The sequence below is a fragment of the Benincasa hispida genome, chromosome 2, assembly GCF_027475165.1.
Source record: "Benincasa hispida cultivar pf3 chromosome 2, pf3_genome.v1.1, whole genome shotgun sequence".
Classification (NCBI taxonomy): domain Eukaryota; kingdom Viridiplantae; phylum Streptophyta; class Magnoliopsida; order Cucurbitales; family Cucurbitaceae; genus Benincasa; species Benincasa hispida.
Window position 1 is genome coordinate 10472621 of NC_143479.1, and position 144179 is coordinate 10616799.

Sequence of the window (144179 nt, forward strand, 5' to 3'; positions counted from 1 at the left end):
ATTCTTGATGGTCACCTTATTCAACTCTCTGTAGTCTATGCATAAACGTAATGACCCATCCTTTTCTTCACAAACAATACTGGTGCACCCCACGGAGAAACACTGGGTCGAATGAATCCTTTATCAAGCAGTTCCTGCAATTGAACCATCAATTCTTTCAATTCGGTCGGAGCCATTCTATACGGAGCTTTGGATATAGGAATAGTGTCTGGCTCTAGTTCGATTGTAAAATCAATCTCCCTTGGTGGAGGCAATCCTGGAAGTTCTTTCGAAAATAGATTGGGATAATCTCTCACAATTGGTTCAGAGGTTAGTGCAACCTCGGTTTCTCTTGTGTCAACTACGCTAGCCAAGATACTCCAGACACCTTGGTTAATCAATCTCTTGGCTTTTACCACTGAAATCACTTTAGGTAAAACTACCGTCCCGGCCCCTTTAAACTTAAAGTTGGCGTCTCTAGGGGGGTTAAAGTTCATCTCCTTACGAGAACAGTCTATACTAGTATGGTTGGCAGCCAACCAATCCATGCCTAGAATTACATCGAAATCACGCATGTCTAACACTATCAGAGTCATATCAAGAGTGCGGTTTGCTATTTCTAACTGACACGCTTTTATCTTTTCACTTGCTATCATAATTTCTCCTGACGGTGTAAACATTGATAAAACATAACCCAAAGGTTCCAAAACTAACATGGCATGTTTTACGAACAACGAAGAAATGAAAGAGTGGGACGAGCCAGAGCTAAACAATGCCAAGGCATAGTACCCCAAGATTGGGAGCGTACCTGTCACCACTGTTCCCGAGTGCTCAGCTTCCTGACGACTGGTGGCATAGACCCGACCTTGCTGTTGCTGTCGGTTTGAACTACCCTGATGCGAACTCGAGAGCTGACCCCCGTACTTCCGGAACAACTACTAGGGCATTGGACTATCGTATGCCCTATGTACTTACATCTAAAACAAGTCCCTGAGCCAATCAGACAGCGTCCCCAATGACACTTCCCGCGTGACTTGCACATCGGCCTTTCCCTCCAAACTCCTCCTAAAGTAGTAGCATGTCGTTAGGCAAGCCCTACTAACCTACTTGTACTCTAGACCTTTTGCGGAGGTCCCCAAGCTTTCTACTCAACCTTCCTCTTCTGGTGGAGGCCAGTTCCTCCGTCAGGGACTTTAGGAACTTTATCCCTGAAGAACAACCCACGCGTGCTGCCGCTCGGAAGGCTGTGGCATAGGTGAGAGGCTCCAGGGCTTGCACAATGCCTCACACCCATCTCGAAGTCCTTACACAAACCTTTCAACCCTCTTTGCTTCGATAGACACTGGATCAGGGGCAAAGCAAGACAATTTGTCAAACTCCTCTTCATACTCTTCTACTGTCATGGTCCCCAAGTTCATGAACTCAGCCTGCTTCCTCACATGAGCAGAGAAATATTTCTCGTAAAATCGCTCATTGAACTGATCCCACGTGGCTTTCCCTCCACCGGCTTCTATCATTCTCTCAGCCGAGCGCCACCAACGTTTGGCATTGTCGATGAGAGAAAGAGGCACATTGCAGCTTCTGCTCCTCTGGACACCTCATGTACCGAAAAATCCCCTCAATAGTGGACAACTATAATTCTGCATTTGTGGGGTCTTTCAGGGACCCGTTAAACGTCGGGGGATTATACTTCTTGAAATCTCACAGGTATCCAGCTTCCAAAGAAGGCCCTGCCACGGTCTAACTCGTGGCTCTATCTTGATTCTGAACTGACGAGGATGGCGCCTGTTGTGACTGTGCGTGCTGGGCTATCTGCTCGGCCTTCATGCCCCTTAGCTGTCCCACCACAGCCTGCGTGACGACGTTCCTAATAGCTACAGCCATAGCCTTCTATTCTACTAGAATTTCTGAGGACGATGGTCCTAGTGGGGGCACAGTCGAATCTTGAGGCCCACTTCTTGGTCTAACCCTCTGCCAAGTTGACCCATAGGGGTCACGAGGTGGCAGATCTCATACCTCTTGGCTTTGCACCTCAGGTTCTTACAGGTCGGGGTCCCGCTCCTCAACTACTTTCCTGCCTCGACTGCCCCCTCCTCTAGTTTGTAGCGCCATACCTGGTGACCACACGTAGCACTTTAATACACACTAGCAGGGTAAACCATCAAACAACTGCACAATAGGTAAGATTTCATATATATATTTCCCTGAAGGATTTAAACAACATACCTAGCGATGACGAAAGATCCATTTGTGGCCATAAGAAAAAAAATTGGACTCACAATGTAAGTCAGTCTACAGAATCTAAAACTCAGGTTTTAATACCAGTTATAACGACCATACTTTCCTACTTATTTCTAAGACACTACTTCATGCATGCATAGGCTTAACCGTACATTTTCTTTTAAACCATCAAATAAAAAGAGCTGAAATTTTATTTAATAGTGCTCAAATGAGCAAAAATAAGAAAACATAATTAAATAATAATAAATAAACTAACATAAAAATGAAATAAAACAGAACAAAAATTTGTCGTGCGGGGTACCCATAAACCCAACTTTAAAATGAAAACAATTAAATAGTCAAATAATAAAATTAATAAATTTTGCATGAGAGTTTAAAACGCCAACTCCTAAACCAGACTAAAAAAAATACATGATATTAAGTGCGGAAGCAGTCAGTCGTCCTAATGGCCAGGTCACGGATCTCTCTTGTCGTGTGCCAGCCTGTCATTATCCTTACCTGAAAAATAGGGAAAGAAAAGGGTGAGTATAAAAAATATACTCAATAAGCAGCCCACTACTAGGCTCACTCAGTGATCTGTTAGTCTTTGCATTGGACCAAAATGCATAAGGACATCATAGGCATAGGCATAAAGGGCGAACCCAAAGGCACGCTTTCATAAGTAGTGACACAAAGGTCACAGGCATAAACACAAGTGGTGATCCCAAAGAGGACACCGTACATAAGTATAGGGTGTGAGCCCGAAGGCTCACACGTGCGATGTGCATAGCCCAATGATAACACTAACAGCCACTAAAACCTCATATGAACATCTCATAAGCATACAATCATGAATCCTGGAACTAACAATCATTAAAAACTCAAACATAAGCATGCAATCAAGGCCATGAATCATCATCCAACTTTAACACTGTTACCCATACATCAACTTTATCACAGTCTACTTATACATCAAGCCTTATCATAGTCTACTCATACAACAACCTTAGCACATTATCCCCAGTCTACTCATGCATCAAACTTTACCACAGTACTCAGTCTACTCATACATCTAACTTTACCACAGTATTCTCATACGTCAACTTCAGCACAACTACCCATATCAAATTTCATCAGAGTTTACTCAATTGGCACTGCCCGCGTCAGAACTGGTGACTGACGCTTGGGTTAGGCCGGCAATTGGCCAACTCGGCGCGCGACGCGGCTGGCTGGAGGTTTGACGTGCGATGGACGAATAGTGGGGAGGCGTAACTGCGAGTTGTCGGTGGTCGAGCTTCGCGGCGGCGCGAACAAAGGCTTCGGCTAGGCGGTGCACGGTCGACGAACGGATCTGTGTGTCTTCTAGTGTGTGCTCGGCGGCACGCGGTCGACGAACAGAGAAGAAAAGAAAACAATGATCGGCAAGCGCGACTGGAAACCCATGATTGAGCGGCGGACGATGGCGAGACGCGCTGGGCAGCAGGCACGAAGCGGCGGCAACAGAGATGCACAGTGGGGTGGGGGGGTTCGCGATTCTGGAAGAGGAAGAAGAAGAGAAAAAGAAAAATATTTTTTTTCTTTTGCATGCAACCCAAGGTCCCCCAAAACACCTTTATAACCCTAATTCCCTTTTCTTTTTCCTAAATTAACCACCAACTCTCTCTTTTTTTTCTTTTTTTTTTTAAATAAAAATCTTTGTGGCGTCACAACATAGGATAATTACCTTTCATTTGATTATGATGGTGAGAATGTGATGTAGTACAATAACATTTTTCATAAGATCACAAAAATATTATGAACCGACCGAACATGTAGCCGTTTCCAAATTTTTTTTTACAAAATATAGGTTCTTTTCGATACTTATAATATCCATGTCATAATACAAATACAAAAATTACATGTCATGACATATACAAAAGTTATCATTCTTTTGACGATAAAAAAAAAAATCAGATATGGGAAGAATCCAAGCGGCAAAGATGAGGGAAGAGAGAAAGAAATAAAAATATCACTTGTTTTTTAGGGTTAGTGTAGTTTTAAAAACTTTTCTTTATGGGCTTAACAAACACAAGTAATAAATACCCACCTAACCCAACAACTCATACCCATTTATCAAATACCCCTTAATCTATATATATATATAAAAAAGGTTAAAAAAGAAAACAAAAACAGTTTTTCCCTTCCACGCCTGCAGCCGTGAGGTGAATTTTTCTTCTCTTCCATTCGCAATCGTGCGCAACCCACAGTCCCAGATCCGCCGCCCACACGAGAAGCTACAAATCTGTACGTCTCGCGCCGCTCCGACCACGTCAGCCGCGGGTTCGATCCAACGCCGCTCGTTCCGCCGGAGTTTCAGATCGCATCGTGATCCAACCGCAGCCCACCTGATCTCCAGCCGCTCGCCTGCTAGCGCCGCTGGAGTCTAGCCGCCAGATCTGAAGCCGCGCCGCTGTCCTCAGTCGTCCGTAGACGGTGCTCAGCGTGGCCGTTCGTGTGGGTTTTCGTCGGGCCGTCCGTTCACTGCAACGTCCGCCATTTGGTCCGCCGCACTCATCCACCGCTGGCCGCTGGTCACTGCCACTGAGTCATCACTTTACATTGCCAGATTTTTAGAGTTCGATATGTTCTGGTGAGTTGATGAGATTTCGTTGGGTTGTTTCTTATCTAGTGGTTAGTTTAATTGTGTTTCAAGTGTGTCCATGGCAGGTTGGTCTAATTTCAGTTTTCTCACGTCGCCTTGATCATAGATTTAATGTTTTAGAAGAATTCGAAGAAATTTCCAACGAGGTTGGGTCTACAATAGGTGAGTTTTGTTAGGTTCAAGCCGTTCGGTTTTTGTAAGTTATCTTAAGTTTAATTATTGGGAATTTAGTCATGGTCTTATGGATGATTTGTACATAGGTTGGACTACTTGGTGGACGTCTTTGAGTGAAATCTTGGATTGATCTTGTTTTGACCTCCATTTGGGTAAGTGGTTTAAGGGTAGTTGAAGTAAAGTGTGTTGGAAATTTATGCTTTATGGGTTGAAACTGATTATGATTTATGTTTTAGGCTTTGGATTGAGAAGTTTGACAAATAAAGGGACAAAATCGTTTGGATTTACTCTAAGGTAAGTGATTTACTACTGATTCGCGCTCGAACCCAAGTTGATGTTAAGACTGTGATTGCATTGAAAACATGATTCTATTTTGATAGGTTGAATTGCTATGACTTGCTATGGTTGGACTATTGAGGGTGTTCTGGAAACTTGTGTTTATGTTATAAGAAATATGATATTATCTGAATGATTTGCTACATTTGAATGATGGATGGACTGTTGAGACTATTTTGGAAACTCTTGAGTGAGTATGTTCTAAGATTATGATTATATGCTTATGACTATATTAGACTGACTATTAGCATTTCTAACGAGCTGTGTACATCCCTTGTGTATGTTTTGGCATCCTTATGGATCGCCACCTATATTCATGATTTTTTTACTCTTCGGAACCACTACCTATGAAAGCGTGCCCTCGGGTTCGCCCCTTATGCCTATGCTTATGCGTATGCCAGGATGCACACATTTTTCTTGTTAGGAAGACTAACATGTACACCTAGTGGACCCAATCTGAGTATTTTTATACTCATTCTTTTCTCTACATGTTTTTTTTTCCAGGTAGAGGTAAAGATAGACCGGCGAATGACAAGAGGAATCCGTGACAGTGGTTTTATTTTATTATATTATTTTAGAGCTTTATTTAATGAAAAGTTTTATTTCTTTTATTGGATTTTTCTTCTAGAAATATGTTTTCAAGCTTATGCATGTACGTAGTGGCGTCCTTGAAGTATATTAGAAAGTTGAGTCGTTACAGTTGGTATCAGAGCTTAAGTTTTTTGGTTCTGTAGATTGACTTACATTGTAAGTCCAAAATATTCCTTATGGCCCATCATTGGATTCCTTGTCATCGTCAGGTACGTCCGATCAGTAAAAGTATTACGAAAAGTTTTATATAAAAGTATTTGTTTAATTTAATAGCACAAGTTATGTTCTACTTCTTGTTTAATATCTTTATGGAAGTTAGTACGAGGTGGTTAATCAATTATGATTTGATAAGAAATCGATGGATGTTAAAAATTACTTGACACTATTTTATCTTATGAATGGACCACTAAGAAAGAGTAGATATTCCAGTTTAGAGATCTTGAGGTTTGATAAAACTATGTGATGTGACAATATGAGAGGAAGTATATGTTTAAGCCATTGAATAAGTTGTCTTACGAGATGATTTTAAGGAACAGTGTTATGTTTTGCAATGGTAGAGGGTGGTGGTGTTACAACAATTTTTTCACAAGGCATGTACATAGGTACAAGATTGAAGTTGCTTTAGGGATAAGAAAGGGAAGAATAAGAGACTACGTTTTTTTAAAGGTTGCTACATATTAAAGTCATATGCCTTAAGAAGAATTTTGAACGGATTAAAAAGTCATAATCACTCTAGTGGTATTAGGGTTTGGTGGATTAAGTAAGGTGTTGGCTTGTGCTTCTTCATGTTACGTGTCTAAAAAGAAAAAAAAAATCCTAAGAGGTATATAGGTGATAATATGAAGAACTCCTTATAGGACTTTCATAAGATGATTTTGGCAAGGAAGCCAAGATGGTTGGAAATAAAGTTGGCTTAAATTGGAGAAAATCAAGTTGTTGGATTGAATTATTGATCTCAAGGTACTTTGATTTTGTCTTCATGTATTGTTGTGATGAAAAGACTAAGTTTAATTAACCATGTCAAGAGAAAAGAAAAGTATTTGGAGTTTTAAGGCAATGTCAACTTGTGAGTAATTTAAAAGTTATACGGAAAAACTTTATTATTTTGGATAGGTAAAAAAAAAAAAAATGAAATTAATGTGTTAAAGACTCCCAGTATTGGAGTATGGTTTGGATTTTAAGACATGAATTGAGTGGTTACCAAGTGCAGGCTTCGGTGTAAAAGAATAATCTCTTGTTACCCTTTGGGACTTTGGATCTCAGTGTTTGTTGGTTGAAACGATAGCTTACTTGGGTTGTGGTTGTAGAACTTGGTGTTAGCCTGAAAATCGTATTCTTAAAATAGAAGGTTAAACAGAGACAATAAAGCGTTGGTAGAGTGCTTCGTAAGCTTCTTCAAATTATAGTGAAGTCAGAGAAAATAATGTTTCATGTGAAGAGGTTTAGTAGCTATAGTTGCCAAAAACTACGAAAATGGAAGTGGTAAGACATTGTTAAAGAAGGGGAAAATCACTGAAAGATATTAGCAAGTTTTAGAGATTTTGATTGGGGACATGGATATTAGGACAAGGAATCAATAAAGTCATCAATTTGATTGAAAGTGATCTAGCTTCAAGTAAGGAACATGTTATACAAGTGTTAAGGCTAAGTAGGTTAGATCTCCAAGATCACTATTGGCATAAGAGATATACTTGTTAATAAAATTGAGTTGATAGCAGGAAGTTGCTACAAATGGGATGAAGTAGCTCAGGTCACGGAAATATGAACTATTAAGCAAAGTTTTTCATATGCCCTAATGTTTCACTTTGGAGCACACTAGTTATGTTTGTTAAGGACTGATGATATTCCCGCGTGTATGTGTCAATTATTAAGAGTTAATTGTGGTTGCATAGTCAGGTCACAAAGGAATGTCAGAGTTGTTAGGTGTCGAATTTGGATTCTGAATTATGGGTTGGGACACTGCAAATTGTATGTTTTCTTTTGCATGGACAATAAGTTAACCAACTCCATGAAAATGAATATTCTTGAGGTGGATGTGTGAATCAGGTAGGTTCTTTTCTTAAAAGCTATATCCAGGGACTTCAAGAATCTCATTATGAAAGAGATTTTCAAACTCATTCGTAGCGGGGTTTAAATAGTTATATGCGATTGTTTTAAGACTAAAGAGTAGCATGAGGATTGGCGAGTAAGCTTTATAGCCCTTGGTAGTAGACGACCTTATGCTAAGACTCTAATGAGTATGAGACTTAATTGGACAAAGTTGTTTCTCAGACACGTAGCTACTAAGAAAGACATCACAGTTGGCGCTCCCCATATAGAAGCAATTTTCAGTTGATTAGACTTTCTTTGCTACGTAGCTTGAGATTATGTGGTATCTAATATGACCTTTGCATTGAAATTTTCAGGGAGTGGGGGCTCTCACCTGCATTTGATGGAGTTTGCATACAATAACAATTATCAGGCTATTATTGGTACGTCGTCATTTGAATCCCTGAATGGAAAGAGTTGCAGATCTCCCGTTTGTTGGGGAGAGGTCGGTGAGCAAAAGTTGTTGGGAATTGAGCTAGTATGGATTAGAAGCGAAGCAATGAAGAAGATTAGAGCACGAATGCAGACAACTCAGAGTAGACAGAAAAGTTACGCCGACATTAGGCGTAAAGACTTGGATTTGAGAGGGGTGATAAAGTGTTTCTGGAAGTAGTACTTATGAAGGGTGTTTTAGGGTTGGAAAGAAAGGGGAGCTAAGCTTATGTTTTCATCGAGTTAGTTGAAACATTAGAGCAACTGGACTTTATGGTATGTCGTTTAGTGTCACTTTCTATAGTTTACAATGTTTTCTATATGTTTCTATATCAAGGAGGTACGTGCTAGATTAATTTCATGTATGAGGTGAAGCCTAAGAAAAATTCTTGCTAAAGAAGCTAAGACTTTGCATAATAGGGAGATAACGCTAGTAAAAGTTTTTAGTAGAATCATCAATCTGAAGAAGTAATCTGAGAATGTGAGAACGAGATGAGAATAAAGTATCCAGAGCCTTTTCGAGATTTGAACTTTCAAGGACAAAAGTTCTTAAGGAGGGAAGAATGTGACATCCCGAATTTTTGGCTTTTGAAATTAATTATCTCGAACTATTTGGAATTATATTTTTTATTTTTGGAGTTCGACATTGAAATAAATGTGATGAGATAATTAAGTTTATATTTAGTGATTTGGATTTGTGGATTATTTTTGTGGGAGATTGAAAGCTTAAAGGGGAAAAGGAAAAGGAATATATATATATATATATATATATATATATATATATATATATATATATATATATTGGGTGTTGACCGGTCAAATTAGGGTTTGATTTAATCTTAATATATATATATATATATATATATATATATTAAAGGTTAAAAAAATAAATAAAAAAATTTAGTTTTTCCCTCTTCTCCACGCTTGCAGCCGTGAGTCCCCCCTACAATCCACAACTTTTTCTTCTCTTCCATTCGCAATCGTGCGCAACCCTCAGCCCCCAGATTCGTTGCCCACACGAGAAGCTCCAAATCTCTCGTCCCGCATCGCTCCGACCACACCAGCCGCGGGTTTGCTTAGCTATGACCCAGCGCTGCTCCCGAGTTTCAGATCGCGTCGTGATCCAGCTGCAGCCTACCTGATCTCCAGCCATGATCTCAGCCGCCTTACTTGCCTACTAGCACCGTCAGTGGAGTCTAGTTGCTAGATCTGATGTTGCGCCGCTGTCCACAGTCGTCCGTAGCTAGTGCTCAGCATGGCCGTTCGTGTGGGTTTTCGTCGGGTCGTCCGTTCGCTGCAACATCCGGTGTTTGGTCCGTTGCACTCATTCACTGCCGACCATTGGTCACTGCCACTGAGTCTTCGCTTTACATTGCCAGATTTTTAGAGTTCCATGGGTTCTGGTGAGTTGATGAGATTTTGTTGGGTAGTTTCCGATCTGCTAGTATGTGGTTAGTTTAATTGAGTTTCAAGTGTGGCCATGGTTGGTTGGTCTAATTTCAGTTTTCTCATGCCGCCTTGATCATATATTTAATGTTCTAGAAGAATTCGAAGAATTTTGAAGAAATTTCCATTGGGTCTACAATCGGTGAGTTTTGTTGGGTTCTTGTTTAATGGTTGATTACCCATTAAGCTTTGCGTTGGTTTAAGTTTGTTACTCACAATGCTTGTGTTAGATTGGAGCTTTGAAGGACTTTGAGGCACTGTTTAGAAGCCATTGGGTTTTTGTAGGTTATCTTAAGTTTAATTATCGGGAATTTAGTCATTGTCTTACTGGTGATTTGTGTATAGGCTGGACTACTTGGTGACGTCAAATCTTGGATTGATCTTGTTTTGACCTCCATTTGGGCAAGTGGTTTAAGGATAGTTGAGGTAAAGTGTGTTGGAAATTTATTCTTTATGGGATGAAACTGATTATTGTTTATGTTATAGGCATTGGATTAAGAAGTTTGATTAACAAAGGGACAAAATCTTTTGGATTTACTCTAAGGTAAGTGATTTACTACTGGTTCACACTCGAACCCAAGTTGATGTTAAGACTGTGATTGCACTGAAAGCATGATTCTATTTTGATGGGTTGAATTGCTATGACTTGCTATGGTTGGACTATTGAGGGTGTTTTGGAAACTTGTGTTTATTTTACGGGAAATATGATATTATGTGAATGATTTGCTACGTTTGAATGATGAACTGTTGAGACTATTCTGGAAACTCTTGAGTGAAGTATGTTATAAGATTATGATTATATGCTTATGACTATGTTAGACTGATGGTGACTGTTAGAATTCCTAACAAGCTGTGTACATCTTTGTGTATGTTTTTGCGCCTTTATGGGATCGCCACCTATATTTATGATTTTTTTTTTTACTCTTCGGAGCCACTACCTATGAAAGCGTGCCTTCGGGTTCACCCTTATGCTTATGCCTATGTCAGGATGCACACATTTATCGAGACTAATCTGTAGACCTAGTGGGCCCAGTAGTGGGTCGCTTACTGAGTATTTTTATACTCAATCTTTTCTCTACATTTTTTTTTCCAGGGAGAGGTAAAGATAGACCGGCGAATGACAAGAGGAATCCGTGACAGAGCCACTGGGACTTGACATCGCTTTCACACATGATTTTCTCAAAGTGCTATGTTTTGTTTTAGAGTCAAATATTTAAATTATTCGATTGTTTTAGTCAATTATTTTATTTAATTTATTTTGAAGTGGATTAGGGATACCCCAAACAGTGTTTTTATTTTATTTTATTATTTTAGAGCTTTATTTAATGAAAAAGTTTTATTTCTTTTATTGGATTTTTCTTATAGAAGTATGTTTTCAAGCTTATGCATGCATGTAGTGGCGTCCTTGAAGTATATTAGAAAGTTGGGTCATTACAAACAGAACATGGTGCCTTTTCCTTTTGTGATTTTGTTCTAATTACTAAAAACCTGGACTTGCACATCTAATAAATAAATATTGCAATCTCCATCATGACCTAGGCTTGCACATCTGATAAAATAAATATTGCAATCTCCACCAGTATGCCAATTTTCTTTTCTTTAACCTCGCCCACCGTTATTTAGTTCACTTTTGGTGAAAATAACAAGTGAATCCCACATTGCTTCAGAAACTTCAGTGACCAGAGATAAGAAAGAGGTTGAACTGATTGCCTGTGGTCGCCATAACCCTTGTGTCGTCCCAAGAGGTACTTCATTTTTTTTTTTGAAAAGGATGCAAGAGGTACTTCATTGACTTATAAATTTCTTCTTTCCTTTGGAATTGTGGCCATTCTTAACAAGAAACGAAAGAAATAAACTTGAACAAGACCATCGTGGCTGCTCAAATAAAAAAGGAGAGTTGAGAGGAGAAAGAAACTGACATGTGGCTAGGAAATCGTGGACTCTGACTACGATTTAGCCTTAAATCGTGGATCGGGTACACGATTTATCTGCTGACTTGATACTCGTGATCCTGGTCCACAATTTCACAACCCTATTTTTGTCAATAAATATTAAAATAACATTATTTAAAAAAATTCACAGACCTTTAAACCAATTTCTGAAACTTCTACTAAACATATGAAAATATGAAATTACAACTATGTTACATTGAATCCCTTAATTTTCAAATTTAGTTTGTCAGGTTGCCTACCAAACAGGTTTCAAGCTTTTGGTTAATTTACTTGTGGAGAAGTTCTTTATAGCCTAGTGCTTTTTTTTCTTATTTGAGTCCTCTAACGCACAACTGCGAACTAATATGATGTTAATTTTTAATAGGATATCACATTTGTGGTATTACTTTTGACTTGAAGAGAACAACCCTTCTGTGTCTTGCTCAGGATGATATCCGCTGACATTGTGGACTTGTCAAGTGATGATGAAGAAGGATCAAACTTGAAAGCCGTGAAGTTGGAGCCAGGAGTTGATAGGGCTGTGGTTCTACCAAAAGAGCACACAAAGAAGAATATCATCAAACTTGAAAAACCAAATACTGAATTTGCTAGTCAAGGATTTGATGAAAATAGGAGCCCGAATGTTTGGAGTGCTGGTCAGAGTAGCTCTAGTATATTGGATCAGGTGCCATCTCCAGCTGATGATTCTGGCCTTACATCCCCATCTCCCTTGTGTCCTGCACCAGTTTGTCGACAATTCTGGAAAGCTGGCAACTATAATGATGAAGTTGCTTCTAATGTCACCGTTCAAAGTATTATGCCATTTTACCCATTTCAGATTTGCCATTGTTTTAATTAACATGTGATATTTCACGGTTTTATTATGGTCAGAAAAATTGTTGTCCTATCAAAGTAATGCAGGATTGAACTTTTGATATAGATGGCTTTGTGAAGAGCTATTGGATTCCGGAGCTCTGTTTCTGATGTTTTTTTCTCCTGATGGCAGGTTCCAAAGGTCATCTTCATGTCCACCCTATGTTCCTTCATTCAAATGCTACTTCACACAAATGGGCCTTTGGAGGTATTGAACTCAAGTGTGTGCGCGCGCACGCATCTTTGTTTATATTTTCATGTCTTTTATTTGAATGTTCAAGGCAAACAATCTCCCAATTGTTTCTTTACATCAATTGTCCTTTCTATTCATTTGTTTCTTATAAATAAAAAGCCATAATATTCTTTCTTCGTTCTGTTTCCAGCTGTTGCAGAGCTGCTAGATAACGCTGTTGATGAGGTGATTTTCTCATCTATTTATTTTAGCAGAATAGTCGTTTAATTTTGATTAAAATTTATGAGATGAGGTTTTTACTGTGGGTATTCCTTGTTTCTCTATTTGTCTCATTTCATTATATCAATAAAGAGGATTGTTTCCATTAAAAAAAAAAAAGGAAAAAAAACCTTGTTTCTCTAGGTTAACCATCTTTCCGGATGCTCTTCTCCTCCCTCTAACCCCACCTTTCTGAAATAAAACTTTGATTAGACATATTTTCTCTATATTCCAAGTGCATGATGATGATCACTTAAGAATTGTAAAATCAAATGAAGTACTTTCAGTTTTTAGTCTTTGTAAGTTGAGGTCTTGGTATATTCTTCTGTCTGATTTTGTGTTACTTTTCTTTTTTGTAATGGATAGATCCCCAACGGAGCTACCTTTGTCAATGTGGATAAAATCTTGAATGCTAGAGATGGAAGTCCTGCTTTGTTAATTCAAGGTACTGTCATTTATTTGTCCCAATGCCTTTTGATATCAATTTTATATTTTCCATTAGGTTACCCGTATCATTTAATCTATTCAACCTTGCTATACATGTAGATTAAGCTGTATTATAATTATGCTTTCAAAATTTGACCACTTTTCTCTAGACGATGGAGGTGGAATGGATCCTGAAGCAATGAGGAGGTGTATGAGCTTTGGATTTTCAGATAAATCGTCAAAATCAGCCATTGGACAATGTATGGAAATTTGTAATCATTTTTTAATGTTACATTTTAAGCTCCTTCCCTGTTGCATTTATTGGTTCACTTGTAGCCTTCCAGATGGAAATGGTTTCAAGACCAGCACGATGAGACTTGGTGCAGATGTTATTGTCTTCAGTCGACACGTGAATAATAGGTCTGGCTCAAAATTTGACATAGTCTACAACTTATACGTATGAATATCTTAGTTTTGAATGCCTGTCTTATTGATTTGACAAATGATTGTGAACAAGTTACCTATGTTTTCCTTTGTGAAACTTATTTGATAAAATGGGATTAACACTAGACTTTTTTGGCTCTATATGGTGCACATTCAAGATATTTTCCCTTATTCCCTGAGGTTCGCTTTCAATGTTCCAGGTCCAGGGTATCAACGCAGAGTATTGGTCTTCTATCCTATACGTTTTTGACCCGTTCAGGCTACAACAGAATTGTAGTGCCTATGGTAATTCCACTTTCTCGTTAAATAGTTTTAAATAGCTTAGATCTTTTTCTTGTTAATGTTTCGCCATTATGTTTGGCTATGTGCTGAAGAAAAATTTAAGTCTGCTTAAATGTTGTGTTACTATTGCAAAATGTGATGTTTTGCATGGTCAAGGAAAAAGATGAACCATGGAAACTGATATCCTTTTGAGGGTATGACATCCTAGCATCATAAAGAAGCTAGTCTTAGTTGGGATAAATCATAAGAACTTAGCTTTGTTTCTGTACGAGTGACCCTATAAAATCTAATATAGGGAATTTTTGCTGGGGTTAGTAAGATCCATGAATCGTTAATGTTTAAGAAAGAGCTTGGAAACAAGATGAGAGAAAGGGCAATGGATGCAAGTGTTGTTTTTCTTTGTGGTGGGGGAGGGAGATTTATTTCTTATTCACCACGGACCAACAATGGTTAAATATACAACATCAGAGAAGTTTTAATTTAGAAATCTAATTGTAAAAGGAAATGATAATGAAAAATAACTAAAAGATAAAGAACACATGTATACTATATGCAATTCTACACTCTCGTGGGTGTGTTGTATAGAATGTAAGCCAACTTGGAGTTGAATTCATCAAAAGTTGTCCTTGGTAACGCTTTAGTTAGCATGTCGCCAATTTAATGGTTGAAATAGAAATAGGTAGCTCATGTAGTAGAGGGTCATAATGAGGATTAAAGTTGTGACACAAGTAGATTCAACTTCTTGTGCCTCAAATTCCTTCATATTCACCTATTGATTTTCAAAGAAGATAACATCCTTAGATGTGTACATTTTTTTTGCTGATGGGAGAATGCATTTCATTTGTACCACTTTTGGTGTGTTGAATAACCTAGGAAAATGCACTTCATGAATGTTGGATCAAATTTAAACGAGTAAGGAGAATGATTAGAGTTGGATCAAACAAAGGAAAAACAACCAAATATGAGATTCAAATTTATCAAATATTGGATCAAACAAAGGAAAAACAACCAAATACTTTAGGAGGTAAATTTGAGAAAAAATTTTGGAGTTGGGTTAAGTTTTGAGAAAAACATATGAGATTCAAAATTGAGAATCCAACTAGACATTTAGTTTAAGAAAGGTTGAAGTGAGAATAGTTCTTCCCCCAAAATCGTTTAGGATCATGATTGACAAAAAAATGACAAGAAGCTATTTTAAGAAGATGTTTATTTTTTCTGTCTACAATCCCATTTTGTAGTGGTTTGTTTGCAATCACTCGAACCTGTATGAACAACACCATAAGATGAAAGAAATGATTCAAGAATTGAACTGAAATAGTTTTGGACATTGTTTCAAGGACCTAAATTTGACTGGGCATCATACAATGGTAGTTTGAGATCACACAATGCGGCTCTTTTGGCCAAATGGTTGTGGCGGTCTCTAAACTGAGACTTACACGTTGTGGTATAGAGTAGTTGAGAGTAGGTGTGATCCTCATACTTTTGAGTGGACTTCAAGTGGGGAGTCAATGGGCCTCATTTAAACCATGTGGAAAGCTATCTCTTAGGCTCTTCCCTCTTTTTCTCAATTGATTAGTTTCTTTCTTGAGTTGACCATAGTATTTAGTTTTGGGAGGACCGTTGGGTGGGAGACAAGTGTTGGTGTGCATTATTTCCTCATTTTTACTTTCTTTCAAAGAAGAGGGTAGATTATGTGACCATGGTGGTGTCTCTTTCAATCGTTCTTCTTCAATCTCTTTGGGCTCTCCCTGTCCTAAGGCAATTAATATGGCCGTTTCTCTTGCCATTCCTGCTTCAACAACTTCTTCTAAGGCTTCAACCTTTTTCTTTATGGAAGGTAAACAAACAGGTTAAAGGTTTTTGTATGGCAGGTTTTACTGGGGAGAATCAATACCTTGAATCATGTCCAAAGATGTTCTTCCTTCATCTTGCTACCATAATGGTGCATTCTTTGTAGGAGGATCTGAATCATTTGTTGTGGTGGTTGTTGTTCGTGAATTTTCTTTTGGATTGTTGGTGGATGCCATTTGGTGTTAGTGGGCTCGTAATAGAGGTGAGTGATCTCTGTTGGAGAAGGTGCTTCTGCATCCTATCTTTAATGGAAAAGTATTGTGGCATGTGAGTTCCTTTGCTATTTCTTGGGGTATTTGGTTTGAAAGGAATGGTGGCAGCATGAGTCAAGCCGTGGATATTGTCTGTGACAATAGATAATGTTTAGCACGAAAGGGCGTGAACACAAGCTAAACAAACCATGATCGAACTCCGTAGGAAGATGTTGGAGGACACATGGTCAACGTTCACATGTCTCCGAAAGGGGTCCATTGTGAAGGTTTGCAGTGTTGGAAGATGAATGAATGTTCCCCACAACTTGAAACCCATTGTTGTGAATGACTTGCGACCCGCAACATGAAGATGGGATGCAAGAATGGGTGCTGACGTTGGAAAACTTGTCGAAATAAGATGGTGATAATTGGTGGCTTGTAGAATTTTTGGTGACTAGAGTTTAGCTGTGATACCGTGTTATTTCTAGGATAAATTATTATTTTTTATTCTCCAAAGACTCAATCATGGTAAATATGAAGTATAAAAGAAGTTCAGCAAAGAAACTAATTTTAAAAGGAAATGGTATTGATAAAATTAAAAGATAAAAAGATGCCGTTTACCGTAGGCCATTGTCTTCACCATTCTGTTTCAAGGAACCAACTTGGAGAACCCAAGCTAAATGGAAAATTACCTTATTCTCAAGCTGGTTGTATATTGCAATTACATTCTGCTATCTTATTTATTTTTTCAGTTTGATGCCACGCCATCGATAGTTCAAGGGTGGTGACTGGCGATGCTGTGATTGAACCAAAAACAAGTTTTTTCACATCTTGATTGGAATCTGTTCATCTTTCTTTTCTAGATTTACAAATCCGTTTTGTGTGACATTTTTTCTTCTCTTTTAAAAATTTTTACCTTACATGGTCTTGCTTTTTGATTTAAACTTGTTATTGTCTAGTGTCTAGATTGTGCATATTGGTTTTTTTCTTTTCTTCTTTTTAAGATACTTCCTCAGAATTATTTTACTACGTGTGGACATTTCTCGCCCTATGCACTTCAACTTCAAATCTGGTTGTGGTTTTGTTGGTTCTATCACTTTTTTAATGTAATGGAGAATTGATGTTTCATGTTTGTACTGCAGGTAGATTATAAATATAACACATCAAGTGGCAAAATGGAAATATTGCATGGGAGGGAACGGTTTATGTCTAACCTTTCCACACTTATACAGTGGTCTCCGTACTCATCGGAGTCTGAACTTCTTAAGCAAGTAAGATATGTTCGACCTCCTGTTTTTTCCCCTCATGTAGTTTGGGATTTTAAGCTTGTTTTGACCATGGACTACATTAATTGTGTTCTAGTTGCTGCCCGACCAAAATTAGCCTTGGAAAGGAACGTAACTTAGTTTTATACCCATTCTTTCCCTTTTTGTTGAAAAATCTAGAATTTTATTTGATCCAAACTCCCGTCCGTAGATTTTCATTTACAGCATACATATGCAAGATTCTTGCTTTCCTACTCATATTATGTCCGCATAATAGATGAATAATGTCCTTTGTGTTTTTTCAAAGAACACATTGGTTGCTTTTCCAAAGAACTCATTGGTTGCTTTACCAAAGAACTCATTGGTTGTAAAGTTGTTCAAATAAGAATTCCTAAAATTTTCCTTGGTTCCATAATTTCCATGGCATAAAAGACCAGTTTGGTTATATAAAATAATAGGGCTTTTCTTATTTATTTCTTTTTTTTAGTATTTGATCCTCCGTGAAACATGGTCCACGGGAAAAAACTGCAAAATAGCCTTTACTTCATTTGACCATAATATCTTAGCCTTACATTGAGCCTCCATTTGGGGAATCCGCTAGCCAATCTTCTGAGCAACGAGGTTGTGTTTGTACAATCTTAGTCCAAATAGATTTCCAAAAAAAAATCCCAAATTCTGTTACTACTTATCTTACAATAGAAGAGGGGAGAGAGGGACTCTATACTATATTTTCATAAAACACATGTTCGGAATCATGAATGTTGTGGAAAACTAGCGCTTGTATCACATGGGAAGTGGTAAGAGGCAACTTTTCCCTTAGTATTTCTTTTTATGATGCTGAAGGTGAAGATTTTTGGGTTTCGGGAGTTTATGGCCCTTTGAAGTCATGAGAGAGGAAAGACTTGTGGGGGGAACTAGGGAAGCTCTTTGGTCACTGGTTCTAGATGGTGTATGGCTGGTGATATTAATGTTATTCGCCCTCTTGGGAAGAAGGCTTTCGGTGGCAAGATTACTAGCGCTATGAGGGTTTCCAATCGTTTCATTGAAGACTGTAACTTGTTTGAACTTCCCTTGTTAGGTGGAAAGCTTACTTGGTCTAATTGTGGCTACTAGGATTCATAGGTTTTTACCTTCAGAAGATGGATCGAGAGGTTTGGCAGCCCTAGGCAGACGAGGGGTCAAGAGTCAGTTTAGGTCATTAGCCTATTGTTTTAGTTTCGGGAAATTGGAGTTGGGTTTCAAATCCTTTCCTTTTGAAAATATGTGGCTTCTTTCAAGGCCAAGAGGTCTTCATCAGGAAATTGGGCTGGCTATCGTTTTATGTGGAAGCTGAGAGCTCTGGAAGGGTTCTTTGATCTTGGAACAGTAAGGTTTTTTTAAAGATTAAAAAGCAAAAGGTCTTCAAAAGAATTAACCAAATTGATTAAAAGGAGCGAAGGAGTCCCTTGTATTCTGTTTGAAAGCGGGAGAGGGAAGCTTTAAAAAAGGGAGTTTGCTGATTTGATTAGAAAAAAGAGTATTAGTTGGGGTCAAAAGGCTAAAAGGGAAATGGCTAAGGAAGGGGATTGTAACATTTTTTTTTTCATAGGGTGGCTAGTGGTAGGAGGGACACGAATTGCATTGGTCCTTTGTTCTTGGATAATAGGGAGCATACTGGAAACGATAAACGATAGGGAGATCAAGGAGAACGTTCTATCATTTTTCTTCTTTTAAAAATCATTTTGTGATAGATTTTCTTGTGTGGATAGGGAGCTCTTGTACGTTTTCCTTTGGGTTCCTCGTGCTCTTTTTGATAGGGAAACGATGGATGTAGTGACTCTTCTTTCTCTTTTTGAGAGTCACCTCTTTCATCTTGGGAGGAGAGATGTGAGAGTTTGGAGCTCTAATCCTTTAGACGGGTCTCGTGCAATATGGTATCAGAGCAAGGTGAAACCTTAGTTGGGATAGAAAAAATTTAATCATCAACCTAAACGGGTGATGGGATTCTGGCGGAAAATTCACAGAATGCAGAAATTAGGACTACGGTTGATTGTTACCTCCGGTCCCTTCTTGGCCCAATGTAGCTTCATCCGCAGCCGTCTGAGCAGAAGTTGCCGTCCAGCTGCCTATCCCTAGTTCGGCCTCAACCGCGCAGCAAATCCAGCCAGGCGACCCTTCAATCGCGCAGCACCAGCAGGTCGGCAACCCTTCGTTCGCATAGCACTAGTCGCTCAGCCACACGAACGCGCAACACCAGCCTTTGATCGGCCCCATCGCGTAGCACTAGCCTTAGCCTTCATCCCTTCGTTCGTGCAACAGCCGAGCTGGGTTTGTTCTCCTTATTAACCGGTCGACCAAGCAACGCTAACGCTGGGACTAGCCGCCAATGCTGCAGCAATCCCCGGTGGTTTCCAGGGTTAGCGCCTCTGCCTGGTTCATTAAGCCAACCGTCGGTCCACCCTTATGTCCAGCCGGTTCATACTTCCTCATCCATGTTTGCCGAGACATCTTGTTCAGGGGCCTATGGGTAGAAGCATCCTATGCCTACTCCTTTTAATTCTCTTCAAGTTGAGTCAATGGGTTATGGCGGCGCCGTTGGATTCCAACAACAATTGACGAGGTTGCAGCAACAGATTTTCGCACTTGTGGCTTCCCATCCAGATTCGTATTTTGGCATTTCGTTATGTTCAAAAACCCGGTAATTGCTTATCCTACTTTACCTATTACGAATATCATGTCTGGTTCTGTGGGAAACTCTATAGGGATAATCATCGGAGAAAAACTTAACGGCCAGAATTATTTCTCCTGGTCGCAATCTGTTAAAATGGTCCTCGAGGGACAGCATAAGTTTGGGTATCTGACTGGGGAGATACCAAGACCGAACCCTGGGGACCCTTAGGAGTGTATATGGAAGGGTTGGATTCCTTCCTCCGCTCAATTCTATTAAACAACATGGAGCCTCAGATTGGAAAGACTTTTCTCTATTCAGCGTCTACTAGGGATATTTAGGAAGCTGTCCAGAAACTGTATTTGAAAAGGCAGAATGCTTCACGACTTTATACGTTGCGGACAAGTGCATGAGTGCAAGCAAGGAAACATGGACGTGACGTCCTACTTCAACAAATTGTCTCTGTTATGACAAGAGATGGATCTATGTTGTGGAGTTGTCTAGAATTGTCCTGTTGACGGAGTCCAGTATTTGAAGATTGAGGAAGCTGACCGTATCTATGATTTTCTGGTAGGCTTAAATTCGAGATTTGACACTGTCCGGAGTCAGATTCTGGGACAAAGACCGATGCCGTCCCTTATGGAGGTGTGCTCTGAAGTTCGTTTAGAGGAAGACAGAACAAGCGCTATGAATTTGAATGGTCCCGGTACTTCTCCTATAGATTCTGTTGGTCGACCTCCAAACGGAAAACGTCGGCCTCCAAACGACAAGTCTAAGACCAGCAGAGCCTTCGTTAGTGAGACTATTGATGCTGACTCTCAGGTGAAGAATTCTGCTGATTTAAGTACTGTTGGGACCGAAAATATTGTCCAATCAAGTACTCCTCAGTCCTTTAGTTTCTTTATTGAGGGAAATGAATCCTGGATACTTGACTCAGGAGCAATCGATCACTTAACTGGATCATTTGATCAATTCATCTCCTATTATCCAAGTGCTGGAAATGAGAGAATTAGAATTGCAGATGGGTCCTTTGTTCCCGTTGTCGGGAAAGGTCACTTGTCTCCGTTTCAAGGGTTGGTTTTACAGAATGTTTTGCATGTGCCAAAGATTTCTTACAACTTGTTGTCTATGAGTAAAATCACCAGAGATTTAAACTGCATAGTCGTTTCTCACTCGATGATGTTTCGTTTCAGGACCTGAGCTCGTTGGCGACAATTGGCACTGTCCGGCATGACAGGGGGTTATATTTCCTTTTCGATGATACTCCCTCTAGGAGTTTGACTAGGACTAGCTTGTTATCTTCTTTTACTATTTCTGAAACGGATTATTTGTTGTGGCACTTTCGTCTCGGACATCCAAGCTTTCAATATATGAAGTACTTGTTTTCCCATTTATTTCGAAATGTGAATGTTTCCTCTCTGTCTTGTGATGTCTGTATTCGTGCTTAACAGCCTAGAGTCTCTTTTACTTCTCAACCTTATAAACCTTCCCAGCCCTTCCACTTAATACATAGTGATGTTTGGGGTCCGTCCAACGTCACGATGGTGTCCGGTAAACGGTGGTTTGTCACCTTTATTGACGATCACACCTGTCTTACCTGGGTGTTTCTCCTTACTGACAAATCTGAAGTAACGTCTGTGTTCCAACAGTTTTACACCACCGTCGAAACTTAATTTAATGTTGAAATCGTCATTCTTTGAATTGACAATGGACGGGAGTTTGTTAATCAAACCCTTCACGAGTTTTTAACTTCGAAGGGTATCGTCCATCAGAATTCCTGTGCTTATACGTCTCAACAGAATGGGGTAGTTGAGCGGAAAAATCGCCACCTTATGGAGGTGGCTTGATCTCTCATAATTCATGCGTCCTTATCGTCATACCTATGGGGGTATGTTGTACTTACTGCAACTCATCTCATCAATCGAATGCCCTCCTGTGTGCTTAAATTCCAAACACCTCTTGAGTGGTTGTGCCCAAAAGTGTGTGTTCGTTGGGTATCCACTTCACCAATGGGGCTACAAGTGCTTTCAGCCTTCCTCCTGAAAGTACTTTATCACCATGGACGCTACTTTTCTTGAGGATAAACCCTTTTTTTCCCGTTAGTCCTCTTCAGGGGGAGACCGCTAGTGAAGAGACTAACACAACCACCTATTCTGTTCCTTTAAACCTTCTTCCTGAGCCGATCCCTGAAACAAGTGACCCTGTCCTTCCTACGAAACAAGTGTCTTGGAGAACCTACTACAGGAAGAATCTTAGAAAGGAAATAGTTCTCCCTGTTGCTCCTCCAGAAGTTGTCCAAGAGTGAGAACTGGAACCAGCTCAAGGTAACTCTGTTCTTGAGGATAATGAGTGTGTTGGGGGTGATGTGGTTGAGGGTGAGGCAATTAATATGATGAACTCTGACAATGTCGAGATTGGCGATGGTGATAAGTTATCAGGTGATACACAGGGAACTGAAAGCTTGCAACAGAAGGGTGAGTGTGATTCTTACTCTCAACCAAGCACTGATAAACAGGTAGACAAACCTGGTGAGTATGATGCTACTCTTGATTTGCCAATTGCTCTATGGAAAGGAACTAGATCATGTACCAGACATTCTACGCAGAGTTTCTTGTCCTACAGTAATTTATCTTCAAGATTTAAGGCCTTTACTACCAACCTGGATATTGTGATGATACCAAGCAATATGCATAAGGCCATGGAAGTTCCCGAATGGAGAGCTACGGTTATGGAAGAAATGCGAGCGCTTGAAATGAATAAAACCTGGGATTTGGTTGTGCTCCCTAAAAGGCCATAAAACTGTCGGATATAAGTAGGTGTTCACGGTGAAATACAAATCTGATGGGACTTTTGATAGATACAAGGCCAGGCTGGTTGCTAAAGGATTCACACAGACATATGGGATTGATTACTCAGAAACCTTCTCTGCAGTAGCGAAGCTGAACATAATTCGGGTCCTTCTCAGTTGCAGTTAACAGAGATTGGCCCTTCCATCAACTTGATGTAAAGAATTCTTTCTTGAATGGTGAGTTAGAAGAAGAGGTCTATATGAGCCCCCGGGTTTGAAGCAAAATTTGACAATCGGGTCTGCAAACTCAAGAAGTCCTTATATGGCTTGAAATAGTCTCCAAGAGCGTGGTTCGACAAATTCACTACCTTCGTTAAGTCCCAAGGTTTTGTTCAGGGACATTATGATCATACTCTATTCACAAAGAGATCCGAATCTGAGAAGATTGTTGTTCTGATTGTATACGTTGAAGATATAGTTTTGTCAGGAGACGATACAACAGAGATTGACAGATTAAAGCAGAGTATGACAGATGAATTCGAGATCAAAGCCCTTAGTAGTCTGAGATACTTTCTTGGTATGGAGGTAGCAAGATCGAAGAACGGAATATCCATGTCTCAACGGAAATACACTCTGGACCTGTTGAGGGAAACCGAGATGACAGGGTGTAAACCTGTTGATACTCCCATTGAAGTCAATACTAAACTGGGAGATTCTGTTGAGAAGGGGTTCCAGTGAATAAAGAAAGGTACCAGTGTCTCGTGGGGAGATTGATTTACCTGTCTCATACTAGACCAGATATATCCTATGTTGTTAGCATGGTTAGTCAGTTCATGCAGGCTCTATGCAAGAAACATATGCAGGTTGTTACTCGGATTCTAAGGTATTTAAAGTGTACTCCTAGAAAGGGCTTAATGTTCCGAAAACACGACAATAGATGCATTGAAGCTTATACTGATTCAGATTGTGCAGGATCCATTATAGATAGAAAATCAATGTCAAGATATTGTACCTTTGTGTGGGGTAACCTTGTTACCTGAGGGAGTAAGAAACAAGTTGTGGTTGCTCGAAGTAGCGGTGAGGCAGAATACAGGGCTATGAGTCTAGGGATATGCGAAAAAATATGGTTGAAGAAAGTCTTATCTGATCTCCACCAGGACAGTGTGATAATAAGGCAACTATCAGTATCGCCAACAATCCAGTGCAACATGATAGAACAAAACATGTTGAGATTGACAGACACTTTATTAAAGAGAAACTAGACAGTAGCAACATTTGTATGCCCTACCTCCTATCAAGTCAACAGGTTGCTGACCTTCTTACCAAAAGGTTACTAAAGCAGAGCTTTGACAATTGTGTTAGCAAGTTGGGTTTGATTGATATTTATGCCCCAACTTGAGGGGGAGTGTTGAAATAAGGAGTGTGTGTCCTAAGGGCATTTTAGTCTTTTACGTGCTTTTACTATTTTTAGGTTTCTGCCAGATCTTTTTATATCTGGGTTTGGGTGCTTTGTAAGTGTTTAACAAAATTAATAAAAATTCTCCATCGTGGTTTTTTCTCCCTGATCTACGGTTTTCCACATAAATCTTGTCTTCTTTCTTCTACCCCTTATTTTTCAATACAAGGTAATAAGTCCAATAATATCAGAAGTATGAGGATCAAACCACAAAACAAACAGACTTCAAAACTGTCACTTCCAATTTTGCAACTACTAGGAAAAGAAAACGCAACTTCTTTAGGGCAAAACAGTAAGAGTTGCATAGACACGAGAATTCCCTAATAATAGTTCAATTGCTAGAGTAAACCACCAAGCTAAGCTTTAAAGGAAGGAGAATGAGGTGGAATTGATTTCAGTTGCAATTCACATTTTTCAATCAAAGGAGAAATTTTGGCAAGAATTATGGGTGACTATTCTGTTTGAACGTTTTCACCATACTGAAACAAGGTATCAAAACCATCTTTAAAGTAAACCTCTGAAATCTCCTCAACAAAATCATCTTTTGCTAGAAAGTCCATAATATCTTCACTCCTTGCACTAACTTTTGAATCTACATCAGAATCGTAACCTGCAGCATGTTTCTTTAATTTTTCATTACTTCCCATGAAACAGTATTGCTGTGATGACAACACCCATGTTCCAATCTCTGAGTAGTACTCAGGAATAGTATCTTACACCATTGATTAGACTGATAGATCTAGAGTCATTTACTTTCACTACCTCTCCTTTTTTAAGGTTAAGAAATCATGTCATGTGAAGATGTGGAATTTTAAAATTATTAAAAATTATTATAGTCGTATTTGCATAAGTTCTAAAAATTTGTAAGTTAAGTGCAAGGCATGCTGAATTACCCTGCGATTGAATATCTTTAATTAAACATATTTTAACAGTTCTTGTGCAAACCAATTTTGATGACCATTTTTTAAGCTATTCGACTCTGATGGCAGTTTGATGATATTGGATCTCATGGCACAAAAGTAATCATCTATAATTTCTGGTATAATGGAGACGGCAGAATGGAGCTTGACTTCGATAAAGATCCGGAGGTTCAGACATTACTGTTTGTTTTTCTTCTTTTAATTGCCTGTTTAATTATTTGGGAGGATTTTTCTATTGATTCTGTGGTAAGTTGTAACACAGGACATTTGCATTGACGGAGATGTAAAAAAAATTGTCGCTCTCCCTGCATCAAAGGCAATCAACGAGCAGCACATTGCTAATCGATTGCAATATTCTCTCCGTGTAAGCTTGAATTGCAAAAAGAATGCTACAGCTTCATTTTATCAGGACTCAAGTTTTGTACTTACACTTCATTCTTCTCAGGAATATTTATCAATCTTGTATTTGCGGATGTCTGAAAATTTCAAAATAGTATTGCGTGGGACGGTTGTTCTGCATCGTAATCTTGCCGATGATCTCAAATATCTTGAATACATTTTGTATAAGCCTCAAATTGGTGGACATGTGGAGGTAGCATTTATCTTTTCAGTCATTCTTTTTTCTTTCTTTAATTTTTTTGGGGTGATTTTCCATGTCCATAATTGTCTATATTTTATAAATTTGTTGTTTGACTTAGTAGATAAATCGTCCTAAGAATGGAAACTTGTCGTTTGTTGTCAACAGGATTAGCAATAAGGATCTTATAGCTCTTTGTTGATATTATTATTATTTGGTTAAAACACTTTGAGGAGATGCTAAATTTTTTTAATTTATTTTTGGTCTCTGTTTTCTGGAGTTACTGATGTACTTCCCTCTCCTTTTATTATATATCAATTATCTATCTAATATATCGTGTATCTTGTAAGAATTAAACTAAATGAAAAGAAAAAAGAAAGAAAGGAAGAACGAATGAGCGAAACAAAGAATAAAAGGTGATGAAGAAGATGGAAGCATATTTCTTACTCAAGATCTTATTTAAGTCCTAAAGATAAACATGACGATGATCTTATTTAACTCTTTTCTTACTATTCAGGGTGTGGTTGTTACTACAATTGGGTTCCTGAAGGAGGCCCCAGATGTCAATATACACGGTTTTAATGTTTACCACAAAAATCGTTTGATTCTGGTAAGTTTTCTCACTTTTTGTTGACCATTTTCTAACCCATAGCATAGCATCGTTCCTTCCCCTTCCTCATTTTAACCATTATAGAGCTTCTTTTCTTTCTCCATTTTATGTGTTTCTGGCCTGTGGGTAGTCCTTTTTTTTTTTTTTTTTTCTTATTAATATATTTTTCTATGTTGAAAAATGAGTATGGTATTTCTTAATCAATATTCAAGCTGAAGTTTTCTTCATGATCGAGCACACGCCCATTTCTTTCTCAGTTTCAGATCTCTTACTATTTCTCGTTATTTGTCTATTTGTCCGATTGGATTGGTGAAAGATTGGATCCTGGTTCTTCCTATGTATATTATACCAATTTTCTTTTAAGAAAATAGATGCTTCGTTTAAAATATATATTAATCATGCCCATTGTGAAGGTAATCTATTTCGGCTCTATTAAAGCTTTTGTGAAAATATTTCATAGTTACCTTTTTGGTCTTTAACAATCTTACATCAGCGTTCAGGCTCCATATATGCTCCCACGCGTGGGGAATTGTTATAGTATATATGTAAAGGAATAGTTTTTCGTTGTTAGTTTGAGGTTCCTAATAATGCCTTTGTATGTTTAATTTTAGTGAATAGAGTAATATGGTTTATTCTTTCATATTTGGTCCCACATTAACACAATGATTCAGTGAACAGACTAATTCCTTTTTATGTAATTTGCAGCCATTTTGGAGGGTTGTGAGCTATTCAGACAGTAGAGGAAGAGGTGTTGTCGGTAGGCCATTTGCTTTCAGAATTTCCTTTGTTTTATCATGTCAGCTGATGGTCATTGATATTCTTCTATATCTGAAGGTGTTCTCGAAGCAAATTTTATTGAGCCTACACATAATAAACAAGACTTTGAGAGAACTTCTATTTTCCAGAAGCTTGAAGCTCGTTTGAAAGATATGACTTGGGAATACTGGTGAGCTATTTTGCTAAAATTATTAGGCGATGATGATCATTTTTTCCCCTTTTTTCTATTTTGATTAAGGGAGGCACGAGTTACTTGGCTTCGGTTGTTTTTACTTGTTTCATCCCATCATTTTGCCTGTCTATCTGGCAGGGATTACCATTGTGGACTCGTTGGGTATCAAGTTAAGAAACAACTCCGTGTGACAGCAGCCTCACAAACACCATCCAACATCACAGTATCTGCTGGTACGGAACATCCTCACATGTTGAAACAATGCTTTCCAGCTACGGTCACAGAGGCTAAAGAAACAGCACATGGGAGACCTGAACAATTTACACTGGAAATACCGGGAAAATCTAGAGAAGGTACCTAATTAGTTGAACATCAGTTTATCACATTCTTTAATGTCCTCTTTCCATAGTTCTAAAGCTTTTTTTTTTTTTGGTGCAGGAGTATGTATGAAGAGAAAGGCAGATGTTTTGATAGAAGATGGACAGGTGAAAGGGCTTAGGACAATTATTCTGCATTGTTTATTGTTTTTCAGCTCATGGTTTGCTTCTGTTATGTTAATCCAGTTGTCTCTATATAATTCATGCAAATCACCAGAGATTATTGTGTTTTACCAGTATTAGTTGACCTTCCTTTTCCTCTATATCAAATCCATCCAGCTGGTTCTGTTCTTCGATTCTTTTTCCATCTTTATTTAGTCAACCAAATTGTTAATCACTTCCTACAGTGGTATTTTTTGGCCCCTGATATTTTAAATGCACATAATTTGAGCATGGCTATTTTTTCAACTTTTATATGACAAACAAATTAACTTATTTTTCTGTCCTTGTGCAGGCTGCCCGTGCTTATCAACAGAACAATCAACAGGCCATTGTTTTGTTGGAAGAAAATACGAAGCTTCATGCAAAGTAAGTTAATAGGAAGTGTATATTTGATGGTTAGAAATTAACTTTATCTAATCCAAAACCTCAGATCAGCAGGAAATGAGCTGTTATGTTAAGTTTTATAAGTTATTACGCACTAATTTTTCTTCGTTTTTCTGTGTAGATGTTCAGAGTATGAAAAGCGGGAGGAAGAACTTAATCTCAAGGTATAAACTGGAACCGTTTTTAAGTGAAACATTTGTTTCGTTTGGACATTGTGGCATTTCTCCACTTTCTGATGTTACTCATGAATTAGACATTGAAAATTAAATAGTTTCATCTCACTCATTAGTAAATTTCTGTAATGTCACATGTACAGGCAACGCGGCTTAGGAACGACATACAGGAAGTCCAACTCAAGATCCTGAGGTTGTTGGATGAGTTAAAATCTTTAGAAGCAGTTAAGGTTGAAGGCATTTTATAAATTGTATATTCATTTTGTTCTTTCTCAATCTTTTAGCCCACCCTGTAGCTTAAAACCAGAAAAATGGATATCAGTTTCGGTACGAGTTCGACACGGTCAGCAGTATGACGACCCTTTGATTTTTGCCCTCAAAACATTGATAATAGTTGCCTGGGATTCGGATTTTCAGCTCTCGTGTGTTGGTTTCCTTGGCGGGAAAATTTACCAATTGTACAGAAATGAAACCCACCTTGTAACTTACCCAAAATGTCTAAATTCATGTTAGTTATCAGTGTTATTCGTATATAAATTGTGCATTTTTTTAAATTCATGGTGTTGATTTTTTTTCTATATGAAAACTATGTATTAGATTTCTATTTCTATTTTTTTAGCGATGTGCACCAATAATTTTGATTGAATGTCATATAAAGCATGTCAATACATCATAGTTAACATGAGCATAGGTCAATTGACATAACATAACATGTCACTTTGATAGTTGAGAGAATAATTGAGAATTAAAATCTCATCTTTTTTTAATTTGAACCTCCGTATTTTTTTAAAAACCCAATACTGATGTATGTGAATAAAACTATCGTGGTAGTTTTAAGACACGGTTTATAAAAAGGAAAACGTAGCAATTGAAAAAGTGAAACCCAATGAGGAAAAAAAAGAATTATAATTAATGAATGCAATTACGTAAAGGATAAAATCATGGAGGAAGAGGACAATTATGTGTAGGGAAAAGTGCAAAAACGAAATTGGATGGAGAAGGAAATAGAATTGATGACGGAAGAAATGAAAAAAGAATGCACTAAATAAAATTAATAAGACAATTCTTCAAAAAAAAAAAAAAAAAAGAAAAGAAACGGGGGACGGGTTCTATTCTCAATGGTCAAAGTGAACCCTATTTAAATAGGATTTCGGTTAACGATAAAATTGCAGAGAAATAATAGTAAATAAGATTTCAGAGACTTCAATTTTGTTCTTAACCCATGACCAATATGAGTTCGATGTGTCTTTCATAACTCCTGGAACTTCTTCGTAGTGGCTCCATTCTATACCTCTTTTCATAGAATACCTCAAAGTGGATGTAATTTAATATTCTTGTGGTATCATTGATATAAGAGATATCGTTTCTAGTCCATTTGTTTCTATTTTCATATATATGAAAAGTAAAAGAATCACCTCGTGATTGTGAAATTATGGAAGACTCCTATATCGTATTTTTTACACTAAGAAATAAGTAAATAATTGATTTTTTTTTTTTGTTTCAAATACTACATGTATACTTGTACCACATATACTTTAAATAATAAAAATATTAAATTATAAAGTTTCATGTCGTCAAGTCCTATCTTATTAATTTTTTAAATAATAAAAAAATATGATTATAATATTTTTATAAGGATTTTATTTTTAATTTTTATTTAAATGAAGTCATAGAAAGAAGTATTGAATGTAGATAAAAAAAAACCCCAAGACTTTAAAAAGGGGGAGAATAAAAAAAACTCCATTTGTTGATTTTGGTTACTCAAATTTGGAAAGAGATCCTCTTTAATGGGTAATACTACATCACTCATCTTTATGCTTCACTTTTCACCACTCACATATAAAAAATATTAAAATATTTATTAAAAAAAAAAAAAGAAAAACAAAATTTTTCATATGACAAATTATGATTAGATAACTTGATGTGATGCACAAAGATGGGTGATGCCCAGATGCACCTAAGTTTTTTCCTCCTTAATTTGGAATAGATTATTGTCTCTCAAAAAACGAAATTGCAAGTTGGATTTAGAGTTATATCTCCACATAAAGTCCAGTATTCATAATAATAGCCAAGGGCTCGTAGTTTATTGGATTTAGAGTTATCAATTCATTTTCATTCAACAACATTTGTTTGAATAAACTTCATGTAAGTTTACTATTTACAAACTGAGTTTTAGGACATACAACCCAATGGGTTTTAAATACTATTTTGGTCCCTATAATTTTGTTTTTAGTCCATTCTAATCTCCGTACTTTCAAAATGTTCATTTTAATCCTCATACTTTTAACTTTGGTCATTTTGGTTCTGTACTTATAAAATGTTCATTTTGGTTATTGTACTTTCAACTTTGATTCATTTTGATACTTGAACTTTAAAAAATTGATCATTTTAATCCTTTAAAAATGAAATAAAAATGAAAACAAAGGGAGTAAAATTATCGTTTTTTTAGTATAAGAACAAAAATGAACTAAAGTTGAGAGTAAAAGGATCAAAATGAATATTTTGAAAGTATAGGAGCCATAATGAACCAAAATTAAAAGTATAGAGACCGAAATGAAAATTTTAAAAATACAAAAATTAAAATGAACAAAAACAAAAAATATGGGGACCATAGTATTATATAAACCAAAATGAAGATATAAAGTGAAGTGCTTATTATCTCCACCCCTGCATTCATTTGATGAGCTAAAAAAGCAACCAATGCCAGAAGCAGCAGACTCCACATCAACGAAAATGACATTTTTAAGGTCTTCCACAAACAGCTTACACAAGATTTTGAATAGATATCTTCCCATCATTTTTTTAAATAGCTACATTGCAAATTTAATCCCTATAATTTGACAAAATCTTCATGGTTAGAATTATTTGCAAAAATTTATCAAACCATAAAAACTAAATTATAACTTTTAAAACTACAACCTAAAACTCTCATCTTCTCCAAATCCTTTGGACCAAATTTATAATTTGACCTTTAAAATATCCAGCATTGTTCAAATATTGGAAAACAACGTGAAGAGGGAAATAACAGACGTGACTAATTTAAAAGTAATTCTGAAAAAACATAATTTTTGTGCCCTACAAATTTATTTGTAGGGCAAAGATACCATAGTGGTCTTACTTTGAACTTACCTCTCAAAGATTAAGGAGCATGTAAACAAATCAAAGTTCACAATTATATGGCAATGACAAGTTAACTCAGCTCCATTTAAAAAAAGGGAGTGAGAACCCAGCAAACTTGCTGCATTTACAAGTAACAGAGGCAGCTTTCAATCTATTAGATGCCTGAATGTAATTCAGATAGTCACTATCGTCTGTTCCAAAAATTTCCTAAAACAGTTACAGAAATATGAAGTCTTGTGAGCTGTTCCAACAGCAGCTTGAATGAAGAAGAGAAGAGAGTAGTAAATGACTTCCCTCTTCTAAGAAATTCATTCAAACGAAAAAAAAAAAATAAAAAGTTACAGGAACAATCACCATCTTCTTCAATACTTCATTCTGCCTTCATCATGTCATCATCCACAAATTCCCATATAACCATTTCAACTTGCTGTTAGATAGCAATACGTTCCAATGGACGTTCTATTGATCAACTGCAATGTAGCAGAAGACAAACACAAAAAATCAGGTCCATAATTTATTTAGTTCACTGCACTTTGGCCCTTTAGAACTTGTTTTGCACTTTAATGCACTGTTGCAACATTTGACGGGAAAAACCTCATAAGGAAGCTTGAGAGAGACCAGATACAGATAATCCCGAGACATTGAAGAACATTCAACAGTGTACCCAGAGAGCTGTTTATTGCCAAGTTATTTGGAGTCATTTCAGCTCCTTTTATGGTAAATGAAAGTGCTGTCACCAGTTGTGCTGCTCTATTAAGTTGATGCAATCTATAAACCTGTTTAACAAGATCTCTTCAATTTGAATACATATTGAATAAAATAGAAGGCCATATAAATTATTCATAAATGTAAATAATCACCAGAAATGATAGACTAATATATGACTTTTTGCATAAAATATCAAAACGAAGCAAATCCACCATGGATGGGCAAGACAACAAAAGATGTGGAGGGAGAATGATCATCTATGAATATTCTTACTTGAAAGACAATTGGAATAACAGGCCATGAAGGTGATTTCTTGCGCCGTGCATACTGTTCAAATGCAAATTGGACAACAATGCCAACAAGGTAAGGTGCAAGTGTTGCAGATGCTGCAGGGCCCGTCCATGGCCACACTAATCCCATAGTGACCATTGGTATTATTAAACTGAGTGCTAAGGTAGCTACAGAAGAGATCCTCTGTCCAAATTGATTAGACAGGGTTTGATAACTGGTTTTCATAGTATCAGGTTCAGTAGGCCTCCTTGAACGGTCTATTAGAAAAAGAAACACCGCAACACCACAATAGAATAGCACTTCCGTGAAGAACAATATTAGGAAGTCTGCAATCTCAGAAGATATTCATAGTTTCAATAGAGAATTTCAAACAGCAACTAAAAGTTTCCAACAGAATCTAAGTCTTCAAAGTAAAAATTTAACACGAGAGAACAAAATTCATATTTAACAGAACGTGAAACTTTTAAGGAAATTATCAAACTCCTTTGAGATCTAACAATGCTGCCTACTATAATCTCCTTTCCCTTAAATGTTGAATAATGAATGGCTTTTAAAACATCTGAACTTTTTTACACAAACTCAATAAAAAGCCATAAATTAAAATGTCTCCTTTGGCCTTCATTGCCCTTGCTGATAAGAGGCATGTTGACACACAGGAAATATTACTTAATTTATAATAATATATAAAAAAAATATTAATGAGGTTAAGAGACTACAGAAGTAAGAGACTGCACTGACCTGTCAACAGAGAGTCCTCAAAGATATTTGAAAGTAGTTTCCGCAGATAAAGAGAGGGGAAAATGAAAGAAGCTACGAGGACAGCCGGACCAACAAACCATAAGAATTTGTATTGATTGCTTTGCACGCTAGACAAAGGAATCCGATTTCCTTCTTTATAATGGTTGTAAAAAGAGATAAAACCTGGTTTCCCACCAGTACCCTCATAGAGTAAAAATGAATCATTTTCGAGGGAGATATCTTCATTAGTAGGATGCTGATTTACTTGCTCTAGCTCACTTTGCTCCCTGCATTCAGACTGGTCTTCTGAAATAGCAGACAGAACGTTTTGCCTTGGAAATCTTCTCCAAGACCTCAGCAATCCATACATTAACTTGAAGGATTCAGCTATCCACAATTCCAAAAGTGAACAAAAAAGATAACATTTAGTAGTTTGGAGGAAAAAAACATTGACATTGGATTTGAACGAAATAGACATATTGGAAATGTCACAATAGGCATCTCACCAGGTAACTCACAGTGTGAACAGATCACTAATAATAGAAATGGTGGCTAAAAGAGAAGTTGTGAAAATAGAAACTAGATTATCCATTTTATAGCCATTTTATATATAAACAAATTATCTGAGGGTCAAAGTAAATATTAAATTGCAAGTTATGACAGGAATTAATGAATGAAGGATACACATAAGAAATCCTACCTTTAGCAAACGTTAACCTCTGGAAACTACGTTGTTGGCTGTCAATGTCATATAATCCTCGTGAAAAGCTCAGCTGGAAATCAAAATAAAACACAGAGAGTCCATTAAATCAGATGATATCTTTTAGAAGACAATGAACATTTACAAAGAGACAACAACAATTTCAATATCAAAAGATTATCATACTAGAAGCATCTTACTAGTCAGTAAACGTCAAAGCAAAAGGCTACAGTTAGCAAGACTCTCAATAAAGATATCAAGAAGAATAATCATTGTAAACACTCTCAATATGTAATTAATTCAATACAGCAGAGGACACCTGTTCCCAATCCAAACCCTATTTTGTGTTCGCTTACTACGTAATTAAATTTACCATAGCTTTTCTGTCAAAGCCTAGTTTATGTTTGCTTCGAATTACATTTCAACCCACACCACCAACAAGTTTTCACACTCCAAGAAGAAAAAGAAAGCAAGAAAGCAAGAATCTTATCCACAGCACTAATGTTGAAGCATCAACTTATAAAAAACATTAATTTTCAAAGAAAACAGTAACATATGAGAAAGCGAATAGGACCAAAACACACCTGAAAGCTCCTCCGGCGGTCAGAGGTTGAAGATAGAGAAGGAACCGAGCAAGAAAGAGAAGCAGATTTAACAGACATGTCCGAGATAGAGAAAAAATCAAAACCCAACTCCAGTATCGACTCTACTAATCCATTTTGATGCACTCCAATGCGAGCTCATTGAATTTGAAGTACATTTCATCAATACCCACGAGGAAAATCCACTGGAAAATGAAGGGAAAGTAGAAGAAGTCGATGATTTTAGAGAGTGGGTTTCGGAAACGGGAAAAAGAATATAGCAACAGAGCCGCAGCCGCCTCCTTCGCTGTGTCTATTGATATTGGTAGCCTCAGACGGCGGGTGAAGGAAAGAATATGTAATTTTGACCGTCTTGTTTCCATCTCTTGTCGCCTATCCTCTATAGGACTGGTTGATTCCCTTTCCTTTGTGTGGATAAATTTCTCTCTCTTTTTTTTCCCTTTAAATTAGGTCAAATTACAAGTTTAAATTTTATTCAACTGTCTATATAGTTTTTTCCTTTTTTTAAGTATTATAAGTTATTCTACACACGACCTCTTATTAGCAAATATATCTGTATGTTAATTGAGGTATACTCTGACTAGTTGCTAAATTTTAAAAAGTATTATCTATATTTATATGTATTTGATATTTGAAAAAGTATCTAATAATTCCTAAACTCTCGATATCTTATCCAAAGTTTTTGAATTAATTTTCAATTCTAATAAGTTATTGACTTTGACGTTGTTTAGAATTTACAAACGTATTATACACAAAATATTCTTTCTATTTAATCATTTACCATTAATGTGATATAAAAATTAGCCAATAATAAACTTACCTACTTGATACTTAGTCGGTCGATAGTACACTTAGAAAAAAGAAATAGGTCAATTATGAAATAAAAACTCAAAATTTCTATCCACTTAATTTTTAGAGGGACTATTATTACTATCATTATTATTCATGGATTAATCAAGTACGTATGATATTAGATTGAACCTTTCATAGATTTTGTCATCATTGTCTATTTCAAAAAGAAAAATACTTAGGTATATCTCATTTCTATCTTTGTACATTCTACCATATTGACCAATCATAATGTGTCGTGTCATAAATTTTTCTTACTTCTTAAAAAAAAAAAAAGATTTTTTTTATATATATTTTTTTATGTAGGTGTGTGATGAAAGTGGTTTACATATAGATGGGACCCAAGTATTGCTATTTGAGAAAAATAACAAATTACTCTAGAAAAACTGAGGCAATGAGGCAATTAGAGTATCAAATATTCAAGCAGAAAAATTGTCAAACTAGCTTTGATTTATGGAGCATGAGGCTAAGTGTCACCAAATCCAATTAGTTTAAACCAGGTTGATGAATTGAGAATGTTTCCATTTCATGAACAGACTACAGAAAGGAGAGCCAAAATTGATAATGAAATTGATACAAACATTTGGAAATAGTGAAGCAGCCTTACAAGTATATCATAGAACTTAACAGCTCTGACTACATTTTTAACTACCTCAAGCTGAAGAACGCATCCCACATGAAGAGAAGCAGTTGGTCAGCTGGCTTTATAAACGTGTCGACCTCCAACAAATGTTAGCTAACCGAACTCAGTTTGCTTTATAATCAATGACTTTCCATCAAGTTCCATCTAAACAAAGTTAGCTCTCTTTAGGAACCTTATCGTTCTGCAATAATATGGCCATACTAATTCTAGAAAGTCCGGGTACCTCTCCATAATCCATTCTTGCACAATTTCGAACTTTCTTCTCGACAACTCTTTATAATGGAGACTTCTAATATTCACTACAGGTTGCCAGACCCGAGCTCGTATCACCTCTTTAAGTCTCCCATGGGAAAAATAGTCACAGGCTAGCTTGTAATAACAGGGAAAGTTTTTCATCAAATATGCAGTTTGCTTGAAGCTCAAGATTGAGAGACAACACAACCAGTGAAACATCTTGATGTAGAAAGCTACAATGAATGGCCCAAACACCCACAAAGGCATCAGTTCTTTTGAAACTTGGGCTCCATGGAAGATTTTGATTGTCAGATACAACGGAATACTGCAGATTACAAAGAATAATTAGAAAGAATCCTCTAGTTGTAGCATTACTTTTTACTGTAAGATAACCACTAACTAGAGGATAGTTTCAATGATGAAGACAGAAAGAGATTGCTTCTTTGCATTTTGTGTTAAGCATAAAAAGAAGTTATTTATGCTATGATTATTAGCATATCTTGATTTTGGCCAATTCATCCAGCCTTTTCGTTTCACTCAGTGTTCTTGTGAGGGCAAAGAAAAAAGAGAGTAATGCACCGAGAGTTTAGTACTTACAACATTAACAGAGGGATTTTAATCATGGGATCCAGACTGAGAACGTAGTACCAAAATGCTTCTAAGCTCTCACGTCTTTTCATATCATGAGGCTCTTGTAGAGTTGCTGAATTCTCACTCAACGGCATCCTTCCCAAAATCCCATCCACTTCTTCACTTGCTTGTTGAGTGCATAACATTGTCGGCCATTTCCTGAATAATTTATTAATAGAAGGGCGCGGTGCAATCCAATTGACTATTCCAGATGTATAAGATAGTACAACATTATTTGCTTTCAAATTAACTTTTGATGAAACATCACCATCTTCTCTTGTATCCTTTGGTACTTCAGACAGATTTTCTCCATCCCTGGGTTCACCGTTTGGAACGCTGTTTTTGAAGGCTGATATTCTCAGAAGCTTAAATTTTGATCCACATCTGGACGGAGTCCCTACACTGGAGTTAAGATCTATAAGTACATCATACAAGGGGTTCGGGAGTTCTTCAATCAAGCACAAAGCGCAAGGACAAAGTTTAAATGAGACAGAATTAATTTATTATCTGAACATCAGGATGTAAACTACATTAGCTATTCTTTCTTTTTTTTCCTTTTAGTTACACTACATTAGCTATTCTCTATAATCAGTGGCCTAAATCTAAATCAAAGTGAAGTCAAACGTTGATTTCATGAGTTTACCAGCCACTTATATTCATATCAGAACTAAAGGGAACTGACCTTAACTGGATCTTTTGCTTTAACAGTACACACCTATCAGCTTTCCCAAAAAATTTTGACGTCTCTATACATTGCTTCAACTTCATTCCCTGGCTCCATGATAAAAGGCTCGAGGATGTTGTAATGGAACCCTTGAAACGCAAGAAAAGAAATATAGACATTCACAAGAATCAATGAATTTTTTTTTTTTTAAAGATACTTATCAGATGGCATGGAAGAGATTTCCACAGTGTTTATGAAAAATGATAACATAGAAGCTTGACGGATAACTCACATACATTCAATCTTAAAGATTCCTCCACAAGTTCACTAGGACTACACTACAAGGGCAATCATGGTCTGTTATGCCTTTAAAGTCTTTTCATGGCAGAATAATGAAATGAGCTTTACCAATTTAAAGATTTAAAGCCACAAGTAATTGAAGTTTGGAGGCAGGTCCCCCTCTTGGAAGCATCCATTAAAATAATACATATGGTATTGAGATGAATATTAATTATGTTAAAGGAAATAGAACACAAGCTCATCTGTACGTATTAATCAACATTATACACATCAAACATGTTACTAATGGCTAGATGAAATGAGATGGCCTAGTTACATCTCCAAAATTTAGTGGAAGGCATTATGTTCTCGTATGACACGGATACTCTACATTTCGTGCATGTATGATGGTGAAAAACAAGTCCAGGCATTGTAGCATTGGATGACATTTGGAGACTGGTCAAAGTTTCTTTAAGACACCTGCATTTGATAAGTAATCAACGTGATATAATCTCCACCGTAAGCATCAAACCATTCATTAAGGCCTAACTCATCAAACGTTGACCAGATGAATATTTATCCAATAAAGAAGAGTATAAGGATTAATAAGCTACCATAAGGTTGTAAAGCAGAACGGAGCATCCTTATGAGCAAGTTATAGTAGATAATAGAATCAACATATCACACAACCATTTCCATCAAATTCTAACCCTAAGCATCCAATTCCGTTGTGATCAACTCCACAAATGCAAATCCGAATGAAAACGTTACCAAAGTTCCATCAAATGCTAACCACAGAGATACTACCGCTGGCAGAAAATTCTTGGGAATTTTGGACAACGATTATCAAGGACATTTGCCGAAGTTCAATTATGATAAAATTATCCCCAATTAGGTTTTATATCGTAACTTGGTTTGAAAGTCATGGATAGACATTTACCATCAGTGTTCCGTAATAAATGAACTTGAATACCGAGATCAATTATCGACTTATCTCTAATTCTCTCACGTCCAGCATCATTGGGGTTTTTCTATGTTGAAACTTTAACAGAATACAAGTAACTAAGTAAAGAAACTCCGCTGTCAGCTTCAGTTCAAACTACCAAGAACCCCCAAAAACCATCGAAAACCCATAAAATGGGAACCTAAAATGCAATAAGTCATTACAGTCTCTGCACCAAAAAGGAAAAAGAGAAAGAAATACTGGAAGTAACTAATAAATGCGGGAAGTAGAGAAGCATAGGAAAGCAAAAGAATCCGAACCGACCAGAGCAGTGGAATCCATTGAAGAAAGAGCGAGTCCCTCAAGTGTAATAAATCCAAGTGGAAAGAGGAGACGAAGAGGAAGGTGTGGAATGAGAATTCAGGTCATGTTGTAGATAGACTTCTGTAATTGACTTTCTGAAAGCGGATGAAGGTTGAAGATGACGCCCTTCCTTCAGAAAGCTACTGCTTAAACTGAAGCGATCTGCTGAATGAAATGTAACCATGAAAATTTGAGGTGCGGAAGCCACCCATTGTCATTTAAACAAATTTTTTTCCCCTTTTATAAAACATACAAGGTCCAAGAACTTTATACTAATTAAATTATGCTATTTTTCTTTTAATATTTAGCGATCAAGTGTGATAAAACAGTAAGAATATTGTGAAACAACTCCAAAGTATATATGATTTTTGGATAAAATATTATTTTAATATTTATATTTTTTAACTTTGTCCAATTTTAGTTCATATATTTTTAATTGTCCAATTTTAATCTCTATTGATTTTTTATATGCTTTTTGTTATCTATAGCATTTTTATTATAAATTTTGGAAACATATTTCACATATTTTATTCTCTTGTATACAAATTATTTTATTTAATCAATTTTGATAAAAGTTGAGGGACTAAATTTGAGATTTATTGAAAGTATAAAGATTAAGATTGAACAATTGAAAGTATAAGAATTAAATTTTGAACAAAGTTCAAAATATGAGGACCAAAATAGTATCTTAACCTTGATTTTTTTTTCTTTTTTTAGTGTAACTCGTGGGATAATGAGAATTTGAATTTCCAACTTCAGTAAGAATTATATATATCAATCAATGCTAAATTATACTCTTTGATAATTGACATAGATCAAATTCTCATGCTCCAGTGGTTGTACTACTACAAATATAATGCACATTTTTTTTTGTTTTTTCTTTTTTTCCCCTTTTTCCCCTTTTGTCCCTTTTGTTATAGTGAATAATTTAAAACAACCATCCAAGCTATATTTGAATGTAGATCAATGTTCATTCACTTCAATTGTTAATCATTCATTTATGTGAACTAAATTTGAAAAATTAGCCATAAAATTTCTTTAGTATATATTTTGTACTTTTTCCTTGAACAAAACGTAATTCAATAGTTCATTAATGTAGATAATTCACCTAATTTTTAGATTCCCTATTACAGAGAACAAAAAAAAAAAAACATAATATGTATTTAAGGCTTCTTGACTCTTGAGGATAGATGGCTCACGCCAAAGCTTTGTCAAATAATTTGACTAAATTTAATAACATAGAAAGACGCCTCTTTTAATTAGATCATTTAGATGAGTTAAAAATACAATTAGTATAAACAAATATTTTTCTATTAGAAACGAGAAGACCTTTCTTAAAATCAATTCAATTTCATAATCAGACGTAAGACGAGCTATCCTTTAAGTATATCCAAATTAAGACATTCCAATTGAAGGGTAGGGTAGTTCAAAACAATATCATGTTCGTAATATTGAATTCTCGTGATTTCCAAGATAAAACCCTTCTCTCTTATAATCGATTTAATTTCACAATCAGACATATGGCGAGCCATCCTTAAGCATATCCAAATTAAAACCGTTCCAAATTCAGGGTAGTTCAAAACAATAACACGTTTGTAGCATCATATTCTCGTGTTTTTCAGGACGTTTCTTTTATGGCCAAACTGTCAAAAAGATAGAATATTAGTAGCGAAGAATCAGAATGCTTCTCTAATTCATTTCTTCAGTGGTTCAACATGTGAAGGAAATAAAGAAATGTCATACATACAAAGCTAAAGAGGAGTGGGGATGGCGAAGGAAAAAGAAAAAGAGAACAAATATGTGAAGGGTCCGTCCCAACATGCATGAAACTTGTAAGCACAAATTAAAACTGTTCATATCTTCAGAGTAACCTACAAAATAAACAAGTCCGAGCAATCTCCTCCATCCAACTCCAAAGAGTTTCTCCTGCAACGTCAAATCTGGTTCCTAATCCTACTGCCCTGCTCAAAGCAGTTCCACACCATCAGCTGTTAAGCTTTAGAAAATATTAGACTTCGCCAAAAGGAAATCGATAAGGAAAAAAAAAAACGAACTGGAAAAGTAATATTTCTCAAGAACCTGATCCATAGAAGATCGACCTGCTATGTATAAACTGAGGTGGCGCGGGCCAAATAAAGAAAATGTATTTGAAATCTCCAAATTATGCTAAATATGACAGGCATCTAATCAAACTGGTCCACCTTGTTGTTTGTAGAAGTTCCCACCATCTCTTCTGGACTGACCTTGGCCCCTCTCCACGTACCTTGAGCTTGAATGTTGAGTCGTATCCTTAGGTCTATCGTTGTTTGGTTTACTATTGTGTGACCCAACTGGTTGATATTCGTACTGCAGATTTTGTCTTTGCCTGTCTCTATTAGCAGGTGGATGATGATGCTGCTTATGATGTTGAGAGGTATTCCTTTCCCGACGAGATTCTGACCCTCTTCCATAACGGTTATTGTTCTCACCGCCTTTATGGTAAAATGTAGGCAACTGTTGCTCCCGTCTGACATCTGTATTTGCTGGAGCAACATCCACTGTACGGATAGGACCTTGGTTTGGGGAGTAGGGACGCTCCTTGCGGGAAGAAATTTTCTTCTCTCCCCTGGCCCCATGATGACCAACATTTGATCCCTCTTCTGTGATGGTTCTTGCACCAGTCGATGTATCATACTGGTTTTGGGCCACATCATCACTCGTTTTTATGCGATGTGAGGTTAGTCTAGGTCCCATTTTATTAGTCTGTGCAGCTTCAGCATCAACATTTTGATAATTGTGAGGTTGTTGTACCATCCGTGCTTTGGGTTGCCAATGAGATGTTGAACGTTCCCCAACACCCCAATTCTCTTTGGCAGCAGCAGATACATCTTTTTGATCTGCCTCGAGCACTTCGGAGTCGGAAGAAATTTTTTCATTGTCCCCGCTTCTAAATTTCTTTTCATTGAGATCATAATTGTTACTGATACCCTTGTGCCCCTTCGATTGGGATCGTTTTCCCCTGCCTGTCACTCCCTGGTCTCTTCCAACAGCCACAGTGACAGGTGGGATAGAGGCTGAGTAGTTGGGATCATTCCATCCTTCAGGTGGATCCCACTCATCAATCTGACTCACGAACTCATTGGTGGAGCTTCCAGTGGCCTTCTCAGGTAATTGATATTCAACTGTTTTTTGAACATGACTACCGGCATTTGAAACATAAGATGACTGATCTTGTAAGCCTTGCCCGTATTCTGTTGACCCCCGTTGCTGCCACGATGCATGTGCCTTGCTTTGTTTATGGTGCCTACCATCCCCGTTTCTATGATCTGTGGAAAATCCCACATTGCCAGAAACAGCACCAGCAGATCTAGTATTATCAGAACTTTGAGAACTCGAATCTGCCTTATTATCATCTGGTGCCTGGTTCATAGGGGAAATATCTTGATGGATGGTTCCTTGCTGTGCCAATTCTTTGGCTACTGGCTTCGGTACATATATCTCCCTTTCAGCTCGCTTATTTTTTGGAATATTCTGCACTTGATTATCAATCTTCACAGATGAAGCAACAGACTCTGCTTCGTTCTTCTGAATAGTTTCATCGGTAACCTCACATTTGTTGAGAGATCTCACAGGGGCCCAGATAACCGAATCACTGCCATGGATCTTTTCTCCTGGTCTATTTTGAGCATTTCTTGGCATCCTGCGAGAATGCTGAGACTTCCACTGACCGTTACCTTTGCCAAGGGTCTCTACAACTGGCAACAGAGGTTGCTGCTCTCTAAACTGATTTTCATCTGGCGGTTGTGGATCTGAGGGAGGATCCATTACAGATTGAGAAGCCCTTGGTTTATCATATTCCGTTGTAAGCATTGCTTCTTTTGAAATCTGAGGTGATGATGCAGATAACAAGGCCTCTTCCACTTTGTGCCTGTTCTTCCCACTTTTGTTATTTTTCTTTCTTGCATGTGTTGAAGATTCAGCAACAGGATCTGTAATGATATTGCTCGACTCCTCTACAACTGTTTGAATCTCAGCTACGACTATCTGACCTTTCGATTCCTTAATTAAATGGGGAATCTTTTCAGTCTTTTCAGATGGAATATTTGGTTTTTGTTTTCCTGTACGCTTGTGCTTCAAGGATGCACCACCCCCATTCACCTCAGAAGCATTCTTACTTTGAGCTGCATCAGAAATACTTACCTCCTGCTCCAAAGATCTCAATTCATTATGTGCCACAACCTGTTCCTTATTGCCACTATTTGGTTTCTTCAATGATGTATCTCCTGATACAATGGGAGAATTTTTATTAGTGCACAAAGTTGACTCGCTATCATTAGTAGCCACATGTAGATCAGAAACTGTGGTGTGCTCTCCAGATATGGTACCAAGTGTTCTCGAATTCGGTTCTTCCATCTTATTTCTTATAGCATCATTATCAGTTTCAAACGACTGATTTGGCCCCTCCCCAGCTACTGTACGTCTGTTCAACTCTTCAAGTTTCGCCAAGGCCCTAGCCCTCTGTTTTCTAGTCCTTTCCTCCTCTTCCTCCTGCAATTGTTTGGTGCGTTGTTTTGCTAACTCTCTCATCTTTGTACGCTGATTAAAATAAAATCGAACAATTGCTTTAAGGAAAAAAAAAATTTGCACAAAAGAACTAGCAACCAGAACTCAGGGGGAAAAAAGAACTAGTGACCACATTAATCAAACATATACCTGAGCTTGGCTATCATTTGAATCACCTATGGATGGGGCAGGTCCATCTCCATGGCTATCTGAAGAAAATGGCTTGGCCTTATGTATAGCTCCTAAAGCATTGCGATCTCTTGCAAGCACCGAACTTTCCTGGTTGGGAGTTGCCATCATGCCTGGGGAGTCCAACAGAGGTCTTTTATGCCACCCATCAACCTCCTGTGCATTGACTTTTCCTCGGCCATGATGATCACTTCTCCCTTGCATTCCACGATTAGGCCTCCTGCAGATTTGAAGAAAGATTAAAAAGTTCTCAAGATCTTCAACAATTTTAATCAAGCAGGACTTGGACAAACCTGTGGGTGGGTGCTCCACTGTGTAACTTAACGTTCCTATCTACAGTTGACATGGTTAATTCACTGGAGGCAGGGTCTAGGACTTCATTAAAATCTCTGTTTTCAGGAAAAACAGCACTCACAACCACTTCATGGGCAACAAAATGATCAGAGTGCTTATCATCAGATTGAAACTCATCTGGCTCCTCCCTGCCACAGATAGGTGCAGCATCATGTCGCACGTCAGAAGCCCGTGCTTTTGCATTTAATCCTTCTATCTTCTGAATCAGACTTGAATCTTTTGTGGAAGTAGCCAGTGATTTGGGAACTTCAGAGAAGCCAGAAGCAGGAGCATCCACTTTTTCTAGTAAACCATCACCAGTCCTTGAGTTTCCATGAGACTTGGTTTTCATACTTTCAGAAGATTGAGCATCTTGGTTGGCAGAAGACTGAGAATACGGTTCCACCCCCAATTTTCTCCTTCTCAAATCAACTTCCTTTTTATGATCCCAGTCATTCTCAAATGGAGACACCCTCTGTTGGTCAGCCTTCTCAAGAATCAACTGATTAGTGGTTGTTGAGTTTATCCTATCTTTTTCTTCGTTCTTACCATTTATGTTTCCCTGCTGCTTCAGAAGAACCTTGTACGGTCCTTGATTATCACAAGGAAGACTAGATTCTACTTGTTCAGGAACCATACCCTTTCCACTAGATAAGCCGTGGGAACTTGCAGGGTCAGAGGCACTCTGGCCTTGGCCCAAGAACCTGTTGTAAACAGCAGGCCCAGCAGGCCCAGCAGGCATTCCCATAAATGGAGCATCTCTATCGTTAGAATTGCAGTAGCCCATGGGAGGTCGATAATATCCGTCATAGGTGACTGGACCTGGGTAAAATCCAGGTCTAATTGACATGCCTGGGTGAATAAAACCATCATGCATAGGAGGTCTGTATATATCTCCAGTTTTAGGATGGAGTCCCCTGGGTCCAGTTCCATGAGGAGGCTGGGGATTGGGAAGACCACCAGGGGGAATCTGTGGAGGATAATACAGAAATGGATCCATAGGAAAATTACCAGGAGCAACTGGCGTCCTATATGGAGGACCTCCTTGTGGAGGACCTCTATACCATACACCCCCTTGAGGATTGTTTACTGGATTACCATGCCAGGCATCATAATGTGGGGGAGGAATATTTGCACCAGGGTAAGGTTGGGGATGCCCCAACCATTTCTCTACATTTGGCCTAGATCCATCATCGTTGTGTGGAAGATTATCATTTCTCCAGGAATTAGCACTTGCAACACTTGTATTCACATTTTCAGGATCATCTGAAATTTTAAAGATGGTCAAAATAAACAGCTATACTATATAATAAAAGGACAGAATTTACAAATGGAATTGGCATGAAGCACCCAACAGTGAACGGCCTGATTTAAAAATTAATGATAATTATTATATTTTAAAAAAAATAATAAAAATAAAAATAAAAACCACATACCAATTGCCGAAGTTCCAGTCCCCTCTTTCATTGTAGCTCCCCCATTAGACCTATTATCTGTGAAACGGGAAGTTCAAGTTATTTTCAAGAGATTCCCCTTCTTCACCTTAAGTAGGTGATGGAATGTGCTTATTTCAATTTAACAAATCAACATAGAAGCAACTAAAAAGATGGCATGTTTGTCGACATGATGAGAACCAAACAGAAAACTAATCATGGCTAGCCACAGAAAAGAGCAAGAGAATCATAATAATATCCCCTAATGCTACAATAGACATCATATCATGAACTTCTCCGCAATAAGGTGACATAACGTTGAACAGCCATCGACACACACACACGTGGTGTAACTCAAATAACATTAGGCTGATTAGATAAAGATATTAGAGAAGCATCAAACTCTATGCAATGGATACCTCAGCGCTCTAAATTAATTAAGGTTTGTCTCAAATTGATAAGAGTTGGTTTTAAAGGTAACAAATTAAGAAATTTGTGGCGTGAAAGGAATTAAAGATACATCCCTTTAATACTTAAATCTAAATGAGATAGCATTAATTTAACCTGAACCACACCAAATTGAGCACTAAATATGTTCAAATACAAGAAATAATACTTCAATAGTAAAATAATCTGAGTTCAAGTAATACATAAATACAAACCTTGTGACTCAGCATCCTTTCCTACACATTCTTTCTCTGAACCCAGCGTAGGAAAGTCTCCAGATGTCAAAGAAAACCCATCACTCTTACATGGCATCATTCCCTACATGCATATAATTTATGGATGAGACATTTCAAACCAAGCTTGAATGAGGGAAGTAAACTAGAGAAGGAAATGCAGCTAACAAACTTGCTTCCAAGAATCGAAAGTTTGATTGCATTTGATAACGTCTAAACCACATACCTAAAACAGTTCTCCACCCAACCCAACCCATTTCTGATAGCATACATCTAGACCATTGATATATATATATATATATAAGTTAGGATCTGCTCTCAAGATAAAGGCCACTTATCAGGACAAGCTGATTTCTTTACCCTTTTGAGGTATAATCAGGAAGAAATGAGAAACTTCTCATGTTTAGAAAAGTTGGGAGAAGGAATGTGACTTAACACAATTTAACATCTCTGATTGGGTCGATCCTTGAAAAAAATACAAATATCCTTTTTTTCTTAATTACCAACAGCAGAAGATCTGTTGTAGATTTTTTTTTGTCTTACCATAGGTATCATTTATCTTAATAAGAGTTGGTTTTTATATTTTCAAGGAAAGGTTATATAGTTGGGAAAATGTACACAATTAAGATAAATATACGGGTCACAAGCATGATACCACTTTCTCTGTAGTCAAAGCAGAATTCCAAGCCCCTGGATTTTCTGAAGTCTCTGCAAAACGTGACAATTGTGAGCTACTGGATTTAGTTTCGGCACTGTGAGGGCGCAGGGATGTGAGTGATGCATGGCCGCTTAACGTCACAGGCCCAGAGGCAGATGATGGTCTAGAACTTGGTCCCCATGCATTAGCATGAGGTTCATGGGACCTGTCACTGCCAGCTGTTGATGGACGAGTGCCACCTCCAGCAGATGAAGGGCGGCCACAGAGATGGCTTGGTGAACCAGAAGCACTATCTGTATTTGGAGAAACAGATGAGGAACCCCATGCATTTGTTGCAGATGAAGTTGATTTATTGCCCCAACTGAGGGTACCCCTATCAAGTGTAGAAAAATAGACACAATTCAATCAAACAAGCAATCAACCAGGAAACACATAAAAAGGTTTGTGATAGAATGAGTTAGCTAAAACTTATTAATAATATGTGAAAGTGCTAAAAACAGTAAGTAATAACCACATAAATAGCTGCATACTCACTTGGGTACAATTTCCACATTTGGATCCAAACCATGGTTTTCTAACCTGAAATAGAAGGCAGAATACATAATTCAAAAAGAAAGAAGCTTACTAGGTAAAAGAGGAATATTCATATCTAATAGCATCGAGCCGATAACAACCCTGAGATGAAAAATGACAACAATGATAATTGATCGACTAAGTAAATACCTTTGACTGGGTAAGTTTATAGGTTTTGGAACAGCAACCTTTCCTAAAACAGTCATCCCGCCTCGTCTGGCTGATGTCCACCTGCCAAGTGTGGAAACAGTAAGATGTTTGAAGGACTCACTTTGGGATACATCAGATAATAATAGCTTTTTAATATAAGACAAACATATTTTTAAAAGTCCAATATCAATTCCATATTTATTTCTAGGACAAATTATGTAATACCAATAATTTTCCTACAAAAAGAGCAATAAAAGAACAAACGCTTCTTTACGTTTGCCTTCAGAGTTCAGTGGAGTATTCTTCCTAAATAAGCCAGCAAAGGCTCTATCATTTACTTCCTAAGAGAATGGAAGTATTATTTTCAGGGTTGTAGCGATGCAGGAGTGATGGATCAAGACCTCTATTTGAGCTATTAACAACAACAACAACATCCCTATTCATTTATTTTGGCTAGCTGGAAAACCTTTTTGTAGTTCCCCTAGCATTGATAGAGTTCAACCCCTAGACATTCCTTCCCTGTATAATATTTCATTGATATTATTTCCTCTTCTTTTCTTTTTCTAAACAAGAAACAAAAAATAAATAAATAAATAAACTCCTCGTTCATTTATGAAAAGGAAGATATACTATTGCCTTTTATCCAACACATACGTGCACTTTATAAAATTTCAAGGAGCTTTGTAAGTCTCCTATCAATGAATAGGTTGAAAATTATAATCTCCTATCTCATTTATTTTCAAAAATAATCAATAAAGTTGCAAAGAAAAAATATCTCAAGAATTGTGGGAATGGGAACAACGTTTGGTGCTATTACTACAAATTCATTCATAGCATTGATTCAAGTTGCAGCAAACAGCAGGTAATTCGAGTGATTTCAGAAACCTCGATCTATCATCCATGCTTAATGCAGTTGCTCGCCCAAACAGAATCTAATTACTTAATACATGTGATCAAAGCAAAAAAGAATGAATGAAAACTCAAATTTCACAAATCCCAGTTAATTAAATATCAACACTGCAAGTTGCAGTAATACAGATGGAGGGTAATGCAGTACCTTCTTTCTCCACTCAACATACTTGATGTCATGATTGAACAGTTGTAGCAAGGTCATTCAACCAAATTTAATACAACCTGAGAAAAAATGCCATCATTACATTTTCAAATGATCATGAACATTAATTATAGGAAATAGCAATGGAAATAAGCATTAATATTTTCTTCATCCGGATTCATCAATAAAATCATCCAAGTTGTTAAGATCAATCAGCTAGCCCAAAAGGACGCATCCATTTCCATTCTGCTTTTTGATCCACTTTAGAATGGAGAACCATAACGGATCATTTATTACTTCTTTTATTTAAAATAAATAAATAATAATCTATTTCAATCACAGATTCTTTTATTAAAAAAATTAAAACCTTGAAATTTCAATCAATATCCAAATTGAGTATTCACATTTCCAAACTAATCAATCAGTTGCTTATTGATGCACCATTGCTTGATTCTTTAGAACAATTCAACTCTAGGTCTGAAATCATTATGCAATTGGTCGCTCGGTTGATTATGTTTGGGGTTCCAAGATCAATGCATAGGAGATTCAGGTTAAAGGAACTCTAGGTCTGAAATCATTATGCAATTGGTCGCTCAGTTGATTATGTTTGGGGTTCCATGATCAATGCATAGGGAGATTCACGTTAAAGGACTTTCCCTCACTAAACAATCCTTCTTTTAGGTTCATGCAACATCTTCTTTAGCTCTCTCTCTCTCTCTCTCTCTCTCTCTCTCTCTCACACACACACACACACACACACTCTCATTGGGCGTGATCAAACATAAATGAAAAACAGGGCAACCAGCTCATTCTTCATAATCAAGCAATTGCTCTAAGCTATAGATTGGTTAAAATCCTATTCTCCAAGACATAAAAAATTTGGAAGCTTCTCTTTGCCCCAATTATATTCATTGTTGCAGTCTAAAACTACATATGTCCCGGTTCCCATAGGAGTCAGTCCCACCCACGGCTCTATTGACGACGGTTCAAAACCTATCTCACCGTCGCGATTCAAACATTCCGGTGAACTCAAAATGGAATGGAAAAGAATATATATGTAATTATGGCTACACAAGTGCAAAACAATAAATAAATGATGGAGAAAATTCAACAGATAGATACGAAGTAATAGAAACTATACTAGTCCGGCTCCGACCCTTCAAACAACTATGTAAACCCCTAGTGCCTCGAGTAGTTTGCTAACTAATTAAACGTGATTAGAATCCAGGATAGGGCAAATAGCCAAACATACAAATATGAAAATTTTCCATTATCATCCATACTTCATCTATTTCTTATGCCTCGCTAGTTTTCCCTTTTCCCAAAAATCAAACGCGCGAAATTTGGTAGACGATTTAATGATGAAATTTGCAGAGAACAACTTGCCTGAGATGAAATAGGGTTCAAATGCTCCGTGCAAAACCTAGAGAAGAAATGGGGGCGGAAGTAGCTGGTCGATATTTCAGAAATGGAAGAGAGAAACGGAGGGGGAAAGAAAACAAGCAATCGGAACCTCAGAATCGGTGGAAGATCGCGATGAGGGTTCCGGCGAGGAGATCTCGGCAAATGAAAAACAAGAAGTCCAGAGTGATGGGCCTGCGATCGGAGCAATAATAATATATGGAATGAACGGGCGGAAAGGGAAGAGAGCAGAGGAGTTCGAGGATGGACGACGAGTTTTTGTTTTGCCTTTGCAGTGCCTGTGATTAATTGATAATATTAGAAATATTAATCATACGTATAATTTATCTTTATCAATAATTTTTATGTATATAATTTATCTTTACCAATTCATGAAATGATAAAAATGTGAAAAAAAAATTATCCTCCTATTTCGGTAATTCACGGTTTTCTTTCAGATAATGTTAATGTCACCATGTAAGATTTTTTGTTTCTTTTATTTTATGATCGTGAAAACGAATCTCCATGATTGTTTTTTTTTTAAAAAAAATACTCGTTAATAGTATATGTTTATAGGTTTAAATCCCAATGTCCCACCAATAATATTACATATATAATCTATATAATTATCCTTATACTTTTAGTAAATGACTAATTTGTTTGTCAATTTTTGAAAAGCAAATCTACCTTATGTATCAATGTGTATGATGGGACACAACTGTTTGAGATGTCGGTACTTACACATTTTGAATCGGTGCATCCATTCATATCAATCCAGGTACAAAAAAAAGTAATTATATGAGTTTTAGGTGACCATGGAGACCCTTCAATATTTGAGACACGACTCTTCGAGTGTAGATGTTCATTTGGAGATGTTAGAATAATAGACGTGCAATTTGACTCGATGGGACACAACTATTTGTAGGTAGGTGGTTAACATCGAATGGGTGTGTTCATTCATGCATATATACGATATGTGTACAAAAATGTGATTTCTTAAGTTTAGGAGATTGATGAAGTATTAGGGGAATGGAGGTGGTTCTTTAAATTTCCACTTTATATTATTAAAATTATCATTTTATGTCAAATAAGTATATTTATGTCGACAAGATACCACTATTCAGATGTAGAAGATATTACACATTGAATTGGTGCATTCATTGCCAATTTGATAATATTAATTTTGTTCTTAGGAAAAGATTTCATTGTATCAATATCTTTATAAATCATCGAGTAGTAGAAGCCATTTTAATATACTTAAAATTTGTGACTAATTGAGAACATAGTTAAAATAAATTAGCATGATTCACAATTAAAAAAATCAACATTCCCACTGCACCTTTGTACTAAATAAGACAATGAATTATATACTATCTACAAATTTCATAAATACGTGCATTATGCATGAATCATTTCTAGTGTTCTAAAATAGTATATAAATTAACTAATGAGATAGAATTGTATCATTTGCTAACAAACTAACTTTATTCTAACTCGATAGTTAAAACAAATTTACCTCCCTCCATCATAGTTCAATAGTTAAAATATATTTATCCTTGTTAGAAGATTTGAATCTCCAAACTCACAATAATTCTTATAATCGTTAACAATAGATTACTATTGTAATATGAAAATTAAATATTAAATTTTAATGACCTCATTAATATCTTAGAGAACTTGGGTCCACCAAATGAATTAAATAATTTTTGTAGTTATATATGAATTAAAGTAGCATAAATGTAATCTATTTGGTAATGGTTGACTCAAAAAATAAATGTATGTTGTAATGTTTGTCAAAGTAAGTTTGGCTCATTGATTTCAGCGTATGCCCCATTTCTAGAGGTCGGAGATTCAATTTCTTCACCTCTAATTGTTGTATTAAAAAAAAGTTGAATAACCTATATTTTATGTTGCTCAGATTTGAATAAGAAAAATTGATAGCCCATACTAACTTGTAAATTCGTGCACAAGCTCATTTCAGAAAGAACACACTCATACAAATTATTTGAAAATAAGCTTATATTTACAATTTCTTTCGTTTTCGAAGTTCAAAATTTAAAATTTTCAGACCTCTAGGTATCAAAACCATAACTTAAACAATTGAAATAAGAAAAATATTTGGGTATAATCCGAACTACTTCTATATTTGTGTAGCTTAAGAATTGTTTAATCAAAAGTTGTCATCTAACAAGAAAAATTTGATTTTTCTAAATTAAATTATTATTATTTTTTACCATACAATAAATGAAATGACCGTAAAGAGACAGATATAGCCAAGACTACACTCAAACATTATGCATTAAAATGTGTTTGCAAATTCAACTTGTAAACTTACTATTTGTTAATAGAGTCTTTTGTAACTTCAAGTATTTAGACCGACACTTGTAATAATAATATAAAATCATGTTAAATTTGAGAACAATCACCAACAACCCGTGATTTATTCTACTAAAGTGGGAACTAATAGAACAGAACCTATTCGTCTTTATCCGTGTCTTGTGGCCACGCTTGTAAGAAAATTCAGGTAGAATAATTCAACTAGAAAACTGAACGGAATATATTGAATATGTTATTTTGACGTGCTCGCTATAGCGTTGCTTCAGAGACAATGCTTCAAAACTTAAAAAGTTATATTCATATTTATATTATTTACAATTTTCACCCTAAAATTTAAAGATGTATGTTATATAAACTTATCTTTCTACCCACGAATGTAATTATTAGTGAATCACATAAATCGTTATGTCGATTCTCTACTATTTACGTTTTCTATTTTCTTTGTTTACCGATTCCATGAACAAAAATGGTTAGATTAAAAATTACAAGTTCATACACTTAATAACCATAGGCAACTATCGAATTTTTGTTAGAACATTCAATTCCCCTTAATTGTTTAGTGTCATCTCATTTATTTTAGAAAAAGTCGATGAATCTATTTGCCCTATATTTTTTATAAAATTTTCATAAATAATCCCTCAGGCACTTTATGAGGGTTTTTATCAAACCACATATATCATTTACGAGGTTTTGTCGAACCGAAAAAACTACATTCTAACTTTAAAAGCCACAATGACTAAATTTTAATTTTCGTTAAACCAGTTTGTAATTTAATATTTTTTAGTACAACAGGGGAAGGAGAATTCGAACCATAGTCTTATTGGTTGTAAATGCACTCCTATATCAATTGACATATGCTCGCTTTGGCAATTTAAAGTTTTTATTAAAGGATAGGTCTCACACACTTAATATTACTAATGAGTTTGCAAATCGAATAATAACAAAGGTATTTAAGAACAATAAATCAAAATGAAAAAACAACACAAGGAGTGAATATAGCAAAATATGAACGAATTTGTTACTCATGCTCAAAGAAATAGTCTGACGTCAATTTGGCTGGAAGATTACGCACCATGAATGGATTCCTTTCTAAACATTGATAGGTGTTTTTTACCTAAGTTGTTGTTATGTTTCGCTCGTCTTTCTTAAAAAAAAATAATAATACAACAAAGCAAAAACAAAACAAAATATTATTGCAATTACCCAGAGTTCTAGTACGTGAACTTCCCTTGTGTTCATGTTAATTTTTTTTAGTTACTTTTCACTCCATTGTACCGTGAACATTTAGGCGTTATCTAAAAAACAAGCAATGCTGAAGCTGGGGAGTCTATTTTCATACTGTTGTTTTCTTGTTATTTGATGTTTTTGGTTTGGATGGATGTCCTGCTCATATGACCTCTAACTACTACAAAATTGTATTTATTTGAGACTTAAGTTCACGATCAATGACAATAAACAAAACTAAAAAGGAAAAATATGGTAAATCTTTAATCTTAGTACCAATTGACTCAAATGGAAGAGAGGTCAAATATGGGAATTCGTGGCGATTCCCACCGTCTCTTTAATTTTTTTTTAGAGTTGAATGGTGTGAAGATGGAGATTCAAACACATTTCCTTTAGGACAAAAACAAATATATCTTCATAAAACATAAAAATGAGTGTTAGAGATAACAGATCCCCATGTCTTCACAATGTTTGTACACTAAAATTGAACCTCCCAAAATTATTTCTAAATGTGTACAATCAATCAATGAACGCTAAGTCTAACTCTAATATCCTACATACTATATGTATTTTTGGAAATTATCCATCCCGATTTTGCCATTTTTATGATTGGGGCCCATATTTAAGGTAACAAAAATCAGAATGCACTTTGAGCTTTTGATTTTACTTTTAGTTTCACAAAAAAAAAGCATCATACCAATGAAGATTTTTGTCCAACTTATTTTATCTAGTCAACGTGAGATTTTTGTATTCCCTAACAAGGATGGATGCCTTGCACAATTGCAAATGGACAGATCTCAATAATTTGAGGAATTTATGCAAAATGTTATGTTTTTATAATTTTAGAAACATTAAAAAAATACGCTTAGTGATAATTTAACATGAAACAAGAATAAATATTCATGTGATTAAACTTCTTTTAGGTGGAATCACTTACCTCCACACTCCACGTTTGAACCCATAGTTGAAAATCTCTGGATTCCTCATTGTGTATCGAATCAGCACATACAATTTGAGAGGGAAAATTGAATTCTACCCTTTTTATTCGTATGAAATATTTTCTTCAGCAGAGCGTCCACATCATATTGTAGAAGCAGCCAGCAGTAGACCTGAATATGCAGAATTCCTGTTGTCAACAAAATAAAAATAAATGGGTTAAATTGTAAATTTGGTCCAGGTAGTTGGGAGAAAGTTAGGATTCCAGTTCCTAAGATTTTGTAAGAACTATTAATGGGGATTTTATTGAACCACAAAAACTATTGATGAGGTTTTATCAAACCATAGAGACAAAATTCTAACTTTTAAAACCATAAGGACTAAGATTAACTTCCTTCCAACCATAAAGACCAAGTTTGTAATTTGACCAAATAAATATAAACATATAAAAAATGAAAACTCCAACTCAACTTAGATACCAACACACATTTGAGTTTTCAGTCAGCTTTCTGAAGATCGTGAAGAAATGATAATGAACGCAGAAACTTACGAGTTGCATGGGCTTATTAGCGATAACTGACCTTCATCTCTGGAGAAATGTAGCTCCACAATTAGCGAAGTGTTAGTAAATATCAAATGTACTTGAAAGACTTCTTTTTTATTTCCCAAAATATGAACAGGTGGAATTTTATAATCTTTTCAGTACGCGCCTGTCTTAATACAACCTAATTTGGACCTGTTGGTCGAGAGTGATAACGCTCCTCAGTCTTCAAAGATGGCAGGCAGTGTAGCTTCAGTAAAATATTCCTTCCTGATTGTATCTACGGAACAAAACCTCACCTTCAAAAATGAAAAAAAATTACAGAAACTATTAAAATACTTGGAGCAAATTTAGGATGTAGGATAGGGCTTGAAGACAATAACAATTCCAAACAGCTTAATAAAACTTAATAGACCAAGTATTTACGTGATTGAGTTCTTTTTAGATGAATAACCAAACTTGAGAAATGGAAGTGTGCGTACCAGAGAGGCATATGATTTTAGTAATGGCTTGGTAAGTTGCCATAATGGTCTGAACACAGATGGAGCTTCCACAAAGAGGACTTGACCTAGCCGTTTTGGATAGTAGAAGTAGAACACATCAAACTGCCAGGGAAAAGAGCATATAGAGATCAGAAAGAACAAATAACAAATGACAAAGAAGCCATCAAAATGCAAAAAATCTCTTGACCCATCCAAACCCCTAACCAATCAGAAACCGGAAACATAGAGCCCTCAGGAGAGAGAAAAACAGGGAAAGAAAATCCCATTTTTCTTCCCTTCCTTTTTTTTCTTTGACAAGAAACATAAGTAGATTCAAAAGAGGGGAAGAAAACCATCTAAGCGCTGGGGGAAGAGGAAACCCCACCCACAAAAATACTAAAGGAGAGTGTTTCAAGACTATAGTTACAAAAACAAAAGTTCCTGTAATTATAACACCACCAAAAAGCAGTGTGCTGTACATTTCTACAAAAATTTTCAGAACAGGAAGACTCAGTCTTCAAAAGTAAGAAGATTCCTTTCCAACCAAATATTCCAAAGGAGTGCTCTAGCCACTCAATCCCATTTTTCACGCTAAGAAATGAGTTATACTGCTAGCTATTAAATGAATCATTCTTGCAGCTGCAAGCCTAGCACTCTGGTAAGTGGTAAGTCTATTAACTAGTTGTCTTGTGGAAAAGGAAAATGGAACATAATTTTCATGCTTAAAATCAATGATTTGCCTAAACAACCATTATAGAAATGGCTGCTTCCTAGTAAAGTAAGCAGAAAACTTGTGATGTTAAAAAGCGTAAAATGCATACAGATCATATAGTTCCGCTCGTGCCAAGTGGTAAACAAATGAATCACAGCACAAACTTACAAACAGTGTTTCTGAGTTCCCACTATATATTGAAAATGATAATTTCAGTTTGTAAAATTACCAAAAATGTCAAGAACCTAAGATCCGCATTCTCAGTACGAAAACCTCGCAGATCAATTATTCCAAGTATTTCTTCTTTTCCAGGTGGAAGCTTGTTCAGTGCCTTCTCTACATAGAACACACACAATTTCTCGTCCTCAACAGGATCATGGACCTGCAGTCAAGTTACTATCAAAGTCAAATTTCAAGTTAAGAGAGTAGATGAAAACATAATTTTACTATTAAAAATAAGAAAAAGTGTCACTGAGGAAGGACATAGGGCATAGTGCACGTCCTAAGGTCAAACTTCACCATTCATGGAGGAGTAGGTGCATCATCAATTCATGAACAGTTACAAGTTACAGCTCATAAGCTTTCAAGTTACAATAACAAAGGAGTGCATCTTCAATTACAAAGGAAGACAATTGTACTAAAAATGACCCGTGGATAATAATGGGCATTGGGTAATTGACTCAAACGTCAAACCAAAAAAAGGTTTCAAATATCAATAGGTAACCAGGGAACTTACTGCAGGTAAATGCTTGGAAGCCACAACTATGAGTACTGGCCGGTCATTGACATCAAGAAACTCGTGGATGTATGCCTTCCCAGTTTCAGCCATTCCTTTTACTGAATATTCAGACAGTTCATCTACTCCAAATTCCTGACGCCAGTTCTGTTTGAGATAGAAGGGAAAATGAAATGCATATAATTATCTAACCAATGCTATGACATTATCATTCCTCATTAACTAAAACTTCAATATAAATCATGTAAAACTTTTATCTTAATCTTATTTCAAAAACAACTCTTCCAGCAAATTCAGTTTTCGTGACGCCAATTGAACAAGAACATAATGTTTATAAATTAAATAAAAAAAATAGAGGGGTTTCAAGTGTATACAATAGCTTTCGTTAATTTTGCAACCGCATCTTCAACAGAAAACTTTCGGTCCTTCAGAAACCAGAGGATCATCTCTTCATCGTCCCTTCCATTCCGACCTAGAGGAAGATTAGAATGTTCTCTTTCGAGTTTCTCCTTCACTTCCAAGACAAGCTGCAACACTTCATAACACGAACCATAAACTATATATCCAGTGTATCATCATATAAATTTATACATACAGGAAACGCGATCAACCAGATTTAAAGCTGCTTGATCTTCAATTAGCTGCCCGTAACACAATAATGGCCACGTATTGCTCGATTGACAGAAAGTAAACACAAACAAATCACAGAAACAAAATCATAAAGAAGTTTGAGAGCGTAATTTCAATCCCACATATTCCGTTTTAAGGATTCGCGACTTACCCATTCAGTGACTTTGGCAACATACAACACTCCAACATCGCATGCTCATGGAAAATGGGTATATGTCGGCAGATAATGTGAACCAAACGCGAACTAAAAGTGGTAGATAATGAGCGAAAGCTTAGTACCTTGCGCGAGTGATCGGAGTCGGAGACGCAATTCTGAACAGCGAATCTGCGGAATTGAGTAGCTCTGACTGGAATTGGATAACTTGAGGGGAGAAGCGGGTGGCGTAGAGTGAGGCTGAGACGCACCGCCATTTTTCAAGCAGGATAGAAGATGAAGTGTAGACAAAGAAGCAGGTAAGTGAATATAGAGATGAAACACTTGCGGCAAACACGAATACTGAAATTTAAGTGTTTTTTCCTTTTTTCTTTTTTCTTTTTTTCATAACATTGTTTTTAATTTTTAAAGATTAAACTCATTTTCTTCTTTATCATAATGATTTATATGGTTAAATTTTTAATTAAATTTAAAAAATAAAAACAACTTCTTAAAATCTATTTTTCTTTTTAGTTTTTAAATTTTAGCTTGATTGTTTGATTTCTTAGACCATTCGTAAAAGTAAATAATTAAATAAGAAACTTGGGGTAAAAGTAATATATATTAGGTTTAATTTTCAAAAAAAAAAACAAAAAAAATCAAACAATTAACAAATGGTGTCTAACAAATTAAAAAGAATGACAAATATAGCAATCAAGTCCAATTTAATAAATGATACAAATAGAATAATTCGTAGATATAACATAATTTATAGGTCGTCGTCAAAGTGAGCTTAGTTAAACGATAGTTGACATGGTCTTCTTTCCTAAAGATTGAAAGTTTGATTCTTCATCTCTACTGTTGTTGTACTGAAAAATAAAAAATTTATAGGTCAACCAGTTGATTACGTTGGGGAATTCAATATCAATATATAGATTTAGGTTAAATGACTTTCCCTCACTAGACAATATTTCTTTTTAGGTTCGTTGTAAAAAAAAAAAAAAAAAAAATCTGAAAATTATCAATTGTATTCTACTAGTTCGAGTTGTATCATCTTTAGCTCGAGTTATGAAACAAATAAATACATTAAATGTTTGTTCGAAATCGGATGATAAAACTTATACAACAAGCCTTTTAAAATTGGTGGAACAAAAACTTTTATTTATATTTACATAATAGGGTATTTAAGATATAATTACTCGTATGATAAAAGAAATAGTAGGAAAAAAAATCATTCCATACTAAAATTGTATGACCCATAACACAAATTATTATAACCCCACAAACTATAATAAACAATCCAACGTGACTCATAAATGACTATTTATGTTTTTTTTCTAACACGAGTATTACTTAACGAATTAAATTATATATATCACATTAGTTCAGGAGTTAAAGAAAATAGTTGTATTTCATATTTCAACTTTCAAGCATGTGTTTGATTATATATTTATAAATTATATTCCAATGTAATCAATATTTAAAATGTATTCAGTAATATATTTATAAACCATAAAATTAGTTGTAGTTATCGATAACTATTAGGTTTAACCATTAATAATTAACTTGCCTATTTTTTATGTTAATTTTTTTTTTGTATAATTATTGTTTTCTAAAAAGAAGACCAATAACAAATGGGCCTATTAATGGGTTTGGGCTTTTCACAATCTCTTTATTCGAATAGCAAGAATTTGTGGTAGATGGGCAAAACGTAGGTGCAGTTTTGAAAGATGACCATGTTTTGAATTTGCTTAAATATGACCAAATTAAGATTTTGCTCCAATTTTGGCATAATTTTTTTCCTCACTTTACACTTGTTGGATTCCCGCTCATTTTACGAAAAATGCAACTAAAACTTTTTCACAATCTCTCACTTCCTGAGTTAGGTTTTTAAAAAAGTTCTTTAATTTAGATCTTGTTCCCATTATCTTTTTTAATATTTGAAGTTGAATTTGAAATCATCGTTGGTTATTATTTTGGGCTCTTTTTAAATGTTAAAAAAAAGCCAAAATATTTATAACAATAGCAAAAAGTCTACCCTACCCAAAATTTGCCCAAAATAATTAAATAATGAAGGTAAATTGCCTAAAAGCTCTGTCCATACGTCAGTGAAATACCAAAAATATCCCAACCCACACAAAAACGCCCGATTTTTTATTTTATTTTTTATCTTTTTATATAAGATCCAACCTGACTAATCATCTTCCCACGTTTCTAACAAATTGTTTAAGAACAGTGCACAATAGAAACATGATTCTCCTCCTGTTTCTGCTACGACTCAACAACTTCTTCTTTTTCATCATCATCAACGACTTTTTCCACTACTACTACTTCTTCTTGTCCTTCTTTTTCTTCATCTTTTTCTCTCGTTGTTGTGGTTCTTCTTCATCTTCTTCTTCCTGCTACGACTATCGCTACTGCTACAATTGGTACAATTGTCCTAAAAATCGATTCTTCAATGTTACAACTTCAAGATTATAATCCTTCTCTTCTATTTTCATTTCATCAACTCTTTCATTTAATCATACTTATCAAATCTTGTTAAACCTAATTTTTATATAAATAGATGGTAAAAAAAAAGGTCAAAGTCGAATCATCAACAACAAAAGGAAGCAAAGAAAAAAGAAAGAAAATAATGAAAGTCGAATCATTAACAAGTAAAGCAAGAAGAAACAAAATAAAATCTAAAGAGAAGAATAAGGTAAAATCAATAATGTCATTAGTCACTGGTTAATGTCATTAGTCACTGGTTAATGTCATTGGAAGATAGTGTTAATGTCATTGGTTGTTGATTATTGATTGATAATTTCGAATTGAGATAGACAAATACAGAGCACTATCACTACCTATCTTAGATAGACACTAATAGTATTCTATCATTGTCTATCTCAGATAGATAATGATAGAACTATATCATTGTCTATATGAAATAATTAGCGATAGAATACTATCAGTGTCTATCTCAAATAAACAGTGATAGAGTTTTATCATTGTCTATATGAGATAAACAATGATAGACTTCAATAAATGAGTGATAGACTTCAATAAATGAGTTTTTAAAGGATGGGTGACTTCAATGAATGATAGAGTTCTATTATTTAAAGATTTAACTTAGAAGAGGGGGAACATAGTTGCAATAAATGAGTGATGTACAATTAGGAAAATAATATGTGAAATTGATGACAAACACTACTCCAAGCCTATTTAATAATGTACTTAAGGTTTTTATTTGACTTATTTAATAATGGGTTTTCTATTATGTTTGTTGTGCATTTAATAATGTACTTGTTAGTAATAGTTGTCTATCTAAGTCTATCTAATGATACATGGTGATATCACTATCTATCTTAGGAACTTTAGCAACTATATAAAAACTTTAACATCAATACATACTTGTCTACTTCGAATTCAGATAGATAGAGATAAAATACTTTTAGTGTCTATCTAGGATAGACAGTGATAGTCTTCTATCATTGTCTATTTGAGATACACAAGGATAGAGTACTATCAATATCTATCTAAGATTGATAGTGATAGAGTTATATCATTGTTGTTGGTAGATAGTGATTTTGTTAATGCTTTGCACTCTATGTTAGTGATAGTGTTTTCAGATTTTGAAAGTGTGAATCTATCTGGGAGAGACATTAGTAGTGGTAATTGTTGAAGTATACTTGTTCTATAATGTTATTGCTATTGTTGGACTATTTTTCTAGTTTTTGGTACTTAGTTATTGTGATTGTTTTTTAAATATACTTGTCATATAATATACTTGTCATTGCTTTACTCTTTTTATAGTATCTGGAACTTGTTCTAGTATTTGTACTTGTACTCTATTTTTTTGTTCATTATGCTAACTGGATATAACTGATCTATAACATGGGATATGTTGGGATTGGTGTCCTAATTATCCCGGAGTCTAGAAGTTTGTAAATATTGTTATTAATAAAATAAGATTTATTTTATTTGCATTTACTCATATCCAGTAAACAAAGATCTGTGGTTATTATATGTAAACTTAAGCATGTATATGAGTATACAAGTGGATCATGCCTTAAGTAATAACCTAAAAGGTTTGTAGTATAAGGATAAAGGAGGGATACCTTATCTTGGTGACACTACAGATGCGGCCCGCTTTGTAGAGGTTTACAAGTGTTGTAAACTACTACAGATGGTCTGATCCTTACCGTTCATGTAAAGACATGCGAGTGGGGGTATCCTATACAAAGAGTTTGTATAAGACCGGACTATGAGATGATTCGTCTCTTTATATAACGTTGTTGATAATTGAGACTTACATCTCACTAAAACGACCATAGGTGACATGATCTTAATCCTGAGTGTTTTGGGAACTCCTGCCTATGAGGACGGTTCTTTGATTATTATGGGTGAGAGTGGCCAGATTACCAACTCAGCAAGCCTACCTTTCTGGGGATTTGTTGATTGAGGAGCTAGGAACTCAGTTACACAAGACGGAATTCACTCCTTCCCTGAAGTATGGGTAAGTAGATAGATTGCTCCCTTAAGGGCTGATTCCGGGTCTTGAACATAGTGGCCACATCCTCTCTTTGGAAGAGAGGACCTAGTAGGACTATGACTTATTGTTCATTAGAGGAATCAATTGTACTTAAGGAGTTATATGTAACTACAGGGGCAAAACAATAAGTTGGCCCAATTGTACTTACGAGTGATCTGTGAAGGGTTATCGCACTGTTGATTGGTTAATATGAACACAAAAATATATCTGAATTGAGAAGAGTGCAGTTGTCGGTCTTTAGTGGAGTGTCTGACAGTTAACGGATGGTAGATCCTGTGACTAAAGAGTTTAATTAGTTAGTTGGAGCTTCAAGCTACAGGTCCATAAAGTTCCCTTGGTAACTCAATAGGTTCAAGTTGAGAATTAGTTCTTAAGGTTGATTTGAAGTGTTCAAATTAACAAGAGAAAATTCAATTATATATGATATAATTGGTATGATGTATGAGATACATCAAGTGGAGGAATTAATGTAAATATGATTTACATTAAGTATCATAAATTAGAAAAAGAAATATGGTTTATATATTTCATGAGATGAAATATTAAAACTATAGGTTATAAATATAATATGGTAAGTTGATTATCATATTTATTTATAATATATTAATTATATGATAACTAATTTCTTTTTCTCTAATAACTAATTGAGTGGGAGGTTATTGGTGGTTTTATGGTAACCATGAGATAAAATGAAAATTATTTTCCTAAATTTAGAAGTTACTTCATTCGGAAAGAACTCGCGGAGTTAAGCTATCATGTGAAAGAGATTCACTAAGCGATAGCTGATAGAGACTAAACGATCGTGCAGCTTTGACTATACGATAGTCATTCAACTGATCATTACTACACGATTGAGTGGCTAAGTCTATACGATAGGCTTCGTTTACTAAACGATCGAGCACATCGTATATACGATAGACAACTCCATATCTCCCACTTGCTCCATCTTAGACCTCTAGTCTCTTCCTCAAGCCAAGATCATATAGTGCCCACATCTCCTGGATTCTCATACCGAGAATACCAAGGTAACCATTATGGTGGTGTCCTCACTCAGTTTGTGGATCGAGTTAGACTTGATTGGGTTCAAGGAATTATTAGCCATTCGTTGTGTTTGTGGTCATGTTGTTAGAATTTTTGTTCGTTGTGTTCGAGGGCTATTCTTGGATGCTTGGAGACTGATCGAGGGATTCGTGAAGAATGGTTCTTCAAATATATGCATCATCTATCCCATGTATCATCTTAAAGCAGGCTGTAATTTCTATTTGTACATGACCTGTTAGTTTTCGTTCTTAGAGTTTCCGTTCTTAGACTGTAATTGATTGTGTTCACTCGATGGAATTTGAAACGATCCCTTCTGCTGCACATGGAAATCCTCGTGTTAGATTTCCTTCAGGATGGACCACTATCACTGTCTATCTGGGATAAACAGTGATAATATGCTATAATTGTCTATCGTGTGATAGACAATCATAGACATCTATCACCATCTATCACAGATAAGCTGTGATAGACTTCTATCACTGTCTATTTAAGATAGACAGAGATAGAGCACTATCAATGTCTATCAATAGATAATAGATAATATGTAATGATTTCTTGATAGTTGTTGCGAAATCGACAATTAAAGAACACAAAAAGGAACGTAGAGATAGGAAAGATCGACACACAGATATATGTGGTTCACTAACAGTGTGTTAGCTACGTCCACGGGCAGAGGGAGAACAATATTATTTGAGAGAACATTTTCAAAATTACATCAAAACAGCGCCTCTAGGGTTAGAGAACCCTCGTACTAAGTTGTTCGAAGTGCCAGCAAACAGATTCAAGGCATTTCATTAATAGTTATATTGCTAGTTGTTAGTGTTATTCAAATTTCAGTTTCTAACATATTATTAAATATATATTTTCAATAGATGGAACATGAATTTATTATGGAAAATGAGAATAGAAACTTAAGAGTTATTGCTTACTTTAGTATAGAGGTGTCAAATTTGATAAAAACAAAATTAAATGAAACAATTTTTCCTCAAGTTTTAAATGACCCATTTGGACACTTAAAATGGCAAAAATACCCAATTAATTCCTCAACTACTCAGTAAGAAGACAATACTATACAAAGAAGCCGAATGTCCTAGCATTCGACTTAATGGTCATATAACAGAATTTGGATCGAAGGAATTTTGTTTAATAACTGAATTGAAAGGCCTCAAATTCCCTCAATTAGATTTAAGAGAAAGAAAAGTATCTGAACTTAGGAATGCTTTTTTTATTCACGATGATCATATAACTAGGAGAGGTATAGAGAGAACTTTCAAAGTACTACACAACGAGGAAAACTTATTGAAAGTTAAATTAGCCAATCTCTACATCTTAGAAGCTCTTTTAATCCCTAAGCAATAACACAACCATGTCAATTTAAAACATTTAGACATTTTGGATGATGAACAAGTCTTCAAAAACTATCCTTGAGGAAGATTGTCTTACACCTAACATATCAGTTCTTTAAGAGAGCATCATATACTGAGAAGGATGTTGTCTACCTTAAAGGATTCCCATTAGCATTAGTCTATTGGGATTTTGATATAATCCCAAAACTTTCCGATTTAGATGTTGGATTTAGAAGGAAACTTGGAATCAAAGGTCCAAGAATCATCACATGGGAGTGCTTGGAGTCAGATGAGTGGAGGACTCTAAATGAGAACAATTTCAAACAAAATATGTAAGTAATTCCTTAAATGAGAATATTTTCATTGTGTATCACTTTAAAGATAGACAGTGATAGAGTTCTATCTCTGTCTATCACTGACAGACAATGATAAACTATTACCACTATCTATCACTAATGGTGGTAGTTTTTTTCTTTATTAATTTAACATTTGTTTTACTTGTAATTTTATATGACAACACTGTGTCCAATAGAAGAAGAATCTCAATCAACTTTCAAATATCTCATAGGACTTGAGACAGAAGAGGAGAAAGATAGGGAAAAAGAGAGGGAGAAAGAAAGGCAAATGAACCAAGAAAAAAAATGAATAAATTGAAGAGAGATGAGGAAACAGAATAATCAGAGAAATTAATAAACTAAGAAATGACCAACAGAAAATAGTAGAAGAAAAAAATCTTTTGAAACAAGGTCAAGAAGAAATCATAAGAATATTGAGGTCAATTATGGAAAGTCTGAATAGTAGACTTCCATTAGAAATCTTCCATAACAACAGCAACAGAAAGAAAAAGAACATGAAGAAGTTGTGGAAAAAAAAAAACCCATTTTTTTTGTAGCTTTCGAATTAGGGTTGGCAATGGGGCTGGGGCAGGGTGGGGGAGGGTCCCCCATCCCCGGCTCTGTGGGGGAAATTCCCCCCAATCCCTGCCCCCGTCCCCGCCATTTGAAGGTGGGGATGGGGGCGGGGATTCTCCGTCAGGGAAACGGGTCCCCGCGGGTCCCTATTCCCCGTTTTCCGCGAGGATTCTCCTACTAATTTCTCGCGGGAAATCCCCTATTAGATCCCCGCGGGGATTTCCCATTTTTTTCTTTTAATTTTTTAAGTGTGGGCTTGACTTTTGGGCTTAAATTTAGAACTTAGATATTCAATATTGGGCTCATAACACTATAAGTCTATAGTATACATTATAAACATGCATATAAATAAGTTATTTATATATTATTAATATATATTTATAATATATTACAAATATAACTATATAAAATCGGGATCGAGGATTAATCGGGGTCGGGGTCGGGGCGGGGATACCATTCCCGTCCCCGCCCCGTCCCCGGACGTTACCCCGAAAAAATTCTCTGGTTTGACCCCATCCCCGCCCCGATCGGGGCGGGGCCCCACGGGGAATTTTGCCAATCCTACTTCGAATGTTGAAAGAAAATGATGATATTCATACAATGGTTGATTATGCAACAACATATTTATATGTGGTAAGTATTTGCATTGTTATATAGTATTTTATTTTATTTGAATATAACCATATATTTATTAACTAAAATTGATTTCCTTTTAGATTTAAGTTGAAAACAAGACACATGTAAGTTAGACAATGATAGAATCTTATTAATGTCTATCCCAAATAGATAGCGATAGTCTTGTGATAGACAAGGATAGTCCTCTATTGTCTATCTTAATATGATGTTTTTTAAGTTTTTTTACTTTCTCTCCTTATTACAGTTAAATAAATGTAACCATACATTTACTAACTAAAGTTTCTTTTCCTTGTAGATCCAAGTTCAAAATGAGAGACAGAGGGAAATAGAGGTTAGTATGTTTGATAGACAGTGATAGTCCTCTATCACTGGCTATCTTAATATTATGTTTTTTTAAGTTTCTTACTTTCTTAGATAGAAAAAAAATAAAATTTTAGATAGAAAACAACAACAAATTGTTTTCTTGTAGGAAATTGAGATGCAAATATAGCAACTTCAAACACAAGATGATTTCGATCCCATTCCACTGTAGATTTGGAAACACCCACAACACAAGAGTTACGAGATTTGGTTATTTTCTTAAGCTACTTTTTGTTCAAACACAAAAGTTGGCAGACAGAGATAGACTACTAGTAGTGTCTATCGTGAATAGACATTAAAAATAGCCTATCAATGTCTATTTGGGATAGGAAGTGATAGTCCTTTATCACCTTTTTTTTTTTTTTTTTAAATCTCAAATAGATATTGGTAGACTACTATTAGTGTCTATCTGAGATAGGCTTGAAGGAATGGTAAAGTTCCATTGTGGAAGCAGGGATCGTTCCTAATTTTAATTTTCACATAACAAAATTTTTACAGAACATTATTATGCAAATTACAGAAACTTTACAACATGCAAAAGAAGAAAAAATAAATTAGGATTAGGAAAAATACGTACCCTTGAAGAATTCACAACCTTCATTAATTTCCTTCCCTCCGGTCATGAACAGTCATGAATACAAACACCCAAAAAAAAAAAAAAAAAAAAACGCAGCAACACAAAATAATTTGTTGGACACCACCACAAGATTACCAAGGTATTCTCTTTTGGTTTAGGATTCACAGGAGTTTTGTAGGTTCTGTGTTAACTTTTGGAAGAGAGAGAGAGATTTTTTTTAAAGGAAAAAATTTCTTTTGTAAGGAGATCTGTCTTCAGACTACACAGCCAGAGCCTCTGTAATCAAATCTTCTGAGTTGAAGAAGATCACGTCAAAGACTACCCTACTTCCCACATTAGACTTAGAGAGAATTAAGAGGAAGGAAGTTATTTCCCTCCCTTTAATTTTACAATCAAAGTTAAATTAAAATTAAAATTTTAATTAAATATATTATATATATATAATAACTACTTTATTATATATATATATAACTATATATTATATCATATATAACACATAACCTATAGTTTTTATATTGTATCAAATACAATATAACCTATAATTTTTAATTCTCTCATCAATGTGTTGTATCTTGTATCTAATATAATAGCATTTATACTAAATTAAGTTATATGAATCCAATTCACATAATTAATATTTGAATCATATTCAAATATTTAATTTCTCTCAAATAAACTTTAAATAATAATGCATCAAGTACATTATATTAATTATATCATATATAATTAATTTGAATTAATTACATTATATATAATTGATTCCCTCAATTAATGTGAACAATTCAAATTAACCAAAAATTAGTTTGGTTCCCAATTATCCCAATTGAGCTATCAAGGGGACATTTGAACCTATACATTGAAGCTTCAATGGCATTTGAATAATTAATTAAACTTCTTTAATTAAATTACTCAACATTCATTAATTGTCGGTCACTCCATTAAAGACCAACACCTGCACTTTTCGCGCTACAGATATATTTTTATGTCCATTGATATAACCAGTCAACAGTGCGATGACCCATTATAAATTTCTCGTAAGTACATTTGGGCCAAAATGGTAATTTTGCCTATGTAATTATATATAACTCCTTAAGTACTATTGATCCCTCTAATGAACAATAAGTCATAGTCCAACTATGACCAAACCCCTCTTGAGCCAAGAGAGGCTAGATACCACATTGTTCAAGCCTCGAAATTAGCCTTTATGAGAGCAATTTATCTACTTACCCTAACATTGGAGAATGAGTGAATGTCACCTTGTGTAGCTGTATTCCTAACTCCCCAATCAGACGAATCCCCAAATTAGTAGGCTTATTGAGTTGGCGATCTGGCCACTCTCTTGCATACAAATCAAAGGATCGCCTTCATAGGCAGGAGTTCATAACTCACTCAGGATTCAGGTCATGTCACCTATGGTCATCCTGGTGAAATGTAAGTCTCTATTATGAATGGTGTTATATAATGAGACTAGTCATTTCGTGGTCAAGTCTTATACAAACTCCTTTGTATAGAACATTCTCACTCACATGTCTTTATATGAATTATCAGAATCATATCATTTGTGACACTTTACAATAATTGTAAGATCTACAAAGCGGGTCGTATTTGTAGTATCACTAGGATAAATTATTCAACCTTATCCATCTACTACAGACTATTTAAGTTATCACTTAAACATGATCTACCTGCATGTTCCTACATACATATTTAAGCTACAGATGATAAGTTTGGATGTTAGTATATTGGTTTTGTGGGTTAATGCTATTAATTTTCAAATAAAACATCTCATATTTTATTAAAAAAAATAAATTGTACATACATTACAATTACAATCTACAGAACCCACAAGATTTAGGGCATCAACCCCAACAAGGTTGTGATAGAGGTTTATCACTGTCTATCTGGATAGTCAATGATAGTCCTCCATCATTGTCGATCTAAGATAAACAATGATAGTCCTCTATGACTATCTATCTAGGATAGACAGTGATATCCCCTCTATCATAATCTATCTAAATATTGAGTTTTTTAAGATTCTTACTTTCTAGCATATGCTTGCTGGTAGATGAAGTTGAAGAAGACGATGAAACTGAAACAGAAAAGGAAGAAGATGCTAAAATTTATAAAAAGAAAAAAAAGTTGAAGTAGAAGAAGTTGAAAAAGAAGAGAATCAAAATGAGAGACAAAGGGAAAAAGAGGTTTGTATGTATGATAGACAGTGATAGTCCTTTATCATAGACATCTTAATATTATGTTTTTTTTTTAATTTTTTTTTTTTTAAAAAAGTTTCTTACTTTCTTAGATAGAAAACAATAGATTCTTAGATAGAAAATGATAACAAATTGTTTTCTTATAAGAAACTGAGATGCAAACACAACAACTTTAAACACAAGATGATTTGGATCCGACTGCAACTGTAGATTTGGAAACACCCAAAACATAAAAGTTATTTAAACACTCAAAATATAAAAGTTATTTGAGGTTAGTCTTTTCTTAAGCTATTTTTTGTTCAAATATAAGAGTTGATAGACAGAGATAGACTACTATCAATGTCTATTTGAGATAGACTTTGATAAAGGTTTATCTCTGTCTATTTGAGACAGACACTGATAGTCCTCTATCAGTGTCTATCTAGGATAGATAGTGATAATTCTTTATCATTGTCTTTACGAGTTGTCTATCTGAGTTGTCTGAGGCTCGATTCCTTTCTTAAGCTATTTTTTGTTCAAAGACTATCACTATTTATCTCAACTGTTTATCTCGGTTGTCTTAGATTTGATTCTTTTCTTAAGCTAGTTTTTATTAAAATACAAGAGTTGACAGACGGAGATAGACTACTATCAGTATCTATTATGAATAGACACTGATAATATCACATTCTATCTGAATATAAAGTTGTTTAAGATTCTTACTTTCTATCATATGCTTGCGGGTAGATGAAGTTGAAGAAGACACTGAAACTGAAACAAAAAAGGAAGAAGATGAAGTTGAAGAAGATATTGAAATTGATAAAGAAGAAGCTGAAGTAGAAGATGACAAAGAAAAGAACCAAAGAAGAGAAAAAAGATCAAAACATAGAAATGAGAAAAAAAGTAAATATCATTGTCTATATACATGATGATAGACAATGATAGTAGCTATCATTGTCTATCATTCAGTGTTCTTCTTATGAACTCCAATATTTTCTTACAACCATTAATTGCATGCTTACCTAGGGTTAACAACCAAAACCTATTTTAATAGTTAAAATAGGTCGATGAATTATAAAACTAAGGTTACAAGATAACTCACCCGGCAAGATCCTGCCTAAGGTTGGAGGTATGTAAGTTGACGGTTTACGGACACCTGCTACTTGGGGATCGAGCCGGTTCTTGAGTTATGTTAAAGTTGGTTTTATGAGCATGCGTGAGCGATGTGAGGTGTTAAAAGAATTTTATCGCATAGACATCATAGGTTAAATCAAGTATAAAAGTTATACTTAGATACATATGTAGACTTAGGTTGTTTTAATTAGTCGGAATATACCTAAGTACAAATATACCTAAACCATCTAGAACACTTTAGTGGGAGAAAATTTGTTTTTAGCTTTCATGTCCCTAAGAGTTCACACCGTGAGATTCAAGCTTAGCTTCATGTCCTTTTTAGGTGACCGCTCCATTCGAAAAGTGTTTGCATGGGCCAACATCAAGGTGAATGGGGCAAGTTGTTTATAGTAAGTGGGAGAAGGACGTGTGTCAACACATCCTACGGTCTCCTCCATTAGGTTGCACCATTAGATTTTTATGCTTTGCCTATGTGTCGTCCTAGAGCGACCACCCATTCTGTTTTAGATTTGATAGCGACATTAAGTTTATACTCGCCCCAAGATCAAATAGTGCTTGACCAATGTAGACCCCTCCAATTGAGCAGGGTATCGTGAAGCTTCCTAGGTCACACACTTTTGGTGGGATCATAGTATTTAACCTTCGCGTTACTGCCACTGTAGCGATCTTTTCTTCATCATTCTGTTTCTTTTTCAATCTTTGCGAGAATGATGGTGGCTGTACTTTTTCTATCTCGTGTTCTAGAGGCTTGTAGGTGGATGCAACTTCTGGGTTCATCTTCACGGGCTCTTCTGCATCATATGTCAACGGGTTCTTGTTTTCACCTCATTCGGGTTGTTCATGGTGGGCTCTTCCCCTTCTTCCGCTGTCGTTTTTTCGCTCAGCAAGGAGATTACTAGGCATTTTTCCTTTCCTGCACCCCCAGAGTTGCGAGGGAGCTCGACAATGCCCCTTGTGGTCTACTTTTGAGCTTGCCGCAATATGTCCTATCTGAATTTCAAGATTGTGGATAGACGTTGCTTGATTTTGGAGTACTGTTTCATTTTTCTCAATATATTGCTTCAGTAGGCTCTCGGATGAAGATTGCGGCGCCTGCGAACTACTGGCTTGATTTTGCGTTTGACCGTTTATTCGCGAGAAAAATCTTGGCGGCCCTTCCTTTTGCGCCATAGGTTGATAGCTTTGTTGTTGATTTTTCCACGAGAAATGGGGGTGGTTTCTCCACCCGGGGTTGTACGTATCAGAGCAAGGATTACTCTTTATGAAGCATACTGACTGCGGATTCCTTGGGCATTCTTCAATCAGATGTGCTTCTCCACAGGTGACACAACTCGTGGTCGTTTGAGCGATTGTGTTGACCTGCCCTTTATGCGTTCCCGTGCTATTAATTGTGATGCCTTATATTAAATTCATCATCGCATTCATTTGGTTTTGTAGAGATGCGATGGCCCCATTGTTTACGTCGCTATCTTTAATTCTCATTGGTTGATCGTTTTCTCTCTAGTCTTCGTGATTCTTCGAAATGCGATTAAGTATATTCTTAGCCTCGTCATAAGTCTTGTCGAGCAAACCTCCAGCTGCTGCTGCATTGGCAACCGTTTGCGATGCAGGGTTCAATCCGTGGTAGAAAATTTTCATTTGGAGACAATCGGGTAAGCTATTGTGTGGACAATCTTGCACCAGTCACTTAAACCTCACCTAGGCATCACTGAGCAATTCGTCAATATCTTGTTCAAAATTAGTGATCAACTTCCTTCGTCTTGCGTTCTCTGTCAAGGGGAAGTACTTTTTCATGAACTTTTCAACTACCTGTTCCCACGATGTAATCTCCCCTGGTTCGAAAGAATAAGCCCATTTCCGTGCATGGTCATACAACGAAAATGGGAACAACATTAGTCGAACCTCCTCAGCGGAGATGTTTGGGAACTTAAACGTATTGCAGATTTTAATAAAACTCCGGAGGTGAGTGTGCAGATCCTCATCATGCCTACCGGCAAACTATCCAGCAGTTTGAATCATCTGCAGCATCACCAGTTTCATCTCGAACCTCGATCCGTCCAAGGCTGGCCTTATGATTCCTGGTGAGAAATCATAAAGGTTGGGCGACGCATAGTCCCGGAGCGGTCTTTCGCCAAGAGAATGGGGTTCGCCATGATATTATTTTCATTTGGTTCTCTGTCTTCTGGTTGCTCCGCCATGTTGGGATCTTTCTCTTGTTGTTGTTGGCGACTGTTTCTTCTTCTTCTTCGGAAAGTTCTTTCAATCTCTGGGTCATAGGTGGGCTCAGGAATTATTCCTTCGCTCATACGATACCCGCTTCTTCCCTTACCTAAGGAGAGGCAGTGCACAAATATGAAAAGTTTGCAAAGAAAATCAAAATGTTACAATTAACACAATATGTACTGCTGTAGTCCCCGGCAACGGTGCCAAAAACTTGATGCATTGTGAATATGATGAAATAATGGTGTATATTGCGATGGTGGCGTATGCGTTGTACATACAATTTTTTCTAGCAGAATCCAAGTATAAATCCTACTAAGTTTCCTGGTAAGCCTAGCGTCGAACACAGGGACTATGGAGACAGTATGCGACGGTGATTTTAGATTTTCTTTGTCGTGACAAATAAAACAATGAGTTGGTTGGTATGTTTGTTTAAGGTATAGAGTCTATGTGGTGGAATTGAGAAAAGAGTTAATAACAACGAAAGTTATAATGAGTATGTAGGGAATGGGTCAAGAAGGGATTTAGCTAGCGCTTCATGAGATTGCGTTCAAGCTATGCGATCATGCTACACACACGCAACAACAATTAATCTTCCAATACAAATACCATAGCTCTTATTTCTAGGATGGATGCCTTGTATACGATGATGTCGATAGGACTTATTCCTAAGTCTCTATTCTTGTCTATGCAATGATGAATGATGCATCCATATACAAGGTGACCGCATACTATCATATCCTATCTCTAGGGTGCATGCGATGCGTTAATAGCAAACAGAACTTATTCCTAAGTTTCTATCTCTTGCTTATGTGATTCTAATCTGACTCTCCCAAGCCTAGATCCTAATTTGACTTTTCCAAGCCTATATTCTATCCTTAGACCACTCTCTCGAGCATCTCTAAAGGACGAACGACGCATACATAATACAAGATGATCGCATAAAGTGAAGATCTCAGGTTATGCTAGCTAAGTGCTTCTCAACCCATTCGACAATTTAGTTACTCATGCATAATGCCAAGAGAGTGAACAGATATAGAGATGCAAATTCCATTTTATAAATAAGATCAGAATACAGAATGACAATGAAAAATATGGATAGAGAGCCTGGTAGCAATGTCTTGCTTCCCAAGGCTGTTACACTGTTTTTCTCTACTCTGTCCAAAAGAATGTTCTTGCTTCCACAAGAGTTGGCCTTCTCTCCGTTCTCAATGCTTCATGGCACTCTTCCGATCTAACTAGGACGATCTTTCGGCGTCTTCTCCCTTCACTCGCCTTCGCCTTTTAAGTATAAAATTTACGGACTACGACTATCTATGTATATGGCGAAAAAGAACTCCAGAATTCTAACTGTTGAACTGGAGCGGAACTCCCCTCGGAACTCCTTTAACGAAGGTGGCCTTTGGTATTTATAGAACTTCAGGGTGAAGAGCTTTTCTCTCAAATGATTGCAATGATGGGATGTCATTAAATCTCTGTCTGATGCGCCGATTAATTGTCACCGAAAAGTTGAGTGTACTTGCTACAGTGTGTCGTTAACGGTTTGTCAACTAAATTCAGATTCGACCGTCATCAACTTTCTATTCCATCATGATTTATCAAGCTTTAACCTTGATGCGTTGTCTCCATGCGGCCACCTTCTTGAGCAGATCTTCGCGAACGCACAAAGCTTTGCGGTCGCAATCTTCTAATGCGCTCGGACGCTGAATTCTTTGGATCAAAATTCTGCCTTGCGCCAACGCATTTTCCTGCACAAAATACGTAAATTAGCTACTGTAATGCGATAGGTGCATGCGATCGCAATGTTCTCAACTTAATGTTTTTGGACACGATTTTACATATTTTTACCATTGCAATCCCACATTGTTTTATATCTTGCATTTTAATAATGTGCATTTCTGCTCGTTATCAGTCGTCCTAGAGCGACCACCCATTCGGAGGGCTGTGACATGGGGATCGGAACACCGTAAACTTCATAAATGAATAGGGTCTCTTAGGTCCGTTTTCAGCATTGTCTGCCCCTCAGTAGCTTGTTGATTTCAATCTTTATGATCTGAAAATGAAGGGTCACAGTTACAAGAACTGCTAAGTGTTAGTAAGGTATTAACCAAACAAACGATAACTAAATACTATAGGAATAAGAGTTATTTTGGTATTAGTAGTCAAGAATGTCTTGGTTCGGTGAAGGAGTAATTGACTACCTCTCGGTAGCAGTTATTCTGACTCATTGAAATATCGTTGCAAATTAATATGAGTTACATGGGTACATTATTATTTTTGCTAAAATATTGACTGGATTTAAAAGCAATTCACTAATAGAACTTGTTTAACTTTTCAGCATGTCTAGCTCAATTATTCAACAGCTCGCTTCTAATAAATTAAATGCTTCTAATCCTCATAACTTTCATGCAAGAAAAAATGTAACATATATTCCAAATCATACTTTTAAATCTATTAAATAACTTGATAATTCTGAGCTAGGGCGCCTGGTGCGAAGGCATAGGTAATAATATCACTTACGTCAAATTAAGACCAGAGAAGTTAACATAGCAACCAAACTACACCTATCTTCTTGAACTAAAATTCTAGAACATAAATCCAATTCTAAATTCATTCAATAGGTCCAAGCCAAACATAATTTACCTAAATAATTGTCACAACTCCAAGTGATTTTACCCACATGGTGTTGGTCCATAAACATAAAAATCAAGCTTCAACACCTACCGGACAACACCTTAGATTCTTTTTTTAAAAAAACCCTCAATTCAATCTTCAAACGTCATGAGAACAATGATATTAGGCCCAACTACAATGGGTGTTCAAGAACCAACCAAGAACATAACCAAAAATACCCAAAACTTACACAAACCTTAAGATTTCGGTGATAAGAACAAGGCAGGCGGCCACGAGATTGGAAGTGGCTTTCAGCATCAACTGTGAGGGCTGGTTTGAAGGAACCCGGTTAAAGGTCCTTGAGCGAAAGCGAGATTGTCCTAATTTTCCAATTTTCACAGTACTTAGATTTTATAGAAAACATACAGAAGATCATGCATTTAATTCAGAAATTACAACATGCTCGTAAATATAAAACAAAAGAATAAATGGGTTTTAGAATCTTTACCTTAGAAGACTGTTCTTCAATGGAATTCCCTCGAAGAATGGGCACTACCACAATGGCTACCTCGGTATTTTCTGGGATGAGAACTCAAGAGTTATGGGCTCTTACTATTTTGGATGAGAGGGATTTTGAGAGAGTAAAAGAGAGGAGAAGGAAGAAGATGAGATCTCAGAGAGCTTTTCTATATTATTCTTCTCTATCTTTTCTGTGTCTTCACATCAGAGGAAGAAGAAGTAGAAAACTAACCACTTTTATCATGTAACAGAGAAAAAGAGGGGGAGGGAGTTACAACTCCCTCCTAAAATTGATTTTAAAAAAATAAATTAAATAATTAATTAATTTAATAAATTATTTAATATAGAAGATATATGATAACTACTTTATCATATAACATATATTAAACTATATGTTATATCAAATATAACATATAACCTATTGTTTCTATTCTCTTTCACCAATGGCTTTTAATATAAATCCTACTTATATTAAATTTAATTGTATGGATCAAATTCATATAATTAATATTTGAATCACATTCATGTTGAGATTGGTGTCCTAATTCTTCCGGAGTCTCGTTGTTTTATAAAGATGCACATTGTTTAATGAATAAAATAAGTGTTATTTAATTCTGGCATTTATTTAATTCTGGCATTTACTCATATCCAATAAACAATGCTCATTGGTTATCTTATGTAAACTTAAGCATGTATATGTGATATAAAAATGCATCATGCCTTAAGTGATAACCTATATAGGTCTGTAGTATAAGGATTAAGGTGGGATACCTGATCCTGGTGACACTACGGATACGACCCGCTTTGTAGAGGTTTACAAGTGTTGTAAACTACTACAGATGGTTGATCCTGATCATTCATGTGGAAATGTGTAAGCGGAGGTGTTCTATACAAAGATTTTGTATAAGACCTGGACCACAAGATGACTAGACTCTGTATATAACACCGTTGATACTAGAGACTTGCATCTCACCTAAACGACCATAGGTGACACGACCTCAATCTTGACTGTTTTAGGAACCTTTGAGGGTGGTCCTTTGAGCAGCATGGGTGAGAGTGGCCAGATTACCAACTCAACATGCCCACCTTTTTGGGGACTTGTTTGATCTGGGAGATGGGAACTCAATCCACAAGATGGAATTCACTCCTTTCCCGAAGCAGGCATAAGTAGAGAGATTGCTCCCTTATGGGCTGATTCCGGGGCTGGAACATAGTGGCCACAAATTTTGTTTGGAAGAGAAGACTCAATCATAGTAGGACTTGGCTTATGTTCATTAGAGGGATCAGTGGTACTTAAGAAGACAGATGTAACTACAGGGGCATAATGGTTATTGGCCCAGTTGTACTTACGAGCGATCTATGAAGGGTTGTCGCACTACTGATTGGTTAAGATGGACACATAATATATCTGTGGTAAGGAGAGTTCAGTTGTCGGTCTTTAGTGGAGTGCTTGGCAGTTAATGAATGGTGGATCCCGTGACTAAAGAGTTTAGTCAGTTATTAACGTACCGTTGGAGCTTCGAGCTACAGGTCCATGAGGTCCCCTTGGTAGCTCAATGGATTTAGTTGAGGATCAGTTCTTGGTGTTGATTTGAAATGTTCAAATTGACAAGAGGTATTTTGATTATATATGATATAATCGGTATGATGTATAAGATACATCTAGTGGAGGATTGATGTAAATGAGATTTACATAAAGTACCATGGAATAGAAAAAGAACTATGGTTTATATGTTTCATGAGATGAAATATTAAAACTATAGGTTATAAATATAGTATGATAAATTGGTTATCATTTATATTTATATAATAATACTTATTGGATAATTAATTTTTTTTAATAACCAAAGAAATGGGTGGTTATTGGATTCATGGTAACCGTGAGTTTAAAACGAAAGTGATTTTCCTATTTTCAAAAAGAAGTTTTACAAATGCTAAAAAGTTTTTTTGAGTTTTCTCTCTAGTGCAAAAGAAACTCACGGGGTCGTCAAGTAAATACGAATTTACTAAACGATGGCTGGGCGAGCTAAACGATTGTGCAGTATTTACTAAACGATCGCATAGTTTTGCTAGACGATCGCTTGCCCAAAGTAAACGATCATGTAGAGTCTATAGGCGATAGACCGAGGTAAACAATGAACTTGTTGGATTTTATGTCCTAAAACTCGTAGTTTGTAATATCATATTCTTGTTCAATAAAGATGTTATTGAAAATCTTTAGTAAAATTAAATTTTATATTCATGAATTCAATAAAATAAGGATCTGAGGCTATTAAGTTTAAGTTTGAACTTTATGTAGTAACATAAATGTGGATAAAGTTCAAATATATAGCCAAAATGGTCTGTAGCATATGAATAAGGTTGGGCGCCTTATTTTGGAGACACTATGGATGAGGCCCATTTTGTAGTTCGTACAAACGATGTGATCCTAAACCGTTCATGTGGAGACATGAAAGTGAAGGCATCCTATGTAAAGAGTTTATATAAGGCTGAATCATGAAACAGTCACTTTTTACGTTCTAAACGCCATTTTATGTATAAAACTGACTATTTCGTTAATTGATGACCTAGGTAACTTAATCTTAATCCTGAGCTAACTATGAACACCTGTTCACTCAGAATTATCCTTAGATCTACATAGTTGAGGGCAGCTCATTATCGCTGGCCCAATAAGCCTCCCATTTCAGGGGTAAGATCAGGTGGATAGCTGGGAACATAGGGTATAAGATGGAATTCACTCTTATCCGTTATAGGGATAGTAGATAGGTTGTTCCTTTTAGTATTGAATCCAGATCTTGAACAAGGGGCCCACCCTTTTCTTGGCCCGAAAGGGGTTCGGTTTATAGGTTGGACCTTAAACCAATTGCTCATTAGAGGATCAGTGGAACTTAAGGAATAAGATGTAGTCTTGGGATGTAGTCTTGGGGGTAAAACGATTTTTATGACCCAGCCGAGATTATGAACAACCTATGAAGGATTAGCTTACTAATCATGGTTATATCATATGGACACAAATATATCTATAGTGAGAGGAGTGCAACTACGAGACTATAGTGGAATGACCCGTTAGTTAACGAATGTTGGTTAGCTCCGCCTAAAAGAGTTTAGCCAGCTAATCTCGGATCGTTGGAGCCCATGATCTATAGGTCTATTAGGTTCCCCTACTAGCTCATATGGAATAAACTTAGAACAGTATGATAGAATGATTCGAATTGTTCGAATTAGGTGAAGAGAGATAAACCGACAAGTATATGTGTTATAGTGGTCGGTTTTCAATTTAGAGATACAGATTTAATGATTAAATGTGATTTAAATATCAAGAATATGAATACGTTCATATTCGGAAGCTCGAAAATAATGGAAATGGTCAAAGATGTAAAAAGTCAAATAATTGACTTTTGACTTTGAAAAGTCAAACTTTGACCAGTCTTATATTCAAATGTGATTTGAATTTCGAGAAAATGAATATGGATTCATGCTCAGGAGATCAAAATTAGTCAACATGAAAAAAATCATAAAAAGTCAAAATGTTGACTTTTCGGTCAAAATTTGACTTTGACAAAATGAGCATTTTGCCCTTTGACTAAAGTTAGTGGGAAAGTCCAAAATTTTTGTTGGATAATTCCACTAACAAGATAGTGGGCTAGGTGTTGGCTTATAGTGGAGACATCAAGCCCACTTAGATAGTGGATTTTGAGATGTTGGGTTTTATGAATTTGTTTCATGCAAGTTTTGCATGGTTTTTTTCTATAAATTTGGGCTTTCAATTTGGATAGAGAAGTTTTGACAAATTTGCTAAAATTAGTTTCTAAATTGGGTTGGAAAAAATCACCATTTTTTAGAAATATCAAAACCCAAACCCAAAAAAAAAAAAAAATCCATCTCTTATTTCCATCTTTTTCTCTCTCTCGGTTTCTTTATCTATCGGATCCCACAACCCGGTTCTAAGTCCAGAGGATAGTAGGTTAGCTCTAGTGGTTGTCCGGCTCGTGTTCGAGCGGAGATAGAAGCATTTTGGGAGTTTCAAAGGTAATATTTCAAAAAATCCTGATTAATTAATTTAGGGTTGTATGTTATTTTTGTGCAATTAGAGTAAAATTGGTCCTCAATTCCACTGCGCATGCCTATTTTTCTATCATATGGTATCAGAGCATGTTTTAATTTTACTCAATTGCATGTGGTGGGTATCAATTTATTAGATAAAATTGAGATTAAAAACTAAAATGGTTTTTAGTTTTTGGCAATTAAATTAAGTTTTTTTATAGTATTAATTTGTAATTGCTCACATGTTTATGAGTATTAATGTGTGGCAAAGGGTCTGTAAATTTGCTAGAGTCATTAGTGTTGAAACTAGGCTATAATTGCTCAGTTCCGAGTAAGAGGACAGCTTCAAATTTACAAAAAAATTGGCTCGCATACCTGAAATTGCCACCAGACCCGAGACAGTCCTCCCAGACCCGACCCGTTGCCCAGACCCGACTCGCGCTCCAGCATCTGTTGACCACCTCTAACCAGTCGGTCCAGATGGTCTGGACCGGTTCTGTTTAGCCGGTTTGATCGGTTCAACCTGGTTTTTGGAGTTTTTGGGCTGGTTCGAGAGTTTTTGGGCGGTTCGAGTTGATTTAAAAGTGTTTGAAGCTGGTTCGAGAGTGGTATTTTTGTACTACACCAAATTATTATTGTAATAATTTAGTTGTTGGCTTAATTTAAGAGCCAAAACCAATCTATTTTAGGGTGTTTAATTAATTATGCATGTTGATGTATGTTTTAATTATTTTTTGAATCTTGTTGTGCATATAGTATGCTATATAGATTTAAAATCGCACCATAGGTTAACATGTACATGCATTTGATATATGTTATAATTGTTATAATGTATATAGAATGCATGTTGAGTTTTTTTAAATATAAAGTGTTATATTAAAGCATGATCATTGAGTATGGATGTATGTTATAGATGTATGATTTTAGGGTTATAATGGTTATATTTTTTTTATAATTGTTATAAAATAACCTAGACTTTAAAATCTATAACAAAGGTAAAAGTTGCATGCTCACCTAGGATTAAATTGGTGCAATTTTAATCGGCTTTTCTAAAGAGTTAGAATAGGTCGATTACTTGTTAAACAAATAGTTATTTACTTACCCGGGGAGATCTTGTCTAAGGTCGGGGGTTCTTAAGATGACGGTTTACGGAAGACCTCATACTTGGAGATCAAACTAGCGTCTAAGTCAAATAACCCTAGTTTTAATGAGCATACGTGAGAGATGTGAGGTAATAAAATTTGTTTATCACCTAGACATCATAGGTTAAAATCCAGTATAAGAGTTATACATGGATCTATCACCTAGACTTAGGATATGTTTAATTTGCCGAAATATATCTCTAAGTTTTTTTTAATACCCTAAACCGTTATAGAACACTTTAGCTAGAGAGAAGTAGTGTACTTTTAGCTCTAGCGTCCCTAAGAGTTCACATTGTGAGGTCTATACAGGGCTTTGGGCTGTGCTTAGGAGCAGACTCTCTTTGGAGAGTGTTCGCATGGATCAATATCAATGTGAATAGGGGAAGTAGTTCATAGTAAGTGGGTGAGGGGTATATAACAACATATCCCACGGTCTCTTCCATTAGGTCGCACCATGAGATTCCTATAATGCGCCTATATGTTTGCCCTGGAGCGACTTTTCCCTTCGAAGGGTTGTATTATAGGATTCGGAACACCGCGAACTCCAAATGTGGATAGGCTCTCTTAGATCAGTTTTCATATTGACTTTCCACTTTCGGGAGCATGTCGATTCTGGTCTCTGAAATCCAAATTTGGAAGGTTACACTTACAAGAATTACTAAGATGTTAATATATTCTCGACCAAAGAAGCGATAACTAAACTGCTATAAGAATAAAGAGTTATTCTGGGGTTAGCATCTAGTCAAGATTGTCTTGGTTCAAAAGATGAATAATCGACTGCCCTTCGGTGGAGGTTACTCTAAACTTTTGAAATATCGTTGCAAAATATAATAATGAAGGGTACATTATTAGCTTTTTTGCTAAGTTAATTTGGTTTCTTTGTGATTATAGTTTTTCTAAAAGAATATATTTATCTTTTTCATCATGAATAGCTCGATAATTCAACTCTTAGCTTCCGAGAAACTAAACGGCGATAATTATTCGGCATGGAAATCAAATCTAAAGACAATATTGGTAGTTGACGATCTAAGATTTGTCTTAACTGAGGAATGTCCTCAAGCCCCAGCCTCAAATGCTAACCGAATTGTTCGAAAAGCATACGATCGATGGGTCAAAGCCAATGACTAGGCCCGTGTTTACATTCTCGCCAGCATATCTGATGTTTTTTTCAAAGAAACATGAATCCTTAGCTACAGCTATAGAGATAATAGATTCATTAAGAGAATTGTTTGGGCAACCATCATGGTCCCTTAGACATGAGGCAATTAAGCACATTTACACAAAGCAGATGAAGAAGGGGACCTCTGTTAGAGAACATGTTTTGGACATGATGTTGCACTTCCATATCGCTGAAGTAAATGGCGGACCCATTGATGAGGCTAATCAGGTTAGCTTTATCTTACAATCTCTTTCGAAGAGTTGTATACCTTTTCAGACAAATGCGTCTTTAAATAAGATATAATTTAACCTCACTACCCTTCTTAACGAGCTCCAACGATTCCAAAACCTTACTTTAGGTAAGGGGAAGGAAGTGGAAGCAAATTTTGCTACCATTAAGAAAAAAATTATAAGAGGATCGTCCTCTAAAAACAAAGTTGGACCCTCTAAAGCTCAAATGAAAAAGAAGGGGAAAGGACAGGCTCCCAAGATAAGAAAGGGAAAGAAGGACGCAGATAAAGGAAAATGTTTCTATTGTAACCAAAACGGGCATTGGAAGAGAAATTGTCCGAAGTACCTTGCAGAGAAGAAAGCTGAGAAAACAACACAAGGTAAATATGATTTACTGGTCGTTGAAACATGTTTAGTGGAATATGATACTTCAACATGGATACTAGATTCAGGAGCCACTAATCATATTTGTTTCTCGTTTCAAGAAACTAGTTCTTGGAAAAAGCTTGAAGAAGGTGAGATAACCCTCAAAGTTAGAACAGGAGATGTTGTCTCAACTAAAGCAGTGGGTGATTTGAAGCTGTTTTTTGAAGATAGATATTTAGTACTTAAAAATGTTTGGTATGTACCTCTTATGAAGAGGAATTTGATATCTATCGCTTGTATTATAGAACAATTATATACAGTATCTTTTAATATAAATGAAGTGTTCATTTTTTGTAAAGGTATTCAAATTTGTTTTGCTACACTTGAAGACAACTTATATAAGTTAAGACCAACTAGAGAAAATTTTGTTTTAAATACTAAAATGTTTAGAACATTAAAAACTCATAATAAAAAACAAAAGGTTTCTTCCAACGCCTATCTATGGCACCTAAGACTTGGTCATATAAATCTCAATAGGAATGGGAGATTGGTCAAGAGTTGACTTTTAAGTCGGTTAGAAGATAACTCTTTACCTCTATGTGAATCCTGTCTTGAAGGAAAGATGACCAAGAGATGTTTTTCAAGAAAAGGTCTCAGATCCAAAGTACCTTTAGAGCTCGTACATTTGGACCTTTGTGGACCAATGAATGTCAAGGCTCAAGGTGGGTATGAATATTTCATTAGTTTTATTGATGATTATTCAAGGTATAGTCATGTCTACCTGCTTCATCACAAGTCTGATTCTTTTGAAATGTTCAAAGAATATAAGGCTGAACTTGAGAATGACTAGGTAAAACAATAAAGACACTTTGATCAGATCGAGGTGGAGAGTATATGAACATACGATTCCAAGACTATTTGATAGAAAACGGGATCCAGTCACAACTCTCTGTACATAGTAGGCCTCAACAAAATGGTGTATCATAGATATGGCTCGCTCTATGATGAGCTATGCTCAATTGCCTGATTCCTTTTGGGGATATGCACTTGAATCTGTTGTCCATATTTTGAACAACGTTCCCTCTAAAAGTATTTCAGAAACACTTTATGAGCTATGGAAAGAGCGTAAAAGTAGTTTAAGTCACTTTAAAATTTGGGGTTGCCTAGTACATGTGTTGGGTACAAAATCCCAAGAAATTGGAACATTGTTCAAAGTTATGCCTATTTGTAGATTATCCGAAGGAAACAAGGAATGGTTTGTTTTATAATCCTCAAGAAAATAAGGTATTTGTATGAACAATTGCCACATTTTTAGAGGAAGACCACATTAGAAATCATCAACCATGCAGTAAAATAGTGTTGAAAGAAATTTCAAAAAACACTACAAATATACCTAGTTCATCTACTAAAGTAGTAGATAAAGCTAGTATCTCTGGTCAATCACATCCTTCTCAAGAGTTGAGAGTGCCTCGATATAGTGGGAGAGTTGTTCATCAGCCTGACCGCTATTTGGGCTTAGCTGAAACTCAAATCATCATACCTGATGAGGGCATAGAGGATCCATTGACCTATAAATAGGCAATGAATGATGTGGACCGTGACCAGTAGATAAAAGCTATAGACCTCGAAATGGAATCAATGTACTTTAATTCAGTCTGGACTCTTGTAGATAAACCAAGTGATGTGAAACAAATCGGTTACAAATGGATCTACAAGAGAAAACGAGATCAAGTCGGTAAAGTACAGACTTTTAAGGCTCGACTTATGGCAAAGGGTTATACCTAGAGAGAAGAATTGGACTATGAAGAAACTTTCTTTCCCATTGCCATGTAAAAGTCGACAAGAATACTCTTATTCATTGTAACTTTTTATGACTATGAAATTTGGCAAATGGATGTCAAGACAACCTTTTTTAATGGCAATCTTGAAGAGAGTATCTATATGGTTCAACCAGAGGGGTTTATAGTTCAGGGTCAAGAACAAAAGGTTTGTAAGCTTGAGAAATCCATTTATGGATTAAAACAAGCTTCTAGATCCTGGAATATAAGGTTTGATATTGCAATCAAATCTTATGGCTTTGAACAGAATGTTGATGAGCCTTTTGTTTACAAAAAGATCATTAATTCTGTTGTAGTGTTCTTAGTTTTATATGTCGATGATATTCTACTCATTGGGAATGATGTAAGATATCTTACTGACGTCAAGCAATGGCTAGATACACAATTCCAAATGAAAGATTTAGGAAATGTGCAGTATATTCTTGGGATCCAAATTGTTCGGAATCGCAAGAACAGGACATTAGCCCTGTCTCAAGCATCTTATATAGACAAAATGTTGTCTAGATATAAAATGCAGAATTCCAAAAAGGGTCTATTACCTTTCAGACATGGAATTCATCTGTCAAATGAACAATGTCCTAAGACACTTCAAGAAGTTGAGGATATGAGAAATATTCCTTATGCTTCCACTGTTGGAAGCCTGATGTATGCAATGTTATGTACTAGACCTGACATATGCTACTCAGTAGGGATTGTTAGTAGGTACTAGTCTAATCGTGGACGTGATCATTGGACTGCCATTAAGAACATCTTAAAGTATTTCAGGAGAACTAGGTACTATATGCTCGTGTATAGTGCTAAGGATCTGATCCTTACTGGATACACTAACTCTGATTTTCAAACTGATAAAGATACTAGAAAGTCTACATCTGGATCAATGTTCACTCTTAACGGAGGAGCAGTAGTGTGGAGAAGCGTAAAATAGACCTGTATAGTTAATTCTGCAATGGAAGCTGAATACATAGCTACTTGCGAAGTAGCAAAAGAAGCAGTATGGCTGAGGAAATTCTTGATAGATTTGGAAGTTGTTCCAAATATGCACTACCCTTCACCTTGTATTGTGACAACAGCGGTGCAGTTGCAAATTCAAAAGAACCTCAAAGCCATAAACGGGGAAAGTACATCAAACGCACCTTATCCGGGAAATCGTACACCGTAGTGACGTTGTAGTGACCCAGATACTTTCTAAGCAAAACATTGCTGATCCTTTTACAAAAACCCTCACGGCTAAAGTTTTTGAGGATCACCTACAGAGTTTAGGTCTACGATATTTCTAAACTAGAACAAGTGGGAGATTATGTTGGGCGTGAACGCCCTAGTTTATTGTATTCATATGTTTATTGTACTCATATGTAATATTAATTTCTCGCAATTAAATTCAACATCGTTTGATCCTACTAGGAGTTTTAGTCCAAATGGGAGTTTGTTAGATTTTATGTCCTAAAACTCGTAGTTTGTAATAGCATATTCTTGTTCAATAAAGCTGATATTGAAAATCTTTAGTAAAATTAAATTCTATATTCGTGAATCTAATAAACTAAGGATCCGAGGCTATTAAATTTAAGTTTGAACTTTATGTAGTGACATAAATACGGATCAAGTTCAAATATATAGCCAAAATGGTCTATAGCATATGAATAAGTTTGGGTGCCTTATTTTGGGAACACTATGAATGCGGCCCATTTTGTAGTTAGTACAAACGATGTGATCCTAAATGGTTCATATGGAAACATGAAAGTGGGGGCATCCGATGTAAAGAGTTTTCATAAGACTTAAGCATGAAATAGTCACTTTTTACGTTCTAAATGCCATTTTATATATAAATATGACTATTTCGTTAATTGATGACCTAGGTAACTTAATCTTAATCCTGAGCTAACTATGAACTTCTGTTCACTCGGAATTATCCTTAGATTTGCATAGGTGAGGGCAGCTCATTATCGCTGGCCCAATAAGCCTCCAATTTCAGGGGTAAGATCAGGTGGATAGCTGGGAACATAGGGTGCAAGACGAAATTCACTCCTACCCGTTATAGGAATAGTAGATAGGTCGTTTCCTTTAATACTGAATCCAGGTCTTGAACAAGAGGCCCCACCCTCTCCTTGGCCGGAGAGGGGTTCGGTTTATAGTTGGACCTTAAACCAATTGTTCATTAGAGGATCAGTGGAACTTAAGGAATAAGATGTAGTCTTGGGGATAAAACGATTTTTATAACCCAACCGAGATTACAAACAACCTGTGAAGGACTAGCTTACTAATCATGGTTATATCATATGGACACAAATATATCTATAGTGAGGAGAGTGCAACTACGAGACTATAGTGGAATGACCCGTTAGTTAACAAATGTTGATTAGCTCCGTCTAAAAGAGTTTAGCTAGCTAATCTCGGATCGTTGGAGCCCATGATCTATAGGTCCATTAGGTTCCCTTACTAGCTCATTGGAATAAACTTAGAACAATATGATAGAATGATTCGAATTGTTCGAATTCGATGAAGAGAGAGAAATCGACAAGTATATGTGTTATAGTGGTCGGTTTTCAGTTTAGAGATACAGCTTTAATGATTAATGTGATTTAAATATCAAGAATATGAATACGTTCATATTCGGAAGCTCGGAAATAATAGAAATGGTAAAAAATGTAAAAAGTCAAAGAATTGACTTTTGACTTTGAAAAGTCAAACTTTGACCGGCCTTATATTCAAATGTGATTTTAATTTCAAGAAAATGAATACGGATTCATGCTTGGGAGGTCAAAATTAGTCAACACGGAAAAAATCATAAAAAGTCAAAATGTTGACTTTTCGGTCAAAATTTGACTTTGACAAAATGACCATTTTGCCCTTTGATTAAAGTTAGTGGGAAAATCCAAACTTTTTGTTGGATAATTCCACCAACAAGATAGTGGGCTAGGTGTTGGCTTATAGTGGAAATATCAAACCCACTTAGATAGTGAATTTTTAGGTGTTGGGTTTTTATGAATTTGTTTCACGCAATTTTTGCATGGTTTTTTACTATAAATTTAGGCTTTCAATTTGGATAGAGGGCTTTTGACTATTTTGCCAAAATTAGTTTCTAAATTGGGTTGGAAAAAATCACCATTTTTTAGAAATATCAAAACCCAAACCCAACAAAAAAAAATCCATATCTTATTTCCATCTCTCTCTCTCGGTTTCTTTATCTATCGGGTCCCACAACCCGGTTCTGAGTCCAGAGAATAGTAGGTCAGCTCTAGTGGTTGTTCGGTTCGTGTTCGAGCAGAGATAGAAGCATTTCGGGAGCTTCAAAGGTAACATTTCAAAAAACCCTAATTAATTAATTTAGGGTTGTATGTTATTTTTGTGCAATTAGAGTAAAATTGGTCCTCAATTCCGCAGCGCATACCTATTTTTCTATCAGAACTAAACGAACCCTTAGCTTTATCTAAACGATTGGGCATCAACCTATACGATAGGTCTCCGCCATCTCCCACTTGCCCAGTCGTGTACTCGATCAATGTTTCCTTTATCATATGCCTCATACCAAGTCCGAACAGAGCCCACCTTCTGAATTCTCACACCGAGAATACCAAGGTAGCCTTGTTGGTGGTGTCAGATCAACTTGACATTGTCGAGGTTTTCTAAAGGCCGCGTGGTTCTGTGGATGCCATTCGTGTTGCTGAGGATTTCGTGACCGAGGTGATTGTTAAGGACGAGCACGAAGTGTTCGTGCTGTGTTCATACGGTGTTGCGGTCGTGTAGATCGAGCCTTTGAGGTTGCTGTTGTTTGAGCGGTCGTGCGCAACAAAGCGTGGAGACGCTTCTGCCATTGTTCGTACGGTTTTTCCTTTTGTTCATTTGTTGTTCATGCTGTAATTTCTGCATTTTAATTATATAACCGCTTGTTTGAAGTTGATTGTAAATCTTGTGTTCATTTAGATTGTGATTTGGAATAATCTTGTTCCTTTGCTCATGGAAATCTCGCATCCTATTTATTTCATTTAAATATTTATTTCCACTCATATAAACTTTATATTATAATGTATTAAATACATTATTGTGATTATATCATATATAATTAAAATAAATAAATTTATCACATATAATTAATTCCCCTAATTAATTTGAACAATTCAAAATTAATCCAAAAATTGATTTTCATTAATTCCTGTTGAGTTACTGAGAGAACCTCATAGACCTGTAGCTTGAAGCTCCAACGGTACATGAATAATTAATTAAACTCTATAATTAGATTATTCATCATCCGTTACCTATCGGGTACTTCACTAAAGATCGACAACTACACTCTTCGCACTACAAATATATTTCTATGTCCATTGGATATAATCAGTCAATAATACGATGACCCTTCACAAATTATTTGTAAGTATAATTGGGCTAAAATTACCGTTTTTGCCCATGTAGTTATATCTAACTCCTTAAGTACCACTAATCTCTCTAATGAACAATAAATCATAGTCCAACAATGACTAAACCCCTCTTGGGTCAGGAGAGGGTGTGGCGTCACATTGTTCATGTTGGGAATGTCCTAGAACTCGCAGTTTGTGTTAAACATTCTATTTATCAATAATAATGACTTGTTGATTTTGCATCTTATTATGGAAATCCAATAAACGCATCCTTGGCTATAATCTGAATGCTATAACTTTATGTAGTGACATAAACAGGATCAAGTTGACAGTATATAGCCTAAATGGTCTAATAAGTATATGGATGAAATTGGGTATTTCATCCTGGTAACACTATTGGATGCGGCCCTAAAAGAAGTTGTAAAGTGCTATAAACGATGTGATCCACAAATCGTTCATGTTGAGACATGTGAGTGGGGGCATCCTATGCAATGAGTTTGCATATAGATTGGACCACGAAAATAGTCATTTTTCTTTATAACGACTATTTATTGTTAAAACTGACTGTTTCATTTATCATATAACCTAGGTTAACTCGATCTTAATCCTGAGCTAGCTATGGACTTCTGTTTGTTCGGGATTATCCTTTGATTTGCAAACGGTGAGAGTAGTCCAACAACACTGCTCAATAAGCTTACAATTTTGGGGATAAGACTGGATGAATATCTGGGGACATAGCCTTGCAAGATGAAATTCACACCTACCCTATTTAGGGTTAGCAGTTAGGTTGCTCTCTTAAGTACTGATTCCAGGTCTTGAACAATCGAGGCGGGCCTTCTCATGATAGAGAAAGGACTTGATTCATAGAGATTATGAATCAGAATTGTTCATTAGAGGGTCAGTAGGAACTTAAGGAACAAGATGTATTCACAGGGGTAAAATAATATTTTTGACCTAGCTGTGATTACGAACAACCTGTGAAGGATCGACTTCCTGATTATGGTTATTAAATGGACATAATACTTCTACATTGAGGGGAGTTTAACTATGGGCTATAATGGAGTGTCCCATTAGTTAACGAATGGGGGTTAGATCGGACTAATGAGTTTAGCCGATTAATCTCGAATTGTTGGAGCCCATGATCTGTAGGTCTACGAGGTCCCCCTACTAGCTCGTAAATGGATAAGATTTAGAGTAACTTGAGAAATTAATTGAAATGTTCAAATTAAATGGAACAGGAGAATATATATTTAAATATGATTTAAATATATAAAGATGATTATTGTGGAAAAATTAATTTAATATTTGATATTAAATTAATTAATATTTTAAATTAATTTATGAAATTAACTTTACAAACTCTTTTTTTAGTTTTATCAAATAAAAAATGGTTTTTGAAATCAATTTTGATTTTGAAAGGAAATTGAAGATCGGTTTTGCATGGTACAAAATGGAAAATGTGGTTTTTCCATTATCATCTTGTTCATGCTCATATAAAATCCACCTTCTTCTCTTCATTAATACTCCAAGCATGAGCTGCAAGCCATGAAATTCTTTTCTTTGCATGTTCATCTGCAATAAACAAAGAAGTTTGGAGTGATTTGAAGAATGCTAATACAGAAATTTTGAGAGAAAATTTCAGAGAGAAGAAGTGTCCTTCCAAGTGAACTGTTGTGAGTTCTTCACTATTCTTCATCGATTCAAGCTATTCTTGAGTCCCACAACTCTGTCTAAAGCTCCAAGAGGATAGTAGGGAAGACCTTGAGGTGGTTCACTATGATCTTTGGTGAAGACTATTGTTGTACAATCAATTTCTATGAGAGTTCTTCAAAGGTATGATCTTAAAACAATCTTTTTAGAAAAGCATGCTTTAGTTTCTGCCAAAATTAGTGAATTTGAATGTTTATGAATCCCCGCTGCATGTTGTTTAACTCTTACAGTTCAAGTCCTGGAATCAGCCCTTAAGGGAGCAATTTATCTACTTACCTCGATGTTGGGGAAGGAGTGAATTCCTTCTTGTGTAGCTGTGTTCCTAACTCCCCAATCAGACGAATCTTCAAAATGGTAGGCTTACTGAGTCGGCGATCTAGCCACTCTGACCCATACAAATAAAAGGACCGACTTTATAGACAGGAGTTCATAACTCACTTAGGATTTAGGTCATGTTACCCATGGTCATCTTGGTGAAATGTAAGTCTCTATTGTGAACGACGTAGCACATTATATAAACTCCTTTGTATAGAATAGCCCCACTCACATGTTTTTACATGAACAATTAGAATTAGAACATTTGTAGCACTTTACAACAATTGTAACATCTACAAAACTGGTCGTACTCATAGTGTCACAAGGATATGGTATCCAGCCTTATCCACCTACTACAAACCATTTAGGTTATCACTTAAACATGATCCACCTGTATGTCTCTACATACATGTTTAAGCTACAAGATAACTTTGGATGTTAGTTTATTGGTTTGTGGTTAATGCAATTAAAAATTGAAATAAAACATCACATATTTGATTAAATAAATAAGATGTTTGTACATTACAATTACAAACTATAGGACCCTATGAGATTTAGGGCATCAATCTCAATAATCTCACACTTGACCTAAAACTAGTGGGGGGTGTACAATATATAAGTCAAACTAATATACAAAGTACACAAATAATAAACTAGGGCATAACATGCCAAGTACAAATCTCCTACTTGCCCTAGTCTAAACCTGGCCTGTCCCATAGTATACTCTGCACGTGACCCTCAAGCACCTTAGCTATGAGGATCTTTGTAAATGGATCAACAATGTTGTGCTCCAAAGCTATCTGCGTGACGATCACATCCTCTCGATGCAAAATCTCTTGGATGAGATGATACTTTCGCTCTATCTGCTTACCGTGCTTGTGACTCCTAGGCTCTCGAGAATTAGCCACAACACCATTATTATCACAATAAAATGTGATGGGCTTTGACATATCTGAAACGACTTCCAGATCAGTCAAGAATTTTTTGAGCCAAACAACTTCCTTAGCAGCTTCATAAGCCGCTACATACTCAATCTCCATGGTGGAGTTAGCAATGTACCCTTGCTTGGTGCTTCTTTAGACTACTGCCCCTCTGTTAAGAGTGAACACTAATCCTGATGTGGATTTCCTAGAATCCTTATCAGTTTGAAAATTAGAGTTCGTATCCTGTAAGGATCAGATCCTTAGAACCATACACGAGCATGTAGTCCTTCATTTTCTGTTGATACTTGAGGATATTCTTAATGGCGAACCAATGATCAACTCCTGGATTAAACTGATATCTATTGACTATCCCCATCTCATAGCAGATTTCAGGTTTAGTACATAACATTGCATACATCAGGCTACCAACAGCCGATGCATAGGGGATTTGTCTATTTCCTCAACCTCTTGAGGTATCTCAAGACACTGTTCCTTAGACAATATAACTTCATACCTAAAAGGTAGTAAACCTCTCTTGGGGTTCTGCATCAAATACTTGACAAGCATTTTGTCAATGTATTGTGTTTGAAATAGAGCTAGCACGTTCTTTCGATCTCTAAAGATCTGAATTCCCAAAACAAATCGAGTCTCTCCCAAATCTTTCAGTTGGAATTGGTTCGCTAGCCAATTCTTAACTTCAGTCAGTAGACTTACATCATTCTCAATGAGTAGAATATCATCTACATACTGTTGGGTTGTATGTCCTAAAACTCGCAGTTTGTAGAGTTGAACATTTTCTATTATCAATAAAGATGCTATTCAATATTTCTTCAATAAAGTTGTTACTAAATTTGTAAATTGCACTTGTAAAGACTAAATCCAATAAACTAAGATCCATGGCTATTATATGAATACTTAAACTTTATGTAGAGACGTAAAAGTGGATAAGATTGAAGTAAATAGTCAAAATGATCTATAGTATCAAATAAGGTTGAGTGCCTTATTCTGGTAACACTATCGGACGCGGCTCATTCTGTAGTTATTACAATTTGTTGTAAGGTGTAATAAACGAAGTGATCCTAATTTGTTCATGTATTGACATAAGGAGTAGGGTTGTTCTATGCAATGAGTTTGTGTAAGATAGAACCAAAAAATAAGTCACTCTTACTTTATAACGTTGTTTATCGTTTAAGATTGACTATTTCGCTTAGATGACCTAGGTAACTCGATCTTAATCCTGAGCTAACTATGAACTCTTGTTTATTCGGGTTTATTCTTATATTTGAATAGGTGAGAGTTGGCTTAATAGCGCCGGCTCAATAAGCCTCCCATTTCACGGGTAAGACCGGGTAGATAGTTGAGGACATAGAGTGCAAGATGGAATTCAAGCCTACCCAATTTAGGGATGGAGGAAGGTTGTTCTCTTAAGTGCTGAATCCAGTTCTTGAAAAGGAGGCCCCACCATCTCATTGGCTCGAGAGGGATTCGCTTTAGTGATTAGATCACAAACCAATTGTTCATTAGATGATCAGTGGAACTTAAGGAGCAAGACATAATTTCGGTCTAACATTTGACCCAATCATTAGTACGAACAACCTTTGAAGAGTCGACTTACTGATTATGGTTGAATTAAGTGGACATGAATATATCTACAGTGAGGAAAGTGTAACTATTGAGCTATAATGGTGTGACTTGATAGTTAACGAATATTGATTAATTCGGTCTAAAGAGTTTTACCCAATTAATCTCAAATTGTTTGAGCTTATGATCTGTAGGTCCATAAGGTCACTCTACTAGCTCGTAAAACATGAACATCTTGAATTAGTAAATTGAGTGAATTTGGAATGATATCAATTTGAAGTGTTCAAATTAAATTTCAATTTGAAATGTTCAAATTGAATTTAGGGTTTGAATTTGAATAGTTCAAATTCAAATTAGGGTTTGTATAATTATATTTGATATAATTAATTAACGTTTAATTTATCGAAATTAGACGAAATTGGAGAGTTTATAATATTTAAATATCGATCTAAAGATTAATTACATGAATATGATTCAACTTTAAAATTTGGTATGTGATTATGTTAATATTTGATATTAAATTACTATTTAATTAATTAAATTTGTTCAATTAATTAAAAAATCCAAATTAATTTTTATTTTTATTTCAATTTCAGCAATTGAAATATTGGTTTTGATTTTAATTAATTTTGAATTAATTAAAATTAAAGATTAAAAATGGAAATTGAAACTAGGCAGTGGTTTTTTTCTACATTTTGGTGAAGTAAGGAAGTTTTCTCCTAAATTCACACACATTGACCATTAATTCCATGCATTTGTAGTGGCATCAGCTGGTCTCTTAAGTACTGAAAGGGAATGATAAAACTCTTCAATTTTGAGATTGAAAAAAGGAGAAGGTAGAAAACTAGTTTATACAGAAATTGTTTTTCTCTTTCTTCAAACTCGCACCAAAACCTTCATAAATTCAGCACAATTGTGAGTTCCACCACTCAAATTCAAGGCTGAGAATAGTAGAGAAGATCCCTTGGTGGTCCACGACTTCAATTGGAGAAGATTGCAACTCAAATTCGTGTTTGAAGAGGATCTTCAAAGGTATGTGTTGAAACCCTTTTAATACCCTATGAACATGCTTATTTTGATGTCAAAATTAAGGAATTAGAATGCTTAATGGTCCTATTTTCTTCTGCTGTATGTTTCTGTAATCCAACACATACAACACTAAGCTACTAAACTATTGATGATTTTCTTGTATACACAAGGCTTATCAACATTTTGATCAAAACCATAAGATTTGATCACAGTGTCAAACCTTATGTTCCAAGATCGAGAAGTCTGCTTCAGTCCATAAGTGGACCGATTAAGCTTGCAAATATTTTGCTTTTGACCTTGGGATATGATTCCTTCGGGCTCCTCCATATAAAAGGTGTCCTCAAGATTGTCATTCAGAAAGGCAGTCTTGACGTCTATTTGTCAAATCTCATAGTCATAATATGAAGCTATAGACAGGATAATCCAGGTAGACTTTAGCATGAAAACATGTCAAAAAGTCTTCTCATAGTCAACTCTCTCAACTTGGGTATAACCCTTTGCCACTAGTCTAGCCTCGAAGGTTTGCACCTTCTCATCAGCACCCCATTTTCTCTTGTAGATCCATTTGTAACCTATAGGTTTAAATCCATCAAGTTGATCTACAAGATCCCAAAACCAAATTGAAGTACATCGACTCTATTTTGAGATCCATAGCTTTGATCCAGTTATCTTTGTTAACATTCTCCATTGTCTTCTTGTAAGACAATGGATCCTCAACATCTTTGTCAGCTACCATAGCTAGGATTTCCATTAAACATATATAACGAAAAAGCGAGTTCACATCCCTCCCACTACGTCGAAGCTCCCTCAACACTTGAGGTAGATTTGACCTACTAAATGATCTAACTTCAACAAATCTTGTTGAGATATCGGGTTCTTCAACAACTCTTGTTGAAGGTTCAGTAGATTCTTTGGAAAGTTCACTCAACACAATCTTACTACGGGATTTGTGCTCTCTCATGTGGTCTTTTTCTAGAAAAGTAGCATTTGTGGACACAAACAACTTAGTTTCTTTAGGGTCGAAGAAGTAACCACCTCTCATTCCTTTGAGGTAGCCTATAATTAAGTATAGTTTTGAACGAGGTTCCAGTTTCTTAGGATTTACCTCAAGCACATGTGTTGGACAACCCCAGATTTTGAAATGAGGTAAACTAGTTTTACGACCATTCCGTAACTCCATAGGTGTTCTCGTAACACTCTTGGATAGAACACAGTTCAAAATATATGCTGCAAGCTATACTGCAAAACCCCAAAATGAATCAATTAAGGAAGTGTAACTCATCATAGACTGAACCATATCCAACAGGGTTTGATTTCTCCTTTCTGATATACCATTCTACTGAGGTGCACCAAGTGCTGCGAGTTGGGATACAATTTCATGCTTTATCAAATAGTTCAAGAATGTAAGATCCAAAAACTCTCTACCTCGATCAGATCAAAATGTCTTAATTGTTCTATTTAATGCATTTTCAACTTCGGCCTTAAATTCTTTGAACTTTTCAAAGGATTCAGACTTATGTTGCATTAAATAACAATACCCATACCTTGAATAATCATCAATAAAGTTGATAAAATATTCAAACCATGCTTTTAGTTTTACATCCATAGAGGTCTGAATGTACTAGCTCTAAGAGTTCTTTGGCTTTGTTACCTTTTTCAGTAAAAGATCTTTTAGTCATTTTACCTTCAAGGTATGACTCACACACCAATAAAGAATTTTCTTCAAACTCGCTTAGAAGTTCATTTTTCACCAACCTCTCAATCCTATTGAGATTGATGTGTCGTAATCTCAGGTGCCAAAGTTAGGCATTTTCTTTAGGAGAAATTCTAAGTCTTTTATTTTGAGTTACCACAGTTTTAAATATTCCAATGTTATAGAGGACTTTAGTTGCTAACGGTCTTAGCACATTAAGATTGTTTTCCAACTTTGAAAAACAAATATTAACACCATTCCTTGAAATAAACACTTTATTTACAGAGAAATGAATACAATATAATTGATCTAACAAACACTTTACAGAAATTAAGTTCCTCTTCAAACCAGGAACAACATATACATTTTCTAGTAAAATATATTTATTCTGTAAAGTTAGTTGGAGACCTCCCACTGCCACAGCTGAGAGGACGTGCCTAGTTCCAACCCGCATCATCATCTCCCCAGCTTTCAGTTGCCGTTAGGAACTAATTCCCTAAAATGAAGAACAAACGTGGTTAGTGGCGTTCGAATCAATTATCCGGGCCGAATCATCATTCTCCACTAAACAGGTTTCCAAAATAAGTAAATCGAATTTACCTTGCTTGGCCTTCTTTTTTTCTGCCAAGTATTTGGGACAGTTCCTTTTCCAATGTCCCTCCTAGTTCCAATGGAAATAGATTCCCTTTGCAACTTTGGCCTTCTTGCCATTCTGGATAGCAGCTCGTGGGTTAGCTTTCCTCTTTCCACCTTTCTTCTTCTTCCACTTTTTGGTGCCGGAAGAAGAAAGCACAGACTTTGTCCCAGAGGTCGAACATCTGAAGAACTTCTTAGTGGATGAAGTAACATGTGACTCACCCTTCTGTTAATTGGTTTTCATCAAGAATTGAAAGGTATATAGCTCGTTGAGCAAGGTGGTCAGGTTGTAATCAATCTTGTTCATAAGACACAGACTTGTCCCAGAGGTTGAACCTTTGAAGAACTTCTTAGTGGATGAAGTAACATTTTCCTCACCTTTCTGTTCCTTGGTTTTCATCAAGGATTGAAAGGTTTGTAGCTCGTTGAGCAAGGTAGTCAGGTTGTAGTCAATCTTGTTCATAACAACATTGCTACGAAACTGTAGGAAACTTTTAGGTAAAGTTTCTAGGATGAAGCTAAATTGACTGGCTTCATCGATGGCAGACTGATTCATTTCCACCACGTTGAAGTGGACCATCATGTTGACACATGTTATGAAACAAATGTCGCTTCTTGCATACGGCCATTGAAGATGTATTTGAGAGCGTCGTGCCTGAGCTGTGCGGACGGTTGTCCAAACGTTCCCCTCAGGGACTCCATGATCTCACGGGCCGTGAGCATGGACTCATGCTTCTTAACCAAGACTTCGGAAAGGCTTGTCAATAGGGATGTTTAAAAAACCCGATGACCCAAAAAAACTAATCAACCCAACCCAACCCGTGCAATTTAGGTTGGGTTATCAACTCATTTGGGTTGGGTTGGATTCAAATAAATGAAATTTTCGACTGGGTTGGTTCATGGGTTCACCTAATATGACCCAAACCAACCCAAACCAATCCGGATTTATTATTAACTTGAAAATATATTTTTTTGTTATTTATAACACAATTATTTATACATATATTTATTTTAATTTTATTTAATTTCAATATTTTTTGAATAATTTATTCTTCAACAACTCTTAAAATTAGTTTCTTTGCACGTTAGAAATAAAATTTTAACTATATAAATTGAAATTGAGTTGTTAATCTTAATTCAATATATGAAAATAATTAAATTAGATTTTTACATATTTACATTTTGCTTCTTTTTAGAACAAAATTTTGAATAAATAACCCGATTAACCCGAACCAACCCAACCTCAATATTTTGTGGTTGGGTTCATTTTTTAATAAGGGTTATTTGGGTTGAAGAAATTTACAACCCGAACAATTGGGTTAGGTCTAAAAGATCTTTCAACCCAACCCATGAACACCCCTACTTTCCAAGATGTACGCCCAGGCCTAATAGGAGCTAGAATTGGAGGATAGTCCTCCATTAGGACTAATAGGAGGTCATCGATGATTAAGATAATGTTGGTTGTGTTTTTCCAACTTGTGTAATTATCGCCCGTTAGTTTATCAGCGGTGAGTAAATTTAGAGTCGTGGAAGTTATTATGAATAGATTTGCTGAAACCATACAAATTATTTATATTAGTATATTTGCATTAAACCATTTACGAAAACCAATCAATTTTAGCAAAATAATCTAATGTACTTTAAGTGACATCTATTTTGCAATGATACTCCAGTGAGACAGGACAAAAGTCACTATAGGGTGATCAGGTGCTTCTTCGTTGAAATGAGACAATCTCAACCAATAGACAGAACAACTCCTTGTTACTATAACTATCAGTCACCATTATTCAATCCAGAAATTGTTAAGCTCGTTTAACATTTATTGTAAGTGTAACCCCTTATTTTAGGTTCTAGAATCTGCCCAATGAGCCAACCGTAGGGAAAAACCGATTGGTGCAAAAACTAAAGTAAACCTTATCCATTTCTAGAGTTTGAATAAAGCTCATGTAAAAATGCCATCTGTAGGGGGACATTCAAGGTGCCACGAGGCCGTGCATGAGACTTTACTTCAAACTAATGAGAGAGACCGAGGGATGTGTTGTCACATGTCCCGCTTCCACTTGCTATAAACACTCTCTCCATTCACCATGTTATTGATCTATACAAACACCATTTGTAGGGGGACATTCAAGGTGCCTCGAGGCCGAGTATAGATCTCACAATGTGAACTTTTAGGGGGAAACGTGAAGAGGATAAAATGAAGTATCATATACCTATTTTCCTCACATTGAGCATTTTACCTAGGGTTAATTAACTTAGGAAAATTCGGCTACTGATTTTAACTAAGTGAATGTTTAATTTTCTCAAAAATAACATTTGCTTTGGATAGTTAAACAATTTTTTTATTAAGGTTTATTAAACACTTTAACAAACGTTAACCAATAATTGCATAGTTGTAACAAATTTATCTAATTCACCTTTCCAGGTAAGTTCCTAGGTAGGGATGCTACGTTTCTATTGAAGAAAATCGAATCCGAGGATTTCCATGAGTAGCGAAAAATAAATCATTCCAAATTACAATTATGTATGAATATACAATTACAGTCGTAAACAAAACATATATTTATGCAATCAATATAGAAATTACAGTATGATATAAATAAACAAGGAGAATGCTACGAACATTTGTCGACTCGTCTCCACGCTCCTTGCTCATGAACGCTCGAACACAAAACCTCGAATGCTCGAACAACACGATCGCTAAGCAGCACAACACCGCGTACTCGTCCTCTGCGATTTCCTCGGTCACGAACACTCCAACAACACAAACGACCTCCACAAAACCTCGACAGTGTCAAGTTCAGTATGACACCACCAAGAAGGGTACCTTGGTATTCCCGGTGTGAGAATCCAGAAGGTGGGTTCTGTGTGGACTTGGTATGAGGCAGACAAAGGAGGATACAACAATCATGTACATGATTGGGCAAGTGGGAGAAGACAAAAACCTATATAGGTCAATGCCCAATCGTTTAGCAAAAGCTAAGCGATCGTCTAACAGAAGCTAAGCGATCGTTTAGCTCATCGTTTAGCAGCGCGTCTGTCGCTTACAAAACACTACACAATCGTTTACTTCACTCAAGCTGTCGCTTAGAGTATTTACTTGACAAGCTTCCGTGAGATGTTTTTTTGATAGAAAAACTCAAAATTACTTTTGCAAATTTTTTTCCAAAAAACTTACTAAAATTAGGAAAACGAATTTTCTTTTATCTCATGATTATCATGAACCACCAATAACTTTCCACTCAATTGGTTATTAGAGAAAAAGATTTAATTATCCAATAATTAATATTATGATAAATATAAATGATAACCAACTTATCATACTATATTTATAACCTATATTTTTAATATTTCATCTCATGAAACATATAAACCATAGTTCTGTTTCTATTCCATGGTACTTAATGTAAATCTCATTTACATTAATCCTTCACTAGATGTATCTCATACATCATACCGATTATATCATTTATAATCAAAATACCTCTTGTCAATTTAAATATTTCAAATTAGCACCAAGAACTGATCCTCAACTGAAACCATTGAGCTACCAAGGGGATCTTATAGACTTGTAGCTCGAAGCTCCAACGGTACGTGAATAACTGACTAAACTCTTTAGTCATGGGATCCACCATCTGTTAATTGCCAGACAATCCATTAAAGACCGACAACTGAACTCTTCTTACCACAAATATATTATGTGTCTATCTTAACCAATCAAAAGTGCGACAACCCTTCACAGATCGCTTGTAAGTACAACTAGGCCAATAACCGTTAAGCCCCTGTAGTTACATCTAACTCCTTAAGTACCACTGATCCCTCTAATGAACATAAGTCATAGTCCTACTATGACTGTGTGAACCTCGTATCCCAATTTTACACTTAAGTATGTTTTCTTATTTAAATTGTCTTAATTTTCCACTTAATTGTGTGTCCCTATTTAAATTTGTATAAATAAGTTGAGTTTTAATTGGTGAAATTGTAATGAAATTTGTATAATAAGTAGGTTGATGAGAAAGTTAGTGTGAAATGGTGAAGAAGGAATAGGGATTTGAAAAGAAAAATATGGACATTGAGTTTAGGAAATTTGGGAAAAATTGGCTAAGTACTGGAAGGCGTGTTTTGCACAAAGCACTGGAAGGCCAGTGACTAGTGGCACAATCGTGTAGAAATTGCACGGAGACAAACAATGTTCGCAGTAGCTAAGAGCGAGATCGTTGAGAGTGTGATCATTGAGATCGAGACCAGCGAGATCATTGAGAGAAAGATTTTGAGCAAGAAAGATTGAAGAGAGCGAGAAAGTGGAAGAGAGCGAGATTGGAGAGAAAGTTGGAGAGCAAATGGGAGAGAGCGAGATTGGAGAGAGTAAGACCAGCGAGAAAGAAGGAGAGAGCGAGATTTTGAGCGAGAAAGTGGGAGAGAGTGAGAGTGGAGAGAGCGAGACCAGCGAGAAAGTGGGAGAGAGCGAGAGTGGAGAGAGCAAGAGCAACCTGTGTGTCAGCCACGCCTTGTCGGTACTGCATTCGAACGTCACACCACGCCTCGCCTATGCATTGAACGACCGAGCAAGCTTCTGGGTGATGTATTTGGACGCGTTGGGGTGGATTATGCATTTAAAAACCCTAATTTGAATACAAACAAAGCTTGAAGACGTAAGGGTAAACGTCAATTGAAATCTAGATGTCTGATTAAGAGAAATTCTTAAACCCTAAAAATTTTTTTTGGATGCATTTGGGAAGAACACATTGAACTAAGGTGAAGTCAACTTACGTTGATAAAGGGAGGATTAAACATTTGGCCATGCAGCCAAGTAGGTGCTATCAATCCCACGAGCAATTTGAATGCCTATAAATAGGGAGTTGGGATTTCATTTTCAAATCACACAAAAATCATAAATTTGGTAGAGAAATTAGAGGGTAGTGAGGGTTCAGAGGATTGTGTCAATTTTGGACGAGGAGATCTTCCAACTACTCGTGCGTTTAGAGTAATTCTAAAGCCATCTGAAAGCTCTGGAAGTCTAGTTTTCAGAGTAGGGCTGCCGAAGGAAAAGGCTCAAAGGAACTGGGCTGAAGGTTGAGAAGAATGCAGAAGGGTCAGACTGTCAGATTTGAGCAAAAGGGTTCTCTCTGGACTAGTAGTTGGTGTTGGGATTATTTTACCAGTTATAAAGTACTTTTATTTGAGAAATGCTTTTATATTTTTATGTTTAAAACAGCTTTACATGTTTTATGCTTTGAAAATGTTTATGCTGCAGTACAAGTACTGTAAATGTTTCAGTTAAAACCTCATTACTGAAATCATGCATGAGAATTTACTATGTTTTCTCGGTTACTCACTGGGCGTAAGCCCACCCCGTTTTCAAATGTTTTTGTCCTCCCCCCCCATAGGTAGCAGTCAAATCCTCTGAAGATAGCTCAGTATCTGCTCTGCCACTAAAGGATGAAAAGACTTGTAACCGTTTGCTAGGTGGTTATTGTTAATTTTGTACACATGTTACTATTGTTCATATAGGGACTAGGGTTTGTGGGTTTTGGGACTTGTAAATCTAATGTTGTAAATACTCTAAACATATTAAGTTTCTAAGTTAATAAATTGTGGGCCTACAGCCGTCCCGTTACATATAATTTATATTTGGTATCAGAGTTATTCTGTAAGAGTTATTAGGCAGTAAGTGTCAGCCCAAGGGTTGGTAACTGCTGCAGTCACGCCTTTCTCTAGGCTAAAAAGGTGGTCTGGGGTGGGTTGTGACAGTTTGGTATCAGAGCATAAGTTTTTGGGACAATTGAGGAATTAGTTGATACCAACTTGGTATTAAAGGATGGGTTATACGTAAGTTTGGGAAAGATTTAAGCTATCTTAGTACTAAAACATAAGACTTTGGGTGAAAGAGAGAGTTCATGCATTAGATTAAAGTCCCATAGATAAGTCCCTAACATGTGTACTTAATAACTAGGCAAAGATGCTGAGGAAAAGAGGAAGACCGAGCAAACAGACTGAGAAGAGGAATATTGACCCTACCAATGGAGGTCCTGAGGTCTCGTCAGACCCAGATCCGAAGGGGAAAAGAGTTAGAGACTCAATAGAACAGGAGGCAACTTCTGAAAACGAGTCTAGTACACCAAAGGTAGGTGTAGATTTTCAGATGGAGGATTGAGTGTTCAAGAGAGTCACTAAAAAATTAGCAACGAGTGTAGGATCGATTCAAAACGATCCATAAAAGAAGTTCGACATCAAGAGGCTGAAAGCTTTAGAAGCCACGACGTTCGATGGAGCCACAGATCCATTAGATGCTGAAATCTGGTTGGATTTGATTGAGAAGTGTTTTAAAGTTATGAGATGCCCTGAGGACCGTAAGGTCGAGTTAGCGGCATTCTTGCTACAAAAAGGGGTTGAGAAGTGGTGGAAAGTGATAGAGGCCAGAAGGGGTAGTTCAGAAACTATGACTTGGTCTGAGTTTAGACAAGTATTTGAAGATAAATACTACCCTAGTTCTTTTAGAGATGCGAAAAGGGAGGAATTCCTTAGGCTAACTCAAGGAGTGATGACGGTTGCTGAGTATAAGCAAAAATTTACTGAGTTATCTCAATATGCCCTTCCGATCATCGCGGAAGAGAAGGAAAGATGTAGAAGATTTGAGAGTGGCCTAAGAAGAAAAATACGTACACCCGTTACCTCTACATCTAATTGGGTGAATTTCACTCAGTTAGTTGAGACCGCTATCCGAGTAGAGTGGAGTGTAGCGAAGGAGGATGAACTTCAACCAGGAGAAGGACAGTTTAGAGTGCCTGGAGAAACAAGAAGTAAAAAATTTAGATCCTCGTTCTCTGAACAGTCGGGGATAAGGAGTTTTGGGGGCATGAGCCAACAAAGTTTGAGTCGAAAGAAGTCTAGACCTGTAGCTAAACAAAGTGATAGATCAATATCAGATCGTGCTAGTAAGTCGTGGCTAGTACGTGGAGGAAATCGCTGTGTGTAAACTGTGGTAAACCTCATACAGGGGTATGCTATGGTAATAGGAATGTGTGTTTCCAGTGCGGACAAGCTGGGCATTTCAAAAGAGATTGTCCTCAGCTAGGTCATGGAGCACAAAATGAGCAAAGAGAAATTACCCAAACTGTAAACCAACCTAGAATGACCGGAACTAGAGGTGAGGGATCCAGTGTAGCTAAACAGAAAGGGGTAGCTAGGCGACCCCAACAGCAACCGCAGCATCAGCAGGGTAGAATGTACATTATGACACACTAGGAAGTGGAAGAAGCTCCAGATGTCGTAACTGGTACAATAACTTTATGTAATCAATCCGCTTATGCATTATTTGATCCTGGTGCTACACACTCATTCATATCTAGTATGTATGCATTACATATAGATAAAATACCTGAACGTATAGATGGGGAATTATTTATCTCTACGCTTGTAGGAGATACTCTAGTGGTACATGAGTATTATAGGAATTGTGAAGTAATTCTTGGAGACCAAAGTTTTTGGGTCGACTTGATTCCATTAGAATTACTAGAATTTGATGTTATCTTAGGTATGGATTTCCTAAGTAAACACTATTCCACTATGGATTGCTTTAGAAGAGAAATAGTGTTTAGGAAACCCGGTGAAAAAGAAATAACTCTGGTAGGAAGTAAAAGAATACTCCCAGGAAGTTTAATATCAGCGGTAAAAGCTAGAAAACTGTTGAGTAAAGGATGTGAAGCTTATTTAGCATCTGTAGTAGTTTCCCAAGATAAGAAACTAAAACCTGAGGATGTACCTGTAGTACAAAATTCTTAGATGTGTTCCCTGAAGAATTACTAGGCTTACCGCCTGATAAGGAAGTGGAATTTACTATTAAGTTAATTCCTGATACTGCACCTATATCCTAAGCACCATATAGGATGACCCCAATGTAGTTGAAAGAGTTAAAAGTTTAATTACAGGAACTTGTGGATAAGGGGTACATTCGACCCAGTGTATCACCTTGGGGAGCGCCAGTCTTGTTTGTTAGAAAGAAAGATGGTACTCTTAGATTATGCATAAACTATAGACAGTTGAATAAGGTGACCATTAAGAATAAGTACCCATTGCCTCGTATAGATGATCTCTTCGATCAGTTAAAGGGAGCAACGGTGTTCTCTAAGATAGATTTGAGGTCAGGCTATCACCAGTTGAAGGTGAAAGACACAGATGTTCCTAAAACTGCATTCAGAATTAGGTATGGACATTTTGAATTCCTAGTAATGCCGTTTGGATTAACAAGTGCTCCTATTTATGGACTTGATGAATAGGATATTCCATTCTTATCTTGATCAGTTTGTGATAGTATTCATAGATGACATACTAGTGTATTCCTGTAGTGCGGAAAAACACAAAGAACATCTGAGGATGGTATTACAAACTTTAAGAGAAAAGAAGTTATATGCCAAATTTAGTAAGTGTGATTTTTGGTTAAATCAAGTCATATTTCTTGGGCATATAGTTTCAGCTAACGAAGTTAGTGTTGATTCCCAAAAGATAAAAGCAGTAGTTAATTTGGAACGACCCCTGAATGTAATCGAAGTACGCAGTTTTCTGGGTTTAGTAGGTTATTATAGGAGATTCGTGGAGGGTTTCTCTAAGATAGCCCTTCCATTGACAAACCTGACCAGAAAATATGGGAAGTTTGAATGGTCACCAGAATGCGAGCATAGTTTCCAAGTGCTGAAACAAAGGTTAGTATCAGCACCAGTATTAACTCTACCTACACCAGGTAAGGGGTTTGAAGTTTATTGTGATGCATCCCGACAAGGATTAGGATGTGTGCTGATGCAGGAGGGAAAAATAGTAGCCTATGCTTCGCGACAGTTAAAGAAGCATGAATGTAATTACCCTACACACGACTTAGAATTAGCAGCAGTTGTGTTAGCTCTAAAATTGTGGAGACATTACCTATTTGGTGAGCGATGTCATATATTTACAGACCATAAGAGTCTAAAGCATATCTTTGATCAAAAGGAACTAAACCTAAGACAGAGAAGATGGCTTGAATTGATTAAAGATTATGACTGTACAATTAACTGCCACCCAGGTAAAGCAAATGTGGTAGCTGATGCCTTAAGTCGAAAAACTAGATCAGCTAGAGCTGGTATAATTCAGTGAAGGGTAGATTGATCTATGAGTTGTATAATGTTAGGGCAACATTATCAATCGGTCGAAAAGGAGCATTAAATCGTGCATCTAAACATATATTATAACAATTATAACATAAATGATGCATGAAATTAAATGCATAACCTATGGTGGGATTTGATACTATAAGACATCACATGCATAATTTAAAAGCAATTAACGGACCGAGATTAGACATCTAAAAAAAAATAAAATCTAACTATTACAAGATAATAGCAATCTAGTTCAAAATAGGTGAACTGGACCTTGAATCGCTCGAACCAGACCACAAACCAGTCCAGAAGAACCCAAATTACTCTAACCAGAGAACCCATAAATTGAACCGGACAAGCAGATCACGAACCACGCATGAACCGGAGCTGGACTGCGTGTCTTCCCCGTCTCGGAGCGTCGCAACACTAAGAAGAAGATCATCGTCCGTAGCAACACAGTGTCGTGACGCTACAGTACAGTCACCCACTATATTACTTCGAACTCCTTCGAAACACCACCAAATTTTGCTTTCATTTCTCCAGAACTTGACCGGGAACAACACAAACTACTCCATAACATAAAATTACAGACTTGATAACGATTTAATGCCCTAAAACATGGGCCCTTACAAAACAATTTTGTAAAAGAGAATAAATTAAAACTAAAAGTCCAATCCTGAAACATCCATTATTGCAAACAACATTCACAGACAACCATCACATGTAATGTTCGATCCCACCATTAAATTGTAAAATCATTATGAAATTTTTGGAAATACTTAGGCTAAAAACCCCGCTCTGATACCAATTGAAGGAACCATTGAAGGTCCTTGAGCGGAAAACGAGATCAGGCCCAAAAAATCCAATTTACAGAACATTAATTTTACAAAAAACAAACAAAATTATGCATCTAAATAAAATAAAACATGCTAATGCAGAAAAACAAAAGGTGTTTAGAAACCCTTTCCTTTGATGACCGTTTTGCAATGGAATTCCCTTACAATGGGCACTACCACAATGGCTACCTTGGTATTCTCTAGGATGAGAATCTAGGAGTTCTGGGCTCTAGCTATTTTGGATGAGAGGAATTTTGGGAGAGTAGAGGAGAGGAGGAGAAAGGGGATGAGATCTTAGAGAGCTTTTTTGCATTTTTCCTCTGTCTTTTCTGTATCTTCACATTAGAGGAAGAAGAAGCAGAAAACTAACCATCCATTATCACGTAATGGAGAGAAAGAGAGGGAGAAAGTTACAACTCCCTCCCAAAATTGATTTTAAAAAAATAAAATAAATAATTTATTTATTTAATAAATCATTTAATACAGAAGATATATGATAACTACTTTATCATATAATATATATTAAACTATATGTTATATCAAATATAACATATAACCTACTCTCACTAATGGCTTTTAATACAAATCCTAGTTATAATAAATTTAACTGCATAAATCAAATTCATATAATTAATATTTGAATCACATTCAAATATTTATTTCCTCTAAAATAAACTGTACATTATAATGTATCAAATGCATTATTGTAGTAATATCATATATAATTGAAATAAATTAATTATATCACATATAATTAATTTTCTCAATTAATTTGAACAATTAAAATTAATCTAAAAATTGATTCTCATTAATTCCCATTGAGTTACTGAGAGGACTTCATGGATTTGTAGCTTGAAGCTCTAACGATATGTGAATGAATAGTTAAACTCTTTAATTAAATTATTCATCATCCGTTACCTGTTGGGCACTCCACTAAAGACCGACAACTGTACTCTTCGCACTACGGATATATTTCTGTATCCATTGGATATAATCAGTCAATAGTACAATCACCCTTCACAAATTACTTGTAAGTACAGTTGGGTCAAAATTACTATTTTGACCCAGTGGTTACATCTAACTCCTTAAGTACCATTGGTCCTTCTAATAAACAATAAATCATAGTCCAACTATGATCAAACCCCTCTCGGGTTAGAAGAGGTGGCGCCACATTATTCAAGTCCTGAAATCAGCTCTTAAGGGAGCAATTTATCTACTTATCCCGACGTTGGGGAAGGAGTGAATTTCTTCTTGTGTAGCTGTGTTCTCAGCTCCCCAATCAGATGAATCCTCAAAATGGTACGCTTATTGAGTCGGCGATTTGGTCACTTTGACCCATACAAATCAAAAGACCGACTTCATAGGCAAGATCAAATCATTTGTAGCACTTTACAACAATTATAATATCTATAAAGCGGGCAATACTCGTAGTGTCACCAAAATAACGTATCCAACCTTATTCATCTACTACAGACCATTTAGGTTATCACTTACATATGATCCACCTATATGTCTTTACATACATGTTTAAGCCACAAGATAACCTTGGATGTTAGTTTATTGGTTTGTGGTTAATGAAACTAAAAATTGAAATAAAACATCACATATTTTATTAAATAAATAAGATGTTTGTACATTACTACAAACTATATGTCCCCACGAGATTTAGGGCATCAACCCTAACATGGTCAACGTTCGGCAATCTGCGGGGATTGTAGACGTCGCCAGTGTTCAGAGGGAACTTGGAGCGACGATGAACGAAAGTTGGTTGTACAGATGATCGAATATCGAGTGAGAGAGATGGATCTGAGTAGAGAGAGAGCATTGGAATTGGCACACCTAAATTCGAACACCATGACGATCGAAGATTGCGACATTGACGTCAGATAATGTGCAAATAGAAGTGGCGCGACGATTGGACGAGCAGCGAGTGACTGCAAAAAAGATGAATGTCATGAAAGGATACGTGAATACCCATTACAGAAGCAATTGTGTCCCAATTCTAATTCTATGGAACATACAGAAGCATAGAGGATGAAAATAAGATATACATAATCTAATGAGCATGCTTTTGTATAGAAATTAAAAAGAAAGAAGAGATATGAGGATCACATACCCTTGAAGACTAAAACTCTTCACAATTCTTCTCGAAGCTCGAACACAACAAAAACTTCGATCACCAAATCGTAGCAACAAATTACTAATCAATCGAACACCACCATGTGGTAACCTTGTTATTCTTGAAGTTGAGAATCGTCGAGAATTTCTAGGCTTCAAAATTAATTTTGAAATAGGATGATGATTAATTTAAGAGAGGGTAGAGAACAAAGTAACACCATTCACTTTTGTATTCTAATTTGTGTCCTTCTAAATGCAAGAAGAAGATGATCCATATTCCATCTCTTTTGCACTTCCACTTCCATGCATTAAAATTAGAAAATAATGAGAGGGAAGTTATCAAATAGTTCCCTCCTAATAATTGAATTATTTAATTAAAAATCTTAAATTTAATTAGTTATATATATATATACATATTAAAATCATATGTTATATCTAATATAACATATAACCTATAGTTTATATTATGTCAAACATAATATAACCTATAGTTTAATGTTTTTCCACTTAACATATAATATTAAATATGAATCAAATTTATATTAATATTTGAATCATATTCAAATATTTTTCTCTCAAATAAAACTTTATCTTATAAAGTATCATATACAATATAATATTTGTATCTCATATAATTAATTTCCTTTATTAATTTGAACAATTTAAATTAATCCAAAAATTAATTTGATTCTCATTAATCCCTATTGAGATAATGAATGGACCTTATGAACCTATAGATTGAAGCTCAAATGCTACTTGGTTCATTAATCAAACTATTTAATTAAATTAACCAACTTCCATTAATTGCTAGTCACCCCACCAAAGACCGACAGTTGTACCTTTTCGCACTATAGATATTTCTGTGTCCATTGGATATAACCAATTAACAGTGCACTGAACCTTCACAAATTGCTCATAATTACAGTCGGGCAAAAATTACTTTGTTGCCCCTGTAGTTACATCTAACTCCTTAAGTACCACAGATCCCTATAATGAACAATAAGTTATAGTCCAACTATAACCAAATCCCTATCGGGATAGGAGGGGGTATGGCGTCACATTGTTCAAGTCCCAGTAATCAGCCCCTAAGAGAACAACTTCTCTACATACCTTAAGAATAGGGAAGAAGTGAATTTCTTCTTTTGAAGCTGCATTCCCAACTCCCCAAAATGATAGGCATATTAAGTCAGTGAAAGTGGCTACTCTCACCCATACAAATCAAAGGATTGCCTTCACAAGCAGAAGTTCACAACTCATTCAAGATTCATGTCAAGTCACCTATGGTCATCTTGATGAAATGTAAGTCTTTACTAACAATGGTGTTAGATAGAGGGACTATTTATTTCGTGGCTTGATCTTATACAAATTCTTTATATAGAATACCCACGCTCACATTTCTCCACATGAATGATCAGGATCAGATCATTCGTAGCACTTTGCAATAATTATAACAACTACAAAGCAGGTCGTATTCTTAGTGTCACCAAAATAAGATACTCAACCTTATCCATCTTCTACAAATCGTTTAGGTCATCACTTAAACATGATTCACCTATATGTCTCTACATACATGTTTAAGCTACAGAAGATAACTTTGAATCTTAGTTTATTTGTTTTTATGGATTAATGCAACTAAATATCGAATAAAATGCCTATTATTTTATTAGATACATAAAGTGTTTGTATAATATAATTACAAAAAAGACCCACAAGAATTTAGGCATCAACCCCACCAATCTCCCACTTGTCTTAAAACTAGTGGGATATACATAATAACCAACAAGTACAATGTATACAGAAACAAGAAACTAGGGTATACAATACACCCCCAGTAATATCCCCCACTTGCCCTAGACTAAATGTGGCCTGTCTCATAGACCCAGACTTTCTAGATGATCCTCACACGCCTTAGTCGTGAGGGCTTTTGTAAACAGATCAACAACGTTGTGCGCCGAAGCAATCTGCATGACGATTACATCCCCTCAATGCACAATCTCCCTAATCAGGTAATACTTGCACTCAGTGTGCTTTCCACGGTTGTAACTTCTGGGCTACTTGGAATTAGCCATAAAACTACTATTATCACAATAAAGAGTGATGGGCTTGGATGCTAGCCACGGTTTTATGTCAATTAGTAGATCTACATAATTCTCAATGAGTAGGATATCGTCTACATATTGTTGATGATATCATCTAAGAAAGCTACTGAATTGTTGATGATTTTCTTGTATACACAAGGTTCATCAACATTTTGATCAAAGCCATAAGATTTGATCGCAGTATCAAAACTTATATTCCAAGATCAAGAACTTTGTTTCAGTCCATAAATGGACCAATTGAGCTTGAAAACCTTTTGCTATTGACCTTGGGATATGAATCCCTCTTGTTATTGCATAAAGTGAAGGAACTCTTGAACAAGAGTATCCATGAGCAGATGCGGATCTTTCCGATTTCATTGTGATAGAATCACCACACATACATTCTAACAAACAGATATGCATTGTAACACTAATTATAGGAATGCTTTAACAAACTATATACAAAAGATTGAGTAAACCAGTTCAAGATAATCTTCACTCAAACTCAGTCCAGTGGAAGCGAAATCCTCTACACTTCTTATCGCCCAACAAACAGTCGCCTAACAACACCATGGTTGTGTACACGATCGATTGCACACGAACCAATAGCAACCGGAGATGACACCACCACTCGAAGCCCTCGGTATTCTCGAAATGAGAATCCAAAGGGTGGACTTTGATGGAATTGGTAGAGGTAGGAGGAAAGACGATCGTGTAGTACGAACAAGCAAGTGGGAGATAGTAGATGGCTATCGTATAGTCGGGTGCTTGTCATTTAGAAAAAGGTACACGATTGTATAGGTTTTACTAAGAAATCGTCTAGCAAATAGTAAGCGATTGTTTAGATCTTCTCTGCGCGCTAAGTGATCGTTTAGTGTGTGGGTGTGCGATCGTTTAAGACGATGGGTGCTATCACATAGGCTTTCAACGCTAAGCGATAGTATGGATTCACACCGTGAGCGAATTTTTCGAATCTCTTACAAAATGAAAACAATTTTCATTTTATTCTTCAGTTACAAGAACCGAATTCGATCTTCCCACTTTCGCACGATTCCGGAGAAATTCTCGACCAATTATCTCATAACCGCCTAATTAATTAAGTAATGAATATAATCGTATTATATTCTTAACCTATAGTTTGATATCATATATCTACTATAGTAACTTCTCCTCTACTTGATATAAATCATATTTATATCCAATTTCCTCCAAAATAATATATCTCATACATTTAGTCAATTATATCATATATAATTAACCAGTTCAATTATATCATATATAATCAAACTCTCTATTGTCAATTTGAACATTTCAAACTGACCCAAAAATTGATTCTCAACTTTATCTAAGCTACCAAGGGGACCTTATGGACCTATGGCTCGAAGCTCTAACGATACGTGAATAGCTGACTAAACTTTTTAGCCACGAGATCCACCATCCGTTAACTGCCAGGCATTCCACTAAAGACCAATAGCTGAACTCTTCTTACCACATATATATTTCTGTGTCCATTGAATATAACCAATCATGAGTACGATGACCCTTCACAGATGTTCGTAAGTATAATTGGGTCAATTTACCGTTTTGCCCTTGTAGTTATATCTCACTTCTTAAGTACCACTGGTTCCTCTAATGAACAATACAACACAGTCCAACTATGTGTTAACACCTCTCGGGCCAAGAGAATGTGCGTGGCACCACATCATTCAAGCCCTGAAATCTGCCCTTAAGGGAGTTATCGATCTACTTGCCTCTGCCTCGGGGAAAGAGTGAATTTCATCTTGTGTAGCTGAGTTCCAAGCTTCCAAATCAGACGAATCCCTAAAGTGATAGGTTTGAGTCGGCGACCTGGCCAGTCGCACCCATGCAAATCAAAGGACCTTCTTCAATGGTAGGAGTTCCCAACTCACTCAGGATTGAGGTCATATTACCTATGGTCATCCTAGTGAAGTGAAGTCTCTGTCATAAAGTGTGTTATATAACGAAACGTTAACATTTCGTGGTCAGGTCTTATACAAACTCTTTATATATGACGCCCCTGCTCGCATGTCCCCTACACGAATGATTAGGACCATCTGTGACAAGTCACAACACTTATAACCATTCCAAAAAGCGGGTCGCACCCGTAGCGTTACCAAGATAAGGTTTTCCTCCTATATCCATATACTATAGACCATTTTGATTATCAATTAAGACATGATCCACTTGCATGTTACCATATACATGCTTAAGTTACATATAGATAACCAGGGATTTTAGGTTTATTGGTTTGTGGTAAAGCAAATAAAATATTCAACTGAGCAAAATCAAGATGTGAAGTAAATATCATGTATTATATATCACAAGCGTTCGTAAAAACTATTTACAAACTACAGGACACGAGACTTTAGGACATCAACCCCAACATAAAGATGGCATCTTCAAGATTACCATTCAGAAAGGCAGTCTTGACGTCCATTTGCCAAATCTCCTAGTCATAATTTGCAACAATGGACTGGAGTATACGGATAGATTTTAACACAACAATAGGTAAGAAAGACTTCTTATAGTCAACTCCCTCAACCTTGGTATTGAAGGAACTCTTATTAAAGAGTACCTACGAGGGGAAGCGGATCTTTCCAATTCATTGTGACAGAACTACCACACATACATTCAAACATAATAAAATGCATTTATAATGCTAAAGAGATCAAGAGAACATACCAGTTGAAGACTTTTTCTTCACAGAAAATCTAAAACCCAATCGTCTACCTCGAAAATTCTCCACACGAACAGAAGGAAACAAAGATGACACCACCACTCAGAGCCCTCAATATTCTTGGAGTGAGAATCCAAAGGGTGGGCTTTGTTTGGATTTTGTAAAGGGAAAGAGGAAGAGAGATCGTATATAATGACTAAGCAATTGGGAGATAAGTTCGTCTATCATATAGACAAAATGCTTGATCATTTAGGTGAAGTATATAATCATGCAGAAAAAATGTAAGCGCTCGTTTAAACGATCGTGTAGAAAAAACTAACGATCGTTTAGTAAATATCGGGAGCTAAATGATCGCTTAGGAAAAGGTAAATGATTGTTTAGTAAATAGCATGCGCGGGTGTAATCGTTAAGCGATCTCTTAGCAATATCGTACAGGTAAGCGATCGTGCAGGCACTGTTGTATAGGCACTGATTTTCTAAGTGATGACATACTTTTTAACACAATGTCTGCGCCTCTCATGCTTAACACACTGTGAGCTATTTATGCATCTCAAAGTGATCTTTCAACTCACTCATCCGTTATTAAAACAGAAGAGACGCCGTCCCATTTCCCTTTTAACCGTCCAATGAATGTGATTACATCATATTCATAACATATGAATTAATATCATATATTAATTATAGTATTTTTCCTCCCATAGATATAAATCATATTTATATCCTATTTCCTCCAAATTAATGTATCTTAACTAGTTCAATTATATCATATATAATCGAACTCCCTCTTGTCAATTTGAACATTTCAAACTGACTCTCAACTTGTATCCAAGCTACCAAGGGGACCTTATGGACCTATGGCTCAAAGCTCCAATGGTACTTGAATAGCTGACTAAACTCTTTAGTCACGATATCCACCATTCGTTAACTGCCAAACATTCCACTAAAGACCGACAGTTGAACTCTTCTTGCCATAGATATATTTTTATGTCCATTGGATATAACCAATCATCAGTACGATGACCCTACATGGATGCTCATAATTACAGCAGACCAATTTACCATTTTGCCCCTGTAATTACATCTTCCTCCTTAAGTATCACTGATCCCTTTAATAAATAATATAATATAGTCCTACTATATGTGAACACCTCTCGGGCCATGAGAACGTGTGTGATACCACATCGTTCAAGCCTCGGGATCAGCCCTTAAGAGAGCAATCGATTTACTTACCCCTGCTTTGGGGAAGAAGTGAACTCCATCTTGTGAAGCTGAGTTCTTAGCTCCCAAATCAGACGAATCCCCAAAGTGGCTGGTTTGAGTCGGCGATCTGGCCACTCGCACCCATGCAAATCAAAGGACCGCATTCAATGGTAGGAGTTCCTAACTCACTCAGGATTTAGGTCTGTTACCTATGGTCTTCCTAGTGAAGTGAAGTCTCGGTCATGAATGGAGTTATATGACGAGACATTAACACTTCGAGGTTAGGTCTTATTCAAACTCTTTGTATAGGACACCCACGTTCACATGTCCACTACACGAATGATCAGGATCAGACCATCTGTGATAAGTCACAACACTTGTAACAATTCCACAAAGCGGGTCGCGTCCGTAGTGTTACCAGATCAACTTGTATGTCACTACATACATGCTTAAGTTACATAAAGACGACCAGGGATATTAAGTTTATTGGTTTTTGGTAAAATAAAAAACATCTAAATGTGCAAAGTCAAAAAGTGAGGTAAATATCATATATATTATATATCACAAGTGTTCTTACAAAGTTGTTTACAAACTACAGGATACGAGACTTTAGGGCACAAACCCTAACAGGTATAACTCTTTGCCACTAATCTAGCCTTGAAGGTTTGCACATTTCTATTTGTACCCCTTTTCTCTTGTAGATCCATTTGCAACCTATAGGTTTTACCTCATTAGGTTGATTTACAAGATCCCATACTAAATTGAAGTACAAGAATCCATTTCGAGATTCATACCTTTGATCCATTCACCTTTGAAAGCTTCCTCCATTGCTTGGTTATAATGAAGGGATTGAATCCTAAGCGGAAGCATGTAATTGTTGGCTTTTTGGCCCTTAATCTCAAATTAATTAATTTTAATTAATTAATTAATCAATGTTTTGATGATAACAAACTCAATTTTTAATTACTGAAAATTTGTAGTGTTTTAATATATCCATAGCGTAGAGCTCGGAACAACAATTCCAACATCTCTTGAATCACTCAAATCGGAGCTAAAACGAAGAAGTTATGACCGAAACGAGTTTTATCGAAAAATACCCGTGGCGATGACGTGGCGACTGAGTCAACATCAATGACCAATCCGACGATGACACGTGGAGCTTTGAGAGAGTGACACGGGGCTTTTGGTTATTTACAATATTATATATATATTATTTTATTAAAAAAATGTGTTAAATGGTTTATTTGAAATTAAAAAAAAAAAAAAAAATCAGAGAGCATTAAATGCTCCTGTCGTTGGAATTTTTTTTAAATATATATATATATTTCAAATTTTTTTTTACCGTTAACTCTTTATTATTATATATTTTTATATATATTTTTTACCGTTTGAAAGTTTCAGAATTTAAAATATATATATATATATATATATATATTATTCTCTTATTTTAAATTTCTTTTTACTTTTAATCTCCACCTTTCAATTTTTTTTTAACACAAATCTAATGGTCCAATTTAAATTCAATTTTTTTCCTTTTCCATCTCTTTATAAATCATCTTCCTCTCCAAATTTTGAACTAACAAATTCTATATTTCATAATCCTCCAAAACTCAAAAGTTTCCATTGTTGCTCTCTCTAAGCTCCCAATTTTTTTTCTTTTCATCTTATTCTTGAAAGAGTATTATTGTATTGTGAGGATAAATTTGTTGAGTTCTTAAACTTGTAAATCCACTCTAGTGAGAGTTGTATTGTATTCTTCAAAAATTCCAACATTCGTAACTGTTTGATCCCAAACCGTGGAAAGGATCGGGTTTTCTCTTGAACCCGTAAAAGGATCGGTGGTTTAACGGTTGGGCTCTAATCCGTGGAAAGAGTCGGAAAGATTTTATTCAAATTCTCAAGAGGCGCTTATGGAGTGGAGTAGATCGAGTTTGACCGAACCACTATAAAAATTACGGTGTCTTCTTCTCTTACTCTTTCCTTTTTATTTTTGCAATTAATTTAAGCAATTTATTGTATGTTTTAGTTTGTTCTTATTTATTTGCTAAAATTGGATAGAATTAAATTATCACACTTTTTGTCGTTGCATAAATTGAATTTTCTTTATTATTTATAAAAAGTATATTAATTAGTTTAATTGGGTTAATTTAGGAAAAAAGTTTATTAAACCCTATTCACCCCCTCTAGGGTTGCCATATCGATCCAATAGTAATCGCCTTGCAATTTTGTTTTCAATTTTACATAAACAAAATACGATATAAAAATAATAAAATAATGGATAAACAATCAAGATTTGCATGCATTTAAGAGAAGAAAAGAGGGAGAGCTAAAACTTACCTTTGTAGATTCCCAAATTTTTCACGATTCCCTCCCTGTCTTCTCCAAAACGTCTCTTTAATGATCAAGGGATACCACCGTAAGTGAAACCTTGTTATTCTCTAGGATCCTAAGAATTGGATGTGTAGTCTCCAAGACTTGGAAGAGGAAGAAGAAGTAGTAGAGAAAAGAAGAGAGATTTTGAGAGAAGCAGTAGGAGACTAGGATTCAGAATTCCCAATTCAACTGTGTCACAAACATGGGTCATGAAGATCTACTTATAGAGAGAAGGGTTCTCTCAGTCTTTCCTATTCCTACTCTAGTTCTAGTTTAATTAAATAACTTTTATTTAATTAATTAGTCCACTAATTAAATAACCATATATATTAAATCCAATTTAATATAATAAATAAATAAATAAATAAATGAACATCATATGTTAATTTATCTTTACTTCTCAATTAATCAATTAATTAACATTAATTAATCAGTTAAACGACTATATTAAATCATATTTAATATAAAATTAATCAACATATAATTATCACATATTTATATGTATACATCTATTTAATATCTGAATCTTATTCAAATACTTTTCTGTCTTAATTATAGATCACATCTATCATTAACCATATTATATTAATCACATTAATGTACAATCAATTTGAACAATTCAAATCATTCCTCTTATAATCCTTTAGTGAGCTAACAACCTTATGGACCTACAAATTAGAAGCTCCAATGCTATACGATTAATTAATTAAACTTTTTAATTAAATTAATTAATCAATTTTCATTAACCATCGGCCACTCCACTAAAGACTGGTAGCTGCACTATTCACATTGTAGATTTATTTCGGAAGGAAACCGGTGAAGGTCCCTACGCAGAAATGTGGGTATCGGCCCTAATTTCTTTTTTTCCCAGAATCACAAAATTTTATAGAACAGAAAATTAATTATGCATTAACAACATATTTACAGCATGCTTGGAGGGAATTAGGAAAGAAAACAGACTTACCCTTGAAGCCAATCTTCTTCACGTAGTCCCTTGATCCGGTCACGAATGTTTCAATCTTCAATCCAAAATCCCAAAATGGGCACTACCACTAGAGAACCTTCTGTATTCTCTTGGGATTGAGCAATCAAGAAAAAGTCGTGGGCTTTGCTTAAATTTGAGAGAGGGAGGAAAGGAAGAGAGGAGGAAGAAGAAAACTTGTTTTTCTTCTCTGTGTTTTTTAGGGAGGAAAAGCAGAGAGAACTCTCTGTAAAACAGAAGAGGAAAATCAAAATGAAAACATCAACCAACTACTTCCCCTTTTCACGATTGAATTGAGAGAATTGAGGGGAGGGAGTTACTCCCTCCCTTTAATTAAATTAAAATTAAAATTAATTTAATTTAATTAATAATTTTATATATAATAACCAACTTATTTTATATATATATATACTATATGTTATATCAAATATAACATATAACTTATAGTTTTTATATATAATAGAACCTATAGTTTTAATTCTCTCAATTACTTAAGATTTTTTTTTAATATAAATCACATTTATACTAAATTCAATTATATGAATCTCATCCATATAATTAATATTTGAATCATATTCAAATATTTAATTTCCTCTCTACCATCTATGATATTTAACATAAATCATATTTATTAAAATTTAGTTATATGAATCTCATTCATATTATTAGTAATTGAATCATATTCAAATACTTAATTCCTCTCAAAATAAAATTATATTATAATGTATCAAATACATTATATTAATTATATCACATATAATTATATAAATGATATATAATTAATTCCCTCAACTAATTTGAAAATTTCAAATGAATCCAAAATTAATTCTCAATAATTCCTGTTGAGCTACAGAAGGGATCATATGGGCTTGTAAATTGAAGCTCCAATGGTACTTGGATAATTAATTATCTTCTTTAATTAAATTACCCAACATCCATTAACTATCGGTCACTCCATTGAAGACCGAGAGCTGCACTCTCTGCACTACAAATATATTTTTGTGTCCATCGGTTATAACCAGTCAACAGTGTGATGACCCTTCACAAATTGCTTATAAGTACAGCTGGACCAAAATTACCGTTTTGCCCTCTGTAGTTACGTCTAACTCATTAATTACCATCAATCCCTCTAATGAAAAATAAGTCATAGTCAAACTATAACCAAATCCCTCTCGGACAAAGAGAGGATGTGGCCACATTGTTCAATCCCCGGAATCAGTTCTTAAGGGAGCAATTTATCTACTCGCCCCGACATTAGGAAATTAATGAATTTCTTCTTGTGCAACTATGTTCCCAACTCCCCAATCAGACGATTCCCCAAAATAGTAGGCATATTGAGTTGAGAATCTGTCATTTTCACCCATATAAATCAAAGAATCGCCTTCATAGGTAGGACTTCACAACTCACTCAGGATTCAGGCCATGTCATCTATAGTCATCCTGGTGAAATGTAAGTCTCTATTATTAACGGCGTTATATAATGAGACTAATCATTTCATTGTTCGATCTTATACAAACTCTTTGTATAGGATACTTTTGCTCACATGTCTTCACGTGAATGATCAGGATCAGATCATTTGTAGCACTTTACAACACTTGTAGCATCTACAAAGTGGGTCGTATCTATAGTGTTACCAGGATAAGGTACTCAGCTTTATCCATCTACCACATACCATTTAGGTTATCATTATACATGATCCACTTGTATGTCTCTACATAAATGTATAAATTACATAAAATAAGCTAGGATCTTAGTTTATTGGATTGAGTGTATGCTCATAAAATAACAATTATTTTATTAATAAAATTTTTTTATACAATGTTCGCAAACTACGAGAATACAAAATAGATTTAGGACACTAATCTTAGCAATCTCCCACTTGTCCTAAAGCTAGGGAGTCAAATGTACAATACAAACAAAGTACAAAATACAATAGACTAAGACATACACTATACCTCAGTAACATCTCTCTCTTTCCCTAGATAAAATGTCGCATATCCTATAGACCTAGACTTTCCAGATGACCCTCAAACACTTTAGCCGTGAGAGCCTTTGTAAATCGATCAGCAACGTTGTGCTCCGAAGAAATCTTCATGATAATCACATCACCTCGATGCACAATCTCCCGAATTAAGTGATATTTCCACTCTATGTGTTTGCCTCTTCTATGACTCCTAGGTTCCTTAGAATTTGTCATAGCACCACTATTATCACAATAAAGTGCAATGGAAAAAGACAACTTCCAAATTAGTAAGGAACTTCTTAAGCCAAACAACCTCTTTAGCAGCTTCACAAGCAGCTACGTATTTGACTTCTATTGTGGAGTCTACAATGCATCCTTGCTTGATGCTTTGCCAAACTATAGCTCCTCCATTTTGAGTAAACACTGACCCTGATTTGAATTTTCGAGAATCCCGGTCAATTTGAAAGTCAGAATCTTGGTATCCTGTAAGGATCAAATCATTATCTTCATACACAAGCATATAGTCTCTCGTTCACCAAAGGTACTCGAGGATTGTTTTACTGTTGTCTAATGATCTAATCCTGGATTGGATTGATATCGACTGACAATCCCTACTGCATAAAAAATGTCAGGTATGGTACATAATATTGCATACATAAAGCTACCAACAGTCGATGCATAGGGAATTCATCTCATTGCCTCAACCTCTCAAGGAGTCTTAGGACACTTCCATACCTGGAAGGTAATAAACCCTTCTTAGAACTGTGCATCGAATATCTAACAAGCATCTTGTCAATATACAATGCCTATAACAAGGCCAACCTTTTTTTTTCTTACAATCCTTGATGATCTGGATCCCTAGAACAAACCACGTCTCGCCCAAATCTTTCATTTAGAAGTGGGCGGCCAACCATTTCTTTACATCAGTTAGAAAACCTACATCATTCCTAATGAGTAGGATATCATCTACATATAACACGAGGAAAGCTACTCAACTGTTGATTATTTTCTTGTAAACACAAGGCTCATCAACATTTTGATCAAAGCCAAAAGATTTGATCGCAATATCAAATCTTATATTCCAAGATCGAGATGCTTGTTTCAGTCCATAAATGGACAGATTTAGATTACAAACCTTTTGCTCTTGATCCTGTTTAATAAATTTTTCTAGTTGATTCATGTAGATGGTCTCTTCAAGATTACCATTCAGAAAAGAAGTCTTGATGTCCATTTTCCATATTTCATAGTCATAATATGTGGCTATGGACAAAAGAGTTCTGATAGACTTTAACATGACAACAGGTGAGAAAGTTTCTTCATAGTCCACTCCCACAACCTGGGTATAACCCTTTGCCACAAGTCTAGCTTTAAAGGTCTGTACCTTTCCATATACACCTCTTTTTCTCTTTTAGATCGATTTATAACCTATAGGTTTTACCCCATCAGGTTGATCTACAAGCTTCCAGACAAAATTGAAGTACATAGACTCCATTTCTTGATGTTAAGGTTGATGCGCTAAATCTCGTAGGATTTTATAGTTTGTATTTGTAATGTACAAACATTTTATTTATGTAATAAAGTATTTAATGTTTTATTTCAAAAATTAGTTGCATTAACTACAAACCAATAAATAACATCCAAGGTTATCTTTGTAGCTTGAACATGTATGTAAAGACATACAGGTGGATCGTGTTAAGTGATAACCTAAATGGTCTGTAGTAGATGGATAAGGCTAAGTACCTTATTCTGGTGACATTACTGAAGGAACTCTTATCAAAGAGTACCTATGAGAGGAAGCAAGATCGTTCCAAATTCATTGTAATAGAAATACCACATTAACAAACAAATAGACAAGTTATGCATTTAACAACAAATTACGACATGCTTTTCAAACTTAAATAACAAAGGAACGAGAGACATACCTCTTGAAGAACTTTTCTTCCCTTGAACTCTCGCTCTCGTCAGGAATGGCAACTTACGCAGTCGCTGTGATCGCCAAGGCTATCATCTACCGAATCTTGCTGTCTCTCAACACCGCACTGTCTTCTACACGAACAGGAAGCAACAAGGACACAACCACTCAGTAACCTCGGTATTCTCAGAGTGAGAACCAGAAGGTGTGGGCTATGTTGGATTTGGTAGAGGGAAGGAGGAAATAACAATCGTTTACAATGACCAAGTAAGTGGGAGAGGTTTTATGTCTATCGCGAAGATGAGTGCTTGATCATTTAGCAAAGGGTGCATGATCGTTTAGTAAATCGGGGCTGATTGTTTAGACGATCGTTTAGGTAAATCACTCGGGCGCACGATCACTTAGAAAAAACTATACGATCGTTAAGGAAATATGCACGTGTACATGATCGTTTAGGACAACTTGAGCTATCGTGTATGCTCTTGTTTACTAGATGGTGTGTAGTGTCCTAACCGTGATGTGATTATCCGATATTTTTGCAAAATGAAAACTATTTTCATTTTATCCTTCAGTTACGAAAACTGATTGTAACCTCTCACTATTTGATACGGTTAAAGAGAAAAACCACCAACGATTATCTCATAATTGTTTAATTAAAAATAAATAGAATCATATTATATTTATAACCTATAGTTTAATATCTCATCATATGCAACATATAAACCATAGTCATTTTTCTCCTCCACTAGATATAAATCATATTTATATCCTTTTCCTCCAATAAATGTATCTCATACATCATGTCAACTATATCATATATAATTGATATGTTTAATTATATCATATATAATTAAACTCCCTCTTGTCAATCTGAACACTTCAAACTAACCCAAAAGTTGATTCTCAACTTGAATCCATTGAGCTACCAATGGGACCTTATGAACTTGTGGCTCGAAGCTCCAACAGTATGTGAATAGCTGACTAAACTCTTTAGCCACGAAATCCACCATCCGTTATCTGTCAGGCATCGACAGCTGCATCTTCTCACCACAGATATATTTATGTGTCCATCGAATATAACCAATCAACAGTATGGTAACCCTTCACAGATGCTCGTAAGTGGCCCTTGGCCATTTTATCGTTTTGCCCTTGTAGTTACATCTAACTCCTTAAGTATCACTGATTCTTCTAATGAACAATACAACATAGTCCTACTATGTGTGGACACCTCTCGGGTCATGAGAAGGTGTGTGGCGCCACATCGTTCAAGCCCCAGAATCAACCCTTAAGGGAGCAATCTATTTACTTACCCCTGCTTTGGGGAAGGAGTGAATTCCATCTTGTGTAGCTGAGTTTCCAGCTCATAAATCAGACGAATCACTTAAGGGTCGAGGGTTTGAACAATGAGACGCCTCACCCTCTTCTGGCTTGAGAGGGATTTGGTCATAGTTGGACTATGACTAATTGTTTATTAGAGGGATCAGTAGTACTTAAGGGGTTAAATGTAACTACAGGGGTAAAATTGTAATTTGACTCAACTGTACTTACGAGCAATTTATGAAGAGTCAACACACTGTTGACTGGTTATATCCAATGGACACAAAAATATATCTATAATGTGAAAAGTTTAGCTATCGGTCTTTAGTGGATTGACCGGCAGTTAATGAATGTTGATTAATTTGATTAAAAGAGTTTCATCCATTAATCTTGTATCATTGGAGCTTCAATCTATTGGTCCAAAGATCCTATTGTTAGCTTAATAAGGATTTATGGAAATGAAATTAATTTTGGTGTGATTTGAATTTTTCAAATTAATTAAAGGGAATCAATTGTATATGATACAGTTAAATAGTGTATATTGATACATTGTATAATATAATGTATGTTGATACATTTTTATGAGAGATAAATATTTGAATATGGTTCAAATATTAATTATATGAATATGATTCATATAAAAACTATATGTTAAAATTTAATGTGAATATAATTCATATTAAATTTAAATATAATTTTTGAGAGAAATAAATATTTGAATATGATTCAATATTAATTATATGAATATGTTTCATATAAAAACTATATGTTATAATTTAATGTGAATATGATTCATATTAAATTTATATAGTTTTATGAAAGAAATAACTGTTTGAATAAGATTCAAATATTAACTATATGAATATGATTCATATAAGAACTATATGTTAAAATTAATATGAATATGATTCATATTAAATTTATATATTTTATTGAGAGGTGTTATAATTTGAATATGATTCAATTATTATTTATATGAATGTGATTCATATAAAGACTATAGGTTAAAATTAAAATGAATTTGATTCGTATTAATACCTTAAGTTATTTGAGAGAATAATAAGCTATAGTTTATATTATATGTGATATAATACTAATTATAGGTTATATGTTATATGTGATATAACATATAGTTTAAATATATATTGAAATGGTTAATATATATTAAATTCAAAATTTAGAATTTGAATTTAATTATTTCAAATTTAATAAAGGGGAGAGAGTTACAACTCCCTCACCCCTTAATCTCTCATTCTCTCACGTAACAAGTAAGTAAAGAGAAAGTTCTTTCCCTCCCACTCTCTCTTTGGTTTTTTTCCTTCTCTTTGTTTTGTTTATAGAGAATATTTTTTTCTCTCAATTCTCTTCTCCTTCCCTCCTACCAAACTTATGTGCAAGCCCACAACTTTGCATTGTCCCATCCTTGAGAATAATGGAGAAGACCCCGTGGTAGTGATTGTGATATTCGTGGGATTGGGAGAAGACGACTCGAATTGGAGAGGAACGTGAAAAATTAGTCTTCAAAGGTGAGTGATTTCTTAATCCCCTCCTATCTAATCTGCACTGTAGAAAGCATATTTAGGTTTATGTTTTTTCATGGTTTTCGTCACTCTGAACTTTCTGTGTTCTGTAAAACAAAATTTAGAGATTAATGCATCCAATTGCTTCCGCTGCGGGGAATTCCAATCACTTCAATTGGTATCAGAGACATCTCGAATCTCTAAATTTCATTGTTGGAACTTTAATTCAGAGTTTTGGTGGGTGCATGATGCATTATGAATGTACAGATTTTTGCATACTAGATGGTTTCGAAATTGGCCTAGTTTTTACTGCTTTAAAAGTGCTTAAAGTTGTAATTGGCCGGTGTTTTGGGCATTTAATTTCATGTAATTGAGTCTATAATTGTCCGTGTCGTTCATGATGGAGTTCTAGCTTTGAATTGGTGATATTTTTTTAGCAAGAACGAGGCAAATCAAATGAACGGGCGAAACAGAGCAAGCTTTCTGCCTTACAGCGTTCCAACGCTCCAGCCACAGTGTTGCAATGCCGCATGGAGCGTTGCAACATTGCATTCAGCGTGGCCCAACGTTGTGGTAATGTAAAAGCCAGTATAGCAACATTAGCATCAAAGCATTGCAATGCTTTGGATGGTTAGCATGCATGCTAGGAAACCTTTACATCATGAGTTTGAGCCTCCCAAGTGGTTTCTTTGTAGTTTTTTTTTAGTTTTTTAAATTATTAATTTGTAGTAATTAATTATTTATTGTATTTTCATTAATTAAATTAATATAAGTATTATATTTATTTAATTATTGTTTATGATGAAAATTTTAGTACAATATTATTATTTTTATTTAATTATACATATGATGTATGATTTTAATTATCTATATGTCATACTGTATGTTGTATAGTATAAATCCGACCATAGGATAAACATAAAATCATGCATCATTTTAATATAAAACTTATATTATATAGTTACATGATTAAGTTAAGCATGCTCAGTCATTTTAATGTAAGAGTTATATTTAAATGCATCTTATATAGTTTCATTAATTAATATAAGAGGAATATTTTATTTATGAAAAGTATGTCTGTGCATCATGTTTATAATAGTTTTAATATATGACAACATGTCCATATAGTATGCATGTATTAATTTTAATATAAGAGTTATATTAAAGTAATGTATGTTTACCATATGATTTTCATTATGTCTTAATATAAGAGTTATATTATGTTTATTTAATGAAAATGAAAATGCATGAATCATGACATTACCTTAGAAATATAATTGTTATTTTTTGTATATGTCATTAGATGCATGATTTAGGTTCTAATTGTTTCATTAAACTTTATAATAATTATAAGTTAAATGAAATTGGAATTAAAATCTATAATCAAGAATTGCAAATAAATATAGGTTAAAATTAATTTTAAATATTTTAAAATTAATTTCACCTAGATCTATGTTAATATATATCTAATATAATTAGACATAGGATTAATCTTTAATTTCCCTTTTAATAGGATTAAATTGGAGTAAATAAAAGATTAAATTTATAACATAATTGTCTATAAGGGACCTTTGTCTAAGAAGGTTCTGTCTAAGGCTGGAGTATTTAAGCTGACGGAAATGAAACACCCCTACCTGAGAATCGACTTATAAGGTGAATTGACAATAATGTTATAAGCATGCAATGAATGATCTAGGTTTATTAAAGTGTTCAATAAAAAAGAATCAACATTGTTAAACTATCCAATATTATTGTTATTTTGGGCCAAATTAACAAATCGTAGTTACACTTAGTGGGAGAAAAATGATGTATATGATACTTCAATTTTCTTTTCACGTTTCTTCCTAAATAGTTCACATCGTGAGATTTATGCTTGGCCTCGAGACACCTTTGCTTGTGTTCCCTACGGATGATGTTTGTATAGGTCAATACCAAGGTGAATGGAGGGAGTGTTTATAGTAATTGAGAGAGGGAAGTGTGTCAACACATCCCATGGTATTCTTTGTTGGTTTGTAGTAAACTTTCATACTCAGCCTCGAGACACCTTTGCTTGTGTCCCCCCTACAGATGGTGTTTACATGAAATTTTATCCAAACTCCAGAAATGGATAGGATTGCTTTAGTTTTTACACTAATTCTTTTTTCCCGACGGTTGACTCATTAGGGTGGAACTCTAAAATCTAAAATGAAGGGTTACACTTACAAGAAATTGTTCAGTAGTTAATGGTTTCTTAACTAAAATATGGTAACTAGATGTTATAGGAATAAAGAGTTATTCTGGTGTAACATTTGGTTGAGAATATCTCAATCCAATGAAGGAATGACTGCTTGTCGTACGCAGGCTTTTATTTTGACTCACTAGAGTATCATAGCAATAGAAATTTTGCATTTATATGAATGAGATTCATATTCAAATTCGTGGGTTCATCTTTAAATTTATTTGCTAAATTAGAATGGATAATTGATTGCATATAATCGTTATTTTATATAATTCAAAGTTATGTCTATTTCTCTAAAAGTTTTAATTACCGATATAAGTAAAAGATTTTGATGAATATATTACATTCAAATTTTTATCAACATATAAGAGCAGTGTAATTTTGTCTTTTAATTTGAGAAATATTCTCAAAAGAATTGTTATCATTTCATGAAGTGTTCATGAATAAACTTTGTAGTGGTAACTTATTGTAATTATCTACATAACATATGATATGTCTAGATAAAAACATGACAAAACATATTGTATCCTGGAGTCATGAGAAGCTAAATGATCTACAAGTTAAGTATCATCGAGATTTCAAGAAATTATAATGACTAGAGCTAATAAGGAAAAAGTTTCCTAATTAGTTTGGAATGTCAGTTGTTGAGGGGTTTTGGAAATGTCTCAAAAAGAAGAAAATGAGAACAAGTAAATCTAATTTATTAAGTTCATGGTGGAGAATAACAATTCATATCGGGATAGGTTAATAACGATCACTATCAGAATTTTTCTTCATTATAATTAGATTGTAAATTTTGGCGACTACTTATATAAGTGGAATAGTCATACTAATTGGCAACATAATGCTCATCACAGTTAAAGTAGTGAGAGACATTAAATGTTATTTAATTTGGCTGAATATAGTACTTTTATCAACGTAAGAGAAATTCCACTTCTCCAAGCTTTATCACTAAATATTCCATAGTGTGTGAATAGTTAGTGATAAGTTTTTTTTCTTCAAAAACATGTTCAGCTTTAATTAAATGCATTTTTGTGCATTAAAATGTAATGATGTTTAGTGATGCTGAATTTGGTGCTTTTATCTCCATGAGAGACGTTTGATTTCTTCAAGAAAAATTACTAAAATATTTAATAATGTATGAATAGTTTTGGTAATTAGACATGTTTTCAAAAGTTGTTTTGAAAATATGTTTAACATTAAATATGTATTTTTTTTTTTTTTTGTTAAAATTTAACATATTTACTACCAAACTGTGAGAGCGTAAGGATTAATGAATCCGGAAATAAAGACAAACTTTATTCTTCTGAAGGATACATGACTTTGGTTATTAGAAATGAAGTTATGGGTAATTCTCTAAGAGTTAGAGTTAAATTATTATTACCTATCAAAAGCTTTGCTTCTCATGCAGATGTGTCACTAAACCTTATTAGAAAAAGTTATCTAGCCAATGTTCAACTTTCTTTCTTTAACCCAAGTGGTCCTATGTTAGAAAGCATAAGTCTGATTTCATAAATAATCCATTAATATGATTGATGAGTATTTATGAATAAATATATCTTGTTCCAATTCAACTTATGTCTTATTTTCTTTAAAATGTTCAAAAGAAATTTGACTAAAGTTTAAATCACTTAGGAAAACGTATTGTGACATTATGATCTGATCATAAATAGTACCGGATATTTGATGTACTAAACCTAATTGATAAAGATGAGATGAGATCTCACTCGAAGCATTCAATATAATTTGTGTGACATTTTGCTGCAGGAGAAATGTGGCCTTATTCTACTTAGTACATTTTAAGTTCTCTGTTGAACTAGTCCTAATGTTTTTAAATTACATTGATGTCTGACTTCATTAAGGTAATGTGATATAAATTGCATTGTTTTGAACGTTATTTCTGCCAAAATGTTTGCGAAACATTGTTGTATCATGAAAGTGTTATAAAATTTGTTTATGACATTTTAGGTTTTAGGTAAGTAATGTTCAAAATATACCTAAGTATTCCTTTGGACATTACAAAGTATGACGTGTTTATGTGACAAATACTGTTTTATTTGGAAAGTTGAAGGGTGCAGACCGTGATGATGAATTTATTTCAAGTAACACCATGTAATAGTTAACAAGTGTTGTTAACCTTTTGTTTCATTTGAACGTCAATTTCTAACTGTCAAACAGATAAGTTTTCATGGTAGTGGGAGAGTTATGAGATAACTCAGCCTTTATAACAAGGCTTACTTGAAGTCTTTGTTGTCATATAAGATGACAAAATGACAATTTATGAATCTTTCAGTATTGGGAGAGCACTTATGAATCTTTAAGTATGAGAACCATGCGGTGACTCAACCTACGCTATGACTTACTGGAAGTCAAAGCTATCATACTAGATGACAAGTATTGAAAGAAGTTGACAAAAGTTATTAAAGTCATAATTATGAGATGAAGTACTGTACTTAATATCAATAAGCTTTTTTGTAGATTTTTATTGAAGTTGTTACCTCATAGGATATGCAGGGGTCTACGAAAAGAAAGCTTGAAATTGTAGTATTTAGAGATATAGATCTTCAAAATAAGACTCTCGGCATTAGGTGAAAACCCACGCTAGAACTGTTTAGTGAAAATAGACTATGAGTTAATTTTCTACCTAATTTTACACCAAAGTCTTAGTGTATTCGTTATTGCATATGAGATGTGTAAAAAAGAATACCTTCTTTTATGAAAAGGAGTTCAAAGCATCTATACAATTTCAAGAAATTTTTTTGATATAGTATCATAATCAATGACTTTAAGCGATGACGATATTCTCGTATAGACAAGAAAATAAAACGTGGGTATTTATCTATTCTATATTGATATTATCTCATTATGAATGAAGTAAAAATCAATATACAAGTTTTTACTGTTCAACAAATTTCAAATAGTTGATTTGAAGTGATTTTGTGTATTAAAAGTTCACATATAGATGTTTGGACATGTTGTTTAATTTGTCTCATGTATCATACATTTACAAAGTAATTGTTTGATGTTTGATGCAATTGCTAAAGATGGAATGGTAATGTACCAACTTACAATTATGTCGATATGTCTAAGAAAATGTTTCCTAGGACACCTCAAATTTGAGGGGATATCAATTTTACATGATACTTCATTAACATTTAATATACAATTGATTAGTTTAATTAGAAAATTCGATGGTATGACCATTGAGTGTTGAAAATGAAAACTTATGAATAATGAAACTTTAGTGTATATAGTTTAAGATTTTATTTTTTTACGAGTTACACTGTTTCATATTGGATTTAGAGAAATCCATGTTTTATCCTAGATGGTATCTATTGGACTGAAAGGCAGTATTTTGCTCGCAAAGCAATAATTTTCCTATGTTTAAGGTGTCTTGAGATATTTGAAAATTGTTTTAGATATAACTTAATCTATTCACTTTATGCGATTATGTGATTCAAGGATTAGGTTGGAGACCATATGTATTCACCTAGTGGAAGGAGCAATATGGAATGTGAGTACACCACATTGGTGAATAGATGATTCTTATTGACATAATTGTTTGTATTATATAAAATGATTCTCTAGGCTAAAGTGTGAGAGGATCTCCTAGATTGTCTAGAACTATGAGACATGTCTCTAGTATGCTAGGGCAAGTGGGACAGCATGTAGGATATAATGTATGCCCTAGGATACATGTCACACCGGCTCATATTTCTCCGACTTTAGTGCAAGTGGAAAATTGTTAGGGTGTATACCTTAATGCCTCGTAGTATATGTTAATTGAATCAATGGTTGATTAATTTTATATTACTTGTGCAATAATTCATTAACCTAAGATCCAAGGTTATCAGATGTAACTTAAACATGTATGTGGAGACATACATGTGAATCATGTTTAAGTGCTAACCTAAATGGTCTGTAGTATATAGGTATGGTTGAGTGCCTTATCTTGGTAACACTACTGATATAGCCTGTTTTATAGTTGTTACAATTGTTGTAAAGTACTACAAAGGATCTGATCCTGATCATTCTTGTGGAGACATGTGAGCGGGGGTGTCTTACATAAAAGAGTTTGTATAAAGACCAGACCACGAAATCTTAAGTCGCTCTTTATAATGTCATTGCTAGAAGAGAATTACATTTCACTTGGATGATCATAGGTGACTTGACCTTAATCCTAAATGAGTTGTGAACTTCTACCTATGAGGGTGATCCTTTGATTTGTGTGGGTGAGAGAAGCCAGATTCGCCAACTCAATAAGCCAACCATTTTGGGGATTCGTCTGATTGGGAGCTGGAAACACAACTACACAAAAAAGAATTCACTCCTTCCTTATAGTTAGGGTAAGGAGATAAATTGCTCCTTAAGGGTTGATCCTAGGACTTGAACAATAAGGTACCTCACCCTCTCCTGGCCCGGGAGGGTTTTGTTCATAGTTGGACTATGACTAATTGTTCATTAGAGGGATCAATGGTACTTAAGTAGTTAGATGTAACTATAGGGGTAAAATGGTAATTGAAACCAGTTGTACTTACGAGCAATTTGTGAAGGGTCAACACATTGTAGATTGATTATATCCAATGGACACATAAATATATCTAAAGTGCAAAGAGTTTAGCTGTCAGTCTTTAGTTGGAGTGACCGACAATTAATGAATGTTGATTAATTTGATTAAAAGAGTTTAATCAATTAATTTCATATCATTGAAGCTTCAATCTATAGGTCTATCAGATCCTCTCGTTCCTTAATCAAGATGAACCATAAACATAGTTAATCGATCTTTCCAAGTTGTGTAATTGAATTTAATTAATATTTCAACATTAAGAAGGTTCATTGAAGCGCTAGTCATTTTTCCTAATACAAAACAAATTACTTATTTTAGCACTTATGCAAAAATTCATTTTAATCCAATTAGTTTAGCAAAGACTAATAATGAACCCAATATTATTCCATTTTGCATTGATGCTTTAGTAATTTAGGAAAAAAGCCACCGAATGGTTGTCAGTCATCTATTCCTTAAATTTAGATGCTTTTCAACCAATCATTACACCAGAATAACTCTTATTCCTAAGAATAGTCACCATTGATTTGGTCAAAACATTATTAACTTGCTTAACAATTTCTTGTAAGTGTGACCCTTCATTTTAGACCCTAGAGTTTCGTCCCAATGAGCCAATCGAAGGGAAAAACCGACTGGGGAAAAACTAAAGCGATCCTATCCAGAAACTATTTCTAAAGTTTGCCTCTGATATTGACCTAATGCACAAACCATTCGAAGGGGGGCATTTCCAAAGCGCCTCGAGGTTGTGCAAGAAGGTATAACGATGCAAACTAATGAAAGAGACCGTAGGACATGTTAACACATATCCTTCTCCCACTTATAATAAACACTCTCTCCATTCACCTTAATATTGACCCATGCAAGCACCATTCGAAGGGGAACGCTTCCAGGGCGCCTCGAAGCCAAGCATAAGTTTCACGGTGTGAACTTTTAGGGAGAACGTGAGTGGAAAAAGTTGACATATCGTACATATCTTTCTCTTCCCACTAAGTATTTTACAAAAATAGGTTTGTTAACTTAGTAAAACCAACTAATTAATTTTAACTAAGTCTTTGTTAATTTTCTTAATATAATGTTTATATTGAATATTTTAACAATATGTAACTTCATTTGTTAAACTTTTTAACGAAGTCAATCACTTATCGCATACTTATAAAATATTTACCCAATTCACCTTCCATGTCGGTTCCCAGGTAGAGGTGTTCTGTTTCCGTCAACTTAAATACCTCAGCCTATATAGACCTTTCCTTAGACCAAGGTTATTTATGGGCAATTATTTTATAAATTTAATCTTTTATTGAAATTCATTTTAATCCTATTATAATGAATTAAATATTAACTTATTTCTAATCTCATTAGAACCATGTTTAACATAAGTCTAAGTGAATTAATTTTAAACTATTTAAAATTAAATTGGACCTATGTTTGCATGCAACTCTTTATTATAGATTTTAATTATAATTTTATTATACTTATAATAATTATAAAATAATGAAAAATAAAATCTATAATTGCATAAGACATTGATTAAATATAACATTTATATTTATCTAAGTAATATCATACTCAGTGCAAAATTTATTTTAATTGAAAAATATAACACTTATATCTAACAATTATTAAGCACACATATCCATCATGTCATCATACATTATAACAATTATAAACTAGTATGGTGCATGAATATGCTTAATATACTATACATCTAAAATAATATAATACTTATATTAAGATGCATGAGCATGCTAATTTAATCATGCATCCAAAAAATATAACACTTACATTTTAACATGATGCATGAACATGTTTATCCTAAGGTGTTTTGAATCTAAATGGCAAACTTTATGTACCATTCAAAAATAATTTAAATCATACATCTCATGCATAATTAAATTAACAAAATAGCAAAGTTTACCAGCTATTGGCATTCTTAGAAAATACAATAAAATCTAAAACCCTAGATTTTAGAAATTCCTAAAAGAAAATGGAAAAAGACAAAAAAAAAACTTATTATGTTCAGCGGTGACGGCGGATAAACCAGAGTTCAAAATAATGCTCCAACCGTTCACAATGAGACCCTAGGTGTCCTGAGCATACTAACCAAATTTCAGCCCGATCCAACGGTTAGAATTCTAGCTTTTGATAAAATTGTAAAAACTATCCCTAAAAAACCAAACTGCACAACATTGTTTCTCTCCATTTTTTCTTATTTTGCCTTTGTTTTCTCGAGTTCTTTTCACAACAATTTTTTTCCACAAAAGACACAGACTTAAAAACTCGATTTATAGTAAAAAAAAAAATACCCATAAACATTGAATTTTACATTTATCTCATCAATTAAAACTGTAAATCTAAATACCAAAAGCCTAAACAGTCAACATGCAAATCATAATTAAAATCACATACATCTCATGCCAGTGAGAGATTAAGGCCAATGTTCAAGACTCGGAATCAGCTATTAAGGGATCAATTTATCAACTTTTCCTAAGGTCGCGAAAGGAGTGAATTTCATCTTGTATAGTTGTGTTTCCAGTTCTCTACTCAGACAAGTCCCCAAAATGGTAGGCTTGTTGAGTTGGCTAACAAGGCCACTCTCACCATAAAAATTAAAGGATTGCCCACATAGACAGGAGTTCACAACTCAGTCAAGATTAAAGTCAAGTCAACTATGGTCATCCTAATGAAATGTAAATCTATTCTAGTGTTATATAGAGACTACTCATTTCGCAGTCTAGTCTTATACAAACTTTCTGTATAGAATACTTCCGCTCACATGACTTCATCTGAATGATAAAGATTAGATCATTTGTAGCACTTTACAACAATTGTAACATCTACAAAATAGGTCGTATTTGTAGTGTCATCAGGATAAGATACCTAATCTTATCCATCTACTACAGACCGTTTAGGATATCACTTAAACGTGATGCACCTGTATGTCTCCAAATATATGTTTAAGTTTCAAAAAATAACCTTGGATCTTAGTTTATTGGATTGAATATAAACATTAATAAAATACCTCTTATTTTATTAGATATATAATTTGTCTTTACAATTGTGAAACTCGGATCTCCATTTTCCTACTTAAGTAAGTGATTCAGGGGTTAATTAAGAGAAAATTAAATCCTATGTTATGTAAATAATCTAATAATTTTACAATTGTCATAATAATTGTAATAATTGTCACCTTCTGTGGATCAACAATTGGTAAGAGTGAATGTAAACTATAATGGTTAAGTATTATAGTTATGCTAACCATATTTGATCCTAGAGTACGAGTAGAGAGGACCCTAAAAGGATAAAAAGAAGAGAAAACCTTGAAGACTTAAATCCTGAATAGTAAAGAAAGGATTGAAGAACTGAGGAAAATATAGAAAATTATTTGGGAAAATTCTTGTGGAAGTTGCACGGAGATAAACCATATTCACAGTAGCTAACGAGAATGGAGAGAGCGAGATTGGAGAGAAAATGGGAGAGGAAATGGGAGAGAGCGAGATTGGAAAGAATGAGATTGGAGAGAGTAGTTTGAGCGAGAAAGTTGGAGAGAGCGAGATTGTGAGCGAGAAAGTGGGAGAGAGCGAGAGCAGCCTAAACGCCTCATTCGAACGTCACGCCCACACGATCAAAGGAACTCGCCTGTGCATTAAACAGTCGGCCAACTATTTATGTGTTGAATTTGGCCATATTCTTATAGATTATACATTGAAAATCCTAAATTGAATACAAAAAAGGATTGAAGATGCAAGGGCAAACGTCAACAAAAATTAGGTGTCTTATTAAGAGAAATTCTTAAACCCTAAGAAATTGTGGTGGATGCGTATGGAAAGAACACTTTGAGCCAAAGTGAGGTAAGCTTGCGTTGATGAGGGGAGAAGTAACCACTTGGCCATGCAGCCAAGTAGGTGGTGTCAACACCATAGGAGGTTTGGACGCCTATAAATAAAGCCTTTGGAATTTCATTTTCAAATCACAAATCATAAAATTCGTAAAAAGAGGGGCAGAGTAGAGTGCATTGGACAGTGAGGGTGGAGGAGAATGCATCAATTTGAGACGAGGAGATCTCCCAATCTACTCTAGCTTTTGATGTAATTCTAAAGCCATCTGAAAGATAAGAGAGTCTAGTTTTCATGGTGAGGCTTCCGGAGAAGAATCTCTAAGGAATTGGGCTGGAGAATGAGAAAAAGACAGAGGGGTCGAGCTATCGGGTAAGCTGAGCCAGTCTTGATTTTTGGATGATTCCGGCTAAAACATGAAGAGTTATGAGCTGAGATTTTATGATAATCTTCTTGAGACATTTTAGAATAGTTTTGTAGAAGGAAATATCTCAAAATAAGGTTTAGAACTATGAATAATCTAAGCTGTAACTTGGATATGGATTCTAAGGGTAAAAAGGGAGCTCGAGGTAGAAAATGAGTTATTAGAAAGGCTTCTAAGCAATTAAGGTGAGTGTTATAGCTTTGATTAACACATAGTGTGAGTGTTATAGCTTTATAGTTTCGATATATCATGAATATTAAAGCTTTGAAGTATTAGGGTTTGTTATTATCTCTCGTGAATATTACGACTTTGGAAGTATTAAGTCCACTGTGAATATTTACACAATTTTAATAGAGAAATGCATAGTAGGTGAAAATTATATGCTTTGGTAATATGATGTCTGCCATGATATTGTTTGTGTGGGATTATGAAAACTGAGATTATGTCCGGGATATAGTTAGCATGCTTAACAAAAGGTGCTTGGCGGGAAAAATAGTCGGCTTCGGTCGGTGGGAAATAATTGTCGGCTTCGGTCGGCGGGAAATAATTGTCGATGACGACCGGAGGGAAATATAGTCAAGTACCTAAACATGACTAGCGGGATAAATAAAAATAGTCAATGTGCACATTGATGGAAATTGGGATCATAGGAAGGTTTCCATAGGTGATTGTATTGATTAATGATATGATATGCATGCCACGTGTAGAATTTTGGAATAAAGGTTAATCATTGCATGAATAAATCCATGATCATGCATGGGTACACTATGATTATTATTATGTGATTGATTTCCAAAAAATGATGATTTTCAAAGTGATTTCTATCTTAAAAGAACCACTCACTGGGCTTAGTAGCTCACACTCTTCAAAGAATTTTCTTAATTCCCCCCTAGGTAGCGAAAGATAAGGAGTTCCAAGGTGCTGTTAAGGTCTAAGTCTGCCACGTGCCCCAATTACACTTCCAAAGGGTTTTTATGGTTTTCGTTGTAAACTTTGTTGTTAAGTCCTTAAGTTGTATAAACGATGGGCCTACTTAATCCGTTATAGTTTATCTCCTCGACTTAATCATTCCGCTGTGTATAAGTTATAGTATGGTATCAGAGTTATTCCACAAGAATCATTAGGCAGTAATGTCAGCTCAAGGGTTGATAACTGCTGCAGTCGCATCCCTCTCCCAGGCTAAGAAGGTGGTCTGAGGGCGGGGTGTGACAACAAACTACAAGATACATTCAACTTAGGACATTAACTTCAACATATAAGACAATGGATCTTTAGTCACCATCAGATATGACGGTTAGGGTTTATGCTAAACCCATATAATGAATAGTGGGTTCAAAACCCTCCCACTACGCCAAGGTTCCCTCAACGGTTGAGGTGGATGTGATCTACTAAATGAGCTGACATCAACAACTCTTGTTGATGTACTTGGGTCTTCTCAACTATTGTTTAAGATTCAGTAGTTTCCTTGGAAAACTCATTCAATGCTATTTTACTGTATGGTTTGTGCAACCTGATGTGGTCCTCCTAAAAAAATATAGTCTTTGTCAACACAAATACTTTATTATCTTTAGAATTGTAGAAGTAACCACCTCTCGTTCCTTTGGGATAGCCTAGAAAGAGGCATAATTTTGAACGAGGTTCCAATTTCTTAGGATTAGCCTTTAAGCATATGTGTTAGGCAACTCTAGATCCTGAAATGACGTAAACTACCTTTATGACCATTTCATAATTCCAAAAGTTTTTTAGAAACACTTTTGGATGGAACACAGTTTAAAATATAAGTTGCAATCTGTACTGCATGACCTAAGAATGAGTTAGCTAAGTGAGCATAACTCATCATAGACGGAACCATGTCCAACATGATTCGAATTTTCATTTCTGATACATAATTCTACTGAGGCGTACAAGTGCTGAGAGTTGGAATACAATTCCATGTCCCATCAAATAGTCTTGGAATTTCAAATCCGTATACTCTGCACCTCAATTAGATCGAAATATTTTGATTGTTTTACCTAATGCATTTTTAACTTTAGCCTTATATTCCTTGAAATTTTCAACGACTTCAGCCTTATATATCATTAAGTAAACATATCCATACCTTGAATAATCATCAATAAAGGTGATGAAATATTCAAACCCTCCTCTTGCCTTAACATTCATAGGACCACAGAGGTCGTATAAGTTCTAAGGGTTTTTTTTTTTTTTTTTGGCTCTGTGACCTTTTCTAGTAAAAGATCTCTTAGTCATTTTACCTTCAAGGCATGACTCAAATACTGGTACAGAATTTTTTTTTTTTTTTTAACTCACTTAGAAGTCCATTCTTAACTAACCTCTCAATGCTATTGAGATTTATGTGACCTAATCTTAGGTGCCAAAGATGGACATTTTCTTTAAGAAAACTTTTTGTCTTTTATTGAGTTCTAAACAATTTATTATGAAGGAGGGTCTTTAATGCTAACGGCCTTAGCACATAAAGGTTACCCTCGAACTTTTTAGAACAAATCTCAACATTATTTTTGTAAATAAACACTTTATTCATATTAAAATTCAAAGTGTACGATTGTTCTAATAATCACTTTACAGAAATCAAGTTCCTTTTTAAATCAAGAACTACAAAAACATTCTCTAATAAAAGATAAGATTTCTGTAAACGAAGACGGAGTCCTCCCACTGCCTCAATTGAGATGAAGTGCACAATTCTAACCCACATCGCCATCTCACTAGTCTTCAAATGTCGCTAGGAACTAATTCCCTAGAATAAAGAACAAACATGGTTAGTGGCACTTGAATCAACTATCCAAGCAGAATCATCATTCTCCACTAAACAAGTTTCCAACATGAGTAAATCATATCTACCTTGTTTGGCCTTCTTCTTTTTTGCCAAATATTTGGGACAATTCCTTTTCCAGTGTCCCTTCTGGTTGCAATGGAAACAAATTCCTTTTGCAGCCTTGGCCTTCTTGCCTTTTTGAACAGCAACGGGGTTAGCTTTCCCCTAACCTCTCTTCTTCTTCTCCCACTTTTTGGTGCCGAAAAAAGATGGTGCGGACTTTGTTCTAGAGGTTGAACCTTTATGAAACCTTTTGAAGGATGAGACAAAATTTGCCTTAACTTTATGTTCCTTGACTTTCATGAAGGACTGGTATGTTTGTAGCTCGTTGAGAAGGGTGGTCAGGTTGTAGTCAAGCTTGTCCATGACTGCGTTGCTACAAAACTGAAGGAAACTTTCAGGTAAAGTTTCCAAGAAGAAGCTAACTTGACTAGCCTCATCGATGACAGGCCCGTTCATCTCAGCAATGTCAAAGTGGATCATCATGTTCAGAACATGTTCATGTACTAATGTCTCTTCTTTAATCTGAGCATTGAAGATGAACTTGAAAACGTCATGTTTGAGCTATGTGGACGGTTGTCCAAACATTCCCCTCAAGGGCTCCATGTTCTCATGGGCCGTGAGCATGGGCTCATGCTTCTTGGCCAAAACTTCAGACAAGCTGGCCAAGATATATGCTCGGCCTTTTCATTCGCCTTGACCCATTGCTCATATGCCTCTTTAATATTTCGGGATGCATTGGCAGCTGGGACTTGAGGACACTTCACAACCAGGACGAATCGTAGGTCATCAATAATGAGTACAATATTAATAATATTTTTCCAGCTTGTATAGTTATGTCATTTAACTTATCAGCAGAAAATAGGTTTAAAGTAGCACTCATCATTTTTAAATTGCTAAAACAATACAATTTATTGATATTAGTTATTAAACGCCTTACCCAATTATACAACCAATCAATTTAGAAAAAATCTAATGTATCCTATATGATATCTATTTTCCAATGATGTTTAAGTGATGCATGGTAAAAGCTACCATAGGGTGATCATTTATCCCTTCACCGAATTGAGACAATCTCAGCTAAGAATTACACCAGAATAACTCTTATTCCTATATTTATTAGTCAATATTATTTGGTCCAGAAAACGTTAATTTGTTTAAAATTTTCTTGTAAGTGTAATCCCTCATTTTAGATTCTAAAGTTCCACCTCAAATAAGCCAAGTAGGGAAAAACCAATTGGGGATAAAATTAAAGCAATTCTATCCATTTCTGAAGTTGAGTAAAAATTCATGCAAATGTCATCCGTAGAGGGACACAAGCAAAGATGTCTCAAAGCTGAGCATGAAAGTTTACTTTGAACTAATGAAGGAGACCATGGGAAATATTGACACACTTCCCTCTCTCACTTACTATAAAAACTCTTTCCATTCACCTTGTTATTGACCTATGAAAACACCATTCGTAGGGGACACAAGCAAAGGTGCCTCGAGGTCGAGCATAGATCTCACGGTGTGAACTTTTAGGGAGAAACATGAAAGGAAAAATGAAGTATCATATATCCTATTTTCCTCCCACTGAGTGCTTTACCTAGGATTGTTTAACTTAGAAAATTTGGCTAATTAATTTTACTAAGTGTTTGTTAACTTTTCCCAAAGTAACATTGACGTTGGATGGTTTAACAATGTTGATTATTGTTCATTAAACACTTTAACAAACTTTAATAATTCATTGCATGCTTATAACAAATCTATCTAATTCACCTTCCAGGTCAGTTCCCAGGTAGGGGTGTTCCATTTTCATGTGCGTAAATACCCAAGCCTAAACAGAACTATCCTTAGACAAAGGTTCCTTATAGATACATATTTGTTACAAATTTAATATTTTATGCATATCCAATTTAATCCTATTAAACTGAACTAAAAGATTAACGAATTTCTAATCTTATTAGAAATATTTATTAAACATAGGTCTAATGTGAAATTAATTTTAAACTATTATTTCTTAATGTACATTAACATGTAATTCTTTATTGGAGATTTTAATTTTAGTTTCAATTAATTTATAACTATTATAAAAAATAAATGAAACAACTAAAACCTAATCATACATCTATTTTTTCATTACATTACATACGTAACAATTATATACTTTGGTAATGAAAATAAATTACATCCATACATCTAAACTATATATTATAACATTTATAATATAAATAATGTATCGAAATGTTATTTATGCATGCAATTATAATAAAATTTATATAATATGATGCATGATCATGCTAAATATAATTCATGCAACTTTAGAATATAACATAATTTATATTAAAAATGATGCATGAACAAAATGTATAACCTATGGTGGGATTTTTCTATATGACATACATTATGACATATATTAAAACAAAAATAACCATACATCACATGCATAATTTAAAAGCATCAATTTGGATCGAGATTGACTTCCTAAACTTTTAATTAAATTAATATAACAATTATATTTATTTAATTTATCAAAAAAATAATTAAATATATAATTATTACATTTAATAATCATAAAATAAAGGGAAAAACCGCTTGGAACTCGAACCATTGGTCCAACAACTGAACTACTGAAACAAATGCCTTTAAGTCTGAAGCGTTGTGGAGTGTCACAATGCTCTCCGCCAGCATTGCGACGCAGGCACCATTGTGATCATACATAGTGCTCGCAGCGTTGCAATGCTGTGATTGGAGCGTTGCAATGCTGCCCTGACGTTGTAAGGCAGAATCCTTGTTATTCACCTTCCATTCATCCGAATTTGACCAAAACTGCTCCGTTTTCCACCAAATTGAAGTCGAAACCTTGATCATGATCGACATAGACAAAGAATTCAGACTCGATAGCAAATGATTATGTCCAAAACAACGGGCCATTTACATATATAATAGAAAATGAATGACAAAAAATCAAAAACCAATCTTGAAAACATCAAAACAAGCAAACCACATTCAACATACATCTATGCAGAATCAAAATCCCACCATTACTCTGAATTCCATTTTCAAAAATTAAAACTGGGACTCAAAATACTATGCTTTGATACCATTTTGAAAGGATACGTGAATACCCATTGTGGAAGCAATCATGTCCCAATTCTAATCTTACATAACATACAGAAATTTATATTTTGAATCATATTCAAATATTTTTCTCTAAAATAAAACTTTATATTGTAATGTATCATATACATTATATATTTGTATCTCATATAATTAATTTTAATTATATAATTAATTCCCTTTATTAATTTGAATTTATTCGATTCTCATTAATCCTCATTGAGCTCACGAGGGGACCTTATGGACCTATAGATTGAAGCTCTAATGGTACTTGATTAATTAATCAAACTCTTTAATTGAATTAACCAACTTCCATTAACTATGGGTCACTCCACTAAAGACCGACAATTGTACTCTTTGCACTATAGATATATTTTTGTGTTCATTGGATATAACCAATTAGCAATGCACTAACTCTTCAAAAAGTGCTCATAAATACAGCTGGGCCAAAATTACCTTTTTCCCCTATAGTTATATCTAACTCCTTAAGTACCACTATCACTCTAATGAATAATAAGTTATAGTCCATCCCTCTCGTTCTAGGAGAGGGTGTGGCATCACATTGTTCAAGCCCTAATAATCAGCCTTTAAAGGACCAATTTCTCTACTTACCCGAAGAATAGGGAAAGAGTGAATTCCTTTTTGTGAAGTTGGATTCCCAACTCCCCAATCAGACGAATCCCCAAAATGATAGACATATTAAGTCGGCAAAACTGGCCACTCTCACCCATACAAATCAAAGAACCGCCTTCATAGGCAGGAGTTCACAACTCACTTAGGATTTAGGTTAGGTTACCTATGGTCATCTTAATGAAATGTAAACCTCTACTAATGATGGTTTTATATAGAGAGACTATTCATTTTATTATTCAGTCTTATACAAACTCATTATATGTGATAACTTGTAGAAATACAAGTTATTTTTGCTTTTAAGTTGGAACAACTAAGGTTTTTAATGATAAATTCTCCTTATTTTTAGAATAAATGCATGGAATTACTCAAACACTAGCAAACTCATGCAAAAGAAGTTTTATTACTAAATACTGCGACACTAACGCGTTATATTGCAGGATTTCAACAAGAAGTTAACGCATGAGTAAGAAGTGTCGCAGGCAAAAGTTCTAACGAATGGGCCATGCGTCGGAGGGAATTCAGCGCAGAGAAGATTCATTGATGCCGGCTATTTGTGTCAAATCACCACTTGCAAGTATGGGCACCTGCAGCAGGCGGCGTCTGTAAAGCTTCTGAGTGTCAGGCGGCTGACCAGGGCATGGACTTTAATGCTGCCCATCACCAAGTTGGAGATGACCAATGCCTATAAATAGATGAAGTCCCTCCAGAGTTCATAGTACAGAAAATTTTCAAGTTCACTCTCATAATGTCGTAGTGTTAGATCTTTAGAAGCTGTGTTGTAATGCCAAGAAGAGCAGAAGGGTAGAGAATCACCATCATTGCCAGTCAAGAAGCGAAGGAAGTCGAGCTTGAGAAAGACACTTCATCCACTTCCTATACAAGTGATTGTACACAACTAGAATTGAGCCAAAGAGATACAAGAGATTGTACTTTGCGGCTTGACTTAGTTCCTTTCATCTCATTTATCGCTTTCATTTTATCTGATTAAATATTGCTTTTGTAAAGACAATCTGCTTCTTTATAAATTCATATATTTAATCCATCACACTTTGCCATTGTTTATTTCTTGTTTATGTTGAATGTATCTATACTTTATGCAAATCTTCATTTCAAATGCCTAAGCCAACTTGATCAATTGGTATAAGCATCCTTAGCTTAGATTATTTGAAAGAGTAAATAAGC

The 144179-nt window shown here is 35.4% G+C and overlaps 5 protein-coding genes and 2 non-coding genes across 27 annotated transcripts; 3 read left to right on the top strand and 4 right to left on the bottom strand.

Moving 5' to 3' along the window:
- Positions 1-4307: 4307 nt before the first annotated feature.
- On the top strand, positions 4308-29218 carry LOC120071063 (protein MICRORCHIDIA 6-like). Of its 7 annotated transcripts, none has more exons than XM_090310812.1 (26): positions 4308-4828; positions 4906-5002; positions 5101-5166; positions 5251-5308; positions 5855-5903; positions 11575-11652; positions 12286-12650; positions 12845-12919; positions 13095-13129; positions 13529-13607; positions 13759-13848; positions 13933-14008; positions 14233-14317; positions 17499-17627; positions 25502-25600; positions 25695-25796; positions 25878-26024; positions 26527-26619; positions 27325-27376; positions 27454-27565; positions 27707-27921; positions 28007-28053; positions 28400-28473; positions 28613-28655; positions 28808-28857; positions 28949-29218. In XM_090310812.1, exons 7-26 carry the CDS (start codon positions 12287-12289, stop codon positions 29175-29177), a joined length of 2196 nt encoding a protein of 731 aa, XP_090166938.1. In that variant the 5' UTR covers positions 4308-4828; positions 4906-5002; positions 5101-5166; positions 5251-5308; positions 5855-5903; positions 11575-11652; position 12286; the 3' UTR covers positions 29178-29218. The 7 variants fall into 7 exon arrangements, with proteins under 7 accessions (XP_090166938.1, XP_090166939.1, XP_090166941.1 ...); XM_090310813.1 differs by lacking the exon at positions 5855-5903 and adding an exon at positions 11001-11091 and having other exon boundaries at positions 4358-4828; XM_090310815.1 differs by having other exon boundaries at positions 4358-4828; positions 4947-5002.
- Positions 17107-17247, top strand: LOC120072402 (small nucleolar RNA snoR2/U65). Its single transcript, XR_005480462.1, has one exon. It is a non-coding gene; the product is annotated as a small nucleolar RNA snoR2/U65 (small nucleolar RNA).
- Positions 29219-31815: 2597 nt separating the features above from the next.
- On the bottom strand, positions 31816-35283 carry LOC120071064 (uncharacterized). The gene is made up of 5 exons (XM_039023084.2): positions 34806-35283; positions 34222-34294; positions 33522-33908; positions 32766-33109; positions 31816-32560 (listed from the first exon to the last, which is right to left on the bottom strand). The coding sequence occupies exons 1-5, from the start codon at positions 34881-34883 to the stop codon at positions 32345-32347; spliced, it is 1098 nt and encodes a 365-aa protein (XP_038879012.1). The 5' UTR covers positions 34884-35283; the 3' UTR covers positions 31816-32344.
- Positions 35284-36104: 821 nt separating this feature from the next.
- LOC120071260 (uncharacterized) lies at positions 36105-39665 on the bottom strand. 4 transcript variants are annotated; one of them, XM_090310597.1, is made up of 5 exons: positions 39390-39650; positions 38514-38602; positions 37862-37992; positions 37147-37581; positions 36105-36874 (listed from the first exon to the last, which is right to left on the bottom strand). In XM_090310597.1, the coding sequence occupies exons 2-5, from the start codon at positions 38559-38561 to the stop codon at positions 36460-36462; spliced, it is 1029 nt and encodes a 342-aa protein (XP_090166723.1). In that variant the 5' UTR covers positions 38562-38602; positions 39390-39650; the 3' UTR covers positions 36105-36459. The 4 variants fall into 4 exon arrangements, with proteins under 4 accessions (XP_090166723.1, XP_038879349.1, XP_038879351.1 ...); XM_039023421.2 differs by lacking the exon at positions 38514-38602 and having other exon boundaries at positions 39390-39665; XM_039023423.2 differs by lacking the exon at positions 38514-38602 and having other exon boundaries at positions 39063-39650.
- A 1425-nt stretch (positions 39666-41090) lies between these two features.
- MOS1 (modifier of snc1) lies at positions 41091-50761 on the bottom strand. Of its 7 annotated transcripts, none has more exons than XR_005480254.2 (11): positions 50427-50761; positions 49044-49120; positions 47987-48067; positions 47798-47842; positions 47261-47636; positions 46588-46690; positions 45929-45985; positions 44453-45758; positions 44121-44379; positions 41528-44003; positions 41091-41384 (listed from the first exon to the last, which is right to left on the bottom strand). XR_005480254.2 is itself a non-coding variant. In XM_039023705.2 (10 exons), the coding sequence occupies exons 2-10, from the start codon at positions 49073-49075 to the stop codon at positions 41616-41618; spliced, it is 4647 nt and encodes a 1548-aa protein (XP_038879633.1). In that variant the 5' UTR covers positions 49076-49120; positions 50427-50761; the 3' UTR covers positions 41091-41615. The 7 variants fall into 7 exon arrangements, 1 of the variants encoding a protein (XP_038879633.1); XR_005480251.2 differs by having other exon boundaries at positions 41091-41389; XR_005480253.2 differs by having other exon boundaries at positions 41091-41416.
- Positions 50762-54815: 4054 nt separating this feature from the next.
- On the bottom strand, positions 54816-58538 carry LOC120070675 (Sec14p-like phosphatidylinositol transfer family protein). 6 transcript variants are annotated; one of them, XM_090311163.1, is made up of 8 exons: positions 58319-58538; positions 57784-57936; positions 57410-57556; positions 56903-57055; positions 55962-56084; positions 55664-55778; positions 55489-55527; positions 54816-55128 (listed from the first exon to the last, which is right to left on the bottom strand). In XM_090311163.1, exons 1-6 carry the CDS (start codon positions 58448-58450, stop codon positions 55701-55703), a joined length of 786 nt encoding a protein of 261 aa, XP_090167289.1. In that variant the 5' UTR covers positions 58451-58538; the 3' UTR covers positions 54816-55128; positions 55489-55527; positions 55664-55700. The 6 variants fall into 6 exon arrangements, with proteins under 6 accessions (XP_090167289.1, XP_090167290.1, XP_090167287.1 ...); XM_090311164.1 differs by having other exon boundaries at positions 55426-55527; XM_090311161.1 differs by having other exon boundaries at positions 55649-55778.
- Positions 58539-72554: 14016 nt separating this feature from the next.
- Positions 72555-72661, top strand: LOC120072424 (small nucleolar RNA R71). The gene has a single exon (XR_005480483.1). It is a non-coding gene; the product is annotated as a small nucleolar RNA R71 (small nucleolar RNA).
- The last annotated feature ends 71518 nt before the right edge of the window (positions 72662-144179 follow it).

What these genes read in the sequence shown, in the direction of transcription:
- LOC120071063 (XM_090310812.1), top strand. Translation starts at nt 12,287, where the DNA reads ATGATATCCGCTGACATTGTGGACTTGTCAAGTGATGATGAAGAAGGA. An exon ending in ACAAAAATCGTTTGATTCTG is followed by an intron (nt 26,620 to 27,324) that starts GTAAGTTTTCTC and finishes TGTAATTTGCAG; the next exon opens with CCATTTTGGAGGGTTGTGAG. An exon ending in AGGAAGAACTTAATCTCAAG is followed by an intron (nt 28,656 to 28,807) that starts GTATAAACTGGA and finishes TCACATGTACAG; the next exon opens with GCAACGCGGCTTAGGAACGA.
- LOC120071260 (XM_090310597.1), bottom strand. Translation starts at nt 38,561, where the DNA reads ATGCTACAATGCCTGGACTTGTTTTTCACCATCATACATGCACGAAAT. An exon ending in CCATCATACATGCACGAAAT is followed by an intron (nt 37,993 to 38,513) that starts GTAGAGTATCCG and finishes TTGCGTTTCAAG; the next exon opens with GGTTCCATTACAACATCCTC. An exon ending in AAAATCCCTCTGTTAATGTT is followed by an intron (nt 36,875 to 37,146) that starts GTAAGTACTAAA and finishes TGTAATCTGCAG; the next exon opens with TATTCCGTTGTATCTGACAA.
- LOC120071064 (XM_039023084.2), bottom strand. Translation starts at nt 34,883, where the DNA reads ATGTCTGTTAAATCTGCTTCTCTTTCTTGCTCGGTTCCTTCTCTATCT. An exon ending in ACCGCCGGAGGAGCTTTCAG is followed by an intron (nt 34,295 to 34,805) that starts GTGTGTTTTGGT and finishes TTTGATTTCCAG; the next exon opens with CTGAGCTTTTCACGAGGATT. An exon ending in TTATTCCAATTGTCTTTCAA is followed by an intron (nt 32,561 to 32,765) that starts GTAAGAATATTC and finishes CTTGTTAAACAG; the next exon opens with GTTTATAGATTGCATCAACT.
- MOS1 (XM_039023705.2), bottom strand. Translation starts at nt 49,075, where the DNA reads ATGACATCAAGTATGTTGAGTGGAGAAAGAAG. An exon ending in CTTTGACTACAGAGAAAGTG is followed by an intron (nt 46,691 to 47,260) that starts GTATCATGCTTG and finishes ATATGCATGTAG; the next exon opens with GGAATGATGCCATGTAAGAG. An exon ending in CAAATGATAGCCAAGCTCAG is followed by an intron (nt 44,004 to 44,120) that starts GTATATGTTTGA and finishes TATTTTAATCAG; the next exon opens with CGTACAAAGATGAGAGAGTT.
- LOC120070675 (XM_090311163.1), bottom strand. Translation starts at nt 58,450, where the DNA reads ATGGCGGTGCGTCTCAGCCTCACTCTACGCCACCCGCTTCTCCCCTCA. An exon ending in CAAAATTAACGAAAGCTATT is followed by an intron (nt 57,557 to 57,783) that starts GTATACACTTGA and finishes TATCTCAAACAG; the next exon opens with AACTGGCGTCAGGAATTTGG. An exon ending in TTAGGTTCTTGACATTTTTG is followed by an intron (nt 56,085 to 56,902) that starts GTAATTTTACAA and finishes TTTCCCTGGCAG; the next exon opens with TTTGATGTGTTCTACTTCTA.